Source organism: Myxocyprinus asiaticus, chromosome 35, assembly GCF_019703515.2.
Source record: "Myxocyprinus asiaticus isolate MX2 ecotype Aquarium Trade chromosome 35, UBuf_Myxa_2, whole genome shotgun sequence".
NCBI classification, from domain to species: domain Eukaryota; kingdom Metazoa; phylum Chordata; class Actinopteri; order Cypriniformes; family Catostomidae; genus Myxocyprinus; species Myxocyprinus asiaticus.
In genome coordinates, this window is record NC_059378.1 from 28,778,518 (window position 1) to 28,922,696 (window position 144,179).

The 144,179-nt window shown below is 38.0% G+C and overlaps 3 protein-coding genes and 2 long non-coding RNA genes across 12 annotated transcripts; 4 read left to right on the forward strand and 1 right to left on the reverse strand.

Moving 5' to 3' along the window:
* Positions 1-3,300: 3,300 nt before the first annotated feature.
* LOC127426000 (uncharacterized) lies at positions 3,301-7,866 on the forward strand. Its single transcript, XR_007894729.1, has 3 exons — positions 3,301-4,580; positions 4,972-5,120; positions 7,774-7,866. It is a non-coding gene; the product is annotated as an uncharacterized LOC127426000 (long non-coding RNA).
* Positions 7,867-11,617: 3,751 nt separating this feature from the next.
* Positions 11,618-36,934, forward strand: LOC127425957 (pre-mRNA-splicing factor ISY1 homolog). 4 transcript variants are annotated; one of them, XM_051672332.1, is made up of 12 exons: positions 11,618-11,709; positions 12,522-12,544; positions 13,049-13,100; positions 13,202-13,267; positions 13,531-13,573; positions 13,679-13,791; positions 21,623-21,740; positions 22,673-22,795; positions 33,112-33,233; positions 33,340-33,426; positions 33,731-33,777; positions 36,223-36,934. In XM_051672332.1, exons 1-12 carry the CDS (start codon positions 11,707-11,709, stop codon positions 36,701-36,703), a joined length of 1,278 nt encoding a protein of 425 aa, XP_051528292.1. In that variant the 5' UTR covers positions 11,618-11,706; the 3' UTR covers positions 36,704-36,934. The 4 variants fall into 4 exon arrangements, with proteins under 4 accessions (XP_051528292.1, XP_051528291.1, XP_051528294.1 ...); XM_051672331.1 differs by having other exon boundaries at positions 33,337-33,426; positions 36,223-36,932; XM_051672334.1 differs by lacking the exon at positions 36,223-36,934 and having other exon boundaries at positions 33,731-35,088.
* A 2,164-nt stretch (positions 36,935-39,098) lies between these two features.
* zgc:77375 (uncharacterized protein LOC402927 homolog) lies at positions 39,099-59,517 on the forward strand. Its single transcript, XM_051672330.1, has 8 exons — positions 39,099-39,442; positions 45,892-46,095; positions 49,342-49,454; positions 51,178-51,271; positions 52,902-52,935; positions 53,895-54,069; positions 55,724-55,912; positions 57,332-59,517. Exons 1-8 carry the CDS (start codon positions 39,341-39,343, stop codon positions 57,729-57,731), a joined length of 1,311 nt encoding a protein of 436 aa, XP_051528290.1. The 5' UTR covers positions 39,099-39,340; the 3' UTR covers positions 57,732-59,517.
* A 12,087-nt stretch (positions 59,518-71,604) lies between these two features.
* Positions 71,605-112,461, forward strand: LOC127425992 (uncharacterized). Of its 3 annotated transcripts, XR_007894720.1 has the most exons (6): positions 71,605-71,990; positions 89,971-90,175; positions 91,313-91,531; positions 91,669-91,737; positions 110,593-110,728; positions 110,927-112,461. It is a non-coding gene; the product is annotated as an uncharacterized LOC127425992 (long non-coding RNA). The 3 variants fall into 3 exon arrangements; XR_007894718.1 differs by lacking the exon at positions 91,669-91,737 and having other exon boundaries at positions 71,608-71,990; positions 110,927-112,439; XR_007894719.1 differs by lacking the exons at positions 91,313-91,531; positions 91,669-91,737 and having other exon boundaries at positions 71,616-71,990; positions 110,927-112,426.
* LOC127425983 (uncharacterized) lies at positions 85,093-114,645 on the reverse strand. 3 transcript variants are annotated; one of them, XM_051672389.1, is made up of 7 exons: positions 114,508-114,645; positions 87,597-87,648; positions 87,467-87,517; positions 87,284-87,328; positions 87,128-87,198; positions 86,979-87,039; positions 85,093-86,867 (listed from the first exon to the last, which is right to left on the reverse strand). In XM_051672389.1, the coding sequence occupies exons 2-7, from the start codon at positions 87,642-87,644 to the stop codon at positions 86,583-86,585; spliced, it is 561 nt and encodes a 186-aa protein (XP_051528349.1). In that variant the 5' UTR covers positions 87,645-87,648; positions 114,508-114,645; the 3' UTR covers positions 85,093-86,582. The 3 variants fall into 3 exon arrangements, with proteins under 3 accessions (XP_051528349.1, XP_051528347.1, XP_051528346.1); XM_051672387.1 differs by lacking the exon at positions 114,508-114,645 and adding an exon at positions 97,312-97,399 and having other exon boundaries at positions 86,979-87,036; XM_051672386.1 differs by lacking the exon at positions 114,508-114,645 and adding an exon at positions 97,312-97,399.
* Positions 114,646-144,179: the final 29,534 nt, after the last annotated feature.

Below are 144,179 nucleotides of genomic sequence, written 5' to 3' on the forward strand. Positions count from 1 at the left end.
ACAGTGGTTCCATATTAATGGGACATATGTAAACAGGGTCTATTAGCATCATCCCTTGAAAGGTGTCAATCCAGGCCCGTTTTGTGATAGATGACCTATCTTGCGTGTAGCTTGTGATGTTTACGTTGCAGGTCTCTGTCTATAACGGATTGCCATGGGAGAGCTTTGCTCTAGCCACCTCTGCGAAGGTGTTGGAACCCATTAGACTTATTTCGGAACCAGTGTCGAGTAATGCATGGGAGCTGATGCGCCCATGTGTCAGGTGTTGCCCTTACGGTACAGATCACCCAAGAAGGTCAGAAAAGGAGGGTGTGGCGTGTTAAGTGACTGTTTTGGGGAGCAACTTGGACCCTGTTCCCCTTTCCCCAACCTACAAAGTAAACTTTGTCATTAACGGGAGGGGCTACATCGTCTAGTCATACTGACGGGGTTTCAGTGCCGTGTTCCTTTGAGGAGTTCGGCGGACCTGGTGAACGATGGTGCACATCAAGCTTCGTTACTAACTCAGTCAAGCATCTCCTTATATCCTCCATTTCCTTTCTCAAATCTTGATCTCTGAGGGGGTTTGAAACCTTTTCTACCCACCCACCTTCTTGTTTGGGTTTTTGTTGGAACCATGCCTTTCCTTTCGGCCGGCGAATGTTTTGTCGTTTAGGCCTGCCGTGACCCTGGGGGTGTGTCTGGTCACCACCCCTCTGGTTCTGTTGCCTACCCTGCTGGTGGGGTGATCGGCGCCTCTGGGGTCCTGTTCTAGCATTCACTTTAACGCGAGGCATTTCGTTGCCTTCAAGCACTAGGTCTGCATATTCTGAGGCTTGGATCCCCAGGGCTCTGGCATCACCTTCGTGCCCTCGGGCAGGGCGCACACGTGTCTTCCGTGCCTGTTACGCGTACCTTCTGATTTTCTGCATGGTGGGGTTGCCTGTTCTGCAGTGCATCGTGGCGTCATATCGCATGCTCTCGTGGAGGTTGTGAAGGAAGAGAGGCTTGAAAGCCTGTTCCTCCTCCAGACCTGGTGCGCTACTTCCTTGGAAGTACGTGGTTCTCAGGCGTCTGTAATACTCACGTGGAGGCTCATGCCTCTTCTGGGTGATGGCGAAAGCACCTATGGTAGCGGAGGTTTCGTCGATATACAGCGAATACTCCTCACGTAGGGCTTTACACAGCGCTGAGTAGCGGTTTTGGGTACCAGTCGGTAGCGTTTTCATGAACACATGGATACTCCTTACCGTGGTCTTCCATATGAGCTTGAGTTTTTCATGCGATGAAGCATAAGGCAAGTCAACCAGACAGTGCTCAATTTCTCTGAGATAATTGTTGATGTTTGAATCTCAATTACTTGGGTCAAAGCGCTCTACGTCCCCTGCGAGGGACTCGAGTTGTCGGATGTGCAAGCCTTGGTGTTGGTATGACCACGGGTCGTCCGAGTCATCCGAAACACCATAGTCACTCGGATCGCTATAACGATGAGGACGACTTCCTCCCCTTCGTGGTGGGGAAGGAGTCCAGTCGACACGTGGGGGTGGACTCTGGGTTGTGTACAGCTCCCTGGCTAATGGGATCTTCGAGCCACTTACACCACTCTGGGCTTTGAAATAACCCCCCCCCCCCTCCGTGGTGTGGAATCAGTCTGTTTGAAACGTAAGGTGGTGTGACTGAAAACTGTAAGGAGGGGCACCTGCATCCAACCAGCGGGCCACTGGAGGAGCTTGAAAGGTGTTTCGGAGGACGAAGTCAGAGACTGTACCACTAGGGGCAGCTTGGCTCTTAGCGTGTGTCCCTGGTTTCTCAGGGGCACATTTCTACACATAGCGCTAAAGAGGGGGCCCTCTTCTATGTCAGATGTTGTGCTGTGCGTTTCAGCTGCACTTACCTGATCTGACTCTACTCTTAGCTGGGCAGCTTGAAGCTGCCTACGCAGGGTTTCGTTTTCCTCCTGCATCCGGGCATTAGCTTCCTGTGCCTGGACTTTCTCAGCTTGGGTGCACCTAACTTCTTGGTGCAGGCTGAGATTTTCCCTCTGCACCGCTTGGTAGCTGCTCTGCAGCTGGGCGAGCTGGGCCTGGTGCTCTGCAGTTTGCAGTTGGGTTCTGCGGTGATGAAGAAGGAACATTTGGCCCACTAGGTCCGGGATTGTGCTCTTTGGCTTCCCGACCGGGTTGTTGACATAATCAACTAGTTCCTGCAATGCTTCGTCACAACGAATAATATTGTAGCCGTTAAGGTTATCTCTCTCCACTACGGAGCCAATGCCGGTTTCGCGATCATGGGAGAGAAAGCATCTGTTAGTTTATCACTCAGAGACACGGTGGACTTTTCTTAAACCGCCCCACGGTCTTTGGTTCTTTAATGGATAAACTCAGTGTGCCGGTCTCACCCGCGATGCCGGAAATACACAACAGTCCAATGTGGTTGGACTACAACACAGCAAATCTCATTCGTGATAACAGTACATTACAGTAATACCTTGAGTATTATTAGCAGCAATGAGCGGACTCGGCGGTCCAAGCAATAAACTTGATACACAAGAATAACACACTATAATATTCTATCTCTGCCCAGACGTAAACCTCTTACTTGAATCTCATGAGGATGCAGATGAATGTGTGTTCATCCGTCCTTTAACTCCGACTCGGTTCCTCGAGGTTCGGGTGATGACGGGAGGCCATTTCCTCACTCTGTCGGCGGGCGGTACGGCTGCTGATTCTCGGCGGGCTGGCGGAGAAATCAGCAATGTCGACTTGATTGAAGAGGGAAGAGAAATCTTTTTCTCTTCACTTCTGCAGGCAAACGGATGAAGATGCGGATTGCACGGCGGTCTCCTTTGGATCCGTTAGAGTGTTCGGTGGAACACAGAGTAATCTCAACTCGTCCAGCGAGATGGAGATTGTATGGCCACAGTTTAAAGTCAGATGTTACTTCCTTGTGCCACGAGGCTACACCTGAGAGCAACGATGAGCTGTGTCTACACATCGCGAGCAAAGTTGCTTGAAGCAATGCTCGGAAGGATCTCAGAGTTATTTCTACTCCCGATGACGTCATGGTTGAGGGCCGTTCTGTTGTGTGCCTCATCCAATAGGAGTTGAGAGTTCGATCCTTTAGTGAGCAAGGCTTCATGGGATTTGTAGTCTGTTTTGGACTCCCTTTGTTTGATTCTGGTGCGGTTTTTATCAGTAAGATTTATGACTGTGTGTGGGCCACAGTCAGGTTTTACGACTGTGTTAGGCCTGCCTTTGTCTTCTATCTGAATACATGAGGCCCAACAGAGCACAACATTATTTACAAAATTGCAGTAAATAACATAGAATATTTCTGCCCAGCTGAGTGTTTGGCAATATTAGGAGCTCCTGAATTCTATGCATATTATGAAACTAATGGTTGGGGAGATTAATGTAAAAGCTTAGATGTTAGAGTAACTGCAAGAAAAAGAGAAAACCCTTTAGCATATGTTATAAACCCCAGACTTGAATATGAGTGTTTTAACAGATCTATTGGAAAGGTTAAAGGTTAATGTGCATCTGGATGAAAAAATGCATGAACAAAAAATAATTCTCTCTATGCAATATTTGCAAAAGCCACAATACAGGGAGATACAATAACAGGACCCCCAAGATGTACAAATAAAACTGGGCAAAGAGGCCATGTAGAAGATGTAAACCAAACTGTAGTGCCTCCTGTGATAAAATTATATGAAGAACAAACAGTTGCCATAGCAGACTATTGTTGGGTTTGTGGTGGAAAATGACTGTGGGCCACATTACCAAAACATTGGAAAGGAATATGCACCAGAGTAAGACTAGCACAATGTTAACATGGGACCCAAAAGAATCTGAAACCCAGACTGAATTTAGAAAAACTGTATAGTACAAACATAGAGTAAAAAGAGTATACCAGCCAGACCCTAATGTATACATAGACGCAAACCAAGAGGAATACCACAGGAATTTAAAGCTAGAAATGAAATAAAATCAGGCTTTGAGTCTGTTTTTGTATGGATAACACCCAACAAGAATGCAGAATGGATTAATTACATGTATTACAATCAGTAAAGATTCATTAATTACACTGATGAAGCATTAAAAGCTTTAGGTGACCAGTTAGCTGCAACAAGCAAAATGACATGGCAAAATAGACAGGCACTAAATTGGCTATTGGCAGAAAAAGGAGGTGTCTGTGTAATGTCTGGAGCTGACTGTTGTACTTATATCCCAAATAATACAGCTCCTGATGGATCTTTTACTGCAGCAATGAAGAAGTTGAAAAATCTAAGGGAAGAGGTGACTGCGAATGCAGGAAGAGATCAGCATTTTGGAAACTGGTTTGACAACCTATTTGGAGCTTGGGGAGAATGGCTTACTAAAGTGGGAACAATAATAGATGTAGCTGTTGCTATTTTTGTGTTGCTGTTTTGTTGTGTTGTGCCTTTTCTCAGATCAATGATGGCCATTGCTGCAGCCAAACAGATGGTCAATGTGTCTGTGAAACCTTCTGGAATTGACATTGGGGCTACTGTGTACCCCATAAGTTCTAGGCTTGACAAACTGGACGAAATAATGTGAAACTTCTCTACACACAGAGTGGTAGGGAAGGAGAGCCTTTTATTTTTGACTCTTTATTTTCAATTTTCTATTGTTTCTGGATAGCAAGGGAGTCAGCATACTCATTGTATTTTCTTTTATTCAAAATTAGGTAGTACTTTAGAATGGATAGAGTAGGCAGGAAGATAGAGGTTGTTATGTTTATTATTTTGGCATATGCCCTTTCCTGAAGTTATTACTCTTTTACTTTTTGAATCTTTCTGAAGTAATTTATTATTTTCCTTTAAAACACTCAATTTATGATGTTCGTTGTTTAATCAAGCTATGCATTTTTTGAATATCATTTTTTAAATCATTTATGAAGGTACTATTAACCAAGTAAATTACTTTTAAATGAAGTATAGTATGCATTTATAAACTTTGAAAAACACAGGAAGTAACACTGGAGGGTCAGGGGATATGACATGAAGAAAGGATCGACAAGCACCTCAGTGCTTAACCGCAAGAGCATGACTCTACTGGTGGTTTAAAAACCCGCTGTCTGCTCCAACACCACCAGATAGCAGGCTACTGGAAATATCTGTGAGTTCCTCTGGCATCGTGGGACATATCATTATACCGAATAATCTGCTGATATTGTTTAATCACTGAAATATGTTAATCTACTGAAATAAATCTAATCAATGTAAGCGCAGCGTAGTTCTAGCGGGAAGACTAGCAGCTGTACATCATCGCGCCAATAGCTAGGTAACTCCTAGCCAATCACATGTAAGCCAATGCTTTATAAGTCTGCTCACAATCTATCACATTGCTGTTTCAGTGTGCTAACACAGCAACATCATTCTATAGCACTGTCTGACGTCGAGTCCATTTTGCTCTCCACTAGCTAACATCCAGCTATGGACACAGACTTATTCACTGCTCCTTACCTTTATCCAGGATCAGCAGCTCCTCGCCACAACACACGTCTGCAAATTTCCGGACTTTCAGTGGGATCGTGCCCTTTCTGAATCATAATAGACATGTTCTGACCTCTCCAAGCCACAGGAGAATCAGTGCACAGAACATCTCTGGAAGCCTGCCTTCCCTTCCCAACGACGCTGTCTCTTCATCTCAACTTCTGCCCGCATCAAACCCATGGGGAGTAAACAATCAGCAAACTATGATTTGTGTAATTTGTATCACATGATTTGTATCGCAGTGTTTTCTTAATCTATACATACTTCCACGTTCTCATCAGAAGCACCACTGTTGGGGCGCGCTTCTGACACCTTGCGGTAGGCTCCGCATTGCATTCCCTTATTCATCATATAATTTCATTCCCAGTGCAATGTATATTGCCTATATGATCAGGTCATACAGGGGGTAATTCCTTTTTCACTGCATATTTATGTTTTATTACTCATTCAGGCATTATTATGTGCAGTAATTTGTATTGTATGTCTTCATAAATAATTCACTTTCATCTTTGGTCAGACCATGTTTCAATCCATGGGGATCTTCAAGCATTGGGGCTTCATCAATGTTCAAAATTTCAAAGCTCATGAGTTTAACAGTCATGTCAGCCTAACTACATTAATTTAAGTATCAATGCATTTCAGTATGATGCTGTTCACTTTTAAAGCACGTGGTCGGGGATGTTACATTTAGTAGCAAGTAAGTAGATTTCGCAATCACTGGATAAAACCTGTGCCGAATCAAGCTCACTAATTTCATCTTGCTACTGTTAATTTCTGTTCCTGCTGGTAAATCATAGCTCCCTCCAAATGCTTTTGTTATTTCTTCAACAATGTTGCCAAATGCCTTATTTATTTTAAAGTTATCAATGTATTCGTTTTGCTCCACTCAATGTACGTAGGTGTGCATATATATGTATATATTCAAAGCAGCTCTTGTCAGCAGCAGGCAGTTGGATTCGTTCCTCTGGACATCACAGTGCCGGATAGGTGTTCTCGCAGCAGATACCGAAATTCAGTCCACTGGAGCTGCATGTCATGGACCATGCATGGTCTGGTGGTTTTATGGGCAAAAATATATATATATATATAAAAAAAAGGCAGATATCAATGACGCTTTCAAAATCATGCTCATTCACCCTGCCGACTGGCCCCTCTAAATTTCCATGGCAGTCAAAATTTTATTTTGCTGTCCGACTCACTTTCGGGTGCAGAAGTAGCCCTCACATGGAAATTCTCTATCGAAAGGCCTATACTGGATCCTTCTCAATCACATTAAGCTCCCCTTCATACTACACCTGCTCATCGATCACTCCGCTGCCCCACCCCTATTTATGGACGTTTTATCAAGCTTTTTCACAAGTTGGGTGAAATTCCCTGCCACCCCTCTCAGACCTCCTGCTGGATTAAGCCCCTCCTTACTACCCCATTTAAATTCTGCTCCAACTCTCATGCAGAAAGGACTTGCCCGGTCCACGCTTCCTAAAACTTCCTACAAGTTTTCATACCTATCTGGTGGTGGTTGGTGGCTCTCTCTCACCACATCTTTCCCTACACAATGATTCAATTCAAGCACGTACATCGTTTTGCAAGGATAACGCTTAACTATATCTACCCTCCTCACCAGGGCTTCCATAATCTCAAGCATGGTTTCCTTTGCATAGATATTGCACAAGCCAGCTCACCCTCGCTGGAAAGCTCACACTATCATGGGATATCTTTCAACAGGGTATTGCACGACAACATCGCCATTATTGTATGGCTTTATGTATGCTGTTCACCTTGGCAAAGATAACCATTAAACAACAGCCGCCCTCATTGGAGGGCTTGAGCCTCATGGGATATCTTTCAATGAAGGGTATTGCATGCAACATCGCCATTATCGTATGGCTTTATGCATGTTGTTCAGCTTTCGGCAAAGATATCTCAAACAACTCTCCCTCATCGGAGGGTTTTCATAATCAAATGTTGTTTATCTTTCAACAAAGATACTGCACAGCAACGCTGGCCTAACGTAGGGCCTCATGCCACGTTGTTTGTCTTTGGCAAAGATTCTGCACAACCAGGGGCTCCTAGTCGGAGAGCCCAAAATCGCACTCAAGGACAAGGATAAAATTAAACTTAAAAAAACCCCGGACAAGGACAAAATCAAACTAAAGGAGAAAAAAAAAAATGCATGGCTTTTCCTATTACAAAAGTATTGCACAACCATGCCAGAGATATCGCACACCATGTCAGATCTAGGTGTTCACATCTCTCCTTTTTTCCCTCTTCTCCAGAATGAATGCCTAACACAAGACCTGGTTTATACCAGACTGGATCTTCTCTTCTGGGGGTAGTATTCTACTTTCTCCCTCTTTTGGGGTAGGCTCCTCGCCCCTGCCTCCTATCTCCGGCAGGATATGATGGTTCCGAGTACAACTTCTTCGGACCGCCAGACGGGGCTTACGCCAAAGAGAGACATTACATTTCTGTTTTATATTCATCAAATAAATGTCATAAATTTCACTCAAGTCTGCGAGTCTTCCTGATAGAACTTAAGTACTCTACATAATGCAAGGCTAAATCTGCACGCACATGCTTTTATACAAGAAGTTGATTTGTTTTTGATGTCACCCCCAAGAAGGAACTTAGTTAGGGAGATGAGATATTTTACTCCCTCCTAGCCAAATGTGGGGGAGGTGTTTGGTCTTATTTCTCCTCCGAAGTGCAATTCCATAAAAGCAGTCATTGTTAGAGGAATGTGTGACTTACTGTACATTGGTCACTTGGGAGGAATGAATGAGACTGACTTGTGAGGTTGCACTCTGGGTAAGGGCAATAGTGGTGCGACTGTGAGAAGTCTCAAAGGGGGTAATATATAGTATATTTTAAATATCAAATATAGAAATAAGGTACTAATATAGAAAAGTTTGGGCATTATGTAAACCAGAAACATGTTCACGAGGCTGTATGGCCTACGTGGCTATGCTATGGGAAACACACATATGTTGTCTTAACTTACAGTGCATCCGGAAAGTATTCAGAGCGCTTCACTTTTTCCACATTTTGTTATGTTACAGCCTTATTCCAAAATGGATTAAATTCATTATTTTCCTCCTATTATCTTCCTGTAATGTGTACACTCAGCAATATTAAATATAGAATGGTACACAGTGGAAAAAGCATTCCTTAGACACTGGATGGCACAGCCAATAAGCCAAGTTAAATATTATGCTTAGACTGTTATATTCTATTTACTTAAAATGTATACTTTCATAATAAATGAATTTAAAAGTTATTTAAAAAAAAATAAGCTGAGTGTTAAGATTCCACACTTAAAAAAGTCAGATAATCTGTTAAATAATGGTGGCAAACAGAGACTGATAGAGAAGTGAGCTCATTGGTTAAGATAAAAGAAATGTATGTTTATTGGCTCAAAAGAGATAACAGAAATGTATAAAAATGAAAGTTTGGTACTGGATAGTCAGATTGTCAGCAGGCCTTCTCGGGTTTGTTGGTTTGCTCAAACTCTAACCTTTGACACCTGGAACTCCTGACTTCGAGAGTTTTCTTACTGAGAGGGAAAAGAGACTTCAATACTCCACAACAGCTTTAAGTGACATAATTTGAAAGCGAAGAGTGCCAGATCTCGCTGACGAGTCGACTGTCATTACTACCGCTATCGCCATTGAGAGAGATCCTTATGGATTTAAAAACATGAGATGTTCTGCATGTCCGTATGATTGCTTAATTTATTAATCAGGAAAGGAGGACTGATTTTCATTTCAAGCAAATTGGTAAGTGCTTTTTGCATTGTTATAGCAACATCAGGAGTTTTCTAAGTGTAAATTAGGCTGCTTGAGCATTCAGTGTCAGTTTTGAAAAGTAGTGCTGCATTCCATTAAACTCGGGAAGTCGGATTTTACAACTTCCTACTAGGAAAATTGCAATGGAATGCATCTTGAAGTCAGAATTACAACTTGTAGGCCTGTGCAGAAATTCTCAACTCCGATTTCACCGAGATGCAGGGGCATGATGTCACACAAACATGTCGACACTCAGGGAGGTATACAAAGTAAGTGATAAACATTCACTTTATTAAGTAATATCGATAAATGAGTTCGTTTCCACATTACATGATATTAAAGCTTGTTTATCAAACACCTGCAGAAACAGGTGTATAATACATTATAATCTCTTTTGATAATCGTACACCTGAAGCACAAATGCTAGCGCTGCAGCAATGTTTATCAGTTGGGTTGCTAGGAGACATCTCTAATGAGAGTCAAATCCCTGCTAAGTGAACGGAAGCATTGCAGTTTTGTTTCCTTAAATGTCATCTTCCGAATATCGGGGAATGGAATGGTCGGAGATATCAAGTAGGAATATCCCACATCCAACTTCAATGGAACGCATCATAACCGTGTACCCTTACGAAACTAAATTTATTGCAAGCAACATTTAAATCACGAATATTATTAGACAGATTTTTCCAGGTATTATAGACCTCCTTGGTAGATTCATATGAAAAATTATGATTTTTGAATGTCTGTTCGGGAGACGTTCATTTCACAAAACAGTCATGCTGCAGTTAAAATTAGGCTTGCTTGAGCATTAAGCATCGTTTCAAGTTCTGGCTTTCATGTGTGGATGTGTTTTTAAAATGTCAGTTGGTATTATTATTTAGCTGCAACATAATGTATGATGACCAAAGGCATAGGGTGTCTTATTCATTGTGAAACTGTGTTTTCTTAATAGCATGAATCACACTGAAGGCCTAGACTTTTAATGTGGGCCGCCACTGATAATTGGATGTCTCCTTCGCTGTGGAGGATTGAATTCTCAATGCACCTTGTTGTATTGTATATGTTGTCATGATCTATGACCTTGTTTTATGGCTGCTACTCTGCTAGCTAGAAACATTGTTTCCTGTGCCAGTTACTGACTGCCCTATATGTTCCACACTGCCATGTAGTTGCATGTCGTGTTTATACACCTTGCTTCACAGCTTATTAATTAGCAGCACTGTTAATTATTTAACCGGATATGGTTTGTATTGGCCCCTATCTTCCTCTTGGCATATGAAGACAGGCTTATGTTTGTGTTTCTACAATACCCATATGGCAAGTGAATGCAGCTTGTGTGTATAATCTATAGCACAGCGCAATGGTATATGAATTCCTATAATGTCAGCAACTGACGCAGCGTCAAAGTGACGGACTTAAAAGAGAATGGTCCGGTTACGACTGTATCCTTGGTTCCCTGAAAGGGGTCGTGCTTACCACACTTCTGATTTCTTGCTGTAAAGGGGCCAAGAGATGCACTCTCTTCCCTTCAGTCAGAAATCCGGACAATGCAGCACTGCACTTCGTATATAAGTGATAACACGTACATTAGGATTGCTGTGATTTTAAAAGGCTTCAGAGATCGCCACTCCTGGGCGGAGTTATCCCATAGCATCAGTTGACTACATTCTGGCAACCACAAAGGTTACAGTCATAACTGGATGGTTTTACTTAAGTCCAGGTTTATTGAAGCAAAGAACCACAGCTATAGTTCATCACATTAACTATAGAAATGCTACACTAATGTTTGACAACCGAAAGGGTCCAAATAAGTTTTGTCTCCATCTGAACGCGTCTATCTGTTGTTCTATAAGACTTTTTGTGCTTGTGCCATCTTTCTTTATTTGTTTTGATATTTTGTTATGTAATGCAATGACATTCATACATTTTAAAGTCGCCCAATACATTTTTGAATAGTATTATCTATTGTTTGCTCGTTTAAAACCTAACAATCTTTCTGTGAAATGTTCTACTCATGCTATCTTTCCTTTAAATAAATTACAATTGCTTTGCTTTTTTGTTATAAAATCGAATGCCATTTATATGGCTGAAGTGTCCAAATCCTTTTAAGTTGTTGAGGTGTAATTTCATACTTTACCACTAGATTGCATAAAAACACCGTTGGAAATTAGATTTAGTTGCGTTTGCTGCGTTTAGCCTAATTAGCTCATTATGTCCAGTTTTTTTCAAAGAGGTTTACCTCACTAGTTAGCATGACAAGTATAATCAAATAAATAAGTTCGACTGCAAACAGTAATCGTTATCAAACCTTTGTTTGGTCTAACAGATGCGCCGGAAGTTGCCTCTCGTAGTAACACGTCATATTCATGCGTCGTGCGCGCTCACCGTTGTGCTCACGCAGGATTCAACAGCTGAACTACAAACATGGTAAAAAAAAATAATAATATATATATATGTGTATATATATATATATATATATATATATATATATATATATATATATATATATATATATATATATTTATTTAAACTTTTTATTATCATACCTGTGTTAGTTTAAAAGTGAAGAGCTATTCCAGTGCTTTCTTCGTTAATTTGAATAAACCTCCTATAATGAGAATCGTAATTCTTGAGCACAGTAACTTTATCACTGTAACAGATAACACGAGTTTATCAAAGAACAAGATTTCATAGCAGATTTAAACAGATTATAACAGTGTTACAAAGATCAGGAACATGGTAATGCTTGTAGAGTTTTAAAGTTGTGTCTGCTGTGCTCATCCGGCTTAAAGGCACAGGTAAATAACAAGCCTGAATCTATCTGACAGATTTGCAGTTTTTATGTTTATACATGTACTATTACTGAAAATCAGAAAGACTCACATATGTGATCAATTTTGTTCTTTAAATGTCTAAATTGCACATTCATAAATGCAAATTCTCAGGAAAGAAACCACGTGTTATAGTGTTTAAAAAATAAATGGTGCATTATGTTTATACAATTTTGCCCACGAAGAAGCAAAAAGCTTCTCATTGTACAGGCATGTATTCTCTTTAAAGTCTTTATGTAATATTGTATACTTCCCCCTAGCAGACTTAGTTGTTTGAATCTGTTTGTACTGTATTTTGTTAATTAATAATAATAATAAAACGTTTTTACATGTAATAAAATATGGATAATGTCATATCTTCCCAATTCGTATTGACAATTTTTAATAAAAATTGTTATTGTTTTTTAGGCTCGAAATGCAGAAAAGGCTATGTAAGTGTGATCTTTCATTGTCATACACCTGTTGATTGATATTAGGCCTGCATGCTTATGACAAAAATCATAATTGTCGATTATTTCCCTTGATATTGTAATTTTGATTAGTTGGATTTCCATTAAATTACTTGCAAATCATAGGAGCTAGGGTTCTGTGACGTCTTTGGGGCCCATGGCAATACTGCAGGGGACTCGCCAATTATTGTTTTGTAAAAAAAAAAAAAAAGTGTCCCTGGTCTTTTTTTTTTTTTTTTTTTTTAAATAGATTTACTACTTACTCAACGGACATGTCTGTGACATGTTACAATACCTAACCACTGAAAACAAAAAGGTGTAAAATCCAAATTTTGATGCATAGATCTACTGTAAATGGTATTCAGCGGCTTTACTTGTAATCTAAAAAATTTTTTTCTGAATAATTTTGCAGTCCTAATTGATGTGAGATTTACAAACCATTTGTGAAATATGTACACATTTTAATGATTGTTCTTATTTCTGTAGGACGGCGTTGGCCAGGTTTCGTCAAGCCCAGCTTGAGGAAGGAAAGGTTAAGGTGAGGTTCATGCATTGCAGTATATAATGCTAATACTGACATTATTAAATCGCCTATATCAATGCAGTATCTGTTGACGTGGTCGTGTGATATTTAAACAGGAAAGAAGACCGTTTCTCGCTTCTGAGTGTAATGAGTTACCCAAAGCGGAGAAGTGGAGAAGACAGGTAAGAAAATGTTAAAATTTGACACTTTTTTTTTTTTTTTCTCAAATTGTTACATTTTAGACAAACTTTTTGAAGTTGTTTATTCTAAAACATATTGGTAAGATGCTATGCACATACGCACTTTAGTTAACTGAGAGAGACACACTTAAAAAAAAAAAAAAAAAAAGATTAGACAATATGCACGTACTGCATACATGTTAACTCACAGCCATGTACCCGTATCTTGAATTTTGGTTTAACCACTATTTTTCTTACTCTATTAGATCATCAGTGAGATTTCAAAGAAGGTAGCTCAGATTCAAAATGGTGAGAACATTTCAAGGAGATTGCTTCTAAATTACAGTTAAGAAATTTAGATGTACACACCTCATGAGTCATTTAACAACTGAACTCTTGCACATCTTTCTTTAGCTGGTTTAGGTGAATTTAAGATCCGTGATTTGAATGATGAAATCAACAAGCTACTTCGAGAGAAAGGACATTGGGAAGTCCGAATCAAGGAACTTGGAGGGCCTGACTATAGGGTAAGAATATAAGTTGTATGTAATAGTGTTTCAAGTTTTTCAAATTTGGGCCCTATGATTTCCGCGATGCGGTGAACACAGATGGAACCGTGGAATCCAGTCATAGAAACGTATCTCTCAAAATCCTGTTCTCTACCCCAAACTACCTTGGTTACAGGCCCACTGCTTGAATTTATATTTCGAAGGAGGAGGAATAACGGCGAATCAAGTCCCCTCCCTAAATTTTTTCTTGTTCAATAAGCGAATATTATACTTGTCTTGCTGAATTTATTGATGAAAAATATTTAAATATATATATATTTTGCTGAATATTATTTATGAAAAGTAGTAGCCTAAACTAGGGCTGCAACTAATGATTATTTTGACAATTGATTAATCTAACGATTATTAGAATTATTATTTGACTATTCAGCGATTATTACAACAATGAATCATTAGCTTTTAACAGATTATTCAGCTTGTGCCCCGACTTAAAAGGTTGTATTAAACATGCTTACTAACCATAAAGAGGACAAAATCATCTTTTAAAATACCTCTAAATGACATTCATTGAATTAAAGGGAAAAATATGTTTTATTAAGTTTAATTCAGTAAAGAAATTCACTGCAAAAAGTCCTATTGTTATCAAGTGTTTTTGTCTTGTTTTCCATTTAAAATTGTCTAAAAATCCTTCAAACCAGATACATTTACTTGAGAAGCAAAATATAAGATATTTAGACTTGCTTTAAGAGAATGTCTCTTAAATATAAGTGTATTTTTTCACTTGGTTATACTTCTGTGAGTGCAGTAAAGACAAAATATACTTATATTCAAGATTTATTCTCTAAAAGCAAGTCTGAATATCTTATATGCTGCTGCTCAGGTGAATGCATCTTTTTTATTTTTAAGGATTTTTAGATATTTTAAATATTTGTATTTTTAATATTATATTCAACATTCTCAGATAACTATTTTTTCTTCTGCAGTATAGCTGGAAAACAAGCCAAAACAAAAACAAATCAAAAACGTATTTTGTTGCAGTGTATAATGGGGCAAAGACTACCGTCTCTCACCTTTCTATTCACTTCAATCCATCTTTAACTCACAAAAAAACAAACTCTCTCATATTAATAAAGCTGCGTATTGCCAATTTTCTTCACGATACGAAATGCACAGTGACATATATTATGATTCAATAAGTCGCGAGCCATTTTTTATAATCTAGCTGCATTAAGCGTGTGTGCTCGGGATGAGTGTCCCCGCAACAGAGTGTGCATCAGCCTGATGCAGTTTCAATCTCTACCCCTTAGATCAGGACATTCGCGCAACTCATAGAAGAGGCGCTGACTGCACAGAGAAATGACAGTTTCGGAGTTTGTAGTTATTTGCATGATCTGCCTCCATATTATTTCAACTTTAATAAGCATTAAAGGCATTAAATATAACTGCATTTAAGATGTAACCCCGGGTATTTCCTTTAAAGAGCTCCGGCTCCGCTTATTCCACAACGAGAGTGCTTCTGTATTTACTTATTTAATATTTTTGTATAATAATTCCCTCATACTTTGCGATCTACATCACCTGAAGCTGTGAAAGTTTAGAGTGCATCTGGACTGTGAGCTGTGTAATTCTTCCTCTCCTCAGTCAGGTGCGAACTGCAGTGCTGCGCTCACACGGCATCATTACAGTTTCATATAATCTCATGTTACGTTAAATGAGATCAAACAACTATTGACAACTAAAATTTTTGTTGACAATTTTTTTTATTGTTGACGTTGTCGATAACATTGACTAATCGTTTCAGCCCTAGCCTAAACACATTTAGAAACTTTAACTACAGCTGCCACAGTTGTACTAAAAAAAGTCTAATAGATTCTATTTAGTAGATTAGCATATTTAACATGATAGAATTTTGTCTAAATACCACAGGTACTGTTACTGCTGTAAAAACGTGAACAGTTTTCAATTTCAGTTTTCAAACTGCACAAACGCTGTGATGGTCCATACTGATAAATCATCAGCACTGCAAAAATGACTTAATTGAAACATAAGCTACAATTAAACCTCCTAGCTAGCTCAGATGAGAAGCATATTTAACTTATACACTGGCGGCCAAAAGTTTGGAATAATGTACAGATTTTGCTGTTTCGGAAGGAAAGTGGTACTTTAATTCACCAAAATGGCATTCAACTGATCACAAAGTATAGTCAGGACATTACTGATGTAAAAAACAGCACCATCACAATTTGAAAAATGTCATTTTTTTATCAAATCTAGACAGGCCCCATTTCTAGCAGCCATCACTCCAATACCTTATCCTTGAGTAATCATGCTAAATTGCTAATTTGGTACTAGAAAATAACTTGCCATTATATCAAACACAGTTGAAAGCTTTTTGGTTCATTAATTGAAGCTTAACATTGTCTTTGTGTTTGTTTTTGAGTTGCCCCAGTATGCAATAGACTGGCATGTCTTAAGGTCAATATTAGGTAAAAAATGGCAAAAAGAAACTTTCTCTAGAAACTCGTCAGTCAATCGTTGTTTGAGGAATGAAGGCTGTACAATGCTTGAAATTGCCAAAGAACTCAAGATTTCATACAAAGGTGTACACTACAGTCTTCAAAGACAAAGGACAACTGGCTCTAACAAGGACAGAAAGAGATGTGGAAGGCCCAGATACAACTAAACAAGAGGATAAGTACATCAGAGTCTCTAGTTTGAGAAATAGACGCCTCACATGTCCTCAGCTGACAGCTTCATTGAATTCTACCCGCTCAACACCAGTTTCATGTACAACAGTAAAGAAAAGACTCAGGGGTGCAGGCCTTATGGGAAGAATTGCAAAGAAAAAGCCACTTTTGAAACAGAAAAACAAAAAGAAAAGGTTAGAGTGGGCAAAGAAACACAGACATTGGACAACAGATAATTGGAAAAGAGTGTTATGGATCTTAACCCCATTGAGCTTTTGTGGGATCAGCTAGACTGTAAGATGCGTGAGAAGTGCCAGACAAGATAGCCACATCTATGGCAATTGCTACAGGAAATGTGAGGTGAAATGTCACCTGAGTATCTGGACAAACTGACAGCTAGAATGCCAAGGATCTGCAAAGCTGTCATTGCTGCATGTGGAGGATTTTGTGATGAATTCTTTTAAGTAGTTTAAGAAGTTCTGAAAATTTTCTTCAAATTGTAATAGTAATTTTTCACATTATTAATGTCCTGACTATACATTGCGATCAGTTGAATGCCACTTTGGTGAATAAAAGTACCAGTTTCCTTCCGTAAGAGCAAAATCTGTACATTATTCCAAACCTTTGGCTGCCAGTTTATCTTGGAAGCATTCACCTGGAACTGAATGCTTCTAAGATGGAGATGATCATCGACTTTCGCAGGGAGAAATCAACTATCACAGCATTAGTGGTCAGGTTATTGAGAGGGTGGAGGAATATAAGTACCTTGGAACCATCATTGACCATAATCTCACCTTTAAACCAAATAGTGAATAATTATACCAAATAGTGAATAATAGTAAATGCCAACATCATCTGTTTTTTCTCCGGAAACTCAGAAAGCTGCAGGTTCATCAATCAGTTTTAGGAGCTTTTTATAAGTGCTGTATCAAATCTGTCATCACTTTTAACATAATAGCCTGGTTTGGCGGAATGATTTCATACAATCCCACTCCACAAGATTATTACACTGAGTAACAAAATCACACAGTAAGGAACTGTAATAACACAGGATGCCACGCACATCCTATACAGTCTATATAACCTCCTCCCCTCTGGCCGCAGATATAGATCACTGACCTTTAAAACTAAAAGGGCTGCAGCGAGTTTTGTTCCTGCATCTATCCGTCTCTTGAACATATTATGATGCCCTGTTGCACTAGCACTTTAAGGACATCATATCAGACTTTACTTATTTTTAACTTCTTAATTGTTTATTAAGCCTATTATTTTTATTCCTTTTAAATTATGTGGTGAATGTGTTAATATTTGTCCTATGTACTTATGTCTGATTGTGTAGGATTCACTGCCAACTTTCACATACAAAGTTCCTAACGGAAAAATAAAGTTATTGAATGAATGAATTATACAAAGTGCAGAACGTGAGATGAATATCAGCCGGCCCAGAATTTTACTTGGGTGGCCGTTGAAAAATTTTCAATGCAGGAAAAACCCTGATCTTGCTCTCAAAGGCACATCCAAATTTTGTCCAGTCTACAATGAGAATGTCTCTCCCCCTCATACTAGCAATGACACCGACTAGCAATATTAAGTAGCATTTCTTGGTTCATAGCTGTGGTGTACACTGAAGTCTATTGTCTATTTAGTAAAAAAAAAGGATGAGCCCTTAAGACCCGGTCACAACGCTGGCCTTTGGTCGATTCTAATTAGACAAGGAATCAGTTGTCTTGCCTCTAAAAATTAACATTCTCCAGGGGAGAGCATTTTTATAAAATCTGAATGCATCATATCGTGACATTGTCAATATATGAGCTCCACTGTCTTCACACTCACTGGTAGCTCATCATTTGCATAAAGTTCAAATTTTCTCAACTTGTCTTGTCGCTTTCCACGGCGATCTCTGTCGCCAACGGACGCGGCAGCTCGTGGTGCCGTAAGTCGTTGTGCTCTCATTGAAAATGAATGGGATCATGTCACGTGATGCCGCAGGCGGTGTGAATGGGGCTTTAGATATATCCTTCCCCAACTTACTATTCCAGTAGAAAATAAATCAACAGCAGTGTTAATCTCGTCAACGAAATTGCGATTAAATTGTATAACAAAGACGAGAAGAAAGAAAAAAAAAAACACCATGGCAATAATCAAGCAGTTGTAATTAAAACATACTGATGATGAGAGAAAGTCTGAGAAATGTACTGTTTTCTATTTATTATTTGAAGGAAAAAATTATCTAAAAAGAATTGATTCAAATAATCCATTCATAGGATGTTGGGGATTTCATTGCTTAAGCTGCAAGAGCTGAAAACCTGGATAGTGAGCTTTACAAATGGAATGCTTACCTCACTCAAACGTGTCCTACATATGTGAGATTAATCAGCTATATCCACAACATAAACATAGTATTAAATTTTTTTTTTTTTCCATGATTAACATTTTTTGATTCATCTAATAAACAAAGAAAAGCAAAACATATACAAACAGAACCAATATGTAACCCTCACTATTAACCCCTAGCCCAACCCCCAACAACACCCCAGTGGTCACAAAATTATAGACACACAAAAAAACAAAACAAAACTGAAAAAAGATATAATAATCACACACACAATACACCTCTCTCTCCACTGCCCCTCCCCGAGAGCCCTCCAAAAAAGCCAGATATTTGCCCCATTTCCCCACAAACAAGTCTAAATTCCCCAGTCTTCTGGATGACCCCTCTTCAAAAGCTGCCACCCTGCCCATCTCGAAACACCACTACTGAAATGGGGGCGCTCCAGCTGACTTCCAACCCCTTAAAATGATCTGTCTGGCAATCATAATGCTAGTTAGGACCCAGTTTTTTTTATGTGCTTATTCTCCATATTAATGACCGCCTCATCACCTAAAATACAGAGTCTGGGGCAAAATAAAATTTGAGAGCCCAAAAACCTTACACATAAAACTCTGAATCTTCAACCAAAATTCTTGGATCTTAACACACCACAAAAGACATGGGTTGTGTCTCCATCTTCTGATTGACATCGCCAGCAGGTGGGTGTGTCTTTAAGACCAAGCCTATGCAATCTAGAGGGGTCCCAATAGACTCTATGTAAAATCTTGAATTGCATAAGGCACACCCTTGCATCTCTAGATGCAGACTTGATGTTATTTAGAATCCTAGCCCACACTCCCTCCTCCAATACCAAGTTTAAATCTTTCTCCCATAATCTCGTAAGAGAAGTTGAAGTTCCGTCCCCCAGACTCTGAATTAGCAGGGAGTAATACACTGATGCCTCATGACCTTTTCCAAAAGCAGTAATCACCACTCCCAGAGTATCTGCTGCTTTGGGGGGGTGTAACTACACCCAAAAACTGTACAGAGCAGGTGGCGCAGCTGTAAATACTTATAGAACTGCGATCTGGGAATCCCAAAATGTTGAACCAAATTTTCAAAGGATCTCAACACTCCACTCTCATATAGGTCACCGAGTGTAGTAACCCCCCTCCTGATCCACTCTGACCAGCAAAAAGGGGACTTGTTAATACATAATTTGGGGTTCAGCCACATGCTCGAGGCAACATTTAAATAAATGTCAGAATTAAACACTCTGGACACTTTTGTCCACACCAAGTGCAAATGCGAGACAACGGGGTGTAACTTAACTTCTCCGGTTAGTTTGCTAGAAAGGCTTTGCAATGGCAAAATAGGGTCCAGAACTTCCTGTTCAATACAAAACCAGGGAGGGGCTCTCTCAGGTGGAGGAGACCAATGAGCCAAATGTCCTTGACCGAATGCATAATAATAAAACAAAATCTTGGATAGGTCTAGCCCACCTTTGTCAATCGGCCTGTGTAACTTATTGAAATGTAAACTGGGACGCTTACCATTCCAAATGAAGGACTTCGCTATGCTATCAAATTGCTTGAAATAAGAGAGGGGGACATCTACAGGGAGAGATTGTAACAGGTAGTTAAATTTTGGAATACAATTAATTTTAATAACATTAATCTTCCCAATCATAAATAAATGTAATGAAGCCCACCTGCCCACGTCGCTCAAAAACCTTTTTATTAAGGGGTCAAAATTAACTCTAACTAAATCAAACAAATTTGCTGGGAATAAAATGCCCAAATACTTAATGCACTGTTTGGGCCACTGAAAGGTGACCGGCTGAAAAGCCATTACTGGGCAGTACGCTGTGTGGAATGAATAATTCTGTGGAGGCAAGGTATAGATCTAGTGGGGTCAGAGACAACAAAAAGCAAAGTAAAAGCTTATGCGCCATACCTCCCACCATCATTCGCCACTGACCACATGATTTTGATGAAATGCATAATGTTATCAGAAGAGCTGCTGCACCGAATAAACCACACCTGATTATATGTATAAGAGATGTCATAACTTTGCTCAATCGGTTAGCCAGAATTTTAGTATTACAACTTAAATCTGCACAGACAATGAAGTGAATAAACAGGTTAAAATAGTAAACTAAGTGATGCACTAGTCAGAATGCGTAACTTGCGTTGTGAATATGCTGTGTCCTTAAAATGCGCTACACATAACGCAATATCCTAAACTGTCAAAACAAACTTCTAAAAAGTAGCTAAAAAGTAGCTAATACCGCAGTATATTCATTATATTCTATTATTTCAGGTTTTCAGGACAGTTTTATCATGTTGTTTAATCTGATTCATGTTGAAATAATTAAGTAGTTTATACATTTTTCAAAATATTTTAATATTTGGTTGAAGTTTGCTCTGCTACAGTTTGATGCATGTTTTTGTCATTTTACACGATTGTGAACTAAAATTTTATTTTTGTTGACTAAAATTATATTCCATTGTAGTCTGAGTAAAATTGACTAGAATGAATATGACATGATGAAATATTGACTAAAGTCAAAGGACATTTTTGTCAAAAGACAAAAAAAATTTTGTGAATTAACACTAATCAAAACAAGAAAGAAAACAGCTCTTCAAGCCATTTCATGGGGTCTAACTGGATGATTACTAATGGATGTAACTTCTTTTTAAAGTCTGTCTTATTGTCAAAAATCATTCTGGAAATGTTACAGTGTTTACATTTTAACAATGTTTCATACTTGTGAACGTGGTTTGAGATTCTTTTTTTTCTTTTTCTTTTTTTTAATGTAATTTTTTATTTTTATTTTTTAATTTAACAGCGAGTGGGGCCAAAGATGCTGGACCATGAGGGTAAAGAGGTACCAGGAAACAGAGGATACAAGTATTTTGGTGCTGCAAAAGACTTACCTGGAGTCAGAGAGCTGTTTGAAAAAGAACGTAAGTTCAGTGGCATTATATCTGATTGTGGTTTCTATGCTGTCCTTTACTCTTTGGGTTTATGTGGTCATATATTTTAGCTATGAGGTTTAATTGTAACTTTTGTTTAAGTCATTTTTGCAGTGCTGTTGATTTATCAGTATGGACCTTGTAGAGATTTTTTGCTGCTCAGTGCTCACATAATACAGAATTTTCTTTGATATTTTGGTTTCTTAGCTGTATAATATAGGCAGTATTTACCATCCTGTTTGGCTGTAGCATAACGCTACTTGCACATGCAAATGAACATTTTCACTCAGAAATTGTAATTCATCAATAAGTTCACACATATAGGAAGGATAAAACCCAGAACTCAGACTACAAAATCAGAATTTAGACCACACACACACACACACGCACAAATTACTAACTCTGGATAGAGTTACTCTGGGTAATACCTCAATGAACTGGATTGTTTATTGGATAAAGGTTGAACGAATCTGGCGGAAATTTAGTTTTAGAACCTTTTCTTCACATTTTAGAACACATTTATTGGTGAATGAGACTCGATAGCCATATTTCCAGGTAAGCTAAAGCTGATGTATCAGACTCTGGAGACTAGCTATCCCTCGAAGTGAACATGAACTTGCTTATTTTGGTCTTTGTTTAGTGGAAAGCAAGATCTGACCCAGCGAAACTCCGCCTTTGACATTGACCCCGCCTCAATCCCCAGTTTGCCTTTTTTGGTCCAAGGGTAATCGGCTGGCCAAATGCACTTAGCCGTAGGGCCCAGAGGAGGCACAATCAAGCCCCGGAATTGATGGTGGGAACGCAACTGGCCCTGGCATGCACTAGCACATCCTCATTTGGCCCGATTGCGGAAACATGGCTATTGTGAGTGTGTGTCTGGTACATATCTACTTCAAATTTAGCTCTTGATTTTTCCATTGCAGCTATACCACCCCCAAGAAAAACACGAGCTGAGCTGATGAAGGACATAGACGCGGAGTATTATGGCTATAGAGATGAGGACGATGGTGCTTTAGTACCTTTGGAACAGGAATATGAGAAACTAGGTGGGTGAAATTTTTGTTTTACAACTCAAATGTATAGCTGATCATATTGGTTTTGACCACTGTTGATGATTATTATTATTATTTCCATCCTTTTAGGCTGATATTGAAATCAAGTAATATGAGGGCTAATGTTTTCTAGTTCTAGGTTGTTACAGATACTGATTTTGCTCTTATTTTCTCTATCTGATCACATCAACTTGCAATTGAAAAGAGATTGATCAATGTTTGTTTTAATAAAATTAAGGGGAAGTGAGTTAGCTAATGCAGTTGCAACAATAATGGCTGTTTTCAAACAGGTTTCCATTGCTCTCCCCCATCTGCCATTGGTCATAGAAAAAAAAGAGAATGTCCCGCCCCAAACTCATGCCGTTGTTTGATCCAGTGTTGCTGTGTCGGGCTTTGAATTTCCGAAATGTAGGATGGCAGGGGAAGATTCATTAATAGTCATAAGAAAAGCGCTACCCAGGGTCAGAAATTAAGGGGGGCTCGGGGCAAAAATGCCCCCGAAATTAAAGAAACTGAGTTTTCTTCAAATGAATGAAATTTTCTTCTAAAACATTACAGTATGTTACAAAAACATTTTGTAATGTCTGTTTTAATAATACCGTTATACCGGACATAAGGGGTGGGCGATATGACCAAAATCTTAAGCACGATAGCAATACATATTATGATATAGTAAAATGTTTCTGGAAAATCAATAATAGTTTATATATTAAATAACCATATTTTAATGCCTATTTAAGTATAATTCAGTCAGTATAAAAATAAAATTTTATATAATTTTCTCTTCATTTGGAACTTGACAAACAGTCAAAGTAACACTTAACTTGGTTTTAAATCAACCTTACCATAATGCTAAATTTCACATTATGCCATACTTCAGTTTATGTTGTTACCAATATGATTATTATTATAAACTTATCTCAAGAAATTTAAGATCTTCTCAAATCAGTGCAGCAAAGAAAATAATACATACGTTTAAAAATATCAAACGAAAATAAACACTTCTTGCAGAAAATATCCAAAATTATGTAAACACTTTTTTGCTGAAAATAAATATCAAATAAATGTAAACAATGCGGAGCGCATCTTATGTTTTTCATAATATTCTTTTGTGTGGTTTATTTTGATGTGGTAAAACAGTTTGCTTGTATTACCAGCGATTATCATTGCACAACACAGTTTGCAGGTTACATTTTTCTGCTCTGTTTTGGCTTTTGTGAACCCACACAACAGATGTTGCACCTGTTTTAATTACAAGCTCCTCTTCATTTTCTTGACTTGTTTGGGAGTTATCCTGGACTTTGGAGATGTCTTTTTTTCCATCAGGGTTTTTCCTTGGTCAAAAATGGTCTTCGTTGGTGGCTGATGTATACATGGTCCATACACATGAAGTTGGTTTATTACATAATTGCAATTAATTAATATTTAATGTAATTATGTAGGTACACTGAATATACATGTTATTTTCGATCATTTAAGCATCTGGAACATTTTGAATTTGACAGTTTTTGTTTTACTTCAAGATACTATGGGAAATCAAACTAAACTTACTTGATTTAATTAACACCTTATTTCTATAGGGCTAGTTATCATCTGATTGTACATGAACACAGCACCTTACTGAGGTGGAAAAGTGCTTTAAGTGAACATGTTTGTTTCTACTCCTTAACAAATATTTACTATTTTCTTTAGGCTTTTAATGATTGAAAGTAATCTCTATAGAGTATATATGAATATCTGAAGGCAAACATTGCCAGTGTGTTTCCTAATATCAAACATCATCCGAATAGAATTTAAGTAAGGTTGATGATGTTTAGTTTAAAAACACTTTATTTTGGCGCATGACACACAGTGTTGTAGCTGTTTTCCTCGTCAGTGGTGGTTAGAATGCCAGGCTGTCATGCTGTTTGAGATGTTTTACTTCCACTGTAGTGCTTTAAGGTAAAAAAAAATGTTTTTCAGTAGAATTCAAATGGGTCACGGAAGTTTGTGTGGTCTGCGCCAGGATATCAAGAGAAGCCAGAATGAGTAGAGCGAGCGATCCCACTCTGCACTCTCCTGTCTCTGGAGCACAAATATTGGGAAGCCTGTTAGACTCATGAAATACAGTTTTGCGTGTCAGATGAGAAGCATATTTAGCGCTTATGAAGCACCAAATGCAATATGAATGTTGGCAGGACATCGAAAAAATTTAATTGCTGGAAAACCCTGTCCAATTTTGTTCCATTCTCTCAGTCTCGCATGAAGCCCTGCTCACTGATAGATATGCCACGCATTTTCAGCCATGTAGTGTATGAATTTTCAAAGTGTAATATTGTCCCAAATGGACCCAAATTCCACACTCCATTTTGATGGTTGAAAAAGTGCATCATCCGGGTACTCGTAGTACACTTCTTTTTGTTGCATTTTCAGTGTAAACACACTACTCGCACTACTTACACTTCAAAATGATGTAAAATAGTGCAGAAGTGTGCGATTTGGGATGCACCTTGAGGGTTTGAACTCAGGAGCTCAGGTTAGCATTTTGAATCAGATTCACTTTCTAAGCTAATCGGCCGTCAGTGAGCACACAACTGGTAGCACAAACATTTCAAAATAAAGGTCCAAAGTGTACTTCGGGCTTTTTTATAATTAAAAATCCCATATTGTGTACCACTTTTTTCTTCTACTGGTAATTATTGATTACGATTGGAGTAGCACAATAAACTGCATCTGGGTAGTGTTGTCACGGTACCAAAATTTCAGTAGTCGGTACCGATACCAGTGAAATTTCACGAGTCTCGATACCAATTTGATAACACAGCAAAAATGTGCTATTGAACACACAAGTTTAGTTATTTTTAATAATTTAATAATTCGTTTAATAATTATTATTTTCCAGAACATGTTTTAAAGTTTAATGTAATCATCAAAATGGTGTCTAATCAATTAATTCTTTTAATAAGTGAACATAGAACTTTTTAACATCATTGCATTTTTTTCTAACTTTTATTCAACAGCTGTTTTGCTTGTGATAAATTAATTGTTGTTGTTATTATTATTATTACTTAAGAGAATATTACATTTTACTATAGAGTTGTAACACATTTTTATAAAAAAAAAATAATAATAATAATATTCTTCAATTTCAAGCATCTAGCTTTTATTTTAAATCATGCTTTTATTATGACTTGTGTTTTTTGCTGGAAGCTTCACTTTTCTTGGATAAACAGTTCGCGATATGGTGATAAATTGAGTCTGCCCGGTAAAAAGTTCTCGTGGTGGCGTAGTGACTCGCCTCAACCCGGGTGGTGGAGGACGAATCTCAGTTGCCTCCCCGTCTGAGACCGTCAACCCACGCATTTTATCACATGGCTTGTTGAGCGCATTACCGCGGAGACATCGTGCATGTGAAGGTTTCACGCTGTTCTCTGCGGCATTCACACAAAATAATCATGTTATCCTGATAGCATGTCATTGAAGTCTAGGCTAATTGAAAAACACAAACAATGACACATCTTTAATTTCACAATCTATAACTTCAGTTATATACTATTATGTGTAAATTATGGTTTAAAAGTCATTAGATGTTATATCGACATGCATCATAAAACGATTTTGAAGGATTTCTACTCAGGCAGTGAATATAGTACCCATTAATAGGTCTCTTAGCCAATAGAATTGTTGTGATGTCAGAGGGAGACCTGATTTTCAGGGGGGACTCGATTTTTCAAGACAACGGCCCAGTGTGATCATTGAAGACTTATAAGTCACGTCTGAAATCTCATCATCTGTTTACACTGTCCTTTTGAGTCTGACAAATGAACTGTTGGACACAGTTTTGGAGTGTTTGTATTTTGTGTTTTAGATTACTGGTGTTTGTGTATGTGGTCATTTTGAAATTATGTTTTAAATTTTATTACTGTGTAGCATTTTGGTAAACTCTTGTTTTAAATCCTATATAAATGAAGTTGAATTGAGATTCAAGTGCAAATGCTTTGATTTAATTATATAAATAAATAGTTTACATGTGGTGCGTGGTTCATAGTGGATTAGTTCTCTGCTTTATCTCAAACAACATGAATGATTCTCAATGTCTACGAAGTTTCCAGAGTATGAGCGGTCGGATTTATACATTAAAGTATGCAGCTCATCTACACTAAGATTGCAACCTTCAGCGGTTTAATAAATCAGATTAATTGTCCATTTCAGTGTAAAAGGAGTAACAGAGCACACGTTCACATTAAGCCTGTGAGCATTTTAAAGCTGTCATGTGTCAGTCAATAGAGTCGGTGCTTGGTAATACCGGTACTGGAGAAACACTGGTATTGTTACATCTTTTTTTATTTTAGTACCGACTTAGTACCAACGTACCGGTACTTTTGACAACACTACATCTGGGAGTTTATTCAATTTGCACTCTTGTAGTCTCTGTGTCTGGGCCACCCGCTAACCATAAAAATAGACTAAGGCAATATTTTAAAACAATTTAAATTATATATACACACACACACTACCGGTCAAAAGTTTTAAAACACTTGATTGAAATGTTTCTCATGATCTTAAAAATCTTTTGATCTGAAGGCATATGCTTAAATGTTTGTAATTAGTTTTGTAGACAAAAATATAATTGTGCCACCATATTAATTTATTTAATTATAAAACTAAAATTTTATTAAAAAAAAAAAAAAAAAATTTTTTTTGAAATTGATGACTTGGAACAAATAATAAAGAAAAGCAGCCAATAAGTGCCCAACATAGATGGGAACTCCTTCAATACTGTTTAAAAAGCATCCCAGGGTGATACCTCAAGAAGTTGGTTGAGAAAATGTCAAAAGTACATGTCTGCAAATTCTAGGCAAAGGGTGACTACTTATATATATATAACACAGTTTTGATTTATTTTGGATTTTGTTTAGTCACAACATAATTCCCGTAGTCCATTTATGTTATTCCATAGTTTTGATGACTTTACTATTATTCTAAAATGTGAAGAAAAAAAATTATAATAAAGAATGAGTATGTGTTTCAAAACTTTTGACTGGATGTGTGTGTATATAATAAATATATATATATATATATATATATATATATATATATATATATATATATATATATATACATACATACATACATGACATCAAGCTTTTGACACTTAGGACAATTGAAGGACTTGTACACAAATATTACACAAGGTGCAAACATTCATTGATGCTCAAGAAGGCAACACACTACTATATGCATACTTTATGTAAATATCTGTAATGTAGATTATGAAGAGCAGTACTAAATAAAAAAAATCTTTTATCTCTTATATTTGAATAAATTATAAAAGAGGTGTGAACATTTGAGACAAAGGGAATGCAAACTTTTCAATATATTCTGTTTATTAAACCTCCAATTAATGGGTTATCAGCTGTCTTCCTTTTCTTCAGCTTTCTATCTTGTTTCTGAACAGCAAACTAAATCAAGCAATTCTGCGATTTGGTGACTAAAAACAGCCATTTAGCTCCTTAATGTTTCTGTTTAGGAGCCAATGGCTAAAGTAATTTTTTTAGTCTGGAGCTTTGTGACACTGGCGTTGCCTGAAACGTTTTGCATGGCTGTACTACCGTTTTAGCAACTCCTGAGCAAGTAGGCTAGTCAGTGTTTGTTTCACTTCCTATTTTGATGTGCGAACACAAGCAAACAAGTTTGCAAAATAAAAATAAAACGTAAGGAAAGGAGCGAAAAAGTGGAAACATCCAGGTCTCATACATAGATATTAGGCTCACTATATGTACATGTATATATTCATATGCTTTGTGGGTACTAAAAGTGAGAATCAGTAAAAGTAAATGTGAATTCAAGGTGCAATTGTAGCTTATATTGTTGTTCATCTATTGAACTCCTGAGCTGAAGAAAATAGTCACCTAAATGCATTACTCACTTTACTTATTTAGTGCTTAAGACCATTTGCAGCAGAAAAAGACCAGATTTGATTTGAGCTCCACATGTCTTTGAATGAGACACGCAACCACAAAATACACTCCCTTTAAAACAACACTTTACAGTTGAAGACTGACTCAAACACACACACACTCTCTCTCTTTCACTCCCTCCCGACTGTCTTCACATCATGGATGAAGTCCTGCATTAAGTGCACTCTGGTACAGTTGTGGCATTGTGTGCTGACAGTTTTCCTTCATATGTTTCCTATTTGTGTCTATTGAACTGAATGCTGAATATGCCGCAGGAGGTTTGATGCGACTCATTTGAAGCATAACCATGCACCTGACTGTCCAGTGACCATGCTTAAGTCACATGACAGCTGCATTCAAAATCTAATTGATTCAATTACTCTCGTGTAACTCGTGCAGCCACTGAAAACTTTGTGGGTGAATTTCACGAAGAAATGTCCTGGTCAATTTTTTGTGACCTTAATTTTATGACAATTAAAAGCACATTTTGCCCCAAATTCTTATTACTGTAATGTGAAAGAAATCTCATTCGCACTCAGGGTTCCCACTCTTTTCAAGGCACAGTTTTCCAGGACATTTTATGTGCCAAACGGGTGTTATATTTAAGCAAAAACACACGAGAGGTCATGATGTGTATTGCGATTTATTGGATGGTTATTTTTTCTGAATTTCTGTGTTCGACAGCTTAATTCAATTTTATCATCAAAATGATTTTTAATTAAATGAATTAACTTAAAATAGAATTATCTAAAATACATTTTAATATAACATTGCATTATATTTAACAAATAAAATGTTATAAAATTCTCAGAACAAAATTTGAAACAACATTGGATATATTTTTGTCAAATGAAGTTCTGCACAACAGAATATCACAGATGTGAGATATTTCTTTAATACATTATTATTATTTAATTACAGTAAACATTACTATACAGTAGTCAAATATATTTGTCTCTTTCTTTCCCCCCATTTCATGCATCCAGTTAAATTGAGCTTTTCTGTGTGTTTTTGATGGCCAAGTCTGATTATTAAACCCCAAAAATTTAATTTAATTAAGTAAATATAGTCTGAATGTACTGCACGCTTCAGAGCGCTCTGCTCTGTCATCTACCACACACACAGAGAGCGCACTTGATGATCATGATGCAGTGTTTTCACTTTATGAGCAACTGGCTTCACACATTCATTTTGAAGTGTGTAGCACATGCAGATTAAATATTAATTAATTAATTAATTTAAAAAAATGTGCCTTTTGTGGTTTAATGGACCCTTTTCACAGACTGTGATGTTGCGTTTCCATCTTATTTAGCAGCATTCAGACTGTTTTACAACTCAAATGTTTTTGTAGTTATCAGTACAGCCGTCAAATAAAAAACAAAAATCATATTTTGCACTAAATTGATACTTAATCTATTTAAACAAATGAGCACAGAATGTACGTGCTTTGTTTATGACAGTAAACCAATGATGTTGTTTCACAATGCGCAGCAGCCAACTGCGACAAAATGATACGCATATATGTATTTGACATCTATCCCGAGTCCTGATCGTAACCATGTTTTTGTACATGTAACAAAAACCTTTTTAGCGACACAGTCAAACTAAATTATTACACTAAAATATTTTCCAGGACAAATAATTGTTTTCTCTGACATTTAGATATTTTTCTATTTTTCCATTCATTTTTCCATGACTGGAAAACTGCATTGCAAAATTCCAGGTTTTCCAGGACAGGCTTAGTTGTCGTGAAAATAATAAAATAATATATTTGGAAAATAACGTGCTTTGTTGTTATGAAAATAATACAATTGGAAGAAAGCATGCTTAATTGTCATGAAAATAATCATTTGGGAGGAAAACATGCTTAATTGTTATGAAAATAATACAATGAAAGCAATCTTTCACAATGCAATATGTATGCACTGGTGGCCAAATGTTTGGAATAATGTACAGATTTTGCTGTTTTGGAAGGAAATTGGCACTTTAATTCACCAAAGTGGCATTCAACTGATCACAAAGTATAGTCAGGACATTACTGATGTAAAAATAGCACCATCACAATTTGAAAAATGTAATTTTTGATCAAATCTAGACAAGCCCCATTTCCAGCAGGGATCACTCCAACGCCTTATCCTTGAGTAATCATGCTAAATTGCTAATTTGGTACTAGAAAATAACTTGCCATTATATCAAACACAGTTGAAAGCTTTTTGGTTCATTAATTGAAGCTTAACATTGTCTTTGTGTTTGTTTTTGAGTTGCCACAGTATGCAATAGACTGGCATGTCTTAAGGTCAATATTAGGTCAAAAATGGCAACAACAAAAAAAGAAACGGCTTTCTCTAGAAACTCACCAGTCAATCATTGTTTTGAGGAATGAAGGCTATACAATGCTTGAAATTGCCAAAAAACTGAAGATTTCATACAAAGGTGTACACTACAGTCTTCAAAGACGAAGGACAGCTGGCTCTAACAAGGACAGAAAGAGATGTGGAAGGCCAGATGTACAATTAAACAAGAGGATATGTACATCAGAGTCTCTAGTTTGAGAAATAGACGCCTCACATGTCTTCAGCTGACAGCTTCATTGAATTCTACCCGCTCAACACCAGTTTCATGTACAACAATAAAGAGAAGACTCAGGGGTGCAGGCCTTATGGGAAGAATTGCAAAGAAAAAGCCACTTTTGAAACAGAAAAACAAAAAGAAAAGGTTAGAGTGGGCAAAGAAACACAGACATTGGACAACAGATAATTGGAAAAGAGTGTTATGAATCTTAACCCCACTGAGCTTTTGTGGGATCAGCTAGACTGTAAGGTGTAGGGGGGTAACGGTTTGAATTTCTTATGGTTCAGTTTGTATCACGGTTTAAGGGTCACAGTTTTGGTACGGTTCAGTATTTGCTTTTGTTAAAAAAAAAAAAAATACTGCCAAATAGAATTCATATGAGAAGGGATGTTTTGATAATGCTGCTTGAGTATTTTAATCATACATGGAAATCCCACATGAACACCCCAAGCGCTTTAGTTATTATTTCATGTCTGTCTGAATTAGCACTGAGTGCTTGCTTAAAAATGGAAGGGAGTGTGTGCAGTTTCAGCTCACCTGCGGCTCTTTTTCTGGGTGATGTCGGCGTAAATGATTAATCATGTATCAATGTATTACTGTAACGGCATCTTAATGCCATTAATCAAAGCGCATTATTGACGCTCATGATAGATTACAGCCACGCAAGGAAACGGGAAGAACTTGCACGTGCATTTTAAATAAACCCTCACACGCATTATTGACATATATACATAACTCATGTCGAGCGATGTCTGCAAACAGTGCCTGTTTTGTAAATGTCATTTGACCACTGCTGTTGTATTTGACTGCAAAAAGAAAATGTTCCCAGAAAGGAGAAACGCAGGGGGCTTCTCTATCAGAGTTTCATTTTCTCCACTTGCCATTTTCAACTACACACAATGCTTGCAGAACAGTGATGTCATCAAGTTGACCCACGTGAAACACAGGTGGAGCGTATCCATTTACAGATCCATTCAGGTGCATTAGCAGAGGTTATAACTGTGCCTCTTTGACATTTTGTTTTCTTGACCAAAACTTGTGCTCCAGATGCGTCATTAAATGTGAGGTGAACCGACCACGGTGCCAATGCTTCCCGAACCGTGGGTGGCGAACCGTACGGTTTGGTTTTTTACCGAGAACCGTTACACCCCTAGTAAGGTGCGTGAGTATTGCCCGACAAGACAGCCACATCTATGGCAAGTGCTACAGGAAGAGTGGGGTGAAATGTCACCTGAGTATCTGGACAAACTGACAGCAAGAATGCCAAGGATCTGCAAAGCTGTCCTTGCTGCTCATGGATCATTTTTGGATGAGAACACTTTGAAGAAGTTAAAACAAATTTCAAATTGTAATAGTAATTTTTCACGTTATTAATGTCCTGACTATACATTGTGATCAGTTGAATGCCACTTTGGTGAATAAAAGTACCAATTTCTTTCCATAAGAGCAAAATCTGTACATTATTCCAAACTTTTGGCTGCCTGTGTGTGTGTGTGTGTGTGTGTGTGTGTCTGTGTGTGTGTGTGTGTGTGTGTGTGTGTGTGTGTGTGTGTGTGTGTTTTATGGAAAAAATTAAACATGACATGGACGTGTTGTTGATGGTTTTCGTGAGATTTACCCTTGCAATTGACTAGTTTACCAGTTCAAGTTTGTGTGCTTGGTTCACACTAAAATTTAAAGATATTACTTAAAGCTGCATACAGTTTATATGCCCATTATTTATTCTATACCTGGGAAGTTTTGAATGTGACTATATAATGACTAAATATAAATTACGATTTTTGTTTTCTGCTCCATCAGTCATAGCAGAGGCTGTTGAGAAATGGAGAGCAGAGAAAGAGGCTCGATTAGCTGGCGGAGGTGGCGTGAAAGACACTGAGGAGGAGGAGGAGGAATATATTTATGCTGTCAAAGACGATGAGGTAAACAGTCATGGCGGCTGGTAACTGATTCTGATGAGGTTATTTTGAGTGATTTAGTTTGTATGCCTATATCGGTTTCATTTGCCCTCATATTTTGATTCAGCAGTCTGATGATGAAACAAGAGAACAGATGGAGGGAGAAGATGGTGCACAAACATTTATTGCTCATGTTCCTGTTCCCTCACAGAAGGAGGTGGGTTCAGCACTTGTAACATTTAGAATCATAATCACAAAGCCAGTTTCATTTCACTATTGGAACACAGCAAATGTAAGCATTGCAATAGAGTGAGGTACTCTTTAAACTCAATCACAATCTTTTAGTTAAAAAGGATAACAGTGGTCCTGGATTCTTATTGTTTGATACAGCATTCCAGCTGTGCTAAAGTACACAATATAGTAAAAGCTATGAATTGAAACACCTGTTTACCAAGCTACTTTGACATCACTGTACCATTGTACCTTATTACTTAATCGAATCATACTCTTGTCAATCACAGATTGAAGAAGCCCTGGTCAGACGGAAGAAGATGGAACTGCTGCAGAAGTACGCCAGTGAGAGTTTGATGGCTCAAAGTGAAGAGGCCAAAACATTACTTGGTTTATAGTGTGCTCAGTAGAGTGAACTATATTGAACAGTCATAGATCTTAATGTTTCAGTTGAGAGTCCAGAACTGTGTATTTTCAGATCAGTTCACATAACACACTGATAATTGGCATTGATGATTCGAGCAGATGTGCTTTATTTGAGTATTTGATGTGGTTGTAGATGCTCAAATTTGGGATTTTATAAACTTCAGTGTTCCGTTAAAGTCATAATGTGGAGCTCAAACACAAAATAGCTGAAAATATCTGCAATGCTTAATTTGACTTAGTCACTGTGATGCATATTGGCTGCACAGTTAAGGTTATATTATTGTAATTTAAACATGTTAAAGTTCACACAGCAGCAAATGTTAATGCACATCTGTGATATTACAGGCCAAAAAAAAAAAAAAAAATTAGAAAAAAAAGTGTTTTTTATTTTCGGATATAATAACTCTGTCTAATGCTGATCATGTCCAGTTATGTTGAATTACAGTAGAAGGAATATTCCGGGTTCAATACAACTTAAGCTCAATCGACAGCATTTGTGCCATAATGCTGATTAACACAAACATTTATTTTTGACTTGTCCTTTTTCTTTTTTTAAAAAAAGCAAAAATGTGGGTTACATTGATGCTCTTACAATGGAAATGAAAGGGGCCAATCCATAAACTTTAAAATAAGATGATAAAAAAAAAAAAAAAAAATGATTTAAACAACATTACAACACAAATAATAACATTACAGCTAAAAAAAATAAGAGCTTTTGATAAGCTTCACATTTCTGCCATTAAACCCTTCAAAAATTGGCCCCATTCACTTCCATTGTAAGTGCCTCACTGAAATCTCAATTGTTTTTTTTATTTATTTTTTTTTTAGAGAAAACAAGTGACAAGTTTAAATAACTTTTTGTGGTAAATCAACATTTGAAATCATTATGCCACAAATGCTGTTGATTAAGCTTAACTATTGAACCTGATATTTTGAACCCGAACTTAAACATATATATTTTTTTTTTTTTTTTTGGCAAATGGCAAAATGGCTTTCGGTGTTTATTCATTTGACTTTGTTGTCCATTGGCCATAAACAAATCTCTGTAAATATTTTGTATACTATGTTTACCTTCCTTTCTTGGACAAGTAAACTGTTTTTTTTACAAGAATGCCTGCATATACTGTATACTTAAAACACTTGAGTAAATGTGTTAGAAAAAGTGCAGTATTAAATGTTGGTGTTCAATATTTTTGAAATTAAAATACTTTCTCCTATCTTATTTTAATATGCAGAGCTGACTATAAACCATCCGAAGATTGATTCTTTTAAAGTGTAAACATTCTGGCTGTGTGGCACTATGAAATCATTGCTTTGTTTGAGCATTCTGACTAGCATGACACCACAACATTGGCTCAACTAATAGTGTTAGTTTGGGTTGGAGCAATGTTTGACTGGTCAATGGCAGACATCAAGTGTTCAGGAAACCTGTTTGAAAACAATGTGTTTTATTCCGTTTGCTATTGTTGCTGAAATTATACACTACAGCTTTAACTCACCTAAAATAATATATTTAGGGTTCCCAACATGGTCATGAAAAACCTGTAAATATCAGGTAATTTAAAATAATTTTAAGATTTCAAGGCCTGGAAACATGGAAATTTCTACAGTGAATATACACTCACAGACCTCTTTATTAGGTACATCTGTACACCTACTTATTCATACGATTATCTAATCAGCCAATTATGTGACAGCAGTGCAATGCATAAAATCATGCAGATATGGGTCAGGAGCTGCAGTTAATATTCACGTCAACCATCAGAATGGGGAAAAAATGTGATCTCAGTGATTTTGACCGTGGCATGATTTTTGGTGCCAGACAGGCTGGTTTAAGTATTTCTGTAACTGCTGATCTCCTGGGATTTTCATGCACAACAGTCTCAAGAGTTTACTTAGAATTGTGCCAAAAACCAAAAACATCCAGTGATGGAAACTTCTTGTTGATGAGAGAACTCAATGGAAAATGGCCAGACTGTCAGAAAGGCAACGGCAACTGAGATAACATTTTTCCCCCATTCTGATGGTTGATGTGAACATTAACTTAACCCACTTGGGGCAGTGGTGGCTCAACGGTTAAGGCTCTGGGTTACTGATCAGAAAGTTGGGGGTTCAAGCCCCAGCACTGCTAAGATGCCACTGTTGGGCCCTTGAGCAAGGCCCTATCTGCTCCAGGGGTGCTGTATCATGGCTGACCCTGAGACTGGACTGAGGTCTTGTAGGCCTGTTGTAAGGCAGGTCCTTACCAGACATCACCAGCAACAATGTTGCCTATGGCCACAAACCACCTTCACTGGACCAGACAGGACTGGCAAAAAGTGGTTTACACTGACGAGTCGTGGTTTTGTCTCACCAGGGGTAATGGTCGGACTCACGTTTATCCTCAAAGCGTTACACCAAGGCCTGTACTCTGGAGTGGGATCGATGTGGAGGGTCTGTCATGGTCTGTGGCGGTGGGTCACAGCATCAGCGGACTGAGCTTGTTGTCATTGCAGGCAATCTCAACGCTGTGCATTACAGGGAAGACTGTATCATCCTCCCTCATGTGGTACAAATTCTTGCAGGCTCGTCCTGACACAACCCTCCAGCATGACAATGCCACCAGCCATACTGCTCGTTCTGTGAATGATTTCCTGCAAGACAGGAATGTCAGTGTTCTGCCATGGCCAGCAAAGAGCCCGGATCTCAATCCCATTGAGCACGTCTGGGACCTGTTGGATCGGAGGGTGAGGGCTAGGGCCATTCCCCCAGAAATGTCCAGGAACTTGCAAGTGCCTTGGTGGAAGAGTGGGGTAACATCTCACAGCAAGAACTGGCAAATCTGGTGCAGTCCATGAGGAGATGCACTGCAGTACTTAATGCAGCTGGTGGCCACACCAGATACTGACTGTGGCCCCCCTTTGTTCCCCCTTTGTTCAGGGACACATTATTCCATTTCTGTTAGTCAAATGTCTGTGAAACTTGTTCAGTTTATGTCTTAGTGGTTGAATCTTTATGTTCATACAAATATTTACACATGTTAAGTTTGCTGAAAATAAAAGCAGTTGAAAGTGAGAGGACGTTTCTTTTTTTGCTGAGTTTATATCAAGGGCTAAAGGGTCACTAAAAGAGGTAGTGTGATTCATATAGACACCATATGCCTATCATACATTATGTGGCAGTCAACTAATAATACCAATTGTCATTTTAAAAACACGTCATGCACAAAAGGCAGAACCAAGGAGGTCTAATACCAAGAAAAAGCTCTCTAATAATATTTGCGATTTAAATTTTGCTTGCAATACATTTAGTTTCGTCAGGGTACAAGGTTACTTTTCAAAACTTGATCCAACACTGAATGCTCAAGCAGCCTAATTTACACTTAGAAAACTCTAACAATGCAATTGCTATAACAATGGAAAAAGCATTTACCAATTTGCTTGAAGTGAAACTCAGCCCTCATTTCCTGTTTAATTAATCAATCTCACGATCATGCAGAACATCTCAGGTTTTTAAATCCATAAAGATCTCTTTCTCAACAGCAATAACAGCAGTGATGACAGCTGACTCGTCAGCAAGATCTCGTGCTCTTCACTTTCAAATGACATACATCACTTAAAGCGTGATTGCGTCACTCAAGGCCAGCTAGAAGGCCTAGACTGGGACATATCCTAAAGACCACAACCACCAAGAACAAATAAATCTTTTAGATAAAACTTTAGATGCCTGTTCACTGCAGTGTTGAGGGATTCAGTGGAAATTCTGATGGGGTGGAGCTCAGACTCACACGCTGCTTCGGCTAAGGAGCATGGCTTCGGGCATGCGATTTGTGAAACAGTTGTTACACTTTGCTTGTAAGCATCGAGGAATAAATTCTGAATGGATAAACTTTTAGTTTTTTGCTATTTGTTTGTAGATGAATTAGGAGTGGAAAGCGATTGAAAATACATAGGCAAAAAGGTCAATGAGAATGAAAGGATGAAAAAATATTTTTTTATTAGGCATGTTACACCAGCAGAGAAGGCTTTGCTGGCCCTGAGAAATCACCACTGGTGAAATGTCACCTGAGTATCTAGACAAACTGACACTTAGAATGCCAAGCATCTGCAAAGCTGTCATTGCTGCACGTGGAGGATTTTTTGATGAGAAATCTTTGAAGTAGTTTAAGAAGTTCTGAATTTTTTTTTTTTTTTAAATTGTAATAGTAATTTTTCACAATATAAATGTCATGACTATACATTGTGATCAGCTGAATGCCTCTTTGGTGAATAAAAGTACCAATTTCTTTCCATTAGAGCAAAATTATTCCAAACTTTTGGCCGCCAGTGTGTGTATGTATATATATATATATATATATTACATAAACACTGGTTTGTATTTTGCATTACTTGCTTTTACATTTTGGCATTATGATTTATTTTGTTTCACAATATTTTACTGTTTAAATTTAGCTGAAAGCCTATAGTTGGCAGGTTCCATTCAGACAACGTATGTATTGGGGCATGTTGTCAAAAAAAAAAAAAAAAAGTCAATGTGTGTTACTTGTTTGAACAGTTTATTTTTTTCCCAAGCCAATAACATTAGAAATGTTCAGTAGCTTTTTATGTAGTCAAGAGTACTAGACTACATAGTCAAAACTCAAGGTAGGTGCCCAGGGCCGTTTCTAGCTATAAGCAGTATAAGCAGCCGCTTAGGGCCAAAAGCCACCAGGGGGCCCCACAAAGTAAGATCATTTTTTGATAGATTTTTTTTAACATAAAATAATAATAATAATAATAATAATAATTTTATAAATATTTGTTAATATATTCAAATTTGTTGACGACTGTATTGTGGGGTCATTAATGGGTGGGGGAGGGGTGATTTCTAGGTAGGATTTCGCTTAGGGCCCCCATATGCTCTGAAACGGCCCTTATGCCTATAAAGAAATTGACTTCCCTGAGAAATATTCACTGGATTACGAATTGTGACAACTAGCCCCGGTCTTTCTTATACACATTGTAACGTCCATGTGCCATTCTTATGTTTATTTTGTATTTGTAAATGTATATAATTTGGTTTCAATGTACATGTTAGTGGATATCAAAGCAGTGATGTAGCAAATCCTGAATGGGTCCATGTGTGCGGGCGACGTCACTAGCCTACTTCCACATCTGCCGCAGTTGATGTGCCTTTGTTTCGATTCAAACACCCTCCCCCGCCATATTCACCCTATCTAGTGAAGAAGACATGATGTGCTTTAATGTAAAGACACTGCTTCGTTGGGTGCGTTCTATTTTGCGTCGCGTCGCTCGCTCTCGTTCAGTGTCAGATTCCTCCATTCACCCGCGAGGGAGGATGTTTATTTCCTGACTCAAGTCTTTTGATAGATTTGGACCACCTCCTTTCTCTGTCGTCACATCACACCGTTACAAAAGCTACATGGAGGAATTGGACGCGGTCGAAACCGGCCAGGAAAACGGATCGGAAAGCGTCGTATCATCATTAGATGCGAAATGAAGGCCTTAAGCGCGCTCATGCGGTCTGCGAGCTGTGTGTGTTCCCGGCAACAAGTACAACGTGTCCCGGCGCCGGGGCGATGCGGAATGTGCAGTAAGGTACTTGACGTGTTTACATTCCTACATCTACATCACCATCATCATATGATGTTTGCTCAAGCCATGGATCCCTTCTAGTATAGATTTTAAATGTGTGTATTTTATAATAACATTTTGTATAAATAAATGTGAATAAAACTAATTATTCCTTTACTTCCTTATTTGTAGTGTTTACCAACTGTTCTTTCACAAAGGGAATCCTGCCTAATAATGATTCTTCATAGGCTATGTGCTGACACTAACTTTTTTGATGTCTTTCATTTTATAACTGTTTCTTTAAATGGATGCAGCACCCCATCACAATATGACCATCCTTCCAGTTGGTGCAGCATCATTGCTGGCACTATTATAGAAAATAAAAGGTGTTTACCTGGGGCTGTGTTGGTGATCATTGCTGTAATGTCCATATGATCTCTTGGATATAGTACACAGTACATCTGTGTACAGCTGCAGTCTTATTGATCCATGTGTCTTATTAGATGCTGACACAGTCTGCAGTGTTTTTGATTCTGAAAGGAATCTGTATCTTGACATTTTCAAATGTAGTCAATTACCATTCTGTATTAAGAGGGAAATCACATTTTGTTCTTGAAAATAGTTGATGATGCCATTATAATGTAAAAACAAGGTTAGTACAGTCACTGTTTTTGAGCAGTTGTAATATTTGTTAGAATCAAAGGTGTAAAAAGTACTCACTATAATTAAGTGAAAGTATATATAGTGAGTGAAAATTTTGCTCAATTTAAAGTCCAAGTATTTAGCCAAAAACCTACTTGAGTGAAAGTAAAAAAGTATTCACATTAAATTGTACTTTAGTATTAAAAAAGTAAAAAGTAATTTTTTTTCTTAGCTAGAATGAAATCAAGAGAGGAGATTGTGTGAGAGAGGATGTCGTTAAATTGGATTGGTTTAAGTCGACTTTTTACTGTCTCTGACGGCTGTCATATATTTCCCCCAGTGGCAATCGCAACCTGGTCAAAGAATCATGTTACAGTAATTAAAGTTTTTCAAAATGTGGCCTGTTGTACGTAAAATAACAATTTCCTGGTGGGATAAACACTAGAGGCGCTAAAACAACAATGCCTTTTATCTATTAACAAGTAAAACAACAGATTATCAGTTCATAAACACTTACTATCTTATGACATATAAACATTTTTACTTTAGTGCATGACTCATTTTCATTACATAACCAGCTACATTTACAAGCTTGTTTAAATGTGATCAAATTGTGCAGTAGCTCAACTGATAGAGTGTTGCATATTCAAGACAAAGGACCAGGGTACGAGTTGACACGTGAGCCGAAAGTGACATAGAAGCACTACAAAATGACGTGGTTGCTTCAGAAATTGTGTTTTTTATCTCACATTTGCTTTTAGGTTTAAGGTTTAGGATAGGGAGGTAGGTTTTGTTGATTTTAATCTTGATAGAACATTAACCTTAAGAACTCATCTGTTCAGAAGAACTTTTCAATTGCTTATAGCATCACACAGTGGACATTTCACTTTGGAACTGCCCTGAGACTTGTAATGAACCATATAATTTTATTTTTGTAAAAACATTGCCACAGTCACACAATGTTCCTTGCATGGGAGAAGGCACTTACGAATTGCGATGTCAGAGCACCCAGCCTCTTGAGACAATATAAAAAAAAAATTCAAAATAAGCTTTGAAGAAAGTTAGTAATGTTGTTGGTTTGTGAATTGTTTTCTGAGGTTTGATACCAAACCTTGATGTTGAGCAGTTGGATGAATTCAGTAAAATTAATATTTACTCAGATTCCATTATTTTTATTCTCATTATTACCATCATTATCATTGCTGGTTTTATAGTTATTATTATAATTAATAGTTGCCTAACAACAACAACAACAACAATAATTCAACAATAGGAAGTAGAAATTCATATATATGATTTAAATATGAAGGCAAGTGTAGAAATAAGTGACATGTACACATTTAATTACAAAAGCCTTTTGTTTTTAGATACATATATTTGCAATGTAAATGATCATTTTTGACTTCATAGCTGTCCAAGCTGTAGAAGTAGCAGGCATATAGGACAAAACCTGTCAGTGTTTCTCACTTCATGCTCATAGTTTTGAATGAATACATCACATTCAGTCGGGCAGTGACATGCGGTCTTGTCGCACAAATATTTCAACGTATACGAAGCTCAAATCAGATCCGAAATTTGGTTAAAACTCCACACAGCCGCTTTTCAGAGTACTTTTCAAGTTTAAATAAAATTGTGAGGAGTAAGAAGTAAAATTTTTTTTTTGGAAATGTAATTAAGTAAAAGTACAAGTATTCCGTTTAAATTGCACTTAAGTACAAATCCCCCCTAAAAATACTTAAGTATAATAAGTACTTTTACACAATTACTTTACACCCCTGGTTAGAATTAACAGTACATGTATCAAGGACAGACTGTATGTGCTTTCTTATATTTTCCCACACAACTAATGCGCACACAGTGAAACTAAACCTCTTCCCTATACATACTGCAGATTCAGAAGATTTAATATTCTTTAGAAAAAAATGTCAAACAGCATATGTTTACACAAATTTTACTCTCTAGTCTATGTTTAATATGATTTAAAAACACATGTATTTGGGTAGTTGCTGCATAACGAATCCAAGAGTTTATGTAAAATTGTCTTGTAACTGGTCACCATTTCTTCTAATTTTTTCACCTTTATTAATTACCGTTTTTACTTCACTAGTTTATTTTAAAGGAATATTCAGAGTTTAGTACAAGTTAAGCTCAATCGACAGCATTTGTGGCATAATATTGATTACAAAAATGTATTTAGACTTTCCCCTCCTTTTCTTAAAAAAAAAAAAGACACACCCAACATAGCCACAAGACATAACCAATATGCCTGTGAGTTTACATGATTTTAGTGTGATAAAATGGCTTACTAACCTTTTCTGTGTAAAGTTATATCCTATTTTACAACTTCATTACAATGACGATGTAATGTCAACAAACTGTAAAAACCCTAAAATGACTTTAAAAATGTTGATTTAAACAACTTTACAGCTCAAGTAATACATGCGTTTTAAGAGAATAATTAATGTAAGTGCTTTTATAAAACTATAAGCTTCACATTTCTGCCTTTAAACCCTCCAAAAATTGGTCCCATTCACTTCCGTTATAAGTACATAATTGTTCAAAATTATTTTTGGTGGTAATCAACATTATGCCACAAATGCTGTCGATTGAGCTTAACTTGTATTGAAGCCAGAATATTCCTTTAAATGGTCCTACACTGTGACAAATACATTTTTAGAAGTACAAATAGTCCAAATATTCACAGATAATGCATGGTGTATAACTTTGCCTGTGATGTTAAAGTTATATAATGATATACAAAGATGTAAACACTTTCAAGATTCAACTTGGAACTAGTTTTGTTCTAGCCAGTTATTTTACCAGCATATTTCTCAGTGAAGTTCATTCATTGTGCACAGTCAGTAGTAAAACCCCTAATACAAAGTAATTAATTTCTGCAAGCTACAGATTACTTAGGAATTCTACTCTTCTGCATATGTATTTTAAATTGTCTCTGCAGTTTCACACAGTGAAATTGAACCTCTTCCCTATACATACTGAAGATTTTGAAGATTCAGTACTCTAGAAAAAACTGTCAAACACAAAGTAAACACACTTAATTATATTAATAAACATCAGGTAATTGATATGGTCTTTGCTCTGTTTTCAGAAAGCTTCTTATGCGAGAGCTGGAGTGGAATGATTGACATCAATTTCTTTTTTTGCAGTGGAAAAACATGACGTCCCTTAGGGGGAAGTGCAGCTGTTTTATTTGAGCAGATTGTCAGAACCAGCCATAATCCTCAAGTGTATGAGCACAGAAAGCATGCTACGAAAATGCTAACAAAACAAGGGACAAATGTCCAGTGAGGGTCAGGTCTTACACAGCATCATCCCTACTCGTGCATAATCATGCACAGTGTTTGGAAGGCATACATCTAATCCTTCTTGTGACAGAAGTTGGATTAAGGTTTTCACTGTGCATTACTATTTAATATAACAAAATCATGTACAAATAATTTTCTTTACTTTTTATTTTATCTTTACAATTATTTAATGTCACCAAACCAAAACATTTCTGAATTTGCCATTATATACATTCACTTGTAAAAGCTTTAGTGCTCACCATAATTGTGAGTTTAAAGGCCGGATATACTTGCCGAGAAGTTTTTCTTTGTTCAGGGGTAAAAAGAAGTTCGAAACAGCAGAGCAACATTATACTGTTTGCAGTGTTGGGGAGTAACGGAATACATGTAACGGGAATACGTATTTAAAATACAAAATATAAGTAACTGTATTCCACTACAGTTACAATTTAAATCATTGGTAATTAGAATACAGTTACATTCAAAAAGTATTTTGATTACTGAAGAGATTACTTTGCATTTTATTGTCATTTGTTTCATTTAATGTTTAGTTCTTTCAGATGGAAAACATTTAAACATATAAATGACGTGATTCAAAGTGCATTTGAACAGTGGTGAAACACTTTCTTATGATGTGTTACATTCATACGAGCAGACAGAGAAGTAAGTCTGGAGCAGAAGAAATAGAAATAAACCTTGTGTAAATTGTCAGCTTTACGCTAAGCTAAAATGCTATTTCTAGCCAATTTACATGCACATGTTACCAGGCACGATCATATTTCTTTATCAAGAAAATTCATGTTGGATAATAATTTATTTTTTCTAATAATACCTTTGATATTAGGGCAAAAATCGTATTCTTGATAATAATTTTTTTATTGTTTTCCTGTAAAAATATCTAAAAATCCTTAAAACAAGATCAATTAGATTTATCTTGTTTTAGAAACAACACTGCATAAGATATTTAGGTTTTTCAGAGAATGTATTTTTAACATGTGTATTTTGTTTTACGTACAGTAGCTGTAGAGTTTTTATAGTCAAAACAAGTAAAAAAAATCTACCAGTGCTGAAGAATCCAAAGTATTTAGAATACATTACTGACCTTGAGTAATCTAACAGAATACATTACAAATTACATTTTATAGCATGTATTCTGTATTCTGTTGTGGAATACATTTCAAAAGTAACCCTCCCAACTCTGACTGTTTGCGAACATTCAAACACTGGCCACACTGCTGTGGGAGCCATTTAGAGGAGCATTTAAATATGAGAACGAACAAGACTACATGTAAAACTAATGTGACATTAAAATGTGTTATCAATGACTTCATGCCTCATTCTATTAGTAGAATTCACATGAGGTACATAATAGAAGGTGTTTTAACCATTTGATGATGATTTCAAGTAATATACATGCAGTAGATACTGTTCCATTTGTCTCGTTTACATTCTGAATTCATGGCGCTAATGCGCTAACACACTATACACCATGATATGCGCAGATTAAACTCTGTTATTGTAATTTATGATGACACTGATACTACTTTAAAGATGGGTGTATGAAAGAGTGTTAATGGGCAGAATACAGACAAAAGTATGATGATAAGAGATATCTTACTTTGGGCAGATGTGTCAATGGCTTTTGGCTACAGATGGCACATGAGTGAATGGGTACTTGAGAGTATTTGAGTAGATTTGATTCCTTTGGTAGACTAATTAAACAAAACAAAAACAAACATGTCATGGTCTTGGAAAATGCCTCTATGCAAGTGTAGGTACATTTGCACCAGCTCGCTAATAACTTGCTAATGCACGCCGGTGTGTTAATGCCTGATCTTGACCGACTGAACAACATAAACAGAATTAGCTGTCAGCCTCAAAGTAGGTGGAGCTTCAGGTCACACCTACTGATGACATGGGCCAATGGCAGTAAAGAGGTGTTTAGGAGCCAATAAGAAGTTTTTCTAAAAGTTTGCCCCAGCGAGCTATTCTGAACCACTGAAACGAACTCAAAAACACCTTCTTTTTGGCCAGATATTTTTCTAAATTATGTAATACCCATTCATTCTTCGACTTCGTATGAAGTATATTGGGGCCTTTCTCACAAAAGCCTGTCAAGAACACCATATTTCACCCCAAAATCAAAAGAAATAAATAAGAGATTATATTTTTGAATTATGTAATTGTTTTCATGGCAATTAGGCACATTTACCCTGTTAATTCTGACAACTGTAAACAATAAAATGTCATTCTTGTTACTGTAATGTGAAAAAATATTTAGTTTATTATAGTATTTGTTGAATGCTGATTTAAATAAAAAACATTTATTACAAAAAATAATTGTATTAGAGCTATTTTGTTATTGTAAAAATCTAATGAGATCATTGTGAATCAAGGAATTACAAAAATCTCAAAAGTAAAATGTCTGGATGCATTATAACAATGTCATAAAAAAGACTCTATTTTGAAATGTGCCATGGATATATTTTCGTAAAATTTACCTCTATGCTGTAATCTCTTCAACAGTTCCAGCCAAGCTTCGGATTGTTGTTTGACATTGATGGGGTCTTAGTCCGGGGGAAGACCCCCATCCCAGCAGCAAAGAGAGCTTTCCAGAAGCTGGTGGACTCAAAGGGGCAGTTTGTGGTTCCAGTCGTCTTTGTCACAAATGCTGGCAACTGTTTGCGGCAGAAGAAAGCAGATCAACTGTCTCACATACTGGGTGTTCCTGTGAGTTTCGTCCTCTCATAATGTTTTTTTTTTTTTTTCAATTTGGAATGCCCAATTCCCAATGCACTCTAAGTCCTCGTGGTGGCGTAGTGACTCTCAATCCGGGTGGCGGAGCACAAATCTCAGTTTCGTGGTGGCGTAGTGACTCGTCTCAATCTGGGTGGTGGAGGACAAATCTCAGTTGCCTCCGCGTCTGAAACGTCAACCTGCACATCTTATCACGTGGCTTGTTGAGCGTTACCGCGGAGACATAGTTCCACCACGGCATCCACACACAACTCACCACACACCCCACTGAGAGCAAACCACATTATAGTGACCACGAGGAGGTTACCCCATGTGACTCTACCCTCCCTAGCAACCGGGCCAATTTGGTTGCTTAGGAGACCTGGCTGGAGTCACTCAGCAGGCCCTGGGATTCGAACTCGCAAACTTCAAGGGTGGTGGTCATCATCTTTACTCAATGAGCTACCCAGGCACCCACATCCTCTCATATTCTTGCTGAAAAATACAAATGTTTAACTTGGCTGCTTGATTCACAAATTAGAGCTTTTAAAATGTAATTTACCCACAGTTCCATACTCACTGCCTTTAAGTGTTGTATGATCACTGCCTTTATGAACCAACTAATTTTTTCATTTAAAAGTGGTGTTATTTCTGTGCCACTAGCGTCACCAAACAGAATTGCAAAAATAATGATTGTTTCCCAAACACTAAACCTGTCTTCCATTGACTGATCAAACAGAAAGTCCTGCCCAAACTCACTCAGTTGGTTGAGTCAGTGTTGCTATTTCTGGCTGGTCGGGGTGCAAAAAAACCCAATATTTTAATTAGTGCTACAGAGCAACAGTATTCACACTTTTCTGGGGAATTGACCAACAATTGGCGTAAATAGTTCTCTCTGCATACATAAACTCAGCAAAAAAGAAACGTCCTCTCACTTTCAACTGCTTTTATTTTCAGCAAACTTAACATGTTTAAATATTTGTATGAACATAAAAAGATTCAACAACTAAGACATAAACTGAACAAGTTTCACAGACGTGACTAACAGAAATGGAATAATGTGTCCCTGAACAAAGGGGGGGTCAAAATCAAAAGTAACAGTCAGTATCTGGTGTGGCCACCAGCTGCATTAAGTACTGCAGTGCATCTCCTCCTCATGGACTACATCAGATTTGCCAGTTCTTGCTGTGAGATGTAACCCCACTCTTCCACAAAGGCACTTGCAAGTTCTCTGACATTTCTGGGGAGAATGGCCCTAGCACTCAACCTCTGATCCAACAGGTCCCAGACGTGCACAATGGGACTGAGATCCAGGCTCTTTGCTGGCCATGGCAGAACACTGACATCCCTGTCTTGCTGGAAATTACACACAGAATGAGCAATATGGCTGGTGGCATTGTCATGCTGGAGGGTCATGTCAGGATGAGCCTGCAGGAAGGGTACCACATGAGGAAGGAGGATGTCTTCCCTGTAACGCACAGCATTGAGATTGCCTGCAATGACAACAAGCTCAGTCCGATGATGCTGTGACACACCGCCACAGACCATGACGGACCCTCCACCTCCAAATCGATCCCGCTCCAGATTACAGGCCTCGGTGTAACGCTCGTTCCTTCGACGATAAACGCAAGTCCGACCACCACCCCTGGTGAGACAAAACCGCGACTCGTCAGTGAAGAGCACTTTTTGCCAGTCCTGTCTGGTCCAGCGAAGGTGGGTTTGTGCCCATAGGTGACGTTGTTGCTGGTGATGTCTGGTAAGGACTTGCCTTACAACAGGCCTACAAGCCCTCAATCCAGTCTCTCTTAGCCTATTGCGGACAGTCTGAGCACTGATGGAGGGATTGTGCATTCCTGGCGTAACTCGGGCAGTTGTTGTTGCCATCCTGTACCTGTCCTGCAGGTGTGATATTTGGATGTAACGATCCTGTGCAGGTGTTGTTACACGTGGTCTGCCACTGCGAGGACGATCAGCTGTCCTTCCTGTCTCCCTGTAGCGCTGTCTTAAGCGTCTCACAGTACAGACATAGCAATTTATTGCCCTGGCCACATCTGCAGTTCTCATGCCTCCAAGCAGCATGCATAAGGCACGTTCACGCAGATGAGCAGGGACCCTGGGAATCTTTCTTTTGGTGTTTTTCAGAGTCAGTAGAAAGGTCTCTTTAGTGTCCTAAGTTTTTATAACTGTGACCTTAATTGCCTACCGTCTGTAAGCTTTTAGTGTCTTAACGACTGTTCCACAGGTGCATGTTCATTAATTGTTTATGGTTAATTTGAACAAGCATGGAAAACATTGTTTAAACCATTTACAATAAAGATCAGTAAAGTTATCTGTTTTTTTTTTTTTTTTACAAAATTATCTTTAAAATACAGTGTCCTGAAAAAGGGATGTTTCTTTTTTTGCTGAGTTTATTAATCTGGGATTTCGTTTACTCTGGAAAGCGTCTGCTAATGGTTAGAGGAATATTTCAGATTCAAAACAAGTGAAGCTCAATCGACAGCATTTGTGGCATAATGTTGATTACCACAAAAAATAATTTTGAGTTGTCCCTCCTTTAAAAAATAGAGCAAAAATCGAGGTTATAGTGAGGCACTAACAATGGAAGTGAATGAAGCCAATGCTTGGAGGGTTTAAAGGCAGAAATGTGAAGCTTATACTTTTTTAAAAGCACTTACATGAATTCTTCTGTTAAAACTCATGTAATGTTTGAACTGTAAAGTTGTTTATATCGTAATTTTTACAGTCGTTTTAGGGTTTTAGAATTTGTTGACATTGCATAGTCATGGCAACAAACTTGTAAAATTGGCTATAACTTTAAACAGAAAAGGTTAGTAAGAGATTTTATCACACTAAACACACACATTGTTTATGTCTTGTGGATATACTTTTGAAACAGTAGTATTTTAACGTTTACGGATTGGCCCCATTCTCTTCCATTGTAAGTGCCTTACTGGAACCCAGATTTTTGCTTTTTTGAAGAAAAGGAGGGGCAAGCCCAAATTATTTTTGTGGAAATCAATATTATGGCACAGATGCTGTCGACTGAGCTTTAACCTGTATTGAACCCAGAATAATCTTTTAAATGTAAATGGATTGTAGAAAGTATTTTAACATTGAAAAAATTTAACATTTTTGACCTTTAAAAAGACAATCCAAAATCTGAACAATACAACATTGTTACATGCTTATACCATGAAATTTTATGAATGGATTATCAGTATCTGTTCATTTCCTTCATAGATATCTCAAGACCAAGTCATGATGTCTCACAGCCCTTTGAGAATGTTCAAGAAATACCATGACAAGTGTGTGCTGGTGTCTGGACAGGGTCCTGTGCTTGACATTGCCAAAAAGTATCCTTCCACCAAGTTCTGCAGTTTCTTCCTCCAGTATTCATTATTTCATTTTGTATTTGTATAGAACAGTTAGGTCCTGTCCTCTAATTTGATTGGCCAATCAGTGTTCCAACAGTGCTGATATTTAGAATAACAGCGTTCGACTTATTTAATGTTTGTATCACTCCATCCACTGTTTGTATCACTGCATCCTTGCTCGTGCGATATTGCTTCATTGAAATACAGACTAGGGCTGGGCGATAAAACGAAACTAATATTTATCGGAAAAATACATTTTCAATATCGATGATAAACTATTGAGTAATTTTCTATATTAAGCCTATGTTCTAAATCTAGACGATCATATCCGGTATGTCTCGTAAAAAGTGCAAGTAGGTCTGCAAAGTTATACACACAACTAGCTAACTGAATCGCAGTCATGAAATCAGCCTGTTAGGAAGTATTTTCAGGCTAGCGGCTACATAGACATGATGTCAGGGAAACTGGTAATGAGGCTTGGGAGCCACTAGCTAGCTATCCGGTTAAAATGATATAATTGTGTAACGAACAAGACAGCACTGACAGTGCAATACTGCTGTCTACTGAACACAACACATTGCTGTTTATTTACATAATATTTAGTTAAATGTTTTTTCATGATCCATAGTGCTGTCACAGACAAGAAAGCATTTCTTCTTGTGATGTTTATTGGCGGCTTGCAATCCAGTTTATGGTGCATTACCGTATACTTTAAAGGTAGCTTACCCTCTGGGGTTTACTTGTAAAGAAACAAGTTATGTTTATATCCATTCTTGCGATCTAACAAACATGTGGAATGCATTTCCTCCCCAATTAATGGTATGAAATGTATATTGTGATAAATATTGATATCGAACGACATGAAAAAAAAATTTCATGATATTTTTAGCCATATCGCCCAGCCCTCATAATGAAACAGTTGTGTGGTAGACGAATGTAACAACTAAAACTGTGATGCTTTGTATAGAATGCCAACAGATAATATAAAAGACAGATTCAATATAAATCTAAATACAATATAAATAGGTTTTTAATTAGTTTTCAGAGGAAGTGATTGTCATTCCTAAAGCAGAATATGTTTGCTCTTTAATGCTTCTTGATGTCATTTAGACATGTGTAGAAGAATCAACAATAATAAGGAAGCGGGGTGGCAGTCCAGGTAAATCAAGCTTTAATAGTTTACCAGTCTAACAAACAGTCTCTGGCTTTTCAGCTTCACAGCAGTGCATTTACTCTTCAGCTTCACAACAAGGTATCCACTCTAGCCTTAGTCGTAAGAGACAACACAAACTCATAAATAATTAAGGTTAACAGCTTTACAGCGTTTAGCTTCATGATCTGGCAGGTCTGTGTGACTGGGACTCTCTCTCTCCCTCACTGGCGTTCTCAGCAACCTTTTCAAGCCCATCTCCGTCATCACAATAATGAGACACAGGTGTTATGTATCATTTAATCACCAGGTGATGGCCCTTACCGCTTCCTCTCTCCCCAGTAACAGACACATGACCACGTCCCGCTCCACAACGTGATAGTATTATAAAGTCATAGTATTTAGAAGCTTACTATGGGGAATAGGATTATTATAATGCCTCAGATCTCTTGTTTTTGTCTCTGAATCCAAATAGACTTTAATCATCAAAACAATGATACTGACCTTTAGATAAACCCATGAGATACATTAATTCTTAACACACTGTATCAGTGTGGGCTTCACAAATGTGGTCAGTGTTGACATGCTGCGAGAGTCTTTCCCCCTGCTGGACATGGTGGATCACAACAGACGGCCCAAACTACCGGTGAGTGTCCTGTGATCACATGTTCACCTTGATGTTTGCATTGTTTAAAATGTCCTCTGCTACTGAACATGTCTGATTAAAATGATTAGTGTTAGGGGTATAAATGTTTAATTGACATTTACTTAACTAAATGATGCGATGCATCATAAAACTTGAAATTTTGGTTTGATTTGATTAATTTGGTACAATCCATAATTCTAAAAAAAACCAAAACAAGCTAGACACACAAATATTACTGGAGGGACAATTTATCCCGTAGTGTAATATTGACAAAAACCTTTCAAAACGTTTCCCTTTTTTTTTTTTTTTTTTTTTTTTACAACTAATGTATAGGTCAAAAATTATATTTTGGATATTAAATAAATGTGTAATACAGTGAGTATTACTTTTCATTGTCTAATTGATGTATTTTTACACCCCTTATTAGTGTACTCAGTATAATTAGCTATGTGGTGAATTAGTGCTTTATATTCATTATGTACTCTTTATACAAATTGATTTGCAATTACCTCTTTTGTAACCTATCAATAAATCTACTGATTGTCCTTAAAGGAATATTCCAGGTCTAATACAAGTTAAGCTCAATGACAGCATTTGTGGTATAATCTTGATAACCACAAAAATAAATTTTGACTCGCATCTCCTTATCTTTAAAAAAAAAAGCAAAAACCTGGGTTTCAGTGAGGCACTTACAATGGAAGTGAATGGGGCCAAGCCGTAAACGATAACATACTCACTATTTCAAAATGATAGCCACAAGACAAACAATATGCATGTTTACATGATTTTAATGTGATAAAATTGCTTACTAACCTTTTCTGTGTAAAGTTTTACATTTTACAACTTAGTTACCGTGATGAGTTATTGTCAACAAACCCAAAACCCTAAAATGACTGTAAAAATGAAACTACAGCTAAAAAAAAACAAAAAACATGAGTTTTAACGGATTCAATCTAACTGCTTTAATAAAATGATAAGCTTCACATTTCTGGCTTTAAACCCCCCAAAGATTGGACCTATTCACTTTTATTGTAAGTGCCTCACTATAACTTTTTTCTTTTTTGTAAAGAAAAAGAGGAACGAGTTGAAAATATGTTTTGTGGTAATCAACATTTTGCCACAAATGCTGTCGATTGAGCTTAACTTGTATTCAGCCCAGAATTAAGCTACTACCTAAAACACTAGCCAGGACAGATTTATACTTCATCATTAATCAGGGGAACAATAGAAACTGCACTTTTAAAGAGAAGACCCTTGTTAGGTCAGATTAGAACAGGTGAAACACAAATGTTATCTGAAGAGAACATCCATTGGCAATTACAAGAGCTTTTGCACAAACTCATACCTATTTATAGAAACAACATTTTACATAAAGCCCTGCTCTTTCTAACTGGAGGAAAGGCAGATTTCACAAATTCCCTTTCCTGTTGCTGGTGTGTGTGAATACATATGTGAAAATGTTTGACGGTTTTTTTGTAGTTAATCTCATACAGTATATTGCTCTAAATCCTGAAATTGGTTGTGCTGTGAGTGAGTCAGTTGCTAGAATGGCTTACGTGCTTAGTCAGATGAAATATAAGTAAATAACGGCATATATGAAAGAAACCAGATCCTTTCCCTGTTGTTTCAGTCTTCCCCTGTGGTGAACCTCCCCAGAGTTGAAGGTAAGATATTTCTGCAAATAACTGGATAGTTGTGGGATTCGCAGCATGATTGCAATGTTTTACAACCTTTATCTGTAACTCTTTATACACATGTAACTCTTCAACAAACATACATGTAACACTTCAACAAACATGGTCAGTTTTAAGTAAAATTCAGTTTAGTTGAAATATTTTCTTTCTTCCCATGAAACACAAAAGGAGTATTTTATTATATCCTCATTTCCATATAATGAAAGTAGATGCTAATCTGCAGTTGGCTCTCAAATCCCTTTGCACATACGCATATTCAAACTGGTTCTTGTGTGCCAGAATGCAAATGAAATTTGAGAGCTATGGCAGAGTGCAAAATAATCAGTAAATAATGATTTTAATTTTAGTCTGTTCCTCACACAAAGCTGTCATATGGTTTCAGAAGACTTGGAATATTACACACTGGCAGTCATTTGAACTACTTTTATGGTGCTTAATAAAAATCAATAAAAATCCCCATCCACTATCATTGTATGGAAAAGAGCTGCTCGGACATTCTGCCTCGCATCTCCTTTTGTGTTCCACAGGAAAAAAAAAGTAATAATGTTTTGGAATTAGGGGAAAGCATTAATAAATGATAACAGAATTTTCATTTTAGGGTGAACTATTTATTTTACTAATTGGTTACCCTATTAACATTTGTTAACAATGCTTACATGTCAATGTAGTTTCCCCTGCCCCTATAAATTTGTAGAAGACAAGGGAACCTTAATTATTTTGCAGTAGAAGCCACCTGATTTGTGCACATTATAAGCCAAATATCCACACAGCTGCTGTCTCTAATATCCATATTGTTCAAATTCAACTCACCCATGTGCAAAATAAGCCCCTTCACCATACAAACACAGACACACAGTTGTCTAGAGTGTTTTTGTTTTCAAGACTTTGACAGATAATATCTCACAATTACTTGTCTTCTGTCATTCTAGCTGTGGTTCTGTTTGGGGAGCCTATTAGATGGGAAACAAATTTACAACTGATCATTGATATCCTTTTGACCAATGGGAATCTGAGCAATGCGTACAAGAGTGCTCACTCCTCTCATCTGCCACTTTTAGCATGTAACATGGATCTGATGTGGATGGCAGAGGCACATTCACCAAGGTGATACATTTTGTTCTGTACTAAGTTAAGGATGCAGATATGTTACGCCTTTATTAATATGACAGATCATAAAGTTTGCAATAAGCTAAGGTCTTACTTACTAAGAAGATGGTGTGACACATTGAACTAACTACACATAGGGTTGAGTTCACTAAACGGTTGCGTCACTTTTGCGCACAGTAATTCAACACATAAATCTGTCTTCTTAACTAATCAACCACAATCCAATATAACCAGCCACTAAGTGAGCTGAAATAGGGCTGTGCTGTATTAAAATTAGTGACGGTAATATGTGATTGTCATTCTTTTTAGCACAAACATGTTTTCTATGTAAATTAGGCTTATTATAGACTGTGTCTTACTCAAAAAACATTTTCTATTGATCACGGCAACAGTAGGTGTCTGGATCACAGTACACTGAGAAAAAAGTATTTTGTGGTGAAGTAAATATAGTAGAAAAGTTTAAGTACTTTCTTCATTGAATAAGTAAGTTTAAGTGTGAACTTGAAAATATTAAGTAAATTCTACATTTGTACTCCATTCAAACATGTAAAAATGAATGCTCTAGCTAAAAGTAAATATTTATGATTGTTTATCTTTACAATGTGTCATCATGTATCAATCCTAAAGTAAAAAACTTTGGCATATGTATTCGCTAATTTCAGTCATTTTCACTGGAAAATAAAAAGTCAATTTTACTTAACTTTTGAAGCTGGTGTTCCCAGCATGAATAATTCATGAGCTTGCATGGTTTCACTGCTTGCTTATTATTTTGTAAAGAAGTAACCAAATTCATTTTCTACTCAAAATTAACCGTTCATGATAAAAACAATTATTTGTTGATTGTTACCATTATCGTTTTGTGTGCCAAGTGTTGAGTTCTGCATGTGCAGCTCTGTATCTTGTTTCTATTGCCAGTAATGCAAGGTGATGTTGTCTAGTAGACAACATGGCATGCAATAAGCTTCCCTGTGGAAAGCTTCCGTTTGTCATTTTGTACGTTTAAACGTGTTTATAAGGAAAGTTCAAAATATATAAAAATGTATAAAAAGTTTATTCAAGTACCATATACATCAGATTTGTAAGTAAAAGTTATAGTATTTAATTAAATGTTTTAAGTTAAATTTACTTACTTTAATCAAAATTATGTCATGGAGTAGATTTTACTTAGAAAAAATCTATGCAAAAACTAGCTAAATATTTATTTATTTATGTATTTTTTTTTTTTTTTTAATAAAACATAAAAAAACATTAAAAAAAATCAGTGTAGTGTAGTGATGCTGTGCAGTCCCAGTAATGTAGCCAGGTCATGGTAGTCTTCTGCATCCTCCACAACCTAGCATTTTTAACCGGAATTGTGCTGTGCAAATTGTGTTCAGCACTAAATTTCTTGGCTCGATTGCACCGTTACCTTATTTGCACAGTTCCTTTAGGGAATTAGATGCTAAAACAACAATGCATGTGCAAATAAATTCCGCTATCAGTGGGACGCTATCATTTATTATTAGTGAGTTCCCCATGTAATGCATTGAGGAAAAACCTCATAAAAAGATTTGAGGCCGGCTAATTAATCAGTGCAAAAAAATGTATACTTCAAATTCAATTGATGTGAAATTTTCGTGTTTGAGGGATCTGACCTTTTCCACCTCAACAGATTCGGTCACGGCACTTTCATGGTGTGTTTGGAGAGCATCTATAAGAAGATTACTGGCAAAGATCTCAAGTATGAGGCCCTGATGGGGAAACCCAGTGAACTGACGTATCATTTTGCTGAGTACCTCATTAGAGAGCAAGCTGCAGAGAGAGGCTGGGGAGCACCAATCAGATCTCTTTATGCTATTGGGTGAGACACTTTCACATTTTAATAGGTTCTCTCTGCCAGCATTGTTTTTCCCTGTGTGTGTGCATGTGAGTGGATTTCAAATCTGACAGAGAAATTAAGTTATTCTAACCTGTGCCTATAGCAGTAAAAAAAAGTACAAATTCCCTATTGAAATATTATATAATGAAAATTCTGTTTCATTACATTTCCTTATAATTTTTCACATTGTACAGATCTAAATTGATCCCTGGTCATATTTATCACATATGAGACATTTGCTTTCTAACAAAACATTAGTGGTGGCAATTTTGATTCATTCCAGTGATGTGTCTTTTGAATCCGTTCACCAAATAGATACTTCAGATTCGTTCACTGATTTGTGCCTTTTCTGCAAATTACTGACAAATATGCAAATCAGGAAATAAGGCTACTGTTTTGTATATTGATATGAATATTTGTGCAAATCACTACCACACCAGTCTAAGAATGCCACATAAATTTGGTTACAATGCCACCTACTGGTCAAAAGCAATAAAGTAAAAAATGGTCTGCTCTTAGCCTTAAAGGGATAGTTCTGCTCTTAGCCTTAAAGGGATAGTTCACCCCAAAATGAAAATGATTCTCTCATCATTTACTCAACCTCATGCCATCCCAGATGTGTATGACTTTCTTCTGCTGAACACAAACAAAGATTTTTAGAGGAATATCTCAGCTCTGTAGGTCCATACAATGCAAGTGAATGGTGACCAGAACTTTGAAGCTCAAAAAGCATATAAAGGCAGCATAAAATAAATCCATGACTCCAGTGGTTAAATACATATCTTCAGAAGTGAGATGATAGGTGTGGGTGAGAAACAGTTCAATATTTAAGTAATTTTTTTTTTTTAATCTCCACTTTCATTTCCACATTCTTCTTGTGTTTTTGGGCGATTCTCATTCTTCATGCATATCGCCACCTACTGGGCAGGGAGGAGAATTTATAGTAAAAAAGGAATTTAATATTGATCTGTTTCACATCCAAAACCCAAAATCATATCAGTTCTGAAGATATGGATTTCACCACTGGAGTCATATGCATTACTTTTATGCTGCCTTTATATGCTTTTTGGACCTTTAAAGTTATGTCCACCATTCACTTGCATTGTATGGACCTAGAGCACTGAGATATTCTTCTCAAAATCTTCGTTTGTGTTCAGCAGACGTAAAGTCACACACATGAGGGTAAGTAAATTATGGGAGAATTTTCATTTTTGGGTGAACTATCCCTTTAAACCTAGTTGTCATAAAATCACCACTGGGGGTGCTATGCCATATGCCATAGGTGTGCTTGTGCCAGTAATTGCTGCTTTCCTTTATATTTTAATAATTGTTTCTGTTTCTCTCGTTGTCTTTTCACTAAATCAGTAAAGTAATTAAATCTTATGTTAATCCTTTGAATAGGGACAACCTGATGACTGATATTTATGGTGCCAACCTCTACAATCGCTACCTCGAGGAACGAATGGCAAGGAAGACCATCAAAGCAGTGGCAAATGTGGTGACTGGTACTGGGGCACCCAGCCCTGTCCCGCAGGAGGTGGATATGGACAATGGTTGGGAAAGTGAGCTCGCGTCACCCTCTGCCATGTCCTGCAAGTCTATTCTGGTGTGCACAGGAGTCTACAATCCCCACATGGAGTTACCTAAAAATGCTAACCAGTGTATCAAAGAGACAGTCTTCCACGGGCATCGTGACTTCCACTTTGACCCTGCGCTGGTTGAGCCGGAGAGGATCGTACAGGACGTGGATGCTGCTGTTGAACTCATATTTGAGATGGAAAAGTTTGAGACAGCAGTTTAGTTTAATTAAAGAATAGCTCTGTCATCAATTTCTCACCCCCTTGTAGTTCTAAACCCATGACTATCTATGTTTTGTGAAACACAAAAGAAGACATTTTAAAGAATGCATTTGTCTTTTTTTTTCATGCAGTTACTAAGAATTGATTCTGGAGATTTTAAGCTTCAAAAAGAATGCAAAAGCACCATAAAAGTAGCATTAAAGTATCTTAAAAGTAGTCCAAATGACTCATGCATTATATAGATCTTCTGAAGCCATACGATAGCTTAATGGGAAAAACAGACCTAGCTGTTTTTGGCACTCATGAAAAAAATTACACGATTTATAAACAAATTATTCTTTTGAGTTGGATCTTTCAAATGAATTGTTTGATCTCGTTCACAAAAGCATACAGTCCTCAGGTTTAACTCACTGACTCAATGATACAGTATATTCTTACCAGTTAACAGCTCTTTGGTCACTTTCGGTCTATTTCTCACACAAAGCAATTGTATGGGGCTTTTGTTTACTTTCTAAAGCCTGAAATCTCCAGTCCCCATTTTATGTAATTGCATGGAAACAGATGACTAGTACATTCTTCATTAAGAAACTAACAAGGGTTTGGAGCTACGCAAGAGTACATAATGACTGAATTTTTATTTTGGGGTGAATTACTCCTATAACATAATGATATTACTCATTGTTTCACTATTTTTGGTACTGTTATACTATCAACTGTCTATATTACTCAGTATTTTCATTGCAGTATGTGTGTGTGTGTGTGTGTGTGTGTGTGTGTGTGTATATATATATATATATATATATATATATATATATATATATATATTTGTTTTTTGGAGAGAACCTCAACAAATAAGCACAACCCATAAGTGAGAAACCAGGAGAAGTCATTAAAGATACTGTGACATTTTAGTTCTGCTGGTTAGCATGATTTCATTTGAACTTGTAAAGTGTTTGTGTGTCAACAGGATTTTTTTATTATTATTATAAGCTATTAAATTCATCTAAATCTATGATGGTTTTACTTTAATCAACAGTGCTGTATGTCATAGACCATTATTACTACTATTATTTTCATAATGGTTCGACATTGTTAAAAAGATTTTGTCACATTACATTACTCTAAATTTAAGCTGTTATAGCTTTACCAACTGGTATGACTAATAGTAAGAATGTAATACTGCAGATTATTTCAACATCAGCCATGTTATCTGCATTGTGCCATTAGACAAATGTTTAGAAATCAACTCAGAGTATAGTTTAAGCATTGTTACATTAGTAATTGTTACATCCTCCAAGCCTATTTATGTTTTATTTGGTTATTGTTACATTATATTGTGGTAAGATTTTTTTTTACTCAGAACAGTACAGTACAGTTTTGCACTGAGAAATAAAAAAACAACTTAATGGATATTCTTTGAAGATAAAGGAAGTTTATTAAAATCTATCACTTTTTGCTAGTAAATAAACGAATATGCTATTTGCACCTCTGAAATACTGTTGTTAAGCAAATGAGCAAAAGTAGTATAATAAATTACTAAGGGATGGAAATAATATTATTTTTTTTTGTCCCTTGGAACATTGAATTATTGATGTAGAATATTATGTACATATTTTTTTTTTTAAATAACTTATAGATGGCTTCCTTATCAATAAAATAATAAGAGTTCTCTTAAACATAATTTATGCTGCAACAATTTTATTGATAAAATAATAAAATTACAATTTAACACTAAATACAAACTGATCATGTATTTCAAGCTAAACATTTCACTGATTGACAAAATGACATAAAATGCATAGTAATATAACATGATGACATTAAAAGCAAACTACAATGTCATAGTGCCATCAGTATCATCAGTATTTTAAAGGCAATTTATGTCCTCTCAAAAAATTATCTTTCTGTAATTTACTGTTATAAAGTACATTTGGCATAATGTATTTCCAATATTGTCTTCTTTCACTTGTATACTTAAGCAAAAATTCTGTATAAAGCAAGGAGCATATTTGTTTTTCAAAACTATGAAAGAATTTGTAGTCTTTTTATATTCTTAAAGTTTAACCACCATATACTGAATATACATTTTGATTTAATTACAAAACACCAATACATCAATCAGTCATATATAAAAGTACCAAACTGAGATTTTTACCATGAGAAGTTATTGCAAATATAAATAGAATAGAAGATATTGCATTTAAAATGGCCATGGTTACTATGCTCACTTGAGATGAAACAGCTATTGATGCTATTTCCTAATTCTTCAGTGCAATCTTGTTGCAAATTAAAATCGTGGTACAATATTATCAGAAAAACCTTAGATTATACAGAAAAACTAGTTTTTGTCTGTTTAAAAAGCTAGTAATATAAACTATTTTAATTTAACAAGGCTTTGTGGCATGTTCAAACGCATGCAGGATTAATTTAAAAAATAACAATTCCCATGTGACATCTATAATAAAGTCAGTTCAAAAGGGTTGCAAGAACAGTCAAGCATTTTTAAAAATGGTCTTTTCTAGTTTTATGTTAAGTTAATACAATTTTACATAAATCATAGGTACATTAAATATAGTTTGCAAACCAATTTCCCCAAGAGAATGGCAGATGTCCATCCATGTACAGAAAACAGCCCAACACAAGCCCATCTTAAATGCAAAACTTTGATTAAAACACTGGCTAAATCTGACCATGGCTGTGATACCATGCTCAAGATTTAAAAGAATATTGCAGCCAGAAATGAAAATCTGACAATATTTTATCACCTTTAGTTTCAAAATGGTTCCAAACTGTATTGACTTCTTTCTTCTGTAGAACACAAAACAAGTCATGGAGTTGTTTATAGCAAAATATCCAAGCGGCTCTATTCTATAAAAGTGAAAGGTGACTACGACAGTCCCACTAATATCCATATGATTTGATATGAAGTACCTGTAACTATCATGTCCATAACACATTATTATAGGCATTTCAAGTAAAGAAGGGAGACCATTTGTTCATCATTAATATGTGCACAACGCCAACGTCAGTTATGGTCCAATTAACACGTACATGCTGGACAAAGCCGAGCTACAGTCACATTATTTAGGTTATATTTTAGTCTGACTTCGCAGAAATCGGACTGGTATGATTTCAGTCAAACTAAAGCATTTACATGGTATTTAAAATAGGAGTATTTTTAGTCTTACTGAAATCGAACTTTTAAAGTGCATGTAAACGTACTGAGTGGATGACAATAAATGTCAGTCTGATCATCACACTAAACTACCATATGACTTTGAATATAGTGTACATGTCAGATGGACTGTTCCTGTGATGCTTTTATTGTACTTTTTGTCCTTTTTGGAGCTTGACAGCCCCTGGTCACCATGCACATTCATTGTATAGAAGAAAACAAATGGGAAATTCTAATCCTTTCTTGTTCCACAGAAAAATGTAAGTCATAATGTTAAAACAACATGAGGTTGAGTCAATAATGACAAGAATGTACATTTTTGATGTGAACTGTGAAAGAGAAAGTAAGAACTTCTGTTCAGTATTGGTGAAAATTTTAAGAAATTCCCTTCCATGGAAGTCAAATACAGTAATAAGTCTTGTCAGTCTCATTTATACTCAAACTATGCTCTTGTGCATACACCGATCAGCCACAACATTAAAACCACCTGCTTAATATTGTGTAGGTCCCCCTCGTGCCGCCAAAACAGCTCTGACCCGTCGAGGCATGGACTCCACAAGACCTCTGAAGGTGTCCTGTGGTATCTGACACCAAGATGTTAGCAGCAGATCCTTTAAGTCCTGCAAGTTGCGAGGCGAGGCCTCCATGGATCGGACTTGTTGGTCCAGCACATCCTATAGATGCTCAGTCAGATTGACATCTGGGGAATTTGGAGGCCAAGTCAACACCTTGAACTCTGTCATGTTTCTCAAACCATTCCTGAACAATTTTTGCAGTGTGGCAGGGTGCATTATCCTGCTGAAAGAGACCACTGCCATCAGGGAATACCGTTGCCATGAAGGGGTACATGGTCTGCAACAATCTTTAGGTAGGTGGTACGTGTCAAAGTAACACCCACATGAATGCCAGGACCCAAGGTTTCGCAGCAGAACATTTCCCAGAGCATCACACTGCCTCCACCGGCATGCCTTCATCCCATAGTGCATCCTGCCGCCATCTTTTACCCAGGTAAACAATGCACACGCACCCGGCTGTCCACATGATCTAAAAGAAAACGTGATTCATCAGATCAGACCAGGCCACCTTCTTCTATTGCTCCAGGGTCCAGTTCTGACGCTCACATGCCCATTGTAGCCGCTTTCAGCGGTGGACAGGGGTCAACACGGGCACTCTGATCGGTCTGCGGCTACGCAGCCCCATATGCAGCAAGCTGCGATGCACTGTGTGTTCTGACACATTTCTATCATGGCCAGCATTAAGTTTTTCAGCAATTTGTGCTACAGTAGCTCTTCTGTGGGATCAGACCAGACGGGCTAGTCTTCGCTCCCCACGCACATCAGTGAGCCTTGGGTGCCCATGACCCTGTCGCCAGTTGTCCTTCCTTTTGGTAGGTTCTAACCACTGCATACAGGGAACACCCCAAAAGACCTGCTGTTTTGGAGATGCTCTGACCCAGTCGTCTAGCCATCACAATTTGGCCCTTGTCAAAGTCGCTCAGATCCTTATGCTTGCTCATTTTTCCCCCTTCCAACACATGAAATTCAAGAACAGACTGTTCACTTGCTGCCTAATATATCCCACCCCTTGACAGGTGCCATTGTAACGAGATAAATGTTATTCACTTCACCTGTCAGTGGTTTTAATGTTGTGGCTGATCAGTGTATGTCCACACCAATAATTACACAGTATCAGTACTTGCATCACTTGCAAAATATAGAAATACAGATGATACTCAATGAACTAAGCATTGGTGAGTTACTGTCACAAGAGGTCTTGCAAGAGTTAAGAAACCTTTAGCAAAATAAATAAGAAGCAATGGACCTTAGTCTGGAAAAATGCCATATTTAATTTGATGATATGAATGAAAATGAGGCGGTTAGGGATAGACTGTACTGTATACCTTGGTGTAGAACGATCATCTGACAAAACTACATCTTTACAAAACATTTCCAGTGGACAAGAAACACCTGGAAACATGGTTTACAAAAATTAGACATGACCTTAGACCTTAAAATGTAAGTTCACCCAAAAATGAAAATGAAAAATGGATTTATACACCATTCACTTTCAATGTATGGACAAAATATGCAATGAAAGTGAATGGTGTCTTATGCTAACATTCTGCCGAACTTCTCCTTTTGTGGTCTATGGAAGAAAAAAAGTCATACTTGTTTGGAGCAACATGAGGATGGGTAAAAATGTCCACATTCATTTTTGGGTGAACTATTCCTTTAAGACAGAACAAACTATTGAACAGACTGTACGTCTATATATATACCCTGACTCAGGTCCATGGGCAACTGCGATGTACAGTACAAAACCTTAGCTGACATGTAAATGTCTTACTTTAAAACTGATATTTTAACATTAATATGTCTTTATAAATTTAAATAATCAAGAGAATAAATTAATATAAATTTTGAGTGGTTATGATTTTAAAAACACAATAAAAAAAGATGTGACACCATGATAAATATGCCCTTGGTACCAGTAATCAGAATGAATGTGTTCAAAGTTCAACAGGGATTAGAAATTTAGATGGTGCTGTTCTGTGGGTCTCATGTTCTTAATAAACCATCATAAACTGGTTCCTAGTCCTGTGCATTCTCTGAATTACTCTAGTGCATCCTTACAATGAAGCATCTGTCTACTTAAAACAAGCACTAACTGATGGTACCTGATTTATATATTTATAACTGAGTGGTAACAACCAAAGCTTTTAATGCTTTAGAAAAGAATAGTCATCAACACCCACATCCCCAGCCCTCATTGGTCACATCCTTGCTGTTAAGTTTAAAGCTGTCTGTCACGTTTTCATTGAACATGGGCCCACCTTGTCTGAGGATGAGCTCAGTGGCCATTTTGTTAAAAGCCTCTTCCACATTACTAGAGTCCTTGGCTGAAGTCTCAGTGGCACTAACACAATCCAACTGATGAGCCATTGTCTGTGCATCCTCAAAGGGAACTTCACGCAAGTTGGCCAAGTCCAATTTATTACCTGTGGTGCGAAATAAAGTATTACACATGGACTCTTTTTCAATATGTTTTTCAATAAATAATTATAGTGGTGGTAATGAACAAGGATTGCCAAAACAGACTGTATAGTCACACTCACATTGCATTAAGCATACTTTGTGACGATTCTAGAGCTAGGTAAAATTTAGAATTTAAGAACTGGTTTCCTTTTAATTCATGAGTTGGATTTGATCTGAAGTGAACATGTCCGCACAGGATGTTGATTTAGAATTGGAAAACACAGTCACTCAACAGACAAATTTCCTTAACCCATGCGACCCAGCATAATTATATTACAGAAGAACTTATCTAGTCGAACATAAGCTTTGCAACACAACATACATACCTGTATTATTAATTTTGACAAATTATGCTCATTTATCAATGATATGTGTAATTGTTTTTTTTTTTTTTTTGTAATTAATTAGACATATTTCTCTAAAGTTCAATACTGTCAAAACAATTATTATTTTTTTTAAATGTTTATGTTTTGTACTTTTATTTTAACCCTGATGTAGGCCTACGTGCTGAAATGCATTGGTTTGTTTTATTAATTTTAAGTCCTATTAAAGTTTCTTATACCTCAAGTGTCACTGTATTCCTCTGTTCTATCCTTGATTTAATTCCATGCACCTTGTGAGTGGGTAAAGTTGTAAAACTTCTTGTAAAACAATTTACACAGCCATCAAAACAAAGTTTAATTTAATCATACAGCACCATGCGCATTATGCGCATAGCATAGTTTTTTTTCAACAGCTCTCTTTACTTATTCTATTTTTTTATTCTATGATCCTATTTTTCCAATTAACTGCATAAAAATCACTGAAAATACAATCAATGAACATTTCACTCATGGGTGATATTTCACTAGACTAGCCTCAATAAATAAACTCCACAATACAATGAATGCAAATGATTTTACTTTTGTTAAATGTCCCATCTGGGTTTGATTTATATAATAAAGTAATAAATAACCTTCTTTCTCCTTGCATGTTTATGTAATGTCCATAAGCACAGAAAAGAAGGACTGGCCACTTATCGCGTGTGTGGTGGCTGAAGAAGCTACAGTTGTTCAGGTAGTCACAGTTCAGGACAGCAGCGACAGGACAGCAGTCTTCAGATGTTTATCTGTTAACTGTTTGGCAAAGTGGCTAACTTGCTATAATGCTTAGATGTGTTTTGTGGTAGGGTTGTTGAAGCTTATATTGGTTATATTGGTCATGCTTTAATGAATCAAACATTACTCAGGGGATACTGTGTTTACCGATCGCAAAACATGTTTTGTTTTCCGGTGATGTTACTGAAACATGTTTACTAATATTCATGACTTCTGAGCATTTTATAACATTGCTGCAGTTTCGAGGTTCTCCAAGTGCACGTGCCCCTAAAGTGTGTGTACCGCTGTTTTTCATTTCTTTTACCCCAGTCGCAGAAACATGTCCACTGTTTCAACACTCTATCTGCAAAAAGGGCAATGGATTATAAAACGTCATAATCTCTTCACCTTAAGTGCACGTAAAGAGTTAAAGGGTTTCTAAAAAACAAGATAGCTTAGTTTATAGAACAAATTGAAGAGTACAGTAGGTCAAGGCAATTTTTTCGTGATAGAAAACTATTGCAGGAGTACATATTTTACCGTCACATAATATGAGAAATCGCCAACCAGCTAGAGGGCGCTCTAATAGGAACACAAACACAGAAGTATGCCTAGTATTTTCTTCTCTCTGCATCTTTATAAACTGTATGTGTGGATGCATTAAAATCATGCCGCAAGTTAATTTGCGATATATCGCGAATATGTATATAGGCTATATATCTTACAGTCTTACTGTTGACAACTAATATTCTTAATTTAGGATGGCAATCAGTCTCTGCACATTTATACAAGCAACTAAACATCTTGCACCACCATACACCTCTTACCTGGCACAGTCATTCAATTCAAAAGTGTCTTCCTTAAGAGTGCGCTACCGGCCGTAAAAGCAGAATCCTTCATTAATTGGTCCGCATGCAAAACGGTTTTTTTTATTTATTTATTTATTTATTTTTTGCGTACATGGGAAAGATTTTAACTCGAAAAAGTTTTTTTGAATCTATTAATATGTACATCATACAAATGGAAATCTGCCCGTGTTTCCTCCAGAAATTAGTTTGTAAAAATCTCTATGCAGTAATCACAAAAGACTGTGATTGGTGCAGCCTGAAGAGTGCTGAGAAAAGGAACAGTTCTCACGTGACAACGCTCCCGTCGTGCATTTCTCGACACTTCAAAAGAGGTCAGACAATAATTTACACAATAATGATACTGAGAAAGTGTAATAGTAATTTAAATGAAAATAAAAACATAGTATAAAGATAAAATATTTTCTACGTGGTAAAATTGCCCAAATTTTGTTGGTTGGGGCATTTCCGATCTTCTAAAAATAGGTAGGGACATGTTGTATCCATGGTAACAGTAGAATTTTATTACGGTAAAATCTGGCTCACTGTAGTAAATCCCTTAACGGTTTCCCTTAGTTAAGAGGACCGTCTCTAGGGTTTATATGCAAAGCCCTCATGCACTGATATCAGTGCCCGTCATTTCCTTAGGTAAGGGAAAATCACAGACAAATAGAAAATTTACGCATTTGGCACTTGGCGGGTGTTCATTTTACTATCAAAATTACTAATATACATATATATATATATATATATATATATATATATGGGTGATTCTCCAATTGGAGGCACTTTAATGTCCCTGGACCACAAATTCATCTAAAAACACTTAACACTTATGAAACAAACTGTTTAGTAATTAAAAACAATAGTTATTTTACCTTGAAAAAATTTACTGTACCAAAACAATTGTCTTCCTATTTTTATTAATTTATTTTATATACCAATACTTTGCTACTTTGGCCTTGTCTCCAACCCAGACTCAAATCATGCACATTTCTCATTGTGTGTCTTCATAGTAGTTTAATAAGGTAGGAGCTACATAAATGTATTTTATATCTGTACAATTTGTATATATTTTCCCAACATTCTTGTCATTACCATCACAGCATATAGCTTCTGGGGGGGGGGGGGCACCTGTTTAAGTGGTAACCATGGAAATAGTAACTGACAAAGGAGTACATGCCTGCCATGAGAGAAGACTGAAGATTTTACGTTGACAAAAGTGAGTAATTTAATCATGTATTCCTTCTGGTCAAGGAGTATACTTATTCACCATCATTACATATATGAACCTGATGCAATATTTTACAAAAATAGATGCATATTTTGCTTTATTTTGATGTATTTAAAGTGCATCTTATGTTAGCTACAAAGTAGTGTTAGCAAAACAATGAGCTAGCCTCTTTTTCCCTCCAAAACTAAGAAATGTCATTACCGCAACACATTTTTAGTTGTGATGGTAATGACATCCTATCAGTTTATTTTCTAATATGTAGGGATTTCTTTTGTAATATTTAGATTTCTTCTCTGATGTTTCAAGATTCATCTTTCTTATGGCCATTATGATGAAAAAAATAAATGATCTTACATTTTCACTATTTCTCTTTAAGATATCATGGCCCCGAAGATGGCAGTACAATGGTCTAGAAAATACAGAGACAAAGTTAAGGAAGATCCTGTGAAATATCAAGAGTACCTTGCAAGTGAAAAGGAAAATCCAGAAAATGAAAAGAGACAGGAAAGCTTAAAACAATCTCCCAGCTTTCAAAACAGGAAAGAATACATAAATGCCGACAATGGAAAGTTAACCAATGAAATAAAAGAGCCAGTGATAGGAGAAGACAGGAAATAGAGCAGTATTTAGCAAGCAATAGCCCCCCTGAGTCTCCAGTAGACCAGCGACAGGGACAGAATGATGCTCAACGTTTCCAAGAATGTCCTGAAAGTTCAAGTGCACATCATAAAACACCTCACAGATGAGAACGGAAAAAAAGGGAAGGCAAACAGAACAAAAGTCTATCGTGACCTTAGTGCAATCCAAAAGAAGCTAGAAGAATCTCAGAGAAAGATGGAAAAATACAAAAAAAGGTGTACTCGGCTTTCCCAGCAAATGCTGAAAACTAAAAAACAAATGCAGCTTAAACCAAAGGCCCTAAGGAGGACATTGCTCTTTCATAATATGGTGTTGTCAGAGCTTAGACAAAAATACCATCAGTCTGGAGTGAAAGACAAGCAAATTGTCTCAAAGATTCTGTCTGGGAAGGTACTGAAGAAGTACCGTGTGCAGAAACATTGTGCAGTATCATAAAAAACCATACCAAAACAGAACTAGTACAAAGGCACATTTTCAAGTTATTAGCCCAAGGATAGAGTTGTAGTTCATTGCCTGGTGCCCTGTATTTGAATTTTGCTTACCACTGTATCTTTAAATGTTTTAATGTTGGTGTTATTAAATTTGATTCTCTGATACCAAATTTTTCCTTCCCATAGGCTACTTTTATGTTAAGTGTTGTTTGTCTCTGTTTTATTCATTTTTATGTACCACGTTACTAACTATTGTCATCACCAACACTTTATGTCATTACCGAAACACTACGTTCATTACCATCAAGACACTTATTTTGTCTGTAAAAATTTTGCTTAAACTGTTTGTATCCTCACCATTTTGCTTTTACACAAATTACTTCATTGGCTAATTACCACTCCATCAAAAAGAAACACCAGAAGGGAGTTTTCTGCACATTAAACAAAGGTGAAGATTGCTAGAAAATGGAAATATTGTTTTGATGGTGAAAACATGAAAAATATGTAATTTGTTTGTTTAAAAAAACTCAAAAGGTATTTTTTTTTAAGTAACCAATGTTTACAATATGAACGAATTTGAAAAACTTTCTCGTTACCTCCTTTTATGTGAAAAAATTTGTTTTTCAACATTGTGATGGTAATGACCTTTTGCTGGGGTACATCGGGAAAAAAAGCTAAAATATTATAATTCTATAAGGGATAAATTTAGGCCAGCATTAGATCTTTACTTCATAACATGTAAAGATTGTTTAGGCAACATTAAAATAACAGCATTAGTAATTTCATTTCTCAAAAGTTTAGGCGGTCAAATGTGCCCCCCAACTGGAGAATCACCCATATAGATGTACAGGTGCATCTCAATAAATTAGAATGTCGTGGAAAAGTTCATTTATTTCAGTAATTCAACTCAAATTGTGAAACTCGTATTAAATAAATTCAATGCACACAGACTGAAGTAGTTTAAGTCTTTGGTTCTTTTAATTGTGATGATTTTGGCTCACATTTAACAAAAACCCACCAATTCACTATCTCAAAAAATTAGAATACATCATAAGACCAATAAAAAAAAAACATTTTTAGTGAATTGTTGGCCTTCTGGAAAGTATGTTCATTTACTGTATATGTACTCAATACTTGGTAGGGGCTCCTTTTGCTTTAATTACTGCCTCAATTCGGCGTGGCATGGAGGTGATCAGTTTGTGGCACTGCTGAGGTGGTATGGAAGCCCAGGTTTCTTTGACAGTGGCCTTCAGCTCATCTGCATTTTTTGGTCTCTTGTTTTTCATTTTCCTCTTGACAATACCCCATAGATTCTTTATGGGGTTCAGGTCTGGTGAGTTTGCTGGCCAGTCAAGCACACCAACACCATGGTCATTTAACCAACTTTTGGTGCTTTTGGCAGTGTGGGCAGGTGCCAAATCCTGCTGGAAAATGAAATCAGCATCTTTAAAAAGCTGGTCAGCAGAAGGAAGCCTGAAGTGCTCCAAAATTTCTTCGTAAACAGGTGCAGTGACTTTGGTTTTCAAAAAACACAATGGACCAACACCAGCAGATGACATTGCACCCCAAATCATCACAGACTGTGGAAACTTAACACTGGACTTCAAGCAACTTGGGCTATGAGCTTCTCCACCCTTCCTCCAGACTCTAGGACCTTGGTTTCCAAATGAAATACAAAACTTGCTCTCATCTGAAAAGAGGACTTTGGACCACTGGGCAACAGTCCAGTTCTTCTTCTCCTTAGCCCAGGTAAGACACCTCTGATGTTGTCTGTGGTTCAGGAGTGGCTTGACAAGAGGAATACGACAACTGTAGCCAAATTCCTTGACATGTCTGTGTGTGGTAGCTCTTGATGCCTTGACCCCAGCCTCAGTCCATTTCTTGTGAAGTTCACCCAAATTCTTGAATCGATTTTGCTTGACAATCATAAGGCTGCGGTTCTCTCGGTTGGTTGTGCATCTTTTTCTTCCACACTTTTTCCTTCTACTCAACTTTCTGTTTACATGCTTGGATACAGCACTCTGTGAACAGCCAGCTTCTTTGGCAATGAATGTTTGTGGCTTACCCTCCTTGTGAAGGGTGTCAGTGATTGTCTTCTGGACAACTGTCAGATCAGCAGTCTTCCCCATGATTGTGTAGCCTAGTGAACCAAACTGAGAGACCATTTTGAAGGCTCAGGAAACCTTTGCAGGTGTTTTGAGTTGATTAGCTGATTGGCATGTCACCATATTCTAATTTTTTGAGATAGTGAATTGGTGGGTTTTTGTTAAATGTGAGCCAAAATCATCACAATTAAAAGAACCAAAGACTTAAACTACTTCAGTCTGTGTGCATTGAATTTATTTAATACACGAGTTTCACAATTTGAGTTGAATTACTGAAATAAATGAACTTTTCCACGACATTCTAATTTATTGAGATGCACCTGTATATGTATACCAATTTCACGAATATATATATATATATATATATATATATATATATTCGTGAAATTTTTAAGCTCCAACATGCACATAAAGGCAGCATAAAAGTAATCCATATGTCTCCAGTGGTTTAATCCATGTCTTCTAAAGCGATCCAATCTATTTTGGGTTAGAACTGACCAAAATATAACTCCTTTTTCACTATAAATCTTGTCATCAGCAGTCTCTTTGGTGGTCATGATTTTTAAGCTCCAGTACACTTCCTAGTACCATCTAGTGCTCTGCGTATGCGTCAAGCACTAGGAAGCGTATACTTCAGTTTTGACGCAAACGCTTAGCTTCTGTGTACAGTTGAATGCTCAGCCTTTCAAAGTATACTTAATTTGACTGTGCACACATCCACAGGCGGTTGGCACGTGCACGCTACTACTGCTATGAGATAATTGACTATTTTGCTTCAGGAGTTTAGACCCATAAAGATGTCTTTATTTTCCTTAAGACTAAAGTTATACAAATGCAGGTACCTCCTGACCTCCTCACACACATAATATCTGCCACAATACCATAGTTACTAAAGATATTACAATAAAAATGTGTTAACTTGGAATTAGAGAATAATGTCATCGTCAAAATAAATTATATATAACATTACATTTATTATGATTTTAACAACTTTAAGAACTATATTTTGGTCCAACCATGGCCACCATAGGAAATTGTTATACGGGCTTTATCCACCTTATTTTTCAGCGAATTTGACAGCCGCCATTATCAACCGTGAACTTGTACCACTTCCGGTATTACCCACTTCCAGCTATTTTAGCTATACAAAAAGACTACATTATTGATTACAGGCTGGCAATAAATGTCAACATATTATTAACATTAATTACTATCTTCGTAAACACATTGTTTTTGAGCGCATATAGTTTTACCGTTTATCGCATTTTGCCATCGTTTCATCACACACTGTTGCACAGGCAGAATAAATTAAATCAGGCGCTGACACGGACAGTCCTCAGCGCCGTCTTGGCATGCCTCCACAAACTTCACACAACCAGCAGAGAGAAGAAAGATGCCAGGGGAAATGCTGCTTCAACTTTCTTTGCACCAAAACTGCATCTTGTTTCATCTTAATAATAAACGCATTTTACTCTCCGTTCTTATCAGAGAGCATTCTCTCTCTTTTAGCGGTGCAGGGAAGTAAACAAACGGACACGCAGAACTCGCATTCGGAATGAAACGATGAAACATCGCCATTGGAAATAAATAAAGGCATCATCGGAGGGTATGCAGGTATATATGAATGGAGGTTTACATGGAGACATGGAAGACTGCATTGTCTCGGTAAAGAAAGAAGCAGATTTTATTACCATCTCTTTAATACAACAACACAACAACAAGTGAGTGCTTTACTATAAATGATGACGTTAGAAATTATTAGACATTGCCACATAATTCTGCTGTAGATCTTGTGGTTTTGTGATAGTTTATAAGCCCAGATCACTAACTCTGGTATTATTATCCTTCTATTTATTTACACTGCGGTCAATGCCAGCGGAACTTACACACATTCGCCGGAAATGCAGTCGCTGCTTACTTCCGCGTTGCAAAATAAGGTGGAATACTGGGTGAATTTTGTAACACATGGGTAATGGTTTCATTTTTACACAAATAATAATTAAAACTGCAAGAATTAGAATATACATAAATTTAATGAGTGACGGTTGACATGGCCTTAATGATTACAAACCTTAACCCTTTCCCCTTGTATTTCCAACGACTTCATGGTAAAATCCACTCCTATAGTGTTTCCCTGTTTTTCGATGAATATACTGGTCTTGAAACGCTGAACCACACAAGTTTTGCCGACGCCGACATCTCCAACCAGAACTATTTTGAAGACGAGATCGTAGCTGTCATCAGAGTCCTGTAATGACATAGCTGTGCAGTATGAGTTCACCTATGAACTGAAGCTCTTATGGTGACTGGTATTATTATTATTTTTTTTTATTTTTATTTTTTTATTACAGAACAAGAACACTTACAACAAAATATACATACAATGATCACAATGAACTCTGATACAATTATAGTAGCAACAAAAAGTAAAATTATAAAGAAAGAAAAAACAATAACAAATAATAATAATTAACCAAATAAAACCAGGGGATAACTTAAAATGAATTAACAAGAGAAAAGGTTTCAAGTATTCTATACATTCGTTTTGCCTTTTTATTTCTTATATCTTTTAGAGTCTCAATATAATGCATCAGTTCAGTTTTAAATGGTATGATGTTAGGTTTATTGTTTGCCCATTTTTGTTTGTGTATATGGTATTTTCCATATATAATTAACAGATTTATCACCAAATTTTGTTCCAAACTCTTATTCTTAAATAATAAAAATATATCTTTACCAGTTAGTTGAATCTTTAATTTTGTGTGTTTAAGTATTAAATATTCAATATCAATCCAAAAAAGTTGGGTAAACACACATTCAAAGAATAAGTGTTTTATGGATTCTTCCTCTAAGTCACAAAAAACACATGTAGTCTTCGTGTCCTTAAAAAATCTTGAGACTACTTGTCTCACTGGGTAAATTAAATGAATAATTTTATATGTGACTTCTTTAACTTTATGGTGAGACAGTATTTACTAGGTAACTTCCAGACCTTTTTCCATTCAATCTGATTATACAATGAATTCCAATATGGTTTGCATTTAGGTAACGATGTATTTCTGCATATTGTTTTTATAAATAAGTTGTTAAATGTTTTATCTAAAATCTCCACACCATTAATACTTATCTGAGTATTATATACAGAAATACACTCAGAGGATATATCACCCGATAAGAGTTGAATAAGGCCACCAGGAATGGCATCAAAAACTATTGCAAACTCTTTAGCAGTCACCGGACTCTTATAGTAATTAAGGAATTCACAATAATTAAAAAGTTGTCCATTACTCTTAAATAACTGTCTCACCAGTACAATACCGTTATCATACCAGTTTCTAAAAAATAAAGATTTGTTTTTAAACACAATATTCTTGTTATTCCATATTACAGATTTGTGTGGAGAGAAGTTATGTTTATAAATGAGCATCCATAACAAAAAAGCCTGTCTATGAAAACCAGATAGCTTTATCGGAACCTTGTTTACATCAAAATTACATCTAAAAAAAAATTCCAAACCTCCCAACTTTCCAAAAATCAGGTCAGGTATAATGTTCCATATTTTGTCTTTAAAGCATAAATAATTCTTTATCCATTTATTCTTAAATACGCAATTAGCAGTATTAAAATCAAGTACATTCAGACCACCTTCTTCAATTGGATTGCATAGAATCGTCTTTTTTAAATAGTGCGGTCTGTTCTTCCAGATGAAATTAAACAAAACAGTATCTACTTCTTTTATAACTGATTGTGGAACGTCTAATGCAAGAGCTGTATAAACTAAACCCTTCAGTTTTAGATAATAATATTCTACCTTTCAGTGATAGATCTCTCATTAACCATGAATTAAATTTTTGTTTAATTTTCCCAATAATTGGTGTAAAATTCAAATTATTTCTCTCCTTCTGATCTTTACAGGTCTTGATACCTAAATAATCTATCACCTCCTTCACTGGTATACCATGTATGTTATCAAGGTTACAAGTTCTCAAAGGAAACAAAACACATTTTTTGATGTTTAAAAATAAACCAGATACAGATGAGAAAGTATGAAGACAATCAATAGCTTTTTTTATTTCAATTTCATTTTGCAAAAAAAGGGTAGTATCGTCCGCTAATTGGGAGCATTTTATTTCTTTCTTCAAAAGTGTAATACCGCAAAATTTATCTCTTTTAATTTGTATGGTCATAGTTTGTGTTACAAGTAAAAAAAAGAAAGGGTGAGATTGGGCAGCCCTGTCGTATGCCTCTATTGATTTTAAACCTTGATGTTGTTCCATATGTCAACTTAATTGAACTGTTACAGTCATTATATAATGTTCGAATAGCTCGTTTAAAGAATTCTCCAAAACCAAAAAAATTTAAGGTCTCCAACATGAAATTATGATCAATAGTATCAAATGTTTTAAAAAAATCAACAAACAAAATAAAACTATTATCTGTAATAAAATCATTGTAATCAATTAAATCCAAAATGAGCCTTATATTATTACAAATGTGTTGACCTTTCATAAATCCCGACTGACAATCATCAATAATGGGATCAATACAATCCTTTAGTCTTTCAGCAAATATACTTGTGAAAATGTTTGCATCATTATTAATCAATGTAATCAGGCGCCAATTTTCTAAAAGTAATACATTTTTATTGGGCTTTGGTAATAAAGTTATCAAACCTTGTCTCAGTGAACTTGGTAAATAACCGTATTGTATAGCCTCTCTAAATACAGCTAACAAAAAAGGTGACAACTCGTTTTGGAAATATTTATACAATTCACTAATTAAACCATCATTCCCGGGTGACTTATTGTCTTTAAGTTTGTTAATACAATGAAGTACTTCATTTAGAGATATCTCTTGGTCACACATTTTCATAGAAAACTCATCCTTTTAGCATCCTCTTTAATAGAATCCAAGAATGACTGTGCATTACTCAATTTGTTGTCATAAGAATACAATTTCTCATAAAATTTTGCCACATATCTTGATATTTCCATAATATTTTCTGTTAACTGTCCATTAATATTCAGTTTGACCATAGATGTGAGTTCTACATTTCTTTTTTCCATGTTAAAAAAATATTTTGTACTTTTTTCTCCTTCCTCTAACCATTTCTTCCTTGATCTAATAAAGGCACCCTTTGCTTTATATTCATATATTTTATCTAAATCTAATTGTAATTGTAATAATTTATTTTTCCTTTCTTGATCTAAATTGCAATTTCCAGAGAGATTTATTATTTCACATATAATTTTTTCTTCATTTTTTTTTTCTCTGTTTTGCCATTTCTTTTCCTCTCCTTATGGCTAAAGCTCTTATTTTATATTTCATTAATTCCCAATTTAAACCGAAAGTATTTGTTGAATGTGCCTCATTCCAACAATCTATAATAATATTTTTAACATCCTCTCTGAACTGCTCATCTTTCAATATGTTTTGGTTCATTTTCCAGTACGTAATTGTTTTTACATCACTGGATTTTGTTGTATCTAGTGAGAGAAAAATGCCTTTGTGATCTGTAAGAACAGACGGCTCTATAGAGACCTCTTTAACAAAATTCACGAAATACCTTGAAATTAACCAATAATCTATACGTGACTGCTGAGTAAGGTTCCTTTTACACCATGTAAATTGAATTTTATCTGGATACTTATGTCTCCATATATCAATTAAGTCAAAAATAGAACATAAATTATTCAATTCTGGAAGAACAGACCTGACATTTGGACGAGGAGGAAAACAATCTTTTTCAGAATCCCATATTGTATTAAAATCTCCTCCAATTACTAATTTTGCATTGCTAAACTTTTCTATTATTTTTTGAATCTGATCTTCGAAATGTAAAAAAAAAGCTTTATTTTGCGTGGTAAAGTTTGTTGCATAGACGTTTCCCAAAATAAACATTTCAGCATTCTTTTCTATTACCAGTATCACCCATCGACCTGAGTCATGCAATTTAGTTTGAATTATTTTCCCCTTAAATGTACCTTTTAAAACTGCAACACCAGCTGATCGATTATTCCCATATGACATCCTTAAATCATCCCCCCATTGACTCTTCCAAAAATTATAATCTGACAAAGAAGCATGTGTTTCTTGAATATAATAAAAGTCACATTAAAATTTCTTGCAAAATAAAAATACTGCTTTCCTTTTCAGCAAATCACGGATTCCCCTGACATTTATAGAACAAACTGACAAAGATACCAATGTGCTGTATTAACAATACCTTATAAAAAGTGAAACAAAATATGTTCCCATCACCTCAATAATGTAACTACAACCCATATTGACCTTAATAATACTTAACTTAAGATCTTTAAGAACTCTGTTGTACAGCATATGAACATTTTGGATATATTTCAATAATATCTGTATGAGCATTTCTGTCCTCAACGTAGTCCATTCCACGTAATGACTGTACTTGTTAAAGACACATAGTCCACTAAAGTTGTGACCACATGCATTTCTTATTCAAGATACTGTATTTGCACACAATCGTATTCAGTATTTTGGCATATATCTCTTTTCCATCAACGAAGGCTCGTACGCCGACGATGTAAGCCTTCTTTCCTACCTGCCGAGCAGCCTCCACTTTTGGCCACAGTTGTTTACGTATGGCTTTGTCCATAGTTGTTAAATCCTCTCCAAATCGTATCTCCTTTGTCTTCAGATAGGTACTCGTTTTCGCAGCTTTCCAAAGCATATCACGTGAGGATCTGGACACAAATTGGATGATGACGGTTCTCGCTTTCACGGCATTTCCTTCAAGTTTTCTTCCAAGCCGGTGTACGATATCTACATCTTGTTGAAGTTTGCTGGTAAGTTCTGGAAGAACTGCACAACAAATATCTACCACTCGTGCCTTTATGTCTTCGCCTGCCTGTTCCACTAGTCCATACATTCTCAGATTCCATCTTCTTTTGTAATGTTCTACCTCGTTGAGCCTGGCTTCAATCTCCGACATTTTCTTACCATGTGCACCGCTGACCTCATGATTTATCTTCATCTCCTTAACATTTTTCATGTCTTCTTTGACGTCTTTTACTTCATTGAAGAGGAATTCTGTCGTTTTCTTCAGAGCTTCAATGCTCACCGTATTTGCCCTTAAGAGTTCCTCTAATCTGTTGACTCTCATTTATGCATTGCACGATGTTTTCTTGAATTTCAGACAAGGAAGGTTCATGTTTACCTTTCTTCGGATCAGGAGTGCTGGGGGTCGAATCCGGTAATGTAGCAAATGAAGTGTTATGCACCGAATATGAGTGCAATGCTTGAATGTCAGTGCCGCAAATGTGTACTTCATCATCTTTGCTTTTCATCTTTGTTAGCGACTTTGTTAGGCTTTTTTCTTTGGTTTTACTTTCTCTCTCTTTCCGTTTTTCCGCCATGGAAGCTTATTGGGTTACACATCGGCGAGTTGCAAAGTTGAAGAAAAAGTTACAGCACCTGATTAACTTTATGATTAGTTATAAGACCTTACATCTGGATGTCCGTGACTGGCCAATTTATTAAACAAAAAGAACGATTTAAGGTGAAGGAACAAACTTTTATCCTCAGCTTCTCAAAACAACCTCCTCACCGGTCGCCATCTTGCGCGCCTCCCCCGACTGGGATTATTACACACACGGGTGAGAGAGAGAGTGACGTGGAGAAACACACACACACAGGACCTGCCAGCTAGCCAACGCGGAAGAGATAGATGTCAACGGATTTACTTAGGTGTCCCAGGGCAGCGCCTGCATCGTTCACCAGGGGAAATATGCAGGTTAATATGGACATGTTCTCTCTGTTCTGGACATGTTTCGAGTATTATCACCCATTTAACTGTAAGCGACGCGACAAAACTAGAACGCTGCCGTTGTGATTAACGAAACTGTATGCGCACTGTTGTGTTGTGGACCGAATCCTGACGTTGGCACCCAGTTGACCAATCATAGACTAGAACGCTACGCAAAAACGCGACGCGACAAAACTAGAAGGCTCCCACCGAAGCTAAATCTTTCTGTGTCAACCATATCTCACTGAAGTGAACTCGTATATGAGTTTACGTTTACAAGCAAAATACATGCTATGCACATACATAAAATGAAATGCATACATAACATTTATCTTCAAATGAGCACTCAGATAACATTGCCTGTACACTTCCATTATATATGACAACCCTCTGAAATAATTTGATTTTACCAAGCCACTGACTCGGTGTCAAAGTTATGCTCGGCATAATAATATCGATAATATCAATAGCAATATAAATCATATTTCATTGCAGATTATCTACTTAAAACAGAGTCTGTGTAGGATACTTGTTTTTCTTTTTGAAAAGAAAATTCTAATTTTCAAAATCATAATTAGCCAATCGTTTCGATTTCTATGCATAATACACTTCTGATGATTCAGAGAATAAACGGTTCAACTTTGCGATGAAACTTGACGTAGCGGAAGTGACGACAATGCGCTTAAAGTTTTATTTTTTTTATTAAAAAAAAATAAATAATGCTTTTATCAACAAATAACATGTACAAGATTAATTACAATATTGCAACAGAGAAACATATCACATGCTTCACAATACAATAGAGATTATAAAAAAAGAAAAACAGTGAGGGTACATACACTATATTGCCAAAAGTATTCGCTTATCTGCCTTTAGACGCATATGAACTTAAGTGACATCCCCTTGTTAGTCCATAGGGTTTAATATGACGTCGGCCCACCCTTTGCAGCTATAACAGCTTCAACTCTTCTGGGAAGGCTTTCCACAAGGTTTAGGAGTGTGTTTATGGGAATTTTTGACCATTCTTCCAGAAGCGCATTTGTGAGGTCAGACACTGATGTTGGACGAGAAGGTCTGGCTCGCAGTCTTCACTCTAATTCATCCCAAAGGTGCTCTATCGGGTTGAGGTCAGGATTCTGTGCAGGCCAGTCAAGTTCTTCCACACCAAACTCATTCATCCATGTCTTTATGGACCTTGCTTTGTGCACTGGTGCGCAGTCATGTTGGAACAGGAAGGGGCCATCCCCAAACTGTTTCCACAAAGTTGGGAGCATGGAATTGTCCAAAATCTCTTGGTATGCTGAAGCATTCAGAGTTCCTTTCACTGGAACTAAGGGGCCAAGCCCAGCTCCTGAAAAACAACTCCACACCATAATCTCCCCTCCACCAAACTTCACAGTTGGCACAATGCAGTCAGACAAGTACCGTTCTCCTGGCAACCGCCAAACCCAGACTCGTCCATCAGATTGCCAGATGGAGAAGTGTGATTCGTCACTCCAGAGAACACGTCTCCACTGCTCTAGAGTCCAGTGGCAGCGTGCTTTACACCACTGCATCCGACGCTTTGCATTGCACTTGGTGATGTATGGCTTGGATGCAGCTGCTCGGCCATGGAAACCCATTCCATGAAGCTCTCTACGCACTGTTCTTGAGCTAATCTGAAGGCCACATGAACTTTGGAGGTCTGTAGCGATTGAAAGTTGGCGACCTCTGCGCACTATGCGCCTCAGCATCCGCTGACCCCGCTCTGTCATTTTACGTGGCCTACCACTTCGTGGCTGAGTTGCTGTCATTCCCAATCGCTTCCACTTTGTTATAATACCACTGACAGCTGACTGTGGAATATTTAGTAGTGAGGAAATTTCACGACTGGACTTGTTGCACAGGTGGCATCCTATCACAGTACCACGCTGGAATTCACTGAGCTCCTGAGAGCGGCCCATTCTTTCACAAATGTTTGTAGAAGCAGTCTGCATGCCTAGGTGCTTCATTTTATACACCTGTGGCCATGGAAGTGATTGGAACACCTGAATTCAATTATTTGGATGGGTGAGCGAATACTTTTGGCAATATAGTGTATCTATATATTGTTGAATAAGCATAAATAGTTACTTTTATATGAAAATATTAAATGAAGAACATATTGCAGTTTTTTTTTTAATTGCTTTGCTATTTTTAGATTTTGACATAACATCAATGCACATTTTAATCTCCTTAAGCACTGTAAAATTGGGTTTGCCATTTGTGAATTTACATTTATGGATATGAAATTTACATAAAAATAAAATACAATTTATAATGAAACCAGCATCCTTTGAGCAATGGTCCTTAATACAATAACCTAATATCACATACTTGTAGGATAAGAGAAAAGTTTTTAAAATATTATCAGCAATGAATCTCTCAACATCTTTCCAGAAACATTGTGTATCTTGGCAGGACCAAAACATATGAAAAATGGTTTCAGTAGAACTTTTGCAGAAAGAGCATTTTATTTCAATATCACTTTTAAATGTTTGTAAAAATTACTTGGTAGGATAGACTCTATGAATTATTTTGTATGAGATTTCCTTAACCTTATTTGTAAGGAGGAATTTTTGGGGCAACAACCAAACTTGAGTCCAGTTTACATTATTAAAGAGATTGTTCCAGTATAGAAAATAACAGGAGGAGTAGAGATATTCTCTTTCAAAAATAAGGATCTAATTTTATAATTGTTAGATTTTAACATGGAAAAGCAAATTGAGCCAACTGGGGTATTTTCAGGTCTGTGAGGACAGACAGAGAGCGCAGACATATAGACACCATTTCTAAAAAGCATACCCACCCCAGCAGATATAGCCTTTTTAATCACACTGAATTCTTTTAATGTAATAGGTATTTTGAGATAAAGGCTGCAAACTCAAATAAAGTCCCATCATTATTGGATAACTGACTCACTAATAACAACCCATTCCTAAAGCAATTGTGAAAAAATAAAGATTTATTCCTATACAAAATATTGCTGTTATTTCAGATAAAGAATCTTTGGGGAGAAAAGTTGTTTGTAAATGAGACTCCAAGCAGCAAGTGCTTGTTGATAAAATTTAGAGAGTTTAATTGGAAGTTTTTCAATCTTATAATTGCACATTAAAAGAAATTCTATGCCACCCAAATGAGAAAAAAATATGTCAAGGGATTATATTCCAAACAGACCATGGGTTTTGAAAATATCGTCTAAGCCAGTTTATTTTAAAAGTATTATTCAGAGAGCTAAAGTCGATAAAATTTAGACCGCCTTTATCATATGAATTTAGTATTACTGATTTCTTAATGTAGTGAACTTTTTTCCATAAAAATTTACCTAACATACTGTCAATTAATTTACATGTGTGTTTGTCCACATAAAGTGACTGAGCAGAATATGATAAGCGAGAAATGCCTTCTGCCTTAGTGAGCAGAACTCTGCCCTTAAGTGACAGATCTCTCAGCAACCAATGATTCAGTACCTTGCGTGTCTTTTCAATAATTGGGTCAAAGTTGGAGGGTCACCTAGTCTTATTATCTTTAATTATTTTAACCCCCAAATAGGTGATGCTTTCTCTTACAGGAATGTTACAAATTGAGGACTCCGCGCAGTTGCCAACTGGAAGCAGCTCGCATTTATTGATATTAAGATAAAGACCTGAGGCTTTGGAAAAGGGCTTAAGAGTTTCAAATGCTATAGCTACTTGAGAGACAATCTTTAGAAACAAGGCGGTGTCGTCGGCTAACTGACTTATCACTTCGGTATCATTAATGGTGATTCCTTTTAAAGGGCTTTCTCTAATGCGTAAATTTAGAAGCTGTGTAGCTATCAGGAACAAATATGGAGATATTGGGCATCCCTGCCTGACTCCACGATTCAGAGCAAATCTAGGAGAGGTGCCACTGCTAAATTTAATAGAGCTAAATAAAGCATTTTGATAGATCTACAAAACAAACAAAAAACTCACCAAATCCCATTTTACGAAGGGTCTGAAATAAAAACTCATGTTCTAAGGAATCGAAAACTTTAATAGTCCAAGAAGAGGATAAAACAATCATTAGAAATAAAGTCAGAGTAATCTAAAATATCCAGAACCAAACGTATATTATTGAAGATGTGCGTTTTTATTAAAAAGCCAGATTGACATTCATCAATCAGATTGTTTAAAACACATTTCAGTCTTTTCGATAAAACCAAAGCGATTATTTTATAATCATTATTTAGCAACGTAATTGGCCGCCAACTATCGATGAAAAGGGGATCTTTATTTAGTTTTGAAATTAGGGTGATAAGTCCTTGACACAGGGTTTGAGGAAGCAAAGCTCTTTCAAGACTCTCCGTAAAAACTTCAAACAAAAAAGGAGCTAAGGTCTTACTAAATGCTTTATAAAATTCAGCAGTTAAACCGTCCGTTCCTGGAGACTTATTATTTTTCAAATCATTTATGGCATCAATAATTTCTTGTAATCTAAGAGGGGCTTCGCATACATTGGAATCCTCGATGCTGAGCTGCTTTATGTTGGGCAAGGACTCAAAAAACTCCGTGGTAGATTGTTGACAAAAATTAGAGGTGTATAGATTACTATAAAATTCAGAACAAAAATTAGCAATGATTTTGGGGTCCTCGACAATATTACCATTAATATTCAATTGTTCAATATAATTATTTTTGGCTTGTTGCCTCAAGTCTAAAAAAAAATAGGCAGAACTCTTTTCGCCCTCTTCAGGCCATTTTATTCGAGATCTTATAAAGGCGCCTTCAGCCTTTCTTTTGTAAGTTTCCTCTAATTTAAGTTTCTGCTCAGTAAGTTCTGCTTTGTCCAATTCAGACATTTCCTCTACTTTTTTAGATAATAAGACGGAAATTTTGCCTAAAATTTTATCCTCTTCAATCTTCCCAATTTTTGCCAGTTCGCTGCAATATTTCCTAAAACATTTTCCAATTTCCAATTTAAAAAGTTCCCAATTGCTACAGTAATTTTTATAATTTTTCTGATTTATTCCAATAAAATGAGATTAATTTTTCTATGCTGGTGATTATCTCATTATGTTGAAGTACTGAATTATTCAGTTTCCAGTATGCAGATTTTCCATTTAAATTTTCCGACGATTTAAAGGGAATACTTATAGAGATCGCCTTGTGGTCTGAAAATGGAGATGGTATTATATCGGTGATAATATTTTCTAAATCCTTGGATGTAAACCAATAATCAATCCTAGACTGACTTGATAATGACTTATTACTCCAAATAAAGGATACTTGTGATGGGTGAGATTTTCTCCATGCATCAATTAAGAAAAATTTCTCCATAAACTTAGTTACATAATTAGGAGCTGGACTACCAGATTGTGAAGGCCATCTATCTAATTTATTATCCAGGACTACATTAAAATCACCTCCAAAGATCAAAGAAGAATTGGGATACCTATTCAACATATGAACCACACGATCACCTAATCTGTCAAAAAAAGGCCTTATTGTCTTTTTGTGAATTAAAACCATAAACATTTATAACAATACACATTACGTTTGAGATTTCTAGAGCAAGTAAAATGTAATGTCCAGACACATCGCAATCAGAACTTAATATTTTCCCTTTAAAGCGATTTTTTTTTTTATTATTTTTTTTTTTATTTTGTTTTATTTATTTTTTTTAAATTTATTTATTATTATTATTGTTTTTAAATACAAACCCCAGCAGAGTGGGCAGTGCCGTGAGAGATCCATAAATCTAGTCCCCATTGCGATCTCCAAAACTTAACGTCTTGAATATTAGAATGGCATTCTTGTAAAAAGCAAAAATCTGTATTAAAGCGCTTAAGATACAGAAAGATAGCTTTCCGTTTAACAGTATTGCGTAACCCTCTACAATTAAAAGAGACAATGGATAAAAGACATACGAACGTAAGAACACGAACAATTTAAACCAAAAGTTTTCTATAAAAAGTTATAGCAAATCTTTAATGGTCGCAACAAATGTATTCACCAGGATGAGAACAGCAATCCCTCTTTTAGTTCGGTATTGTTTATTTTATACATGTGTAACAATCAAGAAACATTTGAGCTTCTCCTAAAACGAGATTCATATAAGTTCTTAAATCAAACAATAAAACAAATACCTCTGCATCGAACGAGACTATAGTACATGAGCTATTGTCACCAGCTCCAGTCACAGAAGGTGAAAAAATCCATCACATCTTAAGCGCATGGCGAGATCTCAACACCGTCTACAAAAGCACGACCACCGATTAAAAAAAAAAAAAAGCTCTCTTATTTTCTTTGCGTGCTTTTTCAACAGTGGGCCACAATTTCAGCCTTCTCTCTTTGTCGGCCGGAGACAAGACCTCAGTGATCCTCAGATGGTTGTTCTTCAAAAAGTCCGCATCTTTGGCAGCGCGCAGACAGCATCCCTGAAGAATCGTGAAGTGAACTGGAAGATTATTCCTCTAGGTGTGTTGTTCTTTGAATTATTACAACCAAGTCGGTGCGCCACGTCCACGACATCAGGTAGTTTGTCTTTGTATTGCGGTAAAAGACACTGGCAAACTTTGATGACCTCATGACGAACATCCTCAACTCCTTTCTCTTGAAGCCCATGAATTCTCAAATTCCATCTGCACGAATAGCTTTCCAACAAGGTTAGATGTCTTTTTTGCTCCTTAGCACACTTGTCAGCTTGTTTCAGATGAGATTCGGCGTGAGTAACTTTATGTTTCAAGGCATTGATGTCGGTGCAAATAAACTCAATTGTTTCCTTTAGTCCGGTGATTTGTTTCGTGTTTGCATTGACTTCCTCTTTCATTTCATTAATTATGCTTGAGTTTCTTTCCACCCGCTTTTCTAGTGCATCTGATCTGTTCTGCACCAGCCGAGAAATTTCCGAGATCTGTGAGAGGATGACCGTTGTGTCTCTATCTACAGTTCTACGTTGTTTGGGGGCTGGAGACTTACATGGAGTTTCCGGGAGAGATGGAAATTCTTCATCCGCCAGCATAAATTCGTTCGGATCAGTGTGTTGTTTGAGATAGTCATGTAAGTTGTCTGTAATCAGATCACTGGAAGGGACTTTCATAAAAGTTTCAGCCACCTGCGTGCTGCTGCTAGTTTTGCTAGCAGTGTTAACATTAACACTTTGGTCGGACTTTCCAGCCTTCTTTTCCGCACTTTTCCTTTTTTCAGATCCACCCATCGTTGTCTCCGACGAATCACTGTATTATTAGAGTAAGCTATCTTTCACAGTCTTTTTGCAACAACGTTGTAAACCAATTTATGTATTTGGGAATGCAGAGCTTATCAAAACGCGTGCAATCAAGGAGCCATCTTGGAACCTCCCCCTTAAAGTTTAAATTTGCTTCAGTTGACAGAGAGGTATGAAAGCGTAAACCCGGTTAGTAAGATATTTTGGTGTTTGTTTGTTTTTTCGTTTTTAAAGAAATATCGGACCAACACTGTGAACAAGAGGGTAATAAAATTAAGAACATTTTAATTGCATGCATTCTTGCTTTGTAATGTTCACGCAAGTGTTTGTTATTGGTCCTGACCGCTCAGTTGTTGCTTTTCCTGTAGAGCAAGCGTAACTTTATTTTTTTTATTTGCTTTTTGGGTTATCTTTCATTTAGTTCACCTTACTGCAAACAAGTATCCCCCCCTCATTAATACTGAATTCTGCTCACAGATATTAACAAATGGGTTTGTTATGTGTACCTGACTTCTTGGTGCATACAGACCGCGTTCTGGAGTTCAAAAACAGTCGGGCCGCAGCTGAATGGTACAGAATGCATGGCCCTCGAAACGTATTAATAAACGGTATTTAAATTAGCACACTGTCTCAAAAACCGAGAAATATCCAGCTGCAGACCGGCAGCAGTGCCAGAACCGTAGCCACAGAACGGAAGTGAGGGGCGGAGCATACGTTCTTAACGGAGTCGCGCCACCTATGGTTTTGGAGCATAATTTTTTTTATTATATGCAAAACGTCATACTTTTAAATAAGGCCACTTTTCAGTTCGTCCATGTATAAGTTATAATGATACAGTAAGGTACAGTACAATAAGCATTTTAAAACAATCTTGTGTAGTATTATTGTATAATGTTATCCGTTTCATTGTATTATGTGAGTATTATTTCCTGTTCGTGATGTTAGAAATAATGCTTAAAGAAACTTGGGCATTTAATATGAAATATACTTTAATCTCAACATTCAAAAAAAAATGTTTATTATAAAGCCAAGAACTTGTGCAGCATGCACTTTTCTATATTGGGGCAGTGGTGGCTCAGGGGTTAAGGCTCTGGGTTACTGAACAGAAGATCAGGGGTTCAAGCCCTAGCACTGCCAAGATGCCACTGTTGGGCCCTTGAGCAAGACCCTTGACCCTATCTGCTCCAGGGGCACTGTATCATGGCTGACCCTGCACTCTGACCCCAGCTTGGCTGGGATATGTGAAAAAAAAAGAATTTCACTGTATATGTTCAAATGTATAATGTGTGATAAATAAAAAAATAAAATTAAAAATTAAATTATATGAAAACTAAAACATTTCAATAAAAATATAACTACAAGATATTATTATAAAAAATAAAAAAAAAATTGTCATGCCCATTTTGTCATGACATTCCTGCAAAAATAAATCCATGTCATCCCTGAACACAAAATGAAATGTGAAGGTGCTCTTTGGAAGATTGTTGAGGGCCTTTTCCTTGTCCTCTTCATCCATTGTAAGGAACAGAGGCTCTTCCACTGGGCCCCTGAGCAGATGTCTGTTGGAATAGAGCCATTTCACAGCTTCTGTCATGTGTCGGATTACTGGGAGCTCCTTCATTAGAGAATGTTAAAGAAAAATGTAATTGTAATATTTATTATAAATGTAATATTTTCAAAGATATATATACACAGATAAATATGTGTGTCTATATTTGAGACATACCTCACTGCTGCTAAATGTAGCTTGTTCTCCACTTGGTAGGGCCTCTTGAAGGGTTTCTCTGCTGTAACATACATTTCTTGGTTAATTTAGAATTGGTCGGAAGGGGGTGCAAATGTAATGGTGGGCTGGAGGCAATGTCCAGTATCTACCTTTCAGAGAAATCCCCAAAGTTCTCCAGAAGAATAAGATTCCACCATATCCGTATGTTTGGAATGTCACACTGGAAGACAAAAATATAGAGAAATCTTGAAATATCAACTGCTACAACATCATAAAGTTAAATTACTTGAACTGTAATTACTTACAGATGTAAAATCAAAGGGTGCTCCCAAAACAAGATGTAGAGCATACTGAAAAACAACAAAAATCAAGAAAATTCTCTCTGTAAATGTCATAAATAAAAATCGCTTCCTTGTTCCTTCTTTAACTACTACTTAAGAAGCACACCAATCATTGGTTTATTTATATCAAAACATAATTTGTTTCACCATCAACATGAGGACTCCACAGTCCACACCACCAATTTGTTGGGGGACATCCTAAAAAAAGGAGAAGCATGAGGTTAAATGTAAGGGTTTGACACTTGTCCCAACTTTAGCAGACTTCTTTATATCCAACCTTGTTTTTCAGTAGCATCCATGTGCCAGGAGCAATTTTGGCTGTCATCTTACTGCAACAAAAATACACAAATAATAAAAAGATTTCTTAATATGCAAAGTTACACTGTGCGGCACAAACAGTTTGAAACTCTGAATCCATGCAAAATCACAGCAGTCACCAGTATTTGGGTCTTTCTTGTAACAACTGTCACAGCATGCAAAATCAGAACATCATGCAAGTAATCACTAAGCAAGCTTCTTAAACTCTTGAACGGCACACTCTGAATGGCAAAGCTTGAACGCAATATTACGCAATATTAATATTTTTACACTGGTAAAATATGCTAAAATATATTGTGACTACAATTTTATCACCATTCATTTAGATAAATCATTAAATTTAGAGGGTAAACGTATATCTTACTATTTTAATTTATTTCCTACTACAATAATCTGCAAAGCCAATATCTTGAAACAATTTTTCTAATTTGTTTCACCTTCACTTTTTTAATACACATACACCCATTATTATTTTGTGGGCCTCAAATTCTTATACATACCTATTCTTATACATACTTGCCCCCTTTTTTGGGCTCATACACTCATTCTTAGTCCTTTTATTATTTAAGGCTCACTCTCTCATCCACTCCTCTCAAGTGCAACAATAACTGTGCCGCTCTGTTTAGTCACACTCAAGTGAAGGTCCAGGAGTCACCCACTGTCCACAAGATACAGTTTATTTTCTCATACAGCCACATTCACAGATATACTCACACAGACAATTACACATCCACATACACTTTTCCTATTCTACACTCCCTTGAGTGACACAAGTTCTGCTTTTCACTGATACACTTCCTCAACACAGTGAAAAGCAATGTCCTGCAGGACTTTTGCCTACTCCATCAAAACCTCTGTGATTCACTTCCTCAACACAACAGAGCATTACCCACATAACTTTTACACATACACATTTCCTATTCTACACTCCCTTGAATTCTGATTTCACTGATACACTTCCTCAACACAATGAAAAAAGCAATATCCTGCAGGATATTTACCTACCTGGTCAAAACCTCTGTGATTCACTTCCTCAACACAACAGAGGGTTACCTGCAGGAATTTTTATCTGCTTTCATTTACTGCTATCCGTCAAGGCCCTCTTAACAGTAAAAACAGATCATTGTGTTGGGCCTCATGTATTCAGATAGAAGACAAAGGCAGGCCTTACACAGTTGTAAAACCTAACTCAGCCCCCACACACCAAGTCGTAAATCTTACTGATAAAAACCGCGCCAAAATCAAACAAAGGGAGTCCAAAACAGACTACAAATCCCATGAAGCCTTGCTCACTAAAGGATCGAACTCTCAACTCCTATTGGTTGAGGCACACAACAGAACGTCCCTCAAACCATGACATCATCAGGAGTAGAAATAACTCTGAAATGCTTCCAGGATTTGCTTCCAGCAACTTTGTTTGCAGTGTGTAGCTCATCGCTGCTCTCAGGTGCAACCTCATGGCACAAGGAAGTAACGTCCGACTTGAAACTGTGGCCATACAATCTCCATCTCGCTGGACGAGTTGAGATTACTCTGTGTTCAACCGAACACTCTAACAGATCCGAAGGAGACCGCCGAGCAATCCGCATTTTCATCCGTTTGCCTGCAGAAGTGAAGAGATTTCTCTTCCATCTTCAATCAAGTCGACATTTCTGAGTTCTCCGCCAGCCCGCTGAGAATCAACAGCCGTGCCCGCCGACAGAGCAAGGAAACGGCCTCCCGTCATCACACGAGCCTCAAGGAACCATGTCGGATTTAAAGGACGGATGAACACACATTTTGCATCCTCATGCGATTCAAGTAAGAGGTTTACGTCTGGGCAGAGATAGAATATTATTGTGTGTTATTCTTGTGTTTCAAGGTTTTTGCTTGTACAGTTTACGGACCACCATGTCCACTCATTAATACTCATGGTATTAATTATCACAAATTTGTTTTGCTGTGTTGTGGTCCAACCAAATTGGACTGTTGTGCATTTTCGCCATCGCGGGTGAAACCGGCAAACTGAGTTATCCATTATAGAGTCAAAGAACGCGGGACTTTTACGAGCCGTCCACCGCGTCTCTGAGTGATAAACTAACAGCTGCTTTCTCTCCCACGATCGCGAAATCGGCTTTAGGGCCGTCACTTAATTCTCTCTCTCTCTCGTACTAACCACACATACATACACACACACACACACTCGCTCTCACACACACACACCCTCATGTGTTACAGAATTATTTTTATTTCCATATCTAATCATATCACTGTTTAGTTTGTAGTTGTAAGTCGGAAGTTTATTGACTGCATTGTATTAATTATTAATTGATATTACTGCCGTTTGCCTGCAGAAGTGAAGAGATTAAAGATTTCTCTTCCATCTTCAATCAAATCGACGTTTCTGATTTCTCCGCCAGCCCGCCGAGAATCAGCAGCCGTACCGCCCGTCGACAGAGCGAGGAAACGGCCTCCCGTCATCACCCAAGCCTCGAGGAACCGAGTCTGAGTTAAAGGATGGATGAACACACATTCCACCTGCATCCTCATGCGATTCAAGTAAGAGGTTTACGTCTGGGCAGAGATAGAATATTATAGTGTGTTATTCTTGTGTACCAAGGTATTGCTTGTACAGTTTACGGACCGCCATGTCCGCTTATTATTCATACTCAGGGTATTAATTATCATGAATTTGATTTGCTGTATTGTGGTCCAACAACACTGGGCTGTTGTGCATTTCTGCCATCGCGGGTGAGACCGGCAAACTGAGTTTATCCATTAAAGAATCAAAGAACACGGAACGGTTTACGAGCCGTCCACCGCGTCTCTGAGTGATAAACTAACAGCTGCTTCCTCTCCCACGATCGCAAAATCGGCTTTGGGGCTGTCACTTTATTCTCTCTCTCTCTCTCTCTCTCTCTCGTACTAACCGCATGCACGCACGCACGCACGCATGCGCGCGTGAAGCTATCTGCTTTTGGCTAGTAGATAGCTTCGTGATATAGCTCAGCTTTGTCCCTAAGCTACCATTGACTGGTTTCTCTCCGCCCACATTCGCGGTCATATTCCCTGGCCGGAAGTCTCGTGTGACATAATCTCCACGAGAGTCACGTCCGCCATTTTGTGCACGTCCCTCCTTATACACACACAAACACACACACTCTCACACACACACACCCTCATGTGTTATAGGATTATTTTGATTTCCATATCTAATCATATCACTGTTTAGTTTGTAGTTGTAAGTCGAAAGTTTATTGACTGCATTGTATTAATTATTAATTGATATTACTGCATAAATAAACTTTGTTATATTACAAAGAGAAGTGTTTTGGTTTGTTTTGCATACACCTGTGTCATGCTGACGGGATGTCAGTGCTCGGATTCAAGCCTTCATTCATTGTCATATGAATACGTCATATTATGTGACTACACATTTATTTAGCTTACAACCTATTAGCTAAGTCTTGACTTAAGAACTGGAGGTACAACTAAATTAAGCACTGGCTTGGTTACAAATTAACTAGTATTTACTAAGCACTTAGTTTTAACATTACATCCCAACTTAAGTGTTACCTTACGCATAGTTCTCATTTAGTACAAGCATATAATTATACTGAGAATGAATGAACACTAGTTATCAGCAATAATTGTGAAGTAAATGGCTGAATTTCACTTAAAAAAAATTTCTTTCAGGCAGTAGTTGGCAGTGAAGAGTGCGTTTTGCCTCTTCTGGTTCGTGCAGCTTTCATTCTGTGCAGGGACGTTCATGGCAGGAGCCCTTTGCACTTGGCTGCCTCTTGTGGTCATGCAGGGTTACTGGGCTCTTACTGGAGGCAGCATCTGCCTCAGACCCGCTTTACCCTCTGCTGGACTACACTGGCTACAAACCTGTTCACTGGGCATCTTACCATGGTAAGTACACATGCTACTTCTTTAATTAAATATGACGAAACTGCAGCGTCATCGATTAATAAGTATAGCAATGAATGACAAATCTCTCACAATGAACATCAGAGCATCAATGACTGCTTGCATATATCTTTTTTAAGGGCACAGAGACTGTTTGGAAGCTTTACTTGAATATAAATCATCATGATCATCAAGATGGCACCGCCTCGGTGTGTAGCTCTTCAGTTCTTTTGTTGTTTTTGTTTGTTTGTCCTGTGTTTAGTAATATTTTTCCAGTCAGTTTTACCAGGGACGAACTGCTGAACATTCGGCAGCATATACCAGACAACCTTTTCCCGGTTTTTGAATATTCGGACGTTTTGCTGGACATTTTAGTCGGAGGCGCAGCTGTGTTTAAACGCGCTATGAGATCCAGGCAAGGGAGACGAGCAGGCACGCTGGTCAGGCTCTGTCGGTGCGGCTTTCGAACGACACTGCCGAGCGAATCTCCGCTCTCTTCCTATCAAAACGGACGAACTACATCTCCTCACCTGTACAAACAAGGACTTTTCAAACTCTGCTGCCTTCTGCTTCACAGAAACCTGGCTGAGTGGAGCCATTCCGGACAGCGCGTTACATCTACCGGGCTTTCAGCTGTTCAGAGTTGATCGCATCGCGGAGTTAATGGGGAAAACGAGAGGCGGTGGAACATGCTTTTACATCAATGAAAGTTGGTGTACAGATGTAACAACATTAAAGAGGATGTGCTGTCCTAATTTGGAAGTGCTCTTTTTTAACTGTAAGCCGTTCTACTCGCCACAGGAGTTTTCCTCATTTATTCTGGTGAGTGCGTATATCGCGCCAAATGCGTGTGTGAACACAGCGCTGCAACAGCTGACTGATCAAATCACAGACACAGAACAACAATACCCGGACTCAGTTATTATTATTCTTGGGGATTTTAACAAAGCAAATCTCACACGTGAACTGCCCAAATACAAACAGCACATTACATGCCCCACCAGAGACAGGAACATACTGGATCATTGCTACACAACAATAAAGGATGCATATCGCTCTGTCCCTAGAGCAGCTTTGGGACTCTCTGATCACTGTCTGGTTCATCTTCTTCCAACCTACAGGCAGAAATTAAAATCAACCAAGCCAATAGTAAGGACTGTAAAGAGATGGACCAGTGAAGCAGAGCTGGAACTACAAGCCTGCTTTGATTGCACAGATTGGAGTGTTTTTGAGGCTGCAGCCACAGACCTGGACGAGCTCACAGATACTGTTACATCATATATCAGTTTCTGTGAGGATATGTGCATTCCTACTAGGACTTATTTAACATTTAACAACGACAAACCGTGGTTTACAGCAGAGCTCAGGCAGCTTCGTCAGGCCAAAGAGGATGCTTACAGGGGTGGGGATAAAGTCTTGTACAATCAGGCCAGGAACACACTGAACAAGGAAATCAGAGATTCTAAAAGAAGATACTCTGAGAAGCTGAAAAACAAGTTTTCAGCTAACGACCCTGCATCAGTGTGGAGTGGCATGAAACAACTCACAAATTACAGGACTCCTACCCCCAACATTGTGGTGGACCAACAACTGGCTGATGACCTGAATGTGTTCTACTGCAGATTTGAAAGGCCCAGTCTCACACCCCACACCCACTCTGACCTTCACACAAACACCAACACCTCCTGCAACCCCCCTCCTCCTCCCCCCTCCTGCTACTCAACCTTTACTTAAGATCTGTGAAGATGATGTGAGCCGCGTCTTTCGGAAACAAAAGACGAGGAAAGCTTCAGGCCCAGATGGCGTCTCGCCAGCATGTCTTCGATCTTGTGCTAACCAGCTGGCCCCCATCTTCACACAGATCTTCAATAGATCACAGGAGCAGTAAGAAGTCCCATGTTGCTTCAAATGCTCAATCATCATTCCTATCCCAAAGAAACCAAAAATCACAGGACTTAATGACTACAGACCTGTCGCCCTGACATCTGTGGTCATGAAATCATTTGAGAGACTGGTGTTGGCCCACCTGAAGAACATCACTGGACCCTTTCTAGATCCCCTTCAATTTGCTTATTGAGCAAACAGGCCTGTGGATGATGCAGTCAACATGGGATTGCATCATATCCTGCAACATCTGGACAGACCAGGGACATTTGCAAGGATCCTTTTTGTGGGCTTCAGATTGGCTTTCAACACCATCATCCCAGCTATACTCCAGAATAAATTACACCAACCCTCTGTTCCCTCTGTCAGTGGATTACCAGCTTTCTGACGGACAGGCAGCAGCTTGTGAGACAGAGGAAACTCACTTCTATCAGGAAGACTTGCAGACTTGAGTTAAAGATGACATTTATTTGATGAATATAAAACAGAAAATGTAATGTCTCTCTTTGGCGTAAGCCCTGTCTGACGGTCTGAAGAAATTGTACTCGGAACCGTCCTATCCTGCCGGAGATAGGAGGCAGGGGCGAGGAGCCTACCCCGTACAGGACGGGACTCAACTGGTGGTGGTGGAGGTTGCCGTGTTAGCACACTGAAACAGCAATGTGATAGATTCTGAGCAGACTAATAAAGCAATGGCTTACATGTAATTGGCTAGGAGTTACCTAGCTAATGGTGCGATGATGTACAGCTGCTAGTCTTCCTGCTAGAACTACGCTGCGCTTACATTTCCAGCACCTGTACAATCAGCACTGGTGCCCCCCTGGGATGTGTGCTCTCCCCACTACACTTCTCCCTCTACACCAATGACTGCATCGCCAAGGACCCCTCTGTTAAGCTCCTGAAGTTTGCAGACGACACCACTGTCATCGGCCTCATCCGAGATGACGATGAGTCTGCATACAGAAGGGAGGTTGAACAGCTGGCTGTCTGGTGCAGTCAAAACAACCTTGAGCTGAACATGCTCAAAACGGTGGAGATGATTGTGGACTTTAGGAGGAACACCCCAACACTGACCCCCATTCTAAACAGCACTGTGGCAGCAGTGGAGTCTTTCAGGTTCCTGGGCACTACCATTTCACATGACCTGAAGTGGGAGACACACATTGACTCCATTGTGAAAAAGGCCCAGCAGAGGTTGTACTTCCTTCGCCAGCTGAGGAAGTTCAACCTGCCACAGGCGCTGCTGATACAGTTCTACTCAGCAGTCATTGAGTCTGTCCTCTGCACTTCAATAACTGTCTGGTTTGGTTCAGCTACGAAATCAGACGTCAGAAGACTACAAAGGACAGTTGGGACTGCTGAGAGGATTATTGGTTGCCCCCTGCCCGCCCCCCTTCAAGAACTATACACTTCCAATGTGAGGAAAAAGGCTGGAAAAATCACTCTGGACCCCACTCACCCTGCCCATTACCTTTTTGAACTGTTGCCTTCTGGCTGACGCTTCAGAGCTCTGAGCACCAGAACCGTCAGGCACAGGAACAGATTTTCCCTCAGGCTATCCATCTTATGAACAGTTAAATTGCCCTATTGAGCAATAACTATGTGCAATACACAGTTTAGTCTTTTTTTATATTTATCCAACACATACAACCTCTTCTGCCATTTCATTCTTCTAAAAAAAACAAAATTTTTTCTGTATTTTGCACTGAACATAACAGATAGCAGATTTGTATTAGATTTGCACTACGTATGTGTATGTATGTGTGTGTATGTACATATGTGTACAATTATTTTATTTTATTTTTATCATTATCTATGTCTTTGTTGGGCCTCATGTATTCAGATAGAAGACAAAGGCAGGCCTAACAGTAAAAAACATTCCTCAAGCCCCTACCTTCTAAGTCGTAAATCTTACTGATAAAAATCGTGCCAAAATCAAACAAAGGGAGTCCAAAACAGACTACAGATCCATGAAGCCTTGCCCTCTAAAGGATCGAGCTCTCAACTCCTATTGGATGAGGCACACAACAGAATGTCCCTCAAACATGACATCATCAGGACTTCAAATAATTCTGAAATGCTTCCAAAGTGGCTTCCAGCGACTTAGTTCACCGAATACGGACGTAGCTTTTTGCTGCTCTCCGGTGCAGCCTCGTGGCATAAGGAAGTAATGTCCGACTTGAAACTGTAGCCATACAATCTCCATCTCGCTGGACGAGTTGAGATTACTCTGTGTTCAACCGAACACTCTAACGGATCCGAAGGAGACCGCCAAGCAATTCGCATCTTCATCCGTTGGCCTACAGAAGAGATTAAAGATTTCTCTTCCATCTTCAATCAAGTCGTCATTTCTGAGTTCTCCGCCAGCCCGCCGAGAATCAACAGCCATACCGGCCGCCGACAATCAACAGCCGTACCGCCCGCCGACAGCGCGAGGAAACGACCTCTCGTCATCACACGAGCCTCAAGGAACCGGGTCAAAGTTAAAGGACGGAGGAAAACACATTCTACCTGTGTCCTCATGCGATTCAAGTAAGAGGTTACGTCTGGGCAGAGATAGAATATTATAGTGTGTTATTCTTGTGTTTCAAGGATTTTGCTTGTACAGTTTACGGACCGCCATGTCCGCTCATTATTAATACTCAGGATATTAATTATCACGAATTTGTTTTGCTGTATTGTGGTCCAACCAAATTGGACTGTTGTGCATTTTCGCCATCGCGGGTGAGACAGCAACTGAGTTCATCCATTAAAGAGTCAAATAACAAGGGACTTTTACGAGCCCCGCTCGTAAAACCGCGTCTCTGAGTGATGAACACGGCTGCTTTATCTCCAGCTATCGCGAAATCAGCTTTCGGGCTGTCACTTAATCATCTCTCTCTCTCTCTCTCTCTCTCTCTCCTCACTAACCACACGGTCACACACACACCTTATGTGTTATAGGATTATTTTTATTTCCATATCTAATCATATCACTGTTTAGTTTGTAGTTGTAAGTTGGAAGTTTATGGACTGCATTGTATTAATTATTAATTGATATTACTGCATAAATAAACTTTTGTTTATATTACAAAGAGAAGTGTTTTGGTTTGTTTTGCATACGCCTGTGTCATGCTGACGGGATGTCAGTGCTCGGATTCAAACCTTCATTCATTGTTTTTTTCCCGAAAATCGATATTCTTCGGATGTCGATTTTCCTAAGAAAACAATCTAATATTGAGACTGTTTTAATATTCGGTTATTAGTCCCTGATTGCAGGGTGGTGCCCCGTCAATGTTAATCCTTATTAATATTCTATTGATTTTTGATAATTGATAATTATCTTTGATTGAATTTGAATGATCAATAAGATAGTGTTAATTTTAATTGTTTCATCGACGTTAACAATTAACGATTATCTTTGATAACTGTTGATTTAAAGGATTAAAAAAAGCTAACATTGATTCTCATCAATGTTCTATTGATATTAATAATTATCTTTGATAATTATTAATTATTGCTAATAACCAAACTTGCTCCTAAACGTAGCACACTACATTTACTGGAGTCCCATATGAGGTTTTAATGAGTTAGATACAATTAATTAATTTAAATATTGATTAATAACTACAGAAATAATTATTAATTATTTCTGATAGTAACACTGATCTAAACAACCAGTAAAGCCCTACATCTTGCTGCTGTTTTTGTAGTGTTTTTGTATAGTTGTTCACTGGAAGCTCCTGTCACCAAGACAAATTCCTTGTATGTGTAAGCATACTTGGCAATAAAGCTGATTCTGATTCTAAATCATCAAGCATCCAGGAAGGAAGTTACATTGACAATGAACCATTACATTGTGCACTGTGAGTGAACCTCACCTGCCCATGTTCAGAAAGTTTCAGTATATAAGCACTCACCTTTCATTAGAACCATTTCCTGTTTCTTTCTCCACAGAATTAATGGTCATTATGGAGCTGCAGAATTGCTGGTTGAAACTATGACACAAAGATCATGAACCTCAGAGATGCCAAAGGAAGGCGTATGCATGTAATACGTCACGTTTACGCGTAGTTAGCCTTTTTGAATAAAGAAGGGGATGTCTTCAGCCATGTGAACAGCCAAGATGTTAAGTCAATTTGTAGGCCAATGCCGAAGGCTTATTTGCAAAAATTTCCCTCAGCAATTTCCTATGGATTTAAAGAATGGCAGTGTTTTATTTATGTGTAAAATAAGATCTATTCTTAAAATTAAAGCTGCTGCACTTTTTTTTTTTTTTTTTTTTTTTTTTGTTATAAAAAGTTTTTATTGATTCCATATAACATATTTATAAATAACAGAATATTGGAATCACATATTATTTACAACCCTGCCTCTCGAATATTAACCACCACACCCCACCACTGAACACAGATACCCCAGTGGTCAAATACAATTGACAAAGTCACACAAACAAACAGTAAAACAGAAGAACATTTTTAGAAATACATTTAAAAAAAAGTATATGTAAAAAAAAAAAAAAAGAAAAAAAAAAGGCTACAACATACACATTTAAAACAACACATCTCCCTCCACTGCCCCTCCCCGAGAGCCCTCCAAAAAGGCCAAATAGCTGCCCCACCTCCTGATGAACATATACAGGTTGCCTAGCCTTCTATATGACAACTCTTCCCAAGCTGCCACCCTGCCCATCTCCTCGCACCACTCACGAAACGAGGAGGCTCCAGCTGACTTCCATCCCCTAAGGATAACCTCTCTGCCCGCCATAACACCGGCCAGGATCCAATTCTTCATGTACTTATCTCCTACATCAATGACCGCCTGTCACGCAAAATACAGAGCCTGGGGTAAAAGGAGATCCGAGTACCCAATACGTCGGCCATAAAATTTTGGACCCTCAACCAGAACTCCTGTATCTTACGACACCCCCAAAAAAAATGGGTGGTGTCTCCATCTTCTAAATGGCATCGCCAGCAGGTGGGTGTGTCCTTAAGACTAAGCCTATATAATTTAGAAGGGGTCCAATAAAATCTATGTAGAATCTTAAATTGCATAAGGCGCACCCTTGCATCTCTAGGTGCAGACTTGACGTTTTTAAGAATCCTAGCCCACACTCCCTCCTCCAAAGACAAAGTTAAATCTTCCTCCCATAATCTTTTGAGGGAATTTAAAGCTCCATCCCCCAGACTCTGAATTAGCAGAATTAACTGATGCCTCATGACCTTTTCCAAAAGCAGTAATTACCACTCCCAGAGTATCTGCCGTACTAGGGGGGTGCGTGCCACTCCCAAAAACAGTGCAGAGTAGGTGGCGCAGCTGTAAATACTTATAAAACTGGGATCTGGGAATCCCAAAATTTTGAACCAAATTTTCAAAAGGTCTCAATACTCCACTCTCATATAGGTCACCAAGTGTATTAACACCCCTCACAATCCAATCTGACCAACAGAAAGGGGACTTATTAATGCGTGATTTAGGGTTCTGCCATATGCTTGAGGCTACGTTTAAATAAATATCCGAATTAAACACTCTGGACACTTTTGTCCATATCGAGTGTAAATGCAAAATAACGGGGTGTGACTTAACTTCTCTGATTAATTTGATCGAAAGGCTATGCAGAGGCGAGATAGGGGCAAGAGCTTCCTTTTCAATACAAAACCAGGGAGGGGCTCTCTCAGGTGGAAGCGACCAATGAGCCAAATGTCTGAGACCGAATGCATAGTAATAAAACAAAATCTTGGGTAGGCCTAACCCACCTTTGTCAATCGGCCTATGTAACTTATTGAAATTTAACCTGGCACGCTTACCATTCAAAATGAAGGACTTCGCTATGCTATCAAATTGCTTGAAAAGAGAGGGGGACATCTATAGGGAGAGATTGTAACAGGTAGTTGAATTTTGGAATACAATTCATTTTAATTACATTAAGCTTCACAATCATCGATAAGTGTAATGAAGCCCACTTGTCCACATCATTCGAAAACCTTTTTATTAAGGGATCAAAATTAACTCTGACTAAATCAGAAAAATTTGCTGGGAATAAAATTCCCAAATACTTAATGCCCTGTTTGGGCCACTGGAAGGCGCCCGGCTGGAAGGCCGTTACTGGACAGTACGCTGTCAAAGCCAAAGCTTCGGATTTAGACCAATTGACTTTGTATCGTGAGAACTTGGAAATGGAATTAATAATTCTGTGGAGGCAAGGCATAGATCTAGTGGGGTCAGAGATGAATAATAAAATATCATCTGTGCAAAGCAGAAGCTTATGCGCCACACTTCCTGCAATCACTCCTGGAAAATCATCCTCCTTTCTTATCGCGGTTGCTAATGGTTCCAGGGCAAAACAGAACAATAATGGGGAAAAGAGGGCAACCCTGCTGAGTGCCCCTATTCAGAGTAAAATAATCTGAAATTAATCAATTTGTTTGTACCGCTGCTACAGGATGTTTATAAAGTAACTTAATCCAACCAATAAATGTATTCCCGAACCCATACATTTCCAAAATCTTAAAAAGATAATCCCATTCTACCATATCAAACGCTTTTCGACGTCAAGTGAGATGGCAGCGACCGGAGACTGATCATTTGCTACTGACCACATGATATTGAGGAGACGCCTGATGTTATCAGAAGAGCTGCAGCCCCGAATAAACCCCACCTGATCTATATGTATAAGAGAATTCAAAACCTTACTTAATCGGTTAGTCAAAATTTTTGACAAAATTTTAACATCTAGTTGGATCAGGGAGATTGGACAGTAGCTTTTACACTCACTTGGATCTTTGTCCTTTTTAATAATCAGACTGATCCGTGCTTGTGTCATGGTTGGTGGAAGCTTTCCATTCTTTAATGATTCCATATAAATTTCTAACAAAAGTGGAGCCAGTTCTGTAGCATAAGATCTCAAAAATCCAGCGGCAAAGCCATCTTGCCTGTAGGCAAGGCCTTAATTACCTCACCAAGCTCCTCCAAGGTTCTCAGAATCAAGATAATTTTTTTTGCTCAGTTGTCAGTTTAGGAAGTTCAAATGTTTTCACAAAGTTCCTATTATCTTCATCAGTAGACGAAGATGTGGAACTATAAAGATCAAGATACAATTCTTTAAAAGCATTATATCAATGGCCGAGGTAAATATTTCACCACCAGCAGGGAATGGTAGAAAAAGACTCTCTCTGCATTATGCATCTAGCCAAAAGCTTCTCTGCTTTGCCCCCCGACACAAAATATGACTGTCTTGCCCTGAATAGCCAAAACTCCACCTTCCGTGACAAAATGGTATTATATCTGTATTTCAATCGGGTTAATTCTCTGAGGCCATCAGATGACATTCGGTGCTTCAGCTCTGCCTCGGCACTTTTAATATTCCCTTCCAACTCCATGAGTTCTCGTGCTTTGGATTTTTTGGTGAATGATGCATACTGTATGATCCGGCCCCTAAGAACCACCTTAAGGACCTCCCAAGCCACACCCACAGAGGATACCGAGGACCAGTTGGTCTCCATATAAACATTAATTTCAGCCTTTAACATTTGTTGAAATTGAGGATTTTGCAAAAGGGATACAGTAAAGCGCCAACTATATGATTTATTTTTCTCCGTATGTGGCAACACCTCTAAATTCACCAGGGCATGATCTGAGACTATGTTTCCAATTGAGCAGTCAACAACAGATGAAATGAGGGACTTAGGTATAATAATAAAAATAAAAAATAAATCTGTTCTAGAATAAATCTTATGGACTGATGAAAAAAATGTATAGTCCCTACCATATGGGTTCAAAAGTCTCCAAATATCTGTAAGACCAAGATTTTTACACACCCTGAAAAGCATCAGTATTGCTCTAAGGGGCTTGCACACTTTTGCTTCACTATGATCAAGGACTGAGTCCATCAAAAGATTAAAGTCTCCTCCCAATACTATATCATGAGGGGTGCCAGCGGCTTGCAACATCTCTTCAAGATCTATAAAAAAGCCCTGATCATCAGTGTTAGTTGCGTAAATATTAGCCAAAATCGACCTTTGCCCCTGAATTTCTGTTAAAACAGTAATGACTCTTCATAATTTATCTTTAATCTGTTTGAGACATTTGAATTGTAGATGTTTACTTATCAATGTAATGACTCCCCTGCTCTTACTCGAGCCAGCACTAAAGAAAACTTGTCCATCCCATATCTTCCCAAAATTTTCAGCTTCCTGCAGGGAAAGATGCATTTCTTGAAGAAACATTATCATATTTCTTACGTTTAAGAAAAGAAATAACCTTCCTTTTTATGGGGTGCCCCAGCCCATTCACATTCCACATGGAGAGAGATAATCCACTCATATTAACATTTGACATATTTGAAAAAATAGATTGTGTGTCAAAAACAAGATTATAAAGACCACATTCCAACATTAGTGTAACAATCAAACCCCAAACTTCCCCCCGAACCAAACAAACAGAAAAAAGAAAAACATGCACACAACAGTGCCAACCGGTGTCCATCCCTCTAAACTCAAACAGACCATGTATGCCTACGAGAGTCTTCGTGACAACTTTGCTGTCGGATTGCTCAAGTCCGGTGCTTCTATATAAATTTTGAGAGACGGAATTACATGTTAACTCAATAACTGCAATGGTTCTTGACAATAAAACTCTTTATTGCTCCATAACATTCAACACGGCAGATCCTCTTTCCATAGGATGCCAGACTCTATCAGCTCTCAGAAAAATGCGCTAACCCGAAAACGGTGCTCTTTGCACATGCGCAGTAAACAAAACATAACTTAACAATCTCCTTTTTTTTTTTTTTTTTTTTTTAAGAAGAAAACTGTTCAAGTTTAGAACATAAGCAGTTAACAGAATAACAGGTTAACTTTAGAGTTTGTTTAAATGACTAGACATTGACAAAACATAAGCTAATCATTGTCAAATCCATTCAGCCCTTAAGATAGCAAACACCTGTGCTGAGAGCTTTCAGAATGCCAAGTCCAGATGCCCCCTTTTTTGTCAAGCAGTTAGCTAGCTGCTCTTTGGTGGTTGACCACAATATCTGCTGAATGGTTCCAGAGTGTATAAGCTCCTTCATACTGCTGATTTCTAGGCGCAGTCTCTTTTCGGTGACAGATTTTGTAGATTTGAGAGCATCGAGAAGGGAATGATTGTCTGTTACACACACAATAGGCACATTGATGCGTGAGCAGTCACCAGTGGTAATCTCAGAGTATAGTGTAGCGAGGAAAACCGCACTGTCAACTCCATCTGCAAGTGCCAAAGTCTCTCCTGCTAAGGTACTCCGTACAACTCTCCTGATTCGTTTTGACTGCCAAGATATAGGTGAAAATTTTCCATTTTCTCCCATAAGCATGATGAAATGTCCACCCTGTGTGCCACCGTCCGGAAGATTTCCCATTGAGGAATCACTGTACACCACCAATTTAACAGAACTGTTTTTTCCTAAGTACTGGAACCTCAAAATGACCTCTTATGATTTCAGTTTTCTGATAAGTTTATTTGCACAATGCAGGGTCTGAACAGTAGCATGCTTTGTGTTAGATGCCAAAATGGATATGTCATATATTATGTCAGGTCTGCTTTGCCTGGCAACCCACAATATTTGTCCAATCTTTGATTTTAGCATGTCCATCTCAACGTCTGTCAATGAAGCTTCACGCTGTGTTGATCTGGTGGAGTCCACTGGGATAGGTTGCAGATAGTTTATGTACTTTCCTTGTTGTACTTGTATTTCTCCTTAGAATGTACTTCTATTCCAACGTAGCTGAAACTGTCATGTTCTTCCCGTCCAACTTGAAAGGCAGCTTTCAATTGAGGAATGATGTTTATGGTGAATGCATCTGTACCACCCCAAATAAAGTCATCCACATGTGATGCAAGAATTCCCATCACCTTGCTGGAATCATCCAGCCAGTAAAATACTGCTGGATCTACCTTTGACACTGTAGCTCCCAATTGTTGCATGGTGTCTTTCACCCTATTATACCAGAATAAAGAAGCATCTGTAAGGCCATAAACAAATTTTTTCAACTTCCATATGGTTCCTTTGTTCTGCACTTCTTGTGGTGGGCGAATGTAAATATCTCTGGTTAACTCTTCACCTTGTAAAAAGGCTGCTTTTATGTCCATGGAGTTTAGCTGCCATTTATTTTGACATATGACTGCCATGATAATTTTTAGAGACTCTTGAGGCACATGTAGGTGAGTCTTTGGGAAGGTCTTGAGTGTTTATTTCTTCAAAGCCTCTCGCAAATAGTCTAGCCATACGTACAACTCCAGCAGCTGTTTCTTTAAGTGTGCACACCCACCTCTTGGAGATGCACTTCTGGCCTTCATCTTTCACTTCTTCACAGACGTTATTTCTCTTCCAGGTGCTGAGTTCTGTATTTTTTGCCGGCATAAAGAGATCATCATGTACTATCAATATATCATCTTCATTGGAGTCAGTGCTCAACTTAGCATGTTCGGATGGAATTACCTGAACATTGTCCATTTGTCCTAGATTGACTGATGCAGTTGTGCCAGCAATTTCCTCAGGCTCACTGTACTGCAAATTGTACCAGTTTTTGTGTTTACCAGTTGCCTCTCCTGCCTGGCTGAGGATTTTCCCAGTATGGATTTGTCCACTTTGATTATCTGTGTATTTAACTATTTGGTCTGTTTTCAGTCTTAGACCTTCACAGCTCATAGATGAGCGGGTTTGTGGCGTGTGGGATTGATCAAGATTATCCCCTTCAGGTAGCACTGATGCAGAAGGTTCACATTCATCTTCAGCATTACGTTCATCATTAGCTGGTGTTATTTCCTCATTTTCACTGTCAGTGTCACTGAGATCTGCTGCTGGCGTTACTGTGGGATATTCATTTGTTTTCATTTGTTCCCTTTCTGTCTCCTCCAGTTTTGTTTGTGGGTCATTCACCTTTCTTAGTCTAGACTGATGCACTCGAACATAGGTTCCACCATGCCTGACAAATACAACCACATTATCTTGGCCTATGACTACACCTGGACCTTTCCACTCATTACAATCTACTCGCTTATAATACACTTTGTCCCCCGTTTCATATCTGTCATGAATGGGCCGCAATTGCTTACGAAGGGCTCTTCTAATTCTCTCCGAGCATTCATCTTCTGTGAAGGCTTTTCTCATTGCATGTAGTGTGGTGATTTGTTTAGCTATCCAAGTACTCATACTTGTTTCCAGAGCTGGAGGCTTATTAGTGAGGACTGAGGGCAGATTTGGGTTCTGCCCAAACACTAACTGGTAGGGACTATAACCATGCACATTGTGCATAGAGTTCTTTGCCATCAGTGCCCAATCTAAAGCTGTCTTCCAGTCACAGTTGTTATCCTTCTTCAGCTTCAGCAAAATTTCAGTTAGGGTCAGATTGTGCCTTTCTACAAGGCCATTACTCCATGGACTGTACGCTGCAGTTGTTTTAACTTCAATATTAAACTTTTCAGCCATGTCCCTCATTTCATCATTATTAAATTCACCTCCATTATCACTAAACAGTCTGCATGGAGGACCATGAACACTTATCCAGCAGTGAATAAAGTGCTTCACTATCTCTTTTGGGTTCTTTGTGGTGACGATACTCCCTGCACTGAAGCATGTGAAGTGGTCAATTGCATGCAAATACCATACTCCCGGCTCAAGCTCATGTAAGTCCACAGCCACAGTCTCATTATAGGCTGATGCCATAGGCAAACCCACTACAGGCTTATGTTTTGGCTTGCTGTATCTGATACATGTTTCACAGTTTTTAACAATGTTCTTGAGAATTGTGTTACTTTCATCATCGTGATTACCTGAGCAGGCCAGTAATTTTTGCAGTCTATCAGCTGAAGCATGTCCAAATTGTCTGTGTAGTTTCAATAGGACTGTCTCCTTTTTTTTTGTTGTCATGTTTTCTGTCACAGCAAGAATTTCATTTTCATTTTGTGTCTTGTTCTCACTTGTCTCGTTTTCATCTAGATGACTGTCATCTCTCAAGTTCACACAATAATGTCCTGAAGATGTTAGTTCAAGTTTAACAGGTTGTTTAAACATCGTTGCTTTGTCATGTGCAATGTCCAGAACTGCGCTTGCTCTTTTCAATGAAGTCTTGCTTAAAAGCATTGGTATATCTGCAGGAACAACTTCTGTCTCTATTTTGCATCTGGTATGTCCTATCCTTGCTGGAATGGTAACTTTCCTTGTGGAATAAACAACTTTGCCATCACCAAATCTGAAAGGTCTTGCACTTTGTTTGTCATCTATTTTCAGTAATTCACTCTGTGGTAGCCCACTTGTGTAATCATCAAGCCATTTTTCTCCACACACAGTTCTTGTACAGGCTGTGTCAATCACAGCTGACCCTAAAGCCTCCACCATGAAAATTTCTGTGTTAGACAAAGATTCATTTGAAAACAAAGTGATGTTACATTCTTCAACGTCATCTTTTAGTTCTTCATCTTTTGTCATTCTTACATGTTCCTTTTTATTTGGACAGTCCTTTACCCAGTGATACGTGCTTTGGCAAATTGCACATTTCGTTCTTCTTCCATATTTATCAAGGGGGTTTGTGCCTTGAGCTATGGTTTGAGTGTTTGACTTATGTCCCCGTTTGCCTGAATATCTCGTGTAATAGGCAGTGTCACTATCTGTGTTCTGCAGTGCACTGCCGCCCTCTCGTGGTGAAGTAACGTTATTCTTTTCAATGCTGATTTCATATCAGTGAAAGAAACGCTAGAGCAAGCTGTAAGTGCTAACTGTTTATCTTTAACAGTAAGTCCGGCAGTATCGAGTAGCTTAAAGGCCAGTACGGCATCAGGGAGCTCCATTTTGAACTTACGTAGCCTGTTGTATCGGTGTTCGAACTCGACGATGTATTCCACCATAGAAACACCGTTCTCTCTAGTGATCCGGTCAAAATCTGTGTATGCCTCGTACTGTCGATCTTTTTCTTTTAAAAACACAGAGTCCAATTTCGCTATAAGTGTTTGCATTCCAGTGTCAGCATTCAAATCTTCAGCGGAAATTTCCAAAGCACTGTCCCTTGCTCTGCCCGTTAGTGACAAAGTAACCGCCAAGGCTTGTTTTTTCTTTTCCAGGTCAGTAACACATCTCCAAATTTCAATCTCATTTTTCTAACTTTCGTAAGCCATCTCCTCGTCAAACGGTGGGGGATTTTTGTAATTCCTAGCAGCAGCCATCTTCTGCTACCAGTGTTAACTCAATAACTGCAGTGGTTCTTGACAATAAAACTCTTTATTGCTCCATAACATTCAACACGGCAGATCCTCTTTCCATAGGATGCCAGACTCTATCAGCTCTCAGAAAAACGCGCTAACCTGAAAACGGTGCTCTTTGCACATGCGCAGTAAACAAAACATAACTTAACATTACACAGCAAAAAATAGTCTATAAAACAAACTCTAGCCAATAAGCGGAATAAACACAAAAAACGTGTAGATTCGTCCACATAACTGTCCAGAAGGTGTGTTCCTCCACAGAACAAGCTCCAGCCGCTAGCGGAACCGGCACAAAAAAAAAAGGAATAAAATGAACTCTTAAGGAAACTGGTCTCAGAACAGTTTGAAAAAGCACCTTATTTTCATCCTCCGAAGGTGGCATTTTCCAGTTTCAAGTGACCAATGAGCTGCTTTTATTGAAGAACTGACAAGGCGTCAAGCTGATCTGAACGGTTTCATCTGTGATCGCACTCAGCTGCATATCACAAACACTGATTGTAATCCATAGTGATTCTGTGTGTTTTTCTCCTACACTAAAATGAATAATGAAATCAGAAACCGAGGCAACAGAACTGCAGTCTGTTTCTTTACTCAATGAAAGCTGCATATGGACATGCGGGTTTTACGGAAAGCCTCAAGGGGATAAATACAATCGCACACTTTCACAAGGTAAGGTTTCTCCATGAATTGCATCCTAAAAAATCACTGAATTACAGTGAATTGTTTATGTTCACATGGAACTGCTGTTATTTCGGTGAGCTCCACGTGACTTGGAATCAAAGAGAGAGAATTGCGGTGAGCTGGTATATCTGTCACCCCTCCACCATTCTTAATCGGCAAGTGTGTCATATCTATGACTGAAGAGAGCGAGATCTCTGCAAAACAGATGGCAAGTGTGACGCAAGATGAAGTAATATCACTTTACATCAAAGTGTTTTTCACCCACTTTTTTGCCGTACAAATTATGTCTTTGAGTGTTCAAAGCAACAAGAAATATTTAAATACTGTCCAAATTTATGAAGAGATATTGAATGTATCATATCTTTGAATTAAATATTACCTTATCATTTCACAGTTTCCAGAGACTTATTGAACAACACAATTAGCTAACCAAGAAAATGCTAAGACCTTAACATAAACAAGTCCACTTTTTACTTTCTGCAATCAAAGTAATTGCCAGGTTTTTTTTTTCTCTTTCAAATACATCTAAAAAAAATTTCTTGTGCACATCTGACTTTCTGCGACACTTGTCATATGTGGAGGGCAAATCGGTGCTTGACGCTGACAGTGAGCGGAGCGTTGACACCTCAATGCAACTTGTGAAATGCACTTTACAGAGATGAAAGGACATTGAAACTCATTAAGTTATTTTTATTTGTAAAGCACTTCACAAGCAGCTTTACAGAAAATCATGCATTAACAGAAAATGAAACTGTAATATCTATGACGTCTTAGAGTCATCATTGTGTAGTTTGATTAAATATGATTGTAAATTGTGTATAAAAATAAATAATTAAAAAATAATTGTGAGCAAGCTGAAGATGACTGTGGGAAGGAACACAAAACTCCATAAGATGCTGGTTAATGGAGAAAAATAACCTTGGGAGAAACCAGGCTCACTGTGGGGGCCAGATCCCCTCTGGCTAAACAGCTTGAATATAATGCCAATATTAGTTATTTATGTGCAGTGCAAGTCATGGTTTAAAATTAGTAAACTAAGTGTTAAAGGCCAGTGTTTAAACAAAGATTTTGTATGAACTATAAGATTAATGACTAATGTCTTAAATTCATCCTGGATTAACTGCAGAAGTTCACAAACTACGTTTCCATCCAGTGTTTTTTTGGGTGTTGACATAATATTTTTCCGTTTAACTCTAGCACATAAACTCTAAAAATTATGCAAAAAACTGGTTTGGAAACACTTTTTGTCAAGAAAATTAGCATGAACTCAAAAATGAAGTGTCACATGACAGAATTTACCCCAATCGTTAGCCTGTGTTAATCATGACGACATCCTTGAGAGCCAGTTTATTGTACGTGAAGCATTATTCGCACTGTAATGGATTGGTCTTAACGGCATACCTGCGCACATCCGATGCTGCAAACGCATCTGCGTCTTGACACTTCCAGGAGTGCCAACACAAATATCTCACATGCACCTGTCATCGACATGTGCACAGAGAACAAATGAATGGCTACTCTTTGTGATTAATTTAATCGCGATAGTCATCTGTTTATTCGTTAAGTTTGCTTTTCCACACCATTCAGAAAAACAGACAGCAGTCATGGAATTAGCCCACAATACAAAAAACATAATTTCTGTGCACAAAAATGTTTTAAAGTCTATACACAATACTAGGAGAAAAGCATCAGTGTGCTTTTTCTGGAACACTAATAAAGCCCAGTTCTATAAAATTATTGTTTAGCTTAATCATTTAATATAATTTAATTATTATTTAAAATTAATCTATGCCATGCTATTCATTTTAATTTTTGACCACAACTGGAAGTGTATTTCATTGGCTGTGGCTCATTGTTGATCTCTTGTTCGTGTGGACAGTGCACACACCTGATGACAAAACCTCTGGATATGAAGCTGGTTTAAAATTCGTTGTACGTCTGCAACTTGTCAGGGCTTGTCGCAGGAGTGTGCACACTATAAGACCGATGGTCGTGAGATCTGAGATTTCTTGTCGTAGACCATTTGTCGACTCAAAACATCAAAGGAGACTAGCTTGAGTCATGTAGTGTGCACTAGGCTTAAGGCACTTCAAGTAAACGGGTTCAATACACAATACATTAACTACACTTTCAAAAGAACACTACTTTTTCAAAAGAAAGCTGCAGTACAAACAAAATGCATGTTGACATGACTCTTAGTATGATAAAATCGCTTGCTAACCTTGTCAGTATTTCAACTTTGTTGTCTTGACAACGGAGCACCTGTAAATCCTGTAGTCCTAAATCCCAGTTTCTTTTGCACGATGTAAAGGAAACCAAAAAGAGAGTTGGCTTGGCTTTGAGTTTTTCAGGTTTCATTGTCTTCTGTTTTTGAACCATCTTTTTATCCTGTCCATTATCAGACGTATGGAGCAGACACAATGGAATGTATCCGTCTCTAAACAAACAGCAGCTTCCTGTTTGGATAGCGAGTAGCAGAACTGTGATCAACAAACATGCTTGCTCCAGTCCGGTTATCGACTGTGGTCCATTCTGATGAGTGATTCCGATCTCACCACAGTGTTTTGTGTAAAAGCCCGCTCTCGTATCTGGGCCAGGAACCGCTGTCACGTCCGCATGTGTGTTGTTTTATTTTATTTTTTTAAAGTTTGGAATGTCCAATTCCCAATGCTAAGTCCTCCTGGTGGCGTAGTGACTCGCCTCAATCCTGGTAATGAAGGACGAATCTCAGTTGAATCCGCATCTGAGACAGTCAATCTGCGCATCTTATCACGTGGCTTGTTGAGCTCGTTACCGTGGAGACATAGTGCGTGTGGAGGCTTCACACTATTCTCCGCAGCATCCACTGCACAGCTCACCATGCGCCCCACCAACAGCAAGAACCACATAGCGACCACGAGGAGGTTACCCCATGTGACTCTACCCTCCCTAGCAACCGGGCCAATTTGGTTGCTTAGGAGACCTGGCTGGAATCGATCAGCATGCCCTGGATTCGAACTCGCGACTCCGGGGGTGGTAGTCAGCGTCAATACTCGCTGAGCAGCTACTCAGGCCCCAAGAGCAACTTTTAAAGGAAATACATAAACAAGAACAAATTCTTCATGGCTCTTCAGTGTGTCTGATATCAACATGCAGAGACACATGATCGGATCACCCAAGACACATCTTAATACCTGGTGTAAATGGGGTCTAAAAGTTGCTTGAATCAGAATGTCAATTTGTTTGCTCTTAAGCTGATTGTGGATTGTTCATGACATGTAAATTAATTGTTTTGTTTATTTTTTCTCAAGGCAATATGACCAAATCCACCTGAAACGGGAGGAAGTTGTGAAACTAACTGAAGAAAGCAACCGTGAAACTAAACAGTTCAAGGAAAAGATGCAGAAGCTTAGAGAGAACTGCAACCAGCAGACTCACAAAGCTCAGGTGCACTTTCCTATTAGTAACTGTGAAGAAAAATTGTGTACTCTGTCTCGCTTATCTATGTTCTTAACCATTCTAAACAACTCTTTCATTGGTTGAATTGTCCTTCAGATCAGCACTTCACAAACTTACTTGCTTGTTAATCACCTATGCACAAGATTTTACATTTCATACCTAATGTCTATTATTTTTCTTCATTAGGACATCTATGAACGTCTCCTTGCTACTTTGGAGCAGTACAACAAGCGGATTGAAAGCATTGTGGTGGATACCAATGCCGACATCTTAAAAATTAAATCCCATTTCTAGAATGTAATTATTTCATACTGAACTGTTAAGTTCCTGATCTTTGTTGAATGTCTGTTGTTTCATAACTTTTTAAATGTAGAGGCATATTTTTTTTATTATTTTTTATTAAATGTTATAACTTACATTCCATTTACTCACTTTACACTGTACAGAGAATGAACTAATTTACTAAAAAAAAATTTTGTTTTGTTATCTTAAATATGAAACCCAATAATCCCTATACTCACTTGGGGTTGTCAGTTAGTGATTACTATCTAAACTCAGCAAAAAAAGAAATGTCCTACAACTGCTTTTATTTTCAGCAAACTTAACGTGTTAATATTTGTATGAACGTAAAAAGATTCAACAAAGACATAAACTGAACAAGTTTCACAGACATGTGACTAACAGAAATGGAATAATTTGTTCCTGAACAAAGGGGGGGGGTCAAAATCAAAAGTAACAGTCAGTATCTGGTGTGGCCACCAGCTGCATTAACTACCACAGCGCATCTCCTCCTCATGGACTGCACCTGATTTGCCAGTTCTTGCTGTCAGATGTTACCCCACTCTTCCACCAAAGCTTTCGCAAATTCCCTGACATTTCTGAGGGGAATTGCCCTAGCCCTCGCCCTCCGATCCAACAGGTCCCAGATGTGCTCAATGGGATTGAGATCCGGGCTCTTCGCTGGCCATGGCAGAACACTGACATTCCTGTCTTGCAGGAAATCATGTACAGAACGAGCAGTATGGCTGGTGGCATTGTCATGCTGGAGGGTCATGTCAGGATGAGCCTGCAGGAAGGGTACCACATGACGGAGGAGGATGTCTTCCCTGTAATGCACAGCGTTGAGGTTGCCTGCAATGAAAACAAGCTCAGTCCGATGATGCTGTGCAGCACCGCCCCAGACCATGACGGACCCTCCACCTCCAAATCGATCCTGCTCCAGAGTACAGGCCTCGGTATAACGCTCATTCCTTCGACGATAAACGCGAGTCCGACCATCACTCCTGGTGAGACATAAACTGCGACTCGTCAGTGAAGAGCACTTTTTGCCAGTCCTGTCTGGTCCAGCGAAGGTGGGTTTGTGCCCATAGGTGACATTGTTGCTGGTGATGTCGGGTAAGGACCTGCCTTACAACAGGCCTACAAGCCCTCAGTCCAGCCTCTCTCAGCCTATTGCGGACAGTCTGAGCGAGAGTGCAAGACGAGAGAAAGGTATTGAAAAGGATACAAAAAATTATTAGAAAATAAAACAAAACATCACCAGCATCTCCCTACTCACTGTCTTTATTATTTTCAGCTGTTTTTCTTTTTTTTTTTTTTGCACATAAGTGCAAATAAGCGCAAAAAACAGGCGTGAGCCATTCTTTCATTTTTGTTGACGTTCTCCGAATAAACTGCACAAGTTTATGAATTTCGTTATTGTAATTTTAAGATGTGTTTGGGTGATTGGTTTGAAACGGGATGACGCTAAAGACAGCTGTAATGGGGTCCAAACTGTTTTGAGACATGTCCACTTCAAACAAATTCTGGCTAATAAAACAAGAGTTTAAACTTTGCCGGTTATGTGCAGATTTATAAGGATATAACTCTACGATCAAAATTTAAAAAAAAAGCAAATGCATAAACATGCACAAGAATTTCACAGAATTCTTCAGTATCAACATGAAGGGACAATGATATGAGAAGCATGCACGTTAGAAGATCCGTTACTGGTACTGTGCTAAAATAACTCAGAATTCTGCTCTAAACATTTTGTTGGTGTATAATTAAGAGAAGCTATGTGGCGGTTTTTAGCTCTTTCTTTTTCTTTTAATTTTGTGCTTTATCATCATTCAGTAATACACAGACTTAATGATTGATGTGTGTCCTCATCAAATCAGAGATTCTCCCCTCAAAATACGAACACAATTGGTCAAAAGAGATGACCAAAGACACTTGTGATCGGATCACCCAAAATGGATCTTAAAACCAGGTGTACACAGGGCCTCAGTCTGGGAAGAATGGTGAAGTAGTTAATACACTCAGTCTGCGATCAGTTGTGTAGTGTGCAAACCAAAACGACAAAAAACAACAGACTGTTTGTCACAGGGCACAGACTGAAAGTCGTGTAGTGTGCTTGGCTTTACTGAACAGGACATTTTTTCTATAGAAAAAGAGGGACGAGTCAAATTTATTTTCTGTAGTAATCAGCATTATGCCACAAACACTGTCAATAGCGTTTAACTTGTATTAAACCCGAAACATTCCTTGTAATAATCAATACCTATACATTTATATTAGGTCTCAAAGCAGTCCTGGTTTTGGTGGCAATGCCTGCTTTCATTTCATTCTCAAAAGTTTGAATATCAAAATCTTTGATTTGCAAACTGTTATATCATCTTCACATGTTCATACTTTTGGACATCCCATGACTGATATACAGGAAAGTGTCCCAAAACTCTTTTGCTTTTGTTTCCCCTCACATTTGGATGTTCTGATTAGAGCCTGACCGATATGGGATTTTTGAGACCGATACCAATTTTAGAAAGGGAAAATTCACCGATTACCGATATGGTGGCCGATATATTTAATTTTTGAGCTGGAATGAAAACAGACCTTTTCTATGTGGATTTTTCACCGATTTTGCAACGCTATGACTATGCAAAGGTACTCAGAAGGCTGATTTCTTAAATATTTTTTATCAAAGAATATTTGACATTATTACTATACATTGTCAACAAATTCTAGAAATGAACACTGAGAAAATAAAGAATAAATAAAAATACAATAAATAGCTAAATAAACATCAGTACTGTTTAGTATCAGTCAAATGCTGACCATTAAAATAAAGAATAAATAAAAATAAAATAAATAGCTAAATAAACATCAGTATTACTGTTTAGTATCAGTCAAATGCTGACTATATTAATACTGCTGAGTCAAGATATACAGATAAGCAGCGGTGTTGCACCATATTCTGCTATACAAGTTCAGTGGAAAACCAGACTTTTAAATATTACATTTTATAAATGCAACGACTGGAATTGTTCAGTTGAAGGGGGTACCAAACTGTGAATCCTGAACAAAACAGTTTGGTGAATACATGTTTACTCATTAGCTTCCACTCAGCTGACAACAATAGCTACGATTAGCTAGTTAGCTGTAAGCTCGTTGTCACAAAGTAAATGACAGACGTTGTTTATTTTACTTTCCAGCATTGTGTCTCACCAACTACGTAACAACACAGCATGAAATCAACACTCATAAGACACAATCCACCACCGCACCGTTGTCTGCTGAGCTGCAAAAAGATGCTCTGATGTTTACCTTTCAATCTGCTACATTACTGATTGCACTGACAAACTATAGCTGGCTAACAGCAAACAGACATGAGTGACATGTTTGTCAGGGACAAGGTTAATGTTATATTAGTTATATTGAAAAGGGAAAATGATGGGGTAATTTTTTATTAAGTTTCCAGTATGTAGTTCACAAACTTGTTAACTTACCGAGACACCGCTTAACTCCGCCCTGTCTGCAGAGCCACTGTCAGCTCATGCGTCATGGCATCATGTCTTGCTAGAAAGCAAGTGACTAAAGAGAAGGGTCACAATATAGGCTACATACTTTAGGCGACATGCATTCGGGGGCTTTCACACCGGGCATGTTTGCTGTGGTCCGATTCCGAGTGCGATTGTTCCCGGTGCCCCCCGTAGCGTTGGTCTGGTTTCACACTCACTTGATTCTATCGAACCCCGGTCCATATGCATTCATCTTACGTCATCACAAACACGCATGGAGAACACAACGCGACTCATCATACTTTTTGTTTTTTTGTTATTTTGGTGCCATTATGCACAGCAGAGTGAACGACAACTGCGTATATGTGCGCTTCATGGCGTAACTCATCAGATGTCCAGGGGAAGGCAGCTTGCTGCTGCTCGCAAACGGCGTTTTTTGAGGAGACAGCTGATTGCAAGGAATTCATCTGCATCTTAGTTTACACTGCACGCTTACGCTCGTGTCCAAGGTGAAGTTATCGCCACTGTCATCTATTATACCCTATATTTATAACCAATAATAGAATTTATATATAGTGTTTATAAGGTGTATAGATATAGATAGATGTCGTCATCATCTAAAACGCATGCACAGGTTACTTTACTTCCTGAACGAGTGCACACCCGAGTGCGAACTCAGACCACCTCCTATAGGTAGTCTCAGGTTCGGCACCGCGGTGCACTCCCCGGTCCGCATGACAGCTTTCACATTACCAATTTTTCATGGGAACCGTGCTCTGTTTTGAACTAAACTGCCAGTGTGAAAGCACCCTTAATGATTTCATTTAGAGTATTAATGTTGTATTAACTTATTAACACATAAATACACAAAATATAAAACAAAAAACATGTCCAGAAACATTCAAGTAGCCTCTGTGGTTTTGTATTTACCAGCTAATGAATTAATGTGGGGTTTTTTTATTGCGAAAGTGGTCTTCAATTTTTATTTTTATTTGGCCTTAAAAAGTCTTAAAAAGTCTTAAATTTCATTCCTTCGAACCTGCAGATAACCTGTTTAGTGATTCCGTATAAACTTCTAACAAAAGTGGAGCCAGTTCTGTGGCATAAGATCTAAAAAACTCAGAGGCAAAGCCATCTGTCCGCAAGGCCTTGATTACCTCTGCAAGCTCCGCCAAGGTTATCTCAGAATCAAGAGATTTTTTTTGCTCAGTCATCAGTTTAGGGAGTTTTAATGGTTTCACAAAGTTTCTAATATCTTCACGAAGATGTGAAACTATCTTTACTCAAAAGCGATCTTCCGTTGATGTAAGAGTTTCTTGCATTCCTTGAATAAAGTCTGGGAACAAGAAAATGCTGTGATTCTTCCAAGAAAGCTTTCCTTTGTTCCTCGCCTCGTGCAACACGAGATCTTTTTCGGACGATCTCAGAAATTTGGCCAAAATTGATCGGGGCCTGTCTCCCTCAGCGGATCTGCGAGTCGGGACTTTGTGAGCTCGCTCAATTTCCAGCTTATGGCCAGTTATGTCAAGCAGACTCGGGAAGAGCTCGTCTAGGAATTTCACCATATCTCTGCCTTTATCATGCTCAGGAATTCCAACAATTCGGACGTTATTTCGCCAGCTACGATTCTCCAAATCCTCCAGTTTTTCCAAAACGCATTGCAAGTCTGTCTTGGTCGCTTGCGGATTAGCAGCTAATTCCCTCTCCGATGACTCCAGATAATCGATCCGTTTCTCGATGTCCCCGATTCTTGTAACCAACTCAGAGAATTTCATTTCCATTGCAGTAATCGATCGTAGTATTACAGCAAGATCCTCTAAGTCAGCAACAACCTTCGTCAACATCACAGATATGCTCGCCAGTTGCCGCTGAATTTCTCCCGCTGCACCATCCAAGTTGAGTCCCTGGTCTGCGGGCCTGTCTGAGGTTTCAGCTTGAGCACGTGTCTTTTCATATCTCCAGAGCCCGAGGATTTTGATTTCTTTTCCATGTTAACTTGAAAGAACAGATATGTAGCAGGGTGTATCGAATCTCACCGGTTTGACACAAAAATAATTAAAAACTAGCAAAGTGTGCAGAGCTCGCTGTTTACACGTCTGCTCCTCGCATGTCATCACATGACTCCTAGAATTCAATTTTCAAGGAAGAATAACTGATAAGCCAGATGAAATTGCAGACATATTTAATAACTATTTTATTGACTCAAAGTTTGTCTGATAACTTTGGAATGAGAATTAAACAAATTACTCTTCCCAACCTGGCACATCCTGTATTTCACTTAACAACAGTCACTGAGCATACAATTTATAACATCTTAAGATCCTTTAAAAACTCTAATGCCAAAGATATTGATGGCTTAGACTGTAGTTTTTTGAAAAATAATAAAGATATATTTTTGGCTCCTATCACCCATCTTGTAAATCTCTCGATCAAACAATGTATTTTCCAAATTGCAGGAAAACTGGGGTAATTACTGGGGTAATTACCCCAGTATTCAAGGACTGTGAACCAACCAATGCTTTCAACTATAGGCCTATTTCAATCCTATCAGTAATTTCTAAGATAGTAAAAAAGATAGCAACAGCAACTTAATCATTTTCTTAATACACAAACCAATTCATTGTTTCCCATGCAGTTCGGGTTTCGCAAACATCATTCAACAGAATCTGATGTTTGTCATTTTATTGAGCAAATAAGGTTAAAATTAGACAGGGGTGGAGTTGTAGGTGCTGTGTTTCTTGATCTACGTAAGGCATTTGACATGCTGAACCATAATATACTTTTATCTAAACTATCACTTTTTAATCTGTCAGCTGATGCAATAAAATGGATTGAACCATATTTGACTATGAGGAAACAGTGCACTCAGGTTGAAACATATATATCCTCCTTAAAAGGTTGTTCAACTGGGGTCCCTCAGGAGTCTATATTTGGGCCCTACTCTTCAGTTTGTACTTGAACAATCTTCCAGATGCCTGTCAGGATGTACATACTCAAATGTATGCAGACAATACTGTGATTATGTACATGCCAAAACTAGTGAACAGGTGGCGCTCAAGTTATCATCTGCAATGACTAAAATTTTTGATTGGCTTACACAGTGCTGTCTTACTTTAAATATTCAGAAAACAGCATGTATGTTTTTTTTTTACTAACAAAAAAAAAAAAGGTAGAAGTCCAACCCGATATTTTAGTTAATAGTGAAAAATTACAGATTGTGCCAGATTTTAAATACCTTGGAATTATTTTAGACTCACATTTGACATTTGAATAGCATATTAAACAAGTAGTTTGTACAAGTAGTTTGTACAGTTAAATTTAACATAAGAAATGTTAAATATATACGGAATCAACTTTCAATGTATGCTGCTAAAGTATTTTTACATTTGATTATTTTTTCTCATTTCTCTTACTGTATCACTTCGTGGTCACAAGCAGGAAAAACTACCCTTAGACCTTTACACAGTTCATACAAATGGGCATTAAAAACATTTGTTAAAAAAACAAATACATATCATCGTCACATAATTACTAAGTATAATTTAAAATTTGTTTATAATTTTGTTAATTTTAACATTTGTTGTCTAATGTACAAAATTAACAACCTTGCTCCACCACCCTTGAGAATGTGTCATTGCGCTTAGAAAACACAAGACAAACTACAGCCTCTTTAAGAGTAGATTGTGAAGTGCAATACAGAGCCACAGACTTTGGTCATTCAGCTTTCTCTTTAGGAGCTGTCAATATTTGGAATAAGTTACCAACTAACATAAGACAATGTCCTACTCTTGCACAATTTAAAGTTAAATCTGAAAATATGGTTCAAACAAGCCATGTAATCATCATTCATTATGTAATCATAATTTTGAGCAATTTTTTATTTAGTAGCTCATGTATTTAATCATGTAATGTTATTTAATATTGTTATAAGTCATGCATTATGTTATGTTTTTGTCTGTTGTCTATTGACTAATGTCTTAATGATGCTATTTGTAATTTATTTTTTCTGCCCAGGGACTACAGATGAAATTTAGCACTGTAGCTAATTCTGGGTCAGTCATCGACTGTCCACTGTTCCTGTCAAATAAACTACAAAAAAAGTACTATAATTTAAGAACTTTTGAAAATCATTATATCTGCTTGACACATGTATTTCTTTATTTTTTATATCGTAAGCAGCTAAACTAATTGAGCCACGCAAAGTGCCCTTTATTTTCTTTTAAATTAAATAAACTAAGAAATACCACAATATGAAACATGCTAACCCCATATAGCCTAGAAAAGAGGGTGCTGGTTGTTGCACAGGTAGCTTGCTAAAAAGATACAAGATCTAATTTCCTCAGCAAGATTCTCTTAAAACTGTTCCCCATAACCGCAGTTGACCTGTTAAGATGGCATCACACTTGCAGACTCACTGGGAGGCAAACTCATGAGGGGCAAAAAGGTGAGACAATCAGTGGTCCACGAACATGTTTTCCGGGGATTTAAAAAAATAAATAAAAAAATTATTTTTATTAATAAGCTAAAAGCACAAATTCCAGCGATTTTAGTTATTCAAGTAGATCAGAAGAATAAGCTGTTTTTTTAACTGACTAGTTCAGTGACCCCTTCTGGAGGGGTCACTTCCACTAAGTGACAACAAATGAGCGTCTTATGTGCTATGCGTGAGTCACTGAATCAATTTGAGAGTAATTCACTTACAGAAATCTACCAAGAGACTTTAAAGTGTTAAAGCATTATAAAGATCAAAGAATATCAATCATTTCCATCAGTTTTTGAACAGCTGAGCCTGACTTATATTGTAACTTATAATAATAATAAAATGACACATTGGGATTAGCATTTATTGATATTCTCAACTCTCTTGGAGTCAAATAAAATGTGACAGGACCAACTCATCGCCATAATCATACGCTAGATTTAATTCTGTCATATGGAGTTGATGTTGATCCTACAGAAATTCTGCCACAGAGCGATGACATCTCAGATCATTACCTTGTCTCTTGTATGCTGCAATCAGTTAATGTTACTCAATCTACACCACGCTATTGTTCAGGTAGAACTATTCTTTCGACCACTAAAGATAGCTTCACAAATAATCTTCCAGATTTATCTCATATACTTAGTAAGCCAAAAAGTCTATAAGAACTTGAAATAATATCAGAAAATATAAATACAGTCTTCTCTAGCACTCTTGAAAGTGTCGCCCCCCCTTCGATTAAAGAAAACTGAAAAAAGTCCTCACCATGGCACAATAATCACACTCATGCTCTCAAGAGAGCAGCTCAGAAAATGGAAGAATACAAAAAAATGTGGAAGGATAGTGTCTGTAGCTACAGACAGGCACTAAAAGCTGCCAGATCAGCATATTTGAGCAAACTCAGAAAATAACCACAACAATCCTAGGTGTTTATTCAGTACTGTGGCTAAATTGGTTAGGAATAAAGCCTAGACTGAACCAGATATTCCGTCGCAGCACAATAGTAATGACTTCATGAATTTCTTTACTATAAAATAAAATTGTGTAATCATCTGTCACAGTACCTCAGAAAACAGTGTCTCAATTTTCCTCACGAGCAACTTCAATCCTTCGCTGTCATAGGTCATGAAGAGCTAACAAAACTTATCGAAACATCAAAAGCCACAACATGTTTGTTAGATCCAATACCAACTAAGCTCTTAAAAGAGGTAATCCCTGTAATCTCCGAACCTCTTCTTAATATTATTAACTCCTCGCTATCCTTAGAACATGTCCCAAGAAACTTTATAATGGCAGTTATCAAACTGCTTATTAAGAATCCACAGCTTGACCTGGAGAATTGGCTAATTATAGACCGATTTCAAATCTGCCGTTTATGTCGAAAATACTAGAACAGGTAGTGTCTTCCCAACTATGTTCATTTCTACAGAGAAATAGTATATGAACAATTTCAGTCAGGATTTAAGCCCATCACAGCACATAGACTGCACTTTTCAGAGTTACAAATGACTTGCTCTTATCATCTGATCGCGGCTGCATTTCTCTTCTAGTGCTTTTAGATCTTAGTACTGCCTTCGACACCATAGATCACAACATTCTCTTGAATAGGCTTGAGAATTATGTTGGCATTTGTTGACTTGCATTAGCATGGTTTAGGTCCTTTTAAGCAGATTGCTACCACTTTGTGTTAAGGAATTGCAAATCAAACAAAATTTAAGTATGGAGTGCCACAGGGATCAGTTTTAGGGTGTCTGCTTTTCTCTTTATATATGCTTCCAATGGAGATATCACCAGAAATCGTGGAATAAGTTTCCACTATTATGCCGACGATACCCAAATGTGTATTTCTTCGAAACCTGATGAAATTTCACAAAAACACAATTTCACAAAACTTCATCTACAGTGAAGAACTTAGATGTTATATTGGTACCAATCTGTCCTTTGAAAATAAAATTTCCAATGTTTGTAGAACAGCATTCTTCCACCTCAGAAATATTGCTAAGTTACGACGCATGCTCTCTGCTGCCGATGCCGAAAAACTAATTCATGCATTCATGACCTCAAGACTAGATTATTGTAATGCATTACTGGGAGGATGTCCAGCAAGTTCAATAAATAAACTTCAATTGGTTCAAAATGCAGCAACCAGAGTGCTGACTAGAACCAACAAATATGATCATATTAGCCCCATTTTATCATCATTACATTGGCTACCTGTTAAATTTCATATTAATTTTAACATTTTGTTAACTACGTACAAAGCTTTGAATGGTCTAGCTCTGCAGTACTTAAGTGACCTTCTACCACACTACAAAGGAGGTAGATCCTTTTCCTATTTCCTAAACAATGGAACAGTCTCCCTAACACTGTTCGGGATGCAGACACACTCAATCAGTTTAAGTCTAGACTAAAGACTCATCTATTTAGGAAGGCATACATAAATTATCCATCAACTCACAATTAGGCTGCTTTAGTTAGGTCTGCCGGAACCAGAAACATTTATCATGATCTATAACTCTGCAAAAAATTTAATGGCATCTACACTTATATTATTCTATGTTTCCCTGTCTCAACTTCGGGACTTCATATGCCACTGCCTGAACTTAGGATAGACTTCACTGAAATGACCTGCCAGTTGAACTGCGATGCACCTCACTGATCTCTGCCTGCATCACATTGGTCTAATGATGGACTACACTCTTAAAATGGAATACATAGACTATCAATTAATTGGCAACAGAAGCCTTCATCAGCCAACTAACAAAAGGTCAATGCAGCTATAATCTAGTTTCCATCCACTTTTCGTACTATTTTTTATCGGCAAAGTGAAAATGCGGTAAAAAATTTTTAACATTTGCCTTCTGCCTGTTTCCATTCAAATGGCCTTTTACCTATAAAAATGGTGTGCATGATGACATCATGATTAAAACACTGTCCCATAAGTTTTGGTTTATCCCAAAATAAATCTGCCCTTAAGCCGTTTCCATACAGAAATGTGTGTATATCGCTAACTGTGTACCTTTTGTGTACACAACTACTGCACAAGGTGCAAACATTCATTGATGCTCAAGAAGACAGCACACTACTATATGCATACTATACTTTATGTAAATATCTGTAATGTAGATTCTGAAGAGCTGTACTAAATAAATGTTTATCTCATATTTATATAAATTATGAAAGGGGTGTGAGACAAAAGGGAATGCAAACCTATCTTCTCAACTATATATACTGTTTATTAAACCTCTGATTAATGTGTTATCAGCTGTCTTTACTTTGGCTGTCTATCTTGTTTCTGAACAGCAATCTAAATCGAGCATTTCTGTGATTTGGCAACTAAAAACAGCCATTTGGCTCCTTAATGTTTCTGTTTAGGAGCCAGTGGCTCCTAAGTATTTTTTTTTAGTCTGGAGCTCTGCAGAAGGCAAGGAATTGCAATCAAAATGGAGCAGTTGCCCTTCTGACAGGACTGTAATATTGGTCCTGATGTTGCACCTAATTGCAGGTTGCCACCGGTTCCAACCCAAAAGCAAATCGTCCTGGCCCTGTTCAAGCTGGCAACCTGCACCAAGTAGTAGGGGAAACTTTCAGGTCTTAGTATAAAGGCCATCCTTCGATGTGTATATGCTGTGTGCACAGCTATTAAAGAAAAATTGATGCAGTTTAATATCAGGGTTTAAATATGATACATTCCTGATATTCAATAGGCTATTTTGAACAATAACCTAATCCAAAGCATTGCCATCACAACTGCATTATGTCCCGTAGGGGTGGGGGAAAAAATCTTTCAGCGATGCATCGTGATTCATACTTAAACGATTCTGAATAGATTCTCAAAAGAATCAGAATCGATTCTGAGCTCAGTTTAAATCACAGCAGAACACAGCAGTGGTGCACGCCAAAGACAGATGTAGAAACAAAGCCGCGAGTTAAGTGCATACACTAAAGGCAAGTGCACAAACATGACTGTTTGCAGAACAGCTTTATCAAACACATGACCATTTGTGCCCGAATTAACCTACAATCCCGAAATTCTTTCACAAACCCACGCAAATAGCAACGGGAGAGTTTATTCGTGATAACAAGCCAAAAAACAACATGAAAGAGGAGCTCGCACCCATTATTGCACTGATTTGCACACAACAGGGGAAACACATAAGAAAATAATGACGAGGCAGCGGTTTGGGAGATGTTGGTGATGTTTTCATTTAATTCTTTTTTTCTTCGATGCCTTTCTCTACTCTTGCACGCTCTCCATTTCATTTGCTTTTGCTTTATTGCCGGTAACTCGCTTGTGTAGGGCTTTACTGGTTGTTTAGATCAGTGTTACTATCAGAAATAATTGATAATTATTTCTTTAGTTATTAATTAATATTTAAATTAATTAATTGAATCTAACTCATTAAAACCTCATATGGGGCTCCAGTAAATGTAGTGCGCTACGTTTAGGAGCGGGTTTGGTTATTAGCAATAATTAATAATTATCAAAGATAATTATTAATTATTAAAATCAATAGAACATTGATTTGAATCAATGTTAGCTTTTTTTTAATCCTTTAAATCAACAATTATCAAAGATAATCATAACTGTTAACATCGATGAAACATTGATTAAAATTAACACTAGCTTATTGATCCTTCAAATTCAACAATCATCAAAGATAATTATCAATTATCAAAAATCAATAGAATATTAATAAGGATTAATATTGCCGGGGCACCACCCTGGAATCAGGGACTAATAACCAGATAGTATAACAGTCTCAATATTAGATTGTTCTCTTAGGAAAATCGACATCTGAAGAATATCGATTTTCGGAAAAAAACAAAAACAATTAAGGCTTGAATCCGAGCACTGACATCCCTCAGCATTTGACACAGGTGTATGCAAAACAAACCAAAACACTTCTCTTTGAAATATAACAAAGTTTATTCATGCAGTAATATCAATTAATAATTAATACAATGCAGTCAATAAACTTCCGACTTACAACTACAAACTAAACAGTGATATGATTAGATATGGAAACCAAAATAATCCTATAACACATGAGGAAGGTGTGTGTGTGTAAGGAGGGACACGCACAAAATGGCGGACGTGACTATCGTGGAGAGTATGTCACGCGAGATTTCCGGCCAGAGAATATGGCCGTGAATGTGGGCGGAGAGAAACTGGTCAATGGCATCTGCCAGTTTACTGCGTGTATCCGCTTGTACGATAGCTTATGGACAAAGCTGAGCTTTATCACAAAGTTATCTACTAGCCAAAAATGTGTGCGAGAATGTTTGTGAGGGGTCACGTGTGTGTGTTGTTAGTACGAGAGAAAATTAAGTGACGGCCCCAAAGCCGGTTTCGCGATCGTGGGAGAGAAAGCAGCTGCTAGTTTATCACTCAGAGGCGTGGTGAACGGCTCGTAAACCGTCCCATGGTCTTTGATTCTTTAATGGATAAACTCAGTGTCGGTCTCACCCGCGATGGGGGAAATACACAACAGTCCAATGTGGTTGGACTACAACACAGCAGATCTCATTCATGATAACCGTACATTAAAGTAATACCTTGAGTATTATTAGCAGCAATGAGCTGACTCGGCAGTCCGTAAACTGTACAAGCAATAATCTTGATACACAAGAATAACACACTATAATATTCTATCTCTGCCCAGATGTAAACCTCTTACTTGAATCGCATTAGGATGCAGCTAGAATGTGTGTTCATCCGTCCTTTAACTCCGACTCGGTTCCTCGAGGCTCGGGTGATGACGGGAGGCCGTTTCCTCGCTCTGTCGGCGGCGGTAAGGCTGCTGATTCTCGGCGGGCTGGCGGAGAAATCAGCGACGTCGACTTGATTGAAGATGGAAGAGAAATCTTTTCTCTCTTCACTTCTGCAGGCAAACGGATGAAGATGCGGATTGCTCGGCGGTCTCCTTCGGATCTATTAGAGTGTTCGGTGGAACACAGAGTAATCTCAACTCGTCCAGCGAGATGGAGATTGTATGGCCACAGTTTCAAGTCGGACATTACTTCCTTGTGCCACGAGGCTACACCTGAGAGCTGCGATGAGCTGCGTCTACGCACGGCGAGCAAAGTTGCTGGAAGCAAATCCCGGAAGCATTTCAGAGGTATTTCTACTCCTGATGACGTCATGGTTGAGGGGCGTTCTGTCGTGTGCCTCATCCAATAGGAGTTGAGAGTTCAATCCTTTAGTGAGCAAGGCTTCATGGGATTTGTAGTCTGTTTTGGACTCCCTTTGTTTGATTTTGGCGCGATTTTTATCAGTAAGATTTATGACTGTGGGCCTCAGTCAGGTTTTACGACTGTTAGGCCTGCCTTTGTCTTCTATCTGAATACATGAGGCCCAACATAACAATACAAAATTTTGCCCAGATACAGCTGACTTGATTGTAGTCATCATGTCAAGCATTAATAATTAACAAAATGAATAAATAAACTGCATCACTTTCTCAGCAGTTTTGTAACATAAGAGCCTCCAAACATGAGATGTACATGTTTGCATTTTTGAGAAAATTATGTGTAGTTAGTAATCCGGCCGTATCGGATCACGCTCTTCTGAGGTAAATTCACAGCGTGTCTTCCAAAAACGATAGTGAGCTAAAACGGGAAAGACTGTACCTCTTGTTGATTTCATACGGATACACAATCAGAGAATGTTTGTTTTCAATTTAAATTGGTTAATTTAAAAGTAGACAGTTCAAGCTTTCTATAGAAATATTTCTCATGTCTGCGAGGCAAGTATATGCTGAGTTTCGGTTCATTTTTGTGATGCGCTCCAGACAGAAGTTCACGGAGACCGAGACGGCAGAAAGCACATCCTGTATGATTTCTTTATTTTACAAAAACCACAACATTTTGCTGTTATTGTGAGTGTACACAAATAAAAGTAAACCCTTTATAGTTTCGAATGATTTCTTACTCTTATCTCTATGACCAAAAACGTAGGAGTATTTCTTTTTGCTGTTATCAGGGGAAAAAGTCAGGTGATCGTGCCTGCGCCTCCGGGGCAGACTGATATTTTATAACATCAATGAGCTCATGTTTTGTGTGACAGGCATCAATCATTTCGACATACATGATGTTGACATTTATACCCGTTTACATTTATGAGAGAGAGAAAAAACTTGTAAGCTGCTCTTCAGCATGAAACCGTTCTAACGGTGCAGTTTTCAGGGTGCATCGCTCGGTCAAGTTTCAACACATTCAAAATATATATATAGGATATTAAAATGAATAAATGTCTGTCTGTTGTATTAGTATTTATTTATCCCCCCTTATTTGTTTTAGATACAGTTCCTATATATTATTTACACAGGGCCAATATACTATTTATCAAATCTACTTATATTACGTATCGTATTTTAATGTGGATATAATTTATTACAGCTGACAGTTATGTGAGCAAACTAGGTTTGAACATCAACCGTAATGAGATAAAACTGAAATGCACTTATTTTTAATATGTCTGTATTCTAATTTGAAGGCTGCTTATTGGATCAATACAGGTAAACGTCATATCATGCGACTACGCATTACTTGACGGAGTGCTTACCACCTACTTGTTGTCTTGCCTTAAGAACAGGTGGTGCAACCAAATTAAGCACTGACTTAGTTACAAACTAACTAGTAGTTACTAAGCCCTTAGTGTGAACTTTACATCCCAACTTATGTGAGAACTTACGCACAGCTGGTGCAGCCCTACCCCGGTGACCACAGAGGATTGATTTGTTTTAAGAACTGTTGCAGACAAAGGATTGCCTGACTTATTAAAGTAGTATTAAACAAACCTGGGAATGTTTGTATGAAGAAGAATTAAGATTGAAAAAGGATTTATTACTTTTTCTTATGCTTTTATTGAACTCATGTACATTTTAATATTAATGAAGAATGAAAGGAAAAGAAGAAAACATGGTGGTGACTAAAGATTAACATTGTTTGTTTGTTTATAGCAATTTAAATAGAATTGTTTAAGAAATGGGGTGCACGATTGGCTAAAATTAATATAATGATTGGAATAACAATCCTTGTGGGAGGAATAATATTCTGTTGTGTGTTACCATTGGTAAAATCATTCTTGATCTGAGCAGCAGTGAAGCAGATGACATTGATCAATGTGAAAGGTCTAATGCAATACAATGACAACTACCCTGGATGGACAGAAAGACCAAATTGGGAGGAAATTGATTCCTCCAATGAATATATATGAGGAGATGAATGATGAGCCATGCGCCGGGAAAGTGCTAGCCTAAACTCTCCCCGGAGGTGACCCTCTATGATGCGCAATGTACCTGGGTTGAAGATATCTACACTACAAAAAAGAACTCTTAATATTATGATGAATATTTAGTTTTATGTTTGATATACTCTACATAACTGTGACAACCACAGACAAGGCGGAACCAATTGCACGCTCATGCTTATAACATGCTTATATGTTTTATTTATTGAATGAAGGCATAGGGAGGCAGAATCTTTTACTCCATTCTTAATAAAATTTGAATGGAGATGTTTGGTTCTGAAATCACCATCGGAGTGCAGTTGCATAATCTGGTCATTGGTAGTGAAGCTGTGTGACTTAACTTAGTCACTAGAGAGCATAACTGAGGTGACTGAATTATGAAACTGCACTCTGGGTAAAAACAGTGAAGGTGGGACTTAAGTAAGTCCCAAAGGGGGGATAATGTGGAATATTTTTATCAAGTTGAATATAAATTAATCAAGTATAATCAATGTAAATATAGCCATTTTATTCTACAATTATTTCTGATGGTCAAGCATGTATCTTACTGTGTGTCTGTGTAGAGGCCTGTGTAGGAATGGAATGTGCTCACATATGGAAAACTGAGTTTCCTGTTTTGACACTAGAGAAAATATATGGTGAGGCCCCTTCACAGATGTTTCCTGTCCACTCCTTAAAAAACAGACTGGAGACACAGAACAAAATGACAGATAATATTGACATGTATTAGCCATGCCTTGGAAGATCATAAATAAGTGGGAAGAAACCCAGTTGCTGGAGTTGCTCTGCAGAGATCTCTGATAATAAAGTCTATCTTCTGGCATCAAAACCCCAAAACTTCGAGAGTGATTTCTCACAGAGATGGCAGAAGCCACAACACCACTAGCCCACCAAGAAGAGCATTCATTTCACGAGTGCTCGCTGTTCTTGCATGTGACATGAGTGCTTGAAAGCAGCCATCAAAAAGACAGCATGGGGGTACTGAATTGAGTCGGTTTTTGGTATTATTGATACTGTACAAAAACCGGTATCATTAATTTATATATATTATTTAATATTAAAATATATCTTTTTTAGAAACAACTTCATACCAAAGCACTTTTACTTTTGACATAACTACAAGATAATAAAAACATTTGGCTTAACTGAAAACATTTGGGGTTTATGCCCCGGTAGCCCACCCCTAGTGCTGCCAGTGCATGGGATCACAAAATAGACTGAATGGCTATGGACAAGCACATGTGTGAGTGCTCAGCTGCATTAGAGCACCACCTGCATTACAGTAAAATGAGACGAATATTTTGCAATTAGTCAACTGTATGTGTGTAAGGTGAGCTTTTAAATTTGGGTGTGAAAAATGCAGGCAAAACCAAAATATGCTGCATAGTTGAAGAGGTTAAAAAAGTGCAGTGGCGGAGTACGGTGACGCCATGCGAAGGGCAGACATGTGAGAGACAGCTCTGCGCACTTTGCTAATTTTTAAAAATTATTTTCATGATATAATCCGGTGAAATTTGATACACCCAGTTACACTGATGGAGGGATTGTGCACTCCTGGTGTAACTCGGGCAGTTATTGTTGCCCTCCTGTACCTGTCCTGCAGGTGTGATATTCGGATGCACCGATCCTGTGCAGGTGTTGTTATATGTGGTCTGCCACTGTGAGGATGATCAGCTGTCCTTCCTGTCTCCCTGTAGCACTGTCTTAGGTGTCTCATAGTACAGACATTGCAATTTATTGCCCTGGCCACATCTGCAGTCCTCATGCCTCCATGCAGCATGCATAAGGCACGTTCACGCAGATGAGTAGGGACCCTGGGCATCTTTCTTTTGGTGTTTTTCAGAGTCTGTAGAAAGGTCTCTTTAGTGTCCTACGTTTTTATAACTGTGACCTTAATTGCCTACTGTCTGTAAGCTGTTAGTGTCTTAATGACCGTTCCACAGGTGCATGTTCATTAATTGTTTATGGTTCGTTGATCAAGCATGGAAAACTTTGTTTAAACTCTTTACAATAAAGATCTGTAAAGTTATTTGGATTTTTACAAAATTATCTTTAAAATAGTGTCCTGAAAAATGGATGTTTCTTTATATAAACAGCATTGAGGCTCATAGAAATTAGAATTAAAGGACCCACTTTTATATTAGTTGGCCTTAACTACTATGTACTTAACCATTTGATTCAGTGTACTTATTATGTACACGTTGTTGCATTAATTACATTTAAAGTACTTGCATTTAATTAAATTTGTAGTTACACTGTTAACTTTACCCCTAACCCAACTATCCCAAAACCTAAATCTAACCCCTTATCCTAACCCTGCCCTTACTCCTAAACCTACCCGTACCTCAGCCTCAGTAGCAGCAAATGTGGGAATTCTGCAGAACAACATGTAGTTACACTGTAAATACATATTCTTGTATGTATTAAATGTTAGTACATAGTAGTTAAGGCCACCTAATATAAAGTGTGACTGAATTATATCCAATAAACCATACATTTGTTACATTGTGTATTTTAAAAATATATAAATGGGTCTCATTATCAAATAATTAAGATGTCAGCCTTTTGATGCTTTGTTCAGGAACATGCATGTTGTTTGAATTCATTATAAACCTGCTAAATGGAGAATCCAACTAAAAGAAACATTGGCTTAATGTTAATAGAATGCAACAATATTGTCATTGCAGGCCAGCTGTTCTTTGAGATTCTTTTCAGAGAGTTCTCAATATACATTTCTCCATACTGAAGCTGTTGACCATTAAATAGGTATTTTATTAGAAAATTAACATTGTCATCTATTTGATATTGACGTCTCTACATTTTAAAAGTTTAATTCAGATGGTAATATATCAGTTCTAATCTGAATCAATGAGAGGCAACATTAAAAAACAGCACGCACTAATCTGTCAACTTGGTGACTGATAATACAGTGAGTGGATGACAACAATGGGGACCCAAATCACTGGACACCAGAAAACCATAACGCATTCTCTTGTCAGCAGAGGCACACAGATTTGAACAGAAGATCTCTTGACCTGCAGTACAATGCTTTAACACTGAGCTACAGCTGAAGTCAGAAGTTTACATACACTTAGGTTGAAGTCATTAAAACTCAATTTTAACCACTCCACAGATTTCTTTTTGGCAAACTATAGTTTTGGCAAGTCGTTTAGTACATCTACTTTGTGTATGACATGAGTAATTTTTCCAACAATTGTTTACACACAGATTGTTTCACTTTTAATTGACTATATCATAATTCCAGTGGGTCAGAAGTTTACATACACCCAAGTTAATTGTGCCTTTAAGCAGCTTGGAAAATTCCAGAAAATTATGTCAAGACTTTAGGCAATTAGCCAATTAGCTTTGGAGGTGTACCTGTAGATGTATTTTAAGGCTTACCTTCAAACTCAGTGCCTCTTTGCTTGACATCATGGGAAAATCAAAAGAAATCAGCCAAGACCTCAGATAAAAATTGTGGACATCCACAGGTCTGGTTCGTCTTTGGGAGCAATTTCCAAATGCCTGAAGGTACCACGTTCAAATCAAATCACTTTTGGTTGCACAAGTGCAACAGTGGGTGAAAGTCTTGGGTGCAGTTCCGAGCAATCAGATTTACACAACACAATTTACATATCTAATATACACATAATTACACAATAATAATACAATAATAATATACAATGTACAGTATACAATACACACAATATAGAATACACATACACAATGTAGAATACACATACAATAAAAATAGTATATAAAGTATATATAAAATATACAGTAGGTTGTATTGTACTGTATTGACATTCAGGCTGTCAGTTGAAAGTCATTTGCCCGTGTGTTGTTAAGAGAGAATATAATTTATGACAGTCCAGTGTGAGATAATAAGATTGATAAAGTGCAGTGCTGATGCTCCTTGAAACAACCACACCATCTTTTTCCAGAGCAGCCTGTATTTCTCCTGAGGTTACCTAAGGGTTTTTCTTTGTATCCCGAACAATTCTTCTGGCAGTTGTGGCTGAAATCTTTCTTGGTCTACCTGACCTTGGCTTGGTATCAAGAGATCCCAGAATTTTCCACTTCTTAATAAGTGATTGAACAGTACTGACTGGCATTTTCAAGGCTTCGGATATCTTTTTATATCCTTTTCCATCTTTATAAAATTCCATTACTTTGTTACGCAAGTCTTTTGATAGTTCTTTTCTGCTCCCCATGGCTCATTATCTAGCCTGCTCAGTGCATCCACGAGAGAGCTAACAAACTCATTGACTATTTATACACGTACACTAATTGCAATTTAAAAAGCCACAGGTGTGGGAAATAAACCTTTAATTGCCATTTAAACCTGTGTGTGTCACCTTGTGTGTCTGTAATAAGGCCAAACATTCAAGGGTATGTAAACCTTTGATCAGGGCCATTTGGGTGATTTCTGATATCATTATAATTTAAAAAGGAGCCAAACAACTATGTGATAATAAATGGCTTCATATGATCACTATCCTTAAATAAAAGACAGTTTTTTTTGCATGATCAGTCATATTTTCAAAATCAATGCCAAAATTTCACAATTTCTGCCAGGGTATGCAAACTTTTGAGCACAACTGTATATTGATCGTAAGAGATCAAGAGTTCAAAAATCTGATTGCTTGGGGGAAGAAGCTGTCATGGAGTCGGCTGTTGCGGGTCCTGATGCTGCGATACAGCCTGCCTGATGGTAGTAGTGAGAGCAGCCCATGGCTCAAGTGGCTGGAGTCTCTGATGATCCTCCGAGCTTTTTTCACACACTGCCTGGTATATATATCCTGTAGGGAGGGAAGCTCACCTCCGATGATGTTTCTGGCAGTTCGCAGCACCCTTTGCAGGGCTTTGTGGTTGAGGGCGGTGCTATTGCCGTACCAGGAAGTGTTGCAGCCAGTCAGGATGCTCTCTATATCGCTGTTGTAGAACCGTGTGAGGATGTGGTGGTTCATTCCAAACTTCCTCAGCCATCTCAGGAAGAAGAGGCGCTGATGAGCCTTCTTCACAACGGCCTCAGTGTGGACAGACCATGTGAGTTCCTCTGTGATGTGGACACAGAGGAACTTGAAGCTGCTGACTCTCTTCACCGGTGCTCCATTGATGGTGATGGGGCTGTGTTCTGTCTTTTCTCCTGAAGTCCACCACAAGCTCCTTGGTCTTGCTGACATTGAGGGAGAGGTTGTGCTCCTGACACCAGCATGTCAGAGTGTGCACCTCCTCTCTGTAGGCTGTTTCATCATTATCAGTGATCAGACCTACCACCTTTGTATCATCAGCAAACTTAATGATGGCATTGGAGCTGTGTGTTGCCACACAGTCATGTGTGTACAAGGAATACAAGAGTGGGCTGAGAACACAGCCCTGCGGAGCTCCAGTGTTGAGGGTCAGTGATGAGGAGATGTTGCTGCCCATTCTAACCACCTGGTGTCTGCTTGACAGGAAGACCAGGATCCAGCTGTACAGTGAGCTGTTTAAGCCCAGGGCCCAGAGTTTCACATCAAGCTTGGAAGGCACTATAGTGTTGAATGCTGAGCATTCTCACATAAGTGTTCCTTTTTTCTAGGTGGGAGAGAGCAGTGTGTAGTGTAGATGCAATGGCATCATCAGTGGAGCGGTTGTTGCGGTAAGCAAACTGCAATGGGTCCAGTGAGGCAGGCAGAACAGAGCAGATGTAATCTCTGATTAGCCTCTCAAAGCATTTGCTGATGATGGGAGTCAGAGCAACAGGATGCCATTCATTTAAGCCAGTGATTTTGGATTGCTTTGGTACAGGCACAATGGTGGATGTTTTGAAGCATGTGGAGACTACAAACAAGGAGAGGAAAAGGTTGAAAATGTCTGTAAAAACACCAGCCAGTTGGTTCAAACACACTCTGATGACGCGGCCCGGAATGCCGTCTGGACCCGCGTCTTTACGGATATTCACCCGTCGGAAGGATCGGGTTACATCCGCAACAGAGACGGAGAGTGAACTAACCTCTGTAGCTTAGGCTGCGAGAGCTCTCTCCGCAAGGGCGGTGTTATTTCCCTCAAAACGAGCATAAAAAGTATTTAGCTCATCCGGGAGAGAGGCAGCAGTATTCACGGCTGAGTTTTTATTCCCTTTGTAGTCCGTGATGGTATTAATTCCCTGCCACATGCTTCTAGAGTCAGTGGTATTGAACTGTCCTTCAATCTTGTCCCTGTACTGACGTTTTGCTGCTCTGATAGTTTTCCGGAGGGCATAACTGGCTTGTTTATGCTCCTCCACATTCCCGGAATTAAAAGTGGAGGTCTGCACATTAAGTGCCGCATGAACATCGCTATTAATTCATGGTGTCTGGTTGGGGTAGATCCGTATTGTTTTGGTCGGAACAACATCCTCTACGCACTTTTTAATGAAACACGTTACGCTATCAGCGTCAACCGCGATGTCGTCATCAGAGGCGGACTGGAACATCTCCCAGTCCACGTGATCAAAACAGTCTTCTAGCGTAGAATCTGATTGGTCCGACCAGCACTGGATCATTCTGAGGGTGGGTGCTTCCTGTTTCAGTTTCTGCCTGTAAGCGGGCAGAAGGAGAACGGAAGAGTGGTCTGATTTGCCAAATGGTGGGCGGGGGAGGGATTTGTAGCCATCCCGGAAGGGAGAGTAGCAATGGTCCAAAACCCGGTCCCCTCATGTGTTGAAACTGATATGTTGGTGGTATTTTGGTGCGTTTGATTTGATATTGGCTTTGTTAAAGTCCTCGGTCACAATGAACGCGGTCTCAGGGTGCACGGTTTCCTGCTCACTTATACTCCCATACATTTCCTTGAGTGCTCGGTCTGTGTTGGCTTGTAGGGGGATGTACACAGCAGTGATAATGACTGCTGTGAATTCCCTCGGTAGCCAGAATGGTCGACACAGAAGCATGAGAAATTCCAGATCAGGAGAGCAGAAAGACTTGATAGAATGTACATTCCTCTGATCACACCAGGATTTGTTGACCATAAAACATACACCACCACCTCTGCTTTTACCTGAGAGGTCTTTCGCTCTGTCCGCTCGGTGCACGGAGAACCCCACGGGTTCGATGGCCGAATCTGGAATCTCAGCAGACATCCAAGTTTCTGTAAGGCAGATAATGCAGCAGTCCCTCGTCTCTCGTTGGAAAGAGATCCGCGCTCTCAGCTCGCAGAGCTTGTTGTCCAGGGACTGAACATTTGCCAGTAGAATACTGGGTAGCAGGGTCGATTTGCATGACGTCTTACTCTGATGAGAACGCCGGCTCTATTTCCCCTTTTCCTTCTGCGTTTCCGCGGCCGGGCAGCCCAGACAAAGGGATCCGTTGGCGTGTTTGTAAACAGCGGGTCGGCATTGAGGAATTGGAAGTCCGGTTTTCGGTGTGCAATTGCAGAACCAATGTCCAAAAGTGTTTGTCTATTGTATACAATAAGGCAGACAACATCCAAGACAAAAAACATAAGAACTGTAAACAAAAACAAAAAGTTAATCTGTACAAACAATAGTACGCAAGTGTAAACCCCATGGGACCACGCAGCCATCATACCCCTCAGGAAGAAGATGCATTTGTTCATCTCTAGGAGACCGTAGTTTGGTGCAAAAACTGCAAATCAATCCCAGAACAACAGCAAAGGACCTTGTAAAGATGCTGGAGGAAACAGGTAGACATGTATATATATCCACAGTAAAATGAGTCCTATATTGACATAACCTGAAAGGCTGCAAAGCAAGGAAGAAGCCACTGCTCAAAACTGCCATAAAAAAGCCAGACTACAGTTTGCAAGTGCACATGGGGACAAAGATCTTACTTTTTGGAGAAATGTCCAGAGCGGCATGATTTTGCCTGGAGTGAGGAGCCTCCACGAGCATAACACCTGTTAACGGCCCATAATGCAGCAAGAATTCACCATGTGTTAAGCAGTGGTAAACACTATTGGCATGAAAGAAAGAGGTCATTTCTTATATTATCAGAAAGAATGTGATCAAAAAAAAGTACAAATGCATATTGAAAATTAATGATGGCAAAGGAGAATATGGGTGGGGAGATGATTGCCAGGACCAAAGGAATCTTAAAAGGCATGTGTCCAGAAAACACAATATTTATTCAGATGTGGAAAGAAAATCAAAAGATCTCTCTTCCCCTTAATAAATATTTTGAATAAATATATTGTCATTCTAATCTTTCTCCACTGTATTAATTCCTGCATTAAATATATAAACTCTGCATTGGACATATAGTTTTGATTATCTTATCTAGTCTCGATCAAAAAAAAAAGTGCTGATTATGAGAATGTCATTCAACCAAACTCTTTCATAGAATTATAAGGCAAGGTTCATTTATAACTTAAATAAAGGGAAATAATACATAGGCCTAATAATATTTATATTTTGGTGTTTTTGATTTGATAATATTTATTTTGTTCTGTTTATTTAATTTAATGTGTTTATTTCCCTTTGTTTGGAGATTTAATTTATATAATTTAATATATACTTGGGCTAATGTTAGTGTCCCAATAAAGCACAGTGAAGCTTTTTTCCTAGTATTGGGTATTTATTTTTCATTTAGTGCATCTGCATGGAGGTTTGTGATATTTAAAATCAAACTAAAATAACTTTACAGTGGAGCAGTAGTTAGGTGCAAATTTTGCCATGAAGTGAGCACGGAGTGGGGTAGCTGTTCACCTCAGAGGCTATTGCTTTTTCAAGTTGCAGAGATGCTTGCATTGCTGAGGAAAAATTGAAAAAGATTCCCAAAGAATTATTTGCCTTATAAGAAAGAACAGTTAATGGAAAAGCCACTTTACACGTATATCTAATATCACAAATCACCCTGTCCTTAATCTGCATGGCGGTTTGTGATATTTAAAAGCAAACTGAAATAACTTTACTGTGGAGCAGTAGTTAGGTGCAAATTTTGCCATGAAGTGAGCACAGAGTGGGGTTTTCTTTTACCAGAAAAGAAAATTTGCGTGCGTCGTCGTCATCCAGCCCGCCAACTGGATCTTTGGCGCTTTCAAGGTTCTACGTCGTGCTTGTTGAGAATGCGCAGAATGACTGCTTCTTTCTGGACATAATTCAGGTAAGTCATCTTTATCTTAATGAATCCAGAGAGTCCGTGAAAAATAGACACCAAACATAGATGGATTGGTACTCATAAAAACATGTAAGTGTCATTTTTATTAAGTCATTTTCACTTCGGTGGGAAACTGCAAAGGACATGCGCATTGAGCAAAACATGCGCATTGAGATAGCACCCACAGATAATGCTGTTGTTGTGGCTCTTCACAGCAAACGTCCCAGGTCAATTCCTCCTCTGTGTGACCTAATATAATATAAGGTGTGTGTGTGTGGCGCGGGAGGTTGGGGGGTGTCGCTGGGGTTGCAGCCTTCCTTCCTTCTTTTTTTGTCCTTGGCTGATCACATGCCTGCTTAATATATACAGTAAAAAAAATTCAAGATATTTAAAAAGTTTTGTGGTAAAATTTTGTGAAAATATATTTTTTAATGTAAAAAGTATGATTTTCTGTATAATTAACAGTAACATTTTATATTATGTTTAAAAGGAGAGTACATGTACTTTCTATGGTAAATGATTGTTATAATTACAGTAAAAACAATAATTGGATGTTCCTAGAATTCCCTATGTGACCCAGTTCATTTCATTATATTTTATGGGAATAGTTATGCTTCTTCTTATTTTTAATATCAGTTATGTACATTGGCATTCTGTGTTATATCTGATGTAGTTTAGTTAATTAATATTATATTATTTTAATTTCACATGTGTTACCCTGATGGTGTTTAGTTGAGTGACACTGAGCACTGTCTACATGTTTATTGGTCATTGCTCCAGGAAGGGTCTCTATTGATGAACTTCATGTAATCATGTGTACATCTAGTATTAAGACATGACTGTCCCAACTCTTGATCTGCAGTCAAATGCTCTACCACTGACAACATTAATGATGCAATTATACCTTTTTAAAAGCACACTTAAGTGTGGCAGTTTACCCTCTTGTCCATTTTTGAAGACAGGGGGCACCCAGATTTGAACAAAAGACCTCTTGATCTGCAGTCAAATGCTCTACCACTGAGATATACCCCATCTGCAACAACATGCACAGCAAATGAATATAAACAACTATGGGATCATTATTTTGGATTAGATGCTGCTGACACAATAACACCTTTATAAAAACACAGCAGGTTAACCTCTTGTCCATTTTTGAAGACAGGAGCACTCAGATTTGAACCTGGGACCTCTTAATCTTCAGTCAAATGTTCTACCATCAAGCTATACCATTTGATGCTGCTGACACCATTAATAACGCAAATATACCTGTGTAAAAGCACACTAGAGTATGGCATTTTATCCTCTTGTCCATTTTTGAAGACAGAGGGCACCTGAATTGAACTGGATAGCTGTGGCTCCCACCGTTAACAATGTGATTATTACAATGTAATTCCACACTTAAGTATGGCATTTTACCCTACAATCTATTTTCGCAGGCAGGGGCACCCAGATTTGAATCAGGGACCTCTTGATCTACATTCAAATGCTCTACCACTGAGCCATACCCCTTCACCATAACCTGCAAAGCTAATTAAAAAAGAAAAATATTTTATATATTTACACTATCACACTTAAGTACGGCAGTTTACCCTCTTGTCCATTTTTGAAGACAAGTGGCACCCTGATTTGAAACTGGAAACTTGTGATCTGTAGTCAAATTCTCTACCACAACCTTTAATGCAAAGAATTAAAAAAAAGACTACAATATTTTCTTGGCTTAGCTGCTGGTGACACCATTAATAACATGATTATACCAATGTAAAACCACACTAAATTTGGACATTTTACTCTATAGTCCTGTCTTATAAGTAGACGTCACCCGGATTTGAACCGGGACCTCTTGATCTCTAGACAAACATGGAAAAATTATTTTGGATAAGTTGCTGCTGGTGATGCCATTAATAACATGATTATACCAATGTATAACCACACTAAATTTGGGCATTTTACCCTATAGTCCTGTTTTGCAAGTAGAGGTCACCCAGATTTGAAACGGGGACCTCTTGATCTGCAGTCAAATGCTCTACCACAACCTTTAATGCAAAGAATTAAAAAAAAGACTACAATATTTTCTTGGCTTAGCTGCTGGTGACACCATTAATAACATGATTATACCAATGTATAACCACACTAAAGTTGGACATTTTACTCTATAGTCCTGTCTTGCAAGTAGGGGGCACCCGGATTTGAACCGGGACCTCTTGATCTCTAGACAAACATGGAATAATTATTTTGGATAAATTGCTGCTGGTGATGCCATTAATAACATGATTATACCAATGTATAACCACACTAAATTTGGGCATTTTACCCTATAGTCCTGTTTTGCAAGTAGAGGTCACCCAGATTTGAAACGGGGACCTCTTGATCTGCAGTCAAATGCTCTACCACAACCTTTAATGCAAAGAATTAAAAAAAAGACTACAATATTTTCTTGGCTTAGCTGCTGGTGACACCATTAATAACATGATTATACCAATGTATAACCACACTAAAGTTGGACATTTTACTCTATAGTCCTGTCTTGCAAGTAGGGGGCACCCGGATTTGAACCGGGACCTCTTGATCTCTAGACAAACATGGAATAATTATTTTGGATAAATTGCTGCTGGTGATGCCATTAATAACATGATTATACCAATGTATAACCACACTAAATTTGGGCATTTTACCCTATAGTCCTGTTTTGCAAGTAGAGGTCACCCAGATTTGAAACGGGGACCTCTTGATCTGTAGTCAAATGCTCTACCACAAACTTTAAAGCAAATAATTAAAAAAAGGCTACAATATTTTCTTTGCTTAGCTGCTGGTGACGCCATTAATAACATTAATATACCAATGTATATCCACACTAAAGTAGAACATTTTACCCTATAGTCCTGTCTTGTAAGTAGGGGACACACAGATTTGAACAGGGCACATCTTAATGGCTAACACCATTAATAACGTGATTAATACATCGTATAACCAAACTGAAGTATGGCATTTTACCCTACAGTCTATCTTTGCAGGCAGGGATATGAACTGAGGACCTCTTGATCTGCAGTCAAATGCTCTTCCGCTGAGATATACCCACTTCACACCAAACTGCACAGCAAATGAATATAAACAAATATGGGATCATTATTTTGGATTAGTTGCTGTTGACACCATTAATATCACATTTGTACCTTTGTAAAAGCATATCAAAGTATGGCAGTTTACCCTCTTATCCATTTTTGAAGACAGGTGGCACACTGATTTGAAACTGGAAACTCATGATCTGCAGTCAAATTGTCTAACACAACCTTTAAAGCAAAGAATTAAAAAAAGACTACAATATTTTCTTGGCTTAACTGCTGGTGACGCCAATAATTATTACCAATGTATAACCACATTAAAGTTGGGCATTTTACCCTGAAGTCCTGTTTTGCAATTAGGGGGCACTCGGATTTGAACCGGGACCTCTTGATCTCTAGACAAACATGGAATGATTATTTTGGATTAGTTGCTGCTGGTGACGCCATTAATAACATGATTATATCAATCCACACTAAAGTTCGACATATTAACCTATAAAGTCTTGCAAGAAGGTGGCACCCGGATTTGAACCAGGAACCTCTTGATCTGCAGTCAAATGCTCTACCACAACCTTTAAAGCAAACAATTTAAAAAATACTATGATATTTTCTTGGCTAAGCTGCTGTTGATTCCATTAATAATGTGATTATACCAATGTTTACCCACATTAAAGTTAGGCATTTTACCCTAGAGTACTGTCTTGTAAGCTGCAATCAAGTGCTCTTCCACTGAGCTATACTCCCTTCTGTGCAAACTATGAAGCAAATAATAAAAAAGGACGTTATTTTATTGGATAGCTGTAGATGCCACCCTAAATACCGTGATTAGTACAATGTAGAACCACTCTAAAGTATGACATTTTACCCTACAGTCTTGATCTGCATTCACACGCTCTACCACTGAGGTATTCCCCCTTTGCCACATCCTGTACAGTAAATTTTTTTATTGGCTTAGCTGTGGCTAACACCATTAATATGCAGGGATCACCTGGATTTGAACAGGGGACCTCTTGATCTGCAGTCAAATGCTCTACTACTGAGTATAGTAGGTTTTTATATATCAAATGTAGAAAAATACTAATATAGAATAGCTTTGTGTGACCCAGGAGAGGGCATATGAGGTTACTAGAAGTGTGGACTTTGTGTGACCCAGGAGAGGGCATATGAGGACTAAAAGAAACACTCAGTGCATTAAGCTGTAGCAGAAATGTTGCAAGAAATACTCTTGTGTCCTCAGCTGTAAGCATAGAACAATGGTACTTGTTCTCATGAGTCTTGAGAAAGCTCTGGGAAAGTACTGCAAAGTTAAAATATTGACACAACCAGTAATCGAAGTAACTATATATGCTCAGATTGTGACGTATTATTCATTAAAATGTATACTTTCATGATAAATGCATTTAAAATGTTATTTTTTAAAATGGACTAAAAGCCAGGTTCCCACCATCGAAAAGAGGTCAATGGTGGGAAACAGAATCCATTGGATACAAAAGATATTAAGATGGCGTAGGCATGAGGTAATGCTAGTTAACAAACTGTACAAGAACTAAGGGTTTTGACAGAGAGAGTCAGATCTCAGCTGACATCTCGGGTTTGTTGGTATGTTCAATAAACTCTAACATTTGACACCTTGACTTTGAGAGTTTTCTTACAGAGAGGGGAAGAAACGTTTTCCATGCTCCACAACATAAAATTGGCGATCCACGAAGGGACCGGCACAGGGCGAAGGGGAGCCACTGTGGGCTTACTTGCACTGATTGCACAAACTCACCGGCGCCAAAAAACCTGAGGTAAGCAAATTTAGCTTAAATGGTGTTTTTGTGAGGTCTGTTGCAAGGTTTGGTCCAGGTGGTAACTTTAAACAAGGCCTTTCCAGTCTCGAACTGAATTAAATGACTAGTTGGATGAAATAGAGAAGTGGCTTCCAGGTTTCAAAGTTATGCATGCAAATGTAAATATGTCTTGTAAATAAGTTGAAGTGCACACAAACTCTGCTGAATGGGCGAGTTTGAAAATCCTGTGATACCGCACTCCTAGGAAGGGGTGGGCTGCTTGGGCAGGTCCTGCAATACCGCACTCCTAGGTAGTGTGGCAGGGTGAGCAAGAGACAGGCACAATGGGTGTGGCGTCAAGCCTCAGAGAGGCATTTATTGGAAACAATAATAAATGTAAACATATCCAAAAGGGGTAATAAAGAGTCCAAGGAGGAATAGTGTTCATAATAAAAGAGGGAATCTGGCATCCTCGTGGTGAATGGGGTTCCGTGAAAAGGGCAGGGTAGTGTCCATAGGAAAGCCCAGGCACGGGCTGGGTCAGTCGGCCGCTCACGCTCCTCTCCAAAGTCCACGGCGTGTGGGGCAGTGGCGTCACTGGCGGCCTGTCTTCCCAGGCCCGCGGCAAGCATGAGGGGAAGGTGGCCCGGCATCTAGCCCATCAGCGGCAACGTGAGCTGTTCACCCCCGGCAACTCATTACGGTGTCCGGGGGTCTGAAGAACGGGTCCGGCAGCACGTCCGCTCATCCAATCCCTCCCAGCTCTGATCCTGGGCGTACGAGGATGCCAGTGTGTGCACACATGGAGATTTGAAGCCGGCTTCCCAAGAAGAGGTGCGCACTGCATTTTAAAGACAGTGGTGATGAAGCATTATTCACATCAGGTGTGCTTCATTCACCGCTGACCAAACAAGGCTTATTAATTATGCACCTCCTCTCGCTCTCCTGCCCAACTCCTGTCGTAAGCCTGGCTGAAGAGCGGCCCTAAGAGGCGGGGCGACGATGACGAGCCAGAGAGGCGGATCATTCCGCCACATCCCCCCCGCCCCCCCCAAGCGTCACCCCGTCGGCACCTCCTTCCACGCTCACATCCAATCATGGAATCCAGAGCTGGAGGTGCACACTCTTTAGCCGCCCACACGGGAATTCTACTTCCTTAACCAGGCCCTATGATCGGAGTGGACGTAAGGGGGATACCTCTTCGGGCCAACTCCTCCTCTCACTCGCACCCAGGTGGGAACAGAGAAAAAACATGAATTAATATGACAGCCTCAGCCAGCTACAGGGTAAATGGTTATTAAGTACCACTTACCCTTTGCTGCAGCTGGGAGGCCGTCCTCGTGTTTTTTTCATCCCACTTCAGGTTTTCCATCCAACCAGCAAATGAGAGGAAGAGTGACGTAACTGTTGGTGCCCAACTGTGCCGTCTTTGCCCACAAAAGTGCCCGCATTCTCCACCACTGTGGCAGGGTGAGCAAGAGACAGACACAGGGGGTGTGGCGTCAAGCCTCGGAGAGGCATTTATTGGAAACAATAATAAACGTAAACATGTCCAAAAGGGGTAATAAAGTGTCCAAGGGGGAATAGTGTTCATAATAAAAGGGGGAATCTGGCATCCTTGCGGTGAACGGGGTTCCTATGGACTGTAATGTCCATAGGAAAGCCCAGGCACGGGCTGGGTCAGTCAGCTGCTCATGCTCCCCTACAAAGTCCACGGTGTGGGGCGGTGGCGTCACTGGCGGCCTGTCTTCCCAGGACCGCGGCAAGCATGAGGGGAAGGCGGCCCAGCATCTAGCCCGTCGGCGGCAACGTGAGCAGTTCACCCCCGGCGACTCATTACGGCATCCGGGGTTCCGAAGAACAGTTCCGGCAGCGCGTCCACTTGTCCGATCCCTCCCAGCTCTGGTCCTGGGCGTGCAAGGATGCCAGTGTGTGCACACATGAAGCCGGCTCCCTGAGAAGAGGTGCACACTGCGTTTTAAAGACAGCGGTGATGAAGCATTATTCACATCAGGTGTGCTTCATTCACTGCTGACCAAACGAGGCTTATTAATTATGCACCTCCTCTCACTCTCCCGCCCAACTCCCGTCATGAGCCTGGCTGAAGGGCAGCCCTAAGAGGCAGGGCGACGATGGCGAGCCAGAGGGGCGGATCATTCTGCCACAGTAGGAGTGGGCTGCATGGGCAGGTGTGTTTTGAATTGTGCGAATAACGCTGAATGCAGTGACACCAGTAAGCCCACATGGATGGCTGGCCTTTGACCTGGCTGAGAAACGGGGAGCCCACAGGGATGGTTAGCCTTGTTCTCAAAATAGCGTTGCATTTAGGGCTGAATTGGCAGACATGCAAGAGGCGTGTTCACGCGTGAAAACCCAAGAGGGGTCTGTTAGTTTTGTGTTGTTCGTCTTGTCTGTTCTGTATTATCTGTGGAATTAATGTATATATGTTGGTGGTGTTAAGTTGGTTGTGGAATTGACTGCATTGCTTTTGTGTGACGATTGTGTTGACTGTGCTGTGTTTATATTAATAATGCTGTGCTTATGCTGGCTGCAATGTGCTATGCTGTATGTGTATGAGATCAGGCTATGAGTGTGTGGATAAGTGTACTGATATGTGACCATGTAACTGTTTTCTCATAAAAATGTGCTGTAAAGAAACAGAGATATGAGGGTTAATATCTGATATTTATGAAATTATGAAAAGTAGTTCAAAAATTCATTTAAGAACTAAAATGTCCTGAGACATTGGCTTTGTTGTTTATCCGACACCAGTCAAATTATAGTTAAGGTGATCCAGATAAAAAAAAAAAAAACACAATTATTAATAAAGAAACTAAAATAAAGTTAAGAAAAAGCACCTGTTTCTCTCTTCCACAGTGGGAGTAAATGAGTACAGGATTGAGAGTGTATGACTGAGAGAAGGAGAGTTTTGTTTTAGGATTTTATTGTATTTTGAGAGCTCTGTGTTTACAAAGGCCTTATGTTTGTAAAAAGTGTGAAAGTTTCTGTGTTTGTGAA

Bases quoted from the DNA above. Each gene is read 5' to 3' on its own strand.
- LOC127425957 (XM_051672331.1), top strand. The intron at 13,268-13,530 runs GTAAGAAAATGT...TTACTCTATTAG, and splicing joins CGGAGAAGTGGAGAAGACAG to ATCATCAGTGAGATTTCAAA. The intron at 33,778-36,222 runs GTACGCCAGTGA...TTGTCTCACCAG, and splicing joins AAGATGGAACTGCTGCAGAA to GGGTAATGGTCGGACTCACG.
- zgc:77375 (XM_051672330.1), top strand. From the start codon at position 39,341: ATGAAGGCCTTAAGCGCGCTCATGCGGTCTGCGAGCTGTGTGTGTTCC. The intron at 51,272-52,901 runs GTGAGTGTCCTG...CTGTTGTTTCAG, and splicing joins ACAGACGGCCCAAACTACCG to TCTTCCCCTGTGGTGAACCT. The intron at 55,913-57,331 runs GTGAGACACTTT...TCCTTTGAATAG, and splicing joins AGATCTCTTTATGCTATTGG to GGACAACCTGATGACTGATA.
- LOC127425983 (XM_051672386.1), bottom strand. From the start codon at position 97,361: ATGACCATTAATTCTGTGGAGAAAGAAACAGGAAATGGTTCTAATGAA. The intron at 87,329-87,466 runs GTGAAACAAATT...GTTGTTTTTCAG, and splicing joins GTGGAGTCCTCATGTTGATG to TATGCTCTACATCTTGTTTT. The intron at 87,040-87,127 runs GTAGATACTGGA...TGTATGTTACAG, and splicing joins TTTGGGGATTTCTCTGAAAG to CAGAGAAACCCTTCAAGAGG.